The sequence below is a fragment of the Struthio camelus genome, chromosome Z (assembly GCF_040807025.1).
Source record: "Struthio camelus isolate bStrCam1 chromosome Z, bStrCam1.hap1, whole genome shotgun sequence".
NCBI lineage: Eukaryota > Metazoa > Chordata > Aves > Struthioniformes > Struthionidae > Struthio > Struthio camelus.
In genome coordinates, this window is record NC_090982.1 from 13,823,746 (window position 1) to 13,967,924 (window position 144,179).

General features: G+C 41.7%; 1 protein-coding gene across 6 annotated transcripts; it reads left to right on the forward strand.

Annotated features, from left to right (window-relative positions):
- Positions 1-30,453: 30,453 nt before the first annotated feature.
- On the forward strand, positions 30,454-121,525 carry ZNF462 (zinc finger protein 462). 6 transcript variants are annotated; one of them, XM_068927204.1, is made up of 13 exons: positions 30,454-31,068; positions 71,181-71,432; positions 71,993-77,475; positions 78,414-78,578; positions 80,178-80,452; positions 83,592-83,710; positions 87,809-88,000; positions 101,874-102,138; positions 104,337-104,473; positions 109,977-110,200; positions 112,639-112,771; positions 117,395-117,509; positions 118,843-121,525. In XM_068927204.1, exons 2-13 carry the CDS (start codon positions 71,213-71,215, stop codon positions 119,045-119,047), a joined length of 7,533 nt encoding a protein of 2,510 aa, XP_068783305.1. In that variant the 5' UTR covers positions 30,454-31,068; positions 71,181-71,212; the 3' UTR covers positions 119,048-121,525. The 6 variants fall into 6 exon arrangements, with proteins under 6 accessions (XP_068783305.1, XP_068783309.1, XP_068783310.1 ...); XM_068927208.1 differs by having other exon boundaries at positions 30,455-31,068; positions 80,349-80,452; XM_068927207.1 differs by lacking the exon at positions 30,454-31,068 and adding an exon at positions 31,328-31,372.
- Positions 121,526-144,179: the final 22,654 nt, after the last annotated feature.

Sequence of the window (144,179 nt, forward strand, 5' to 3'; positions counted from 1 at the left end):
GATGGATGTGACTTTTCAAAGCCCTCCTTTGCTGCAGCGGGAGGAAGAGTGTTTTCTTCAGGCCTGAGGACAAGAGGAGAGGAAGAGACAACACAGCCTGTGTGCTCAAGGAGAGATAGCTTAGGTAGCAGCTACCCTTTGCCAATACTTTATCCAGAGAGAGAAACATAAAGACGTGCATTTGATTTCTTGGATGATTAATCAAACCAGTACTTCAAGCCTTCAGCATCTTGCCACATTTCTCTCTCGAGGGCTCAGAGCATCCTGGAGGTGGAGGATAAGCAATTCTGGAGATGCTAAATGGCCATTTTAAACTCAACAACCAACCACATCCTCTGCTGCCGCAAGCTGGGTCACTCTTAATCCATTGTAGCCTTATAAAGATGATTTTGTTTCACAGGCCCACAATGACGGAAACATGATACTTGCACAGCACCACGTTATTTCAGCTAAGGCCAGGTATTGCCACTCAGCAGTCACCTTGACCCTCTGACATAACAAAATGACTGGACCATTATGGGAGCCAGTTTGGCATCTATTGTGAGAGAAGATGTGCAAAGCAGCCTAAGGGAAATTGGTGCCCCATTCCTATTGAATTACAATGGGATTTGGGCATTGAATTTCCTTAGTCAATCCTTTTAAATTTCCCCTTCTTTTTAATGCACTAAAGGTAGGGTTTTAATAAGGACTCTATATTGGCTTAACTTTGCTTCCTTTGAAGTGGCTGGATGTTTTACCACTGACTTCAATGAGAGCATCGTTTGGCCACTGCTCTGCAATTCTGAAGAACTCATGGTGGAGGTTTTAAATTATTTGCTCTAAAATTTATGACCTAAAAGTTTATCCAAAAGATTAATTTAGCAAAAAGAGGTGAAGGGAGGAACTGAGAGCATAGTGAATTGATGTGAACTTGATGAAATTTAATAAGCAAATTCCAAGGTGCTCTCCAAATGTAGCTTGGTTATCACAGTCTCAAATAGGCTTGAAAGCCCTAATATTTATTTAACTATGGAAGATATGACAGGGTTTCCAAGATGCTTTCCAGCCACAGTACACAAGTACACTAAAAAATTAGCTTTGAAGATAGTGACCAAATTAATTTTCTTCAAGAAGCTTTATCAGCTTTATTTAGGTATTTGTTAAAAACCTCTTGTTAACTACATATATAGATTATTAGCTATTAACTTAATTATGTGGCTTTTGGTCCATTCAGAAAACCTCCTCTGAAATCAGATGTGAACCAGAGTCTCCTGGCACAGCTACAGATTTGGAAATAGTATGAACTTACTAATTCTGCTCAGTATTGTAGAACTTTCTTTGGCAGATTGGAAACTCTATTTTGAAAGTAGGCATTTACCCTGGCCATGTTCTTACCACCATTTTGAACTGAAATTGCACAGGGGGTTGCATGCATGGTTAACAATGGGAGATCATTAACTTAAACATCTTCCATTTAAGTGAAAGCCTCTTAATGGTTGAGTCCATGCTGAAGGCAGGCTTCAGGCAGTGGAATTTTCCTGGAACTAGAACAAAGAAACCAGGTGTTGATGCAGTCCCTTAAAAAACATAAGCGATGAGAAGCTGGGGAAGCAGCTCAGAGATGAGCAGAGCAGGATGTACTCACTTGGCAGGTGTGTTTTATTTACTTGTGGGCTCAGCGAAGAGTGAAGGAAGCTGGCTGGGTTGCAGAGGAGTCACTGTTAAGAGGAGGACACATATGGAGGAAGGAACCTCATGAATTCCTTAATGGATGCCTAGGGTCAAAAAGCATCAAGAACGGTAAGGCAACTAGGCCCAACAATGTTCAATTTGGTCTAGAGCTGTGTTTTCCTTGTGCTAGCTAAAGTAAAGAGCTGGAACGGCGTCTCATCATTCTCACAAAGAAGGGTGTCTCTGCTCTCAGTTATTGATGCTTCTAAGTAGTGCAGCTTCGCGGGAAGTCACGATGGCCAGCGTTGTTCCCAGGCTCCAAGCCTTATGGATTGTACCATCCATTTCTACGGAGAAATAGCACATGGAGAGCTCTAACAGTGCGTCAGAGGGCTGGTAGTGGAGGGTTTTGAAGCTTAGACCACTGGAGGTTTATGAGAGCAAAAAACCAGCAATTCTGTGAGCCCCTGTCAAGGGACTTAACATAAGTCCCCAGAACAGAGAACTGAACTGTGTAGGCTCCTTTCCATTATCTTTAATGATCAATGAATAAACTTGATGCCTAATAGGTAAATCAACTCACCTCTGTTTACTCAATTAATTACCTTCTCTACATTTATTGTGATTAACGTCAAGATCAATCGGGGCTCACAAGGTATCTTCCATTCTGTGTTCCTTTGTTCAGATGTTGTATTCAAAGGCTACTGCAGTTAAGAGGCTTTCTCATTACATCAGTGGACTATGGCCCAAGCTCTACCAGCAGATTGGGCTTCTGATGCTACTAGTGTTTGGAAATAGGGCCAAAGGAGGTCTGCTTTCAGTGTATGCTGAAACTTCTCTTCTTTGCAATGTGCAGAAGCAAATGCAACCACAGGGAAATCTTGTGTCCACTCCAGCAGATATACATACTGTGTTACAGTCTTTCTAAGAAAACAAAATGTGGAGCAAGTATAAGTTGCAAAAAAATTCTCCAGAAACAGTTGAGCTGAAAAAAGAAACACGAGAGGAGAGACAGGAAAAACATTTGAGTGGGGATGAGGGAAGGTAGGAGAAAGAGCTCTAATTTTACACTTTCCTTTTGCTTAATTCCAAGAAGATGAGAAATATGATTACTAAAACTCTGTCTATATATTTTTTAACAATTTAGTCTCAGCACTTCTCTTCAAGGCAACCTTTCTTGGCATTTAATGCTGCAAAAAGATACGCATGTTAGGACACATCCAGAGGAAAAATAAATTCTTCTCACTTCCTGCCTGCCCTTCAGCTAGCAGGGTTTTGTTTGTTAGCCTCAGAAGCATATATTTTCATCTTCTGTTTGGAGTCAGCTCCAGAAAAGAATTTGCACATACAGACAAACTGCAATTCAAGTGGAGAACTATAATTTGGCGCTAATGAACTCAGGTCTCTCTGGAGCTAGTAGTGAGGCACGTATCTACTGAGCGTACAAAACTGACAGCAGCTGTCCTCCTGCATATTGCTGACAGAAGATGTTTCTACTGTTATTGCAAAGACTGCCAGATCCAAGGTCTGACATGGGCTCTCCCCTCCTTGTCTCAGTTCCAGGCATCCTCCTCCACCTTCCATGTAGGTTTAATTGTTTGATGTGTTTGATTGCTGACCTAGGTCGTTAATTCTCTTTGATTCTTCCTAATATGAGCTGAAACAACCCCAGTTGATGGTTTTAATAATTCTACTTACTCTGATAGTTTATCACACGACTCTTTGCTGTGGACATCCTTGTTTGAATAGGATGCTATCCAGATTCTTCTACAAAGTGCTCAGAGAGTGGAGAGTTGCCCAGAGATGTTTTAGTCACACTCAAGCCAAGATATATTAGCAACGTGTAATGCGAATAATACCATTTGCACATAGGTAGGAGGCCCATATCTCTGTCTGTGCAGGAGATCTCTATTCTTCCTTTGGATAGAGTTTTTTTATAGCTCTGGTGAGTTGATTCAGTATTTCAGGGGGAAAAAGAGAATAACTTGTGAGACCATCTGCCACCATGTTGCTTCTTTCAGTGAATTCACAATAGGTTAATGTGATCAGAACTTCACTGCCTTGTACTTTATTTCCTCTCCTATCTGCTTACTGTCTGTCCTTTGGTGCATTTGAGTGCAGACAGTTATTGTTCCTCCCAGTGCCCATCACATGTTCTCTGTTCATAACTGGGGCTTCTGGGCTCTTCTCCCAGGCAAATAATAATGAGTAGATGTCATATTAAGTCTCTTTTGCCCATGCTTTTCCTTCCAGAGCTCTTCTGTGAGTTACTTTGCTCAGCCTTACGTTTGTGCAGTCTTAAGAAGAGAGGATAGCTAAGGAGGGAACTTATCACTGTCTTCAGCTATTAAGCGGAGGGTAGAGAGAATATAAAGCCAGACTCTTCTTCGAGTTGCACAGCAATAGGGTGAGAGGCAACTGATGCAAACTGCAGCAAGGGAAATTCTGGTTACATAATAGGGAAAAAAATCCCAGTGAGAATAGTTAAACACTGGAAAAGGGGCCCAGATTTGTTATGGGACATCTATCCTTGATCTCAAAAACTCAATTGGACAAGACTTGGAGCAAACTGATCCGGTTGACTCTGCTCTGAGTAGGGTGTGGGACCGCCAGATGACCTACAGAGCTCCCTTCCAACCTAAATTAGTCTATCATTATAGTTATTATCTTACATATTTAGGCTATGGGGGTTTAACAGCATCTAATGATATTAGAAATCTGACAACAGACTGTGTGAATGAATAAATAAAGAGCCTTTTTTGCTATCTTGGCATTAATGAAATGTTCTCTAAGGCTGAGTAAGGCAACTTCCATTTCATAAAAAAACGCAGGCTAATAAGAGCGAGTATGGCTTTTTCACAAAAATATTTAAGAATGCTCTTCAGCAGTTTAATTTTTTCTAGTTAGAAATGCAGAGGGATTGGAGGGTTTTATCTTAATTGACATAAAGTTTCACAGTGGCACACACCAGTCCAACCACTGAAGTCAAATGGAACCTTTTTCTTGACACCTGTGGTTTGCAAATCAAATCTTGTCGGTTGTTGTTTCTCAATGGCTGTTGGGCATCTTTGGGGTTTTCTGTTTGACTTTTTAAAAATGCATATAGAGTGGAAATGGTCATAATAAATTAATGTTTTTACCATATTTTCCATTGTACCCTTCTGCCAGTGGGAAATGGTTGTGTAAATGAGAGACTGCCCTTGATAATGACGGGGAGCGGCAGGATTTTAAAGACACAAACCTGAGTTTCACATCTTAACTTCACCTTTGTGCCTTTGCAGATTTTGCCGTCTTTAATTAAATTTGGTATAACCTGTACTTCAAAGATATGGTCTATGCTAATTAATTAGTTTTTCCTTTACTTCTTGAAATAGAAACTGAGCTAGCATTGTCTTTGAAAATGGCTTTCCTTGTATTTACAGTGGCAAACCATTAACTAGATGCTTTGGGATTTTTATGGTGGAACTGAATTTTCACAAGATGACTTTGTCCGGTCAGCTTTTCAAAACTTTTTATAAATTGTGGCATAATCAACTCTTGACTTGAATACACTGAGGACTCTTTTCAGAGTAATAAATGATGATATTCATGTTGCTTTTCTTGTCTACCACTAGGAAGAATTAGGACACTATAGTTGTTGGAGGTCTTGATAAAACCTGTTGAAATAAAGAAAGAACACCCACTGACCTTGGGGCTTCATAAATAAGAACAACAGTCCTAATTTTGAATATCTTATTGTTCTGTTTGATTTACTTTTAATATAGATGTTCTTAAAAGCTAATATAAATTCAAACTATTCATATGAGCCTTCATTCTTAAAGCTTTAGTTTTACCCCTCTCTTAGAATAAAAGAACAGACACTCTATCTATCAACAAAATAAGATACATAATTTATGGCATTCCATCAGCTGAACCGAGAGGTTAACTCTCAAAAATTGCATGAAGCTGACCTTCTGGTTGTCCAAGATATCTCTTTTTCTTAATTTGACAGAGACTGTGCAAAATGAAACTAGATCCTCCAAACAATTCTGTGGGAACCTAGCACTCTAGCTGTAAAGAGTTCATACAAGAACAAGGAGCCTACAGTCCTAGTCAGACCAAACTGATAGACTAATCCCTAGAGAATTGCTTTTCCATTCAGGCAGGCTTGAGGAAGGGAATATTTATACACAAGCCAATTTACTTTGCCAGTAGCTGATTTGTTTATTAATACCACCGAAGACACAAGTGCTTCATTTCTCCCAGTCCAGGTTTCTTTTCAGCCTGACCTTCTGTCACATGACTTGAATAGTATAATATTGCGGTGTGTTACCATGGAAATGACAGTGATGATGGCATGTGTTCAGCATAGCCAAATTTGAACCTAATGAGAGCAGATGTGACTTTGAGCTTTCGTCTCTACAGAGCAGACCTAGTTGTATCCTAATGCCTTTCCTAGGAATCACAGAGAAAGCTCTTAACACAATTCTCTGCAATTGTATTAACTGTAAACACCAGTATGAATGTATGAAAATAATAATTTCTACTTGCTGTAAACATCTTATTATGAAGTCACACACACCCATATGAAGAAAGCTATGAAAGAGGACATGTCAAGAAGAAAACAAGAACTCCTAACCATCTGCAGTTCCCATTGCTGATGTGCATTATCTTCTCCACACACAGGCAGATTCCTGTTCGTCACTGTGGGCTATCAGTTTTGGTGTCTATTCTCTCCTAGGAAAATAACTACTTCCAGTTGCTGCAGACCCATATGACATGCTATGCAATGCTGCATAGCACCAGGAATAAATTATGGCTGTCACCAAGTTCACCATCTAAAAAAGACTGTTATAAAAATAAATTAGCACTGCCCTCGAGCACTGCTAAGAGTGAACATCTCACACAGGACTTTGCTGGCTAAAAGAATCAGACTTCCATTTCACCACAGTGAAGCCTACAAGCAACGCATTCTCCATCTGAGAGAACAGCCACTGTGCTAAATAATCACAGAAAGAGAAAAAAATCTTAATACAAGAAAGGAGCATTCAAGTCAAAAATTTTAGAGTCAGTTTCAGCCCCATTAACTTGGAGCAGCATCAAGCACTTGATCAGCTGGATCAAGATCAGCAGAGAAGTCTAAGCCCCATTGTAATTTCTCTAGAGAATGGCTTCTCTGTAGCCTGTTGGAGACAGACTGAACATCCATAAAACTCCCTACTATGCATTCTCAGATGGGGATGCTTGAAATTAAGTAGCTGTGAATCTTATCCATCACTACATGTGAATTCTCTTACGTTGCAAATATTGTGGCTTTATCTCCAGGTTTATAAAAACAAGACCAACTTTGGCTTTAATAACTGTACTTGAAAAAAAATGACTTACACTCAAACACTAGCATCTGCAGCTGCATACAGAGATGGAGTGAACCACCATATCTTTAGGTACGGAGTCCTCCTGTCTGCACCTCTATTTTTCTCTTTGCCCCTAGGTTTCCAAAAGTCCTGCTACTAAGCCACAAGTTCAGATGAAAATGTTAATTGCTGTTCCTGTGAGAACTTTATACTGAAATTCTCAAACAGACTTTCTAGCTGTGGAGAACCACCATCCAGAGACCATTTGAGAAGCCAATTTAACCTTTTTGGCTCACAACGCTGGGCCAAAACTAATTAGGGCAAACCTGGAACTTCCTCTTCAAAAAATAAGATGGAAACCCTCTGTCTGTGTTTATAACTAGGTGAAACAGATAAGTTAAAAGAGCAGAGGACATTGTCTACTCCTTTGAATCCCTATGTGCGTAAAGTCTCAGAAGATGTGCCTTTTAAAATGTTAGGGCTTACTTAAAAGGCAGCTGAAGCCCTGTTGTCCTTTCTAGCATCTGCTGCCACTTCTTCTATTCTCCCTGTAACTCCTTGCCCCTCTTCTCTTCTTAAGAAATTCGTGAGAACTGTAAACAAACTCCTATCCCAGACTCTAAATAGAATCACAGAATCACAGAATGGTTGAGGTTGGAAGGGACCTCTGGAGATCATCTAGTCCAACCTCCCTGCTCAAGCAGGGTCACCTAGAGCATATTTCCCAGGATCGCATCCAGATGGGTTTTAATAACTCCAGCGAAGGAGACTCCACCACCTCTCTGGGCAACCTGTGCCAGTGCTCCGTCACCCTCCCAGGAAAGAATTTTTTCCTCAGGTTCAGGTGGAACTGCCTGTGCTTCAGTTTCTGCCCGTTGCCTCTTGTCCTGTCGCTGGGCACCACGGAGAAGAGGCTGGCCTCATCCTCTTGACACTCCCCCTTCAGATATTTGTACACATTGATGAGATCGCCTCTCAGTCTTCTCTTCTCCAGGCTCAACAGGCCCAGCTCTCGCAGCCTTTCTTCAGAGGAGAGATGCTCCAGTCCCCTCATCCTCTCTGTAGCCCTCTGCTGCACTCTCTCCAGTAGCGCCACGTCTCTCTTGTACTGGGGAGCCCGGAACTGGACACAGGACTCCAGGTGAGGCCTCCCCAGGGCTGAGTGAGGCTTCAAAGCTTCTCAGAGAAGCAGGGAGGGAGGGTGGGTATGCAACACTTTCCCTTTGAAGCCTTGCCCCAGCCCCTTGTGCTCCACCTCCCTGTTCTTGCAGCTCTGCGTGTTCTGCTGGTATGACTTTAGGAGAGTAAACTTCACCCTGCCCATGCTCAACACCCTAAAGAAAAGAGCAGCACCTGCTCATCCGTCTAGTGCCGGTCTCTGCAGCATTCGCATACGCCCTGGAGCTTCTCACCATCCCCAAGCCAGATGGCATGACCTCATGGGGTGTCTAGACAGGAGAGCTGTCAGGAGGGCACCTTCAGGCAGCACGACTGGAACCAACGGGTCACCAAGGACTGAAAGCAGGACCTTTGGGAGAGTTTGTGTTTCAGTCTGCTGGGAAGCTAGACATCATCCTTCCTTAGAGGTGGCCTGAAGGCAGGGTTCTGAGACAAACACAAATACAGCTTCCCTGTGCATTTAACATGAAACCACTCCGGTGATTTACCCCATAAGGCTCAGCAGGACAGTGCCCTCAGCCTGGTTTTGAGGTCCTAGCACCATCATCAACACTAAAGTATAACGGATGATGACAGTAGTTAGCAGCCATAGGACTGCAGCAGGCCAAACATATCACCAGCTAGAGCTGAAATGTTAGCTGAAAGCTGGGTGAAAGGAATCTGTTTAACAGGTGTGCTAGGAATCTGGCACGGAGACTTGGGCCGGGGCCAGTACCACTGAATGTCTGCTGTGTTGATTCGCTGGCTGGCTAGAGTTACAGCAGGGTGGAGGGAATCAAACACAAATGCTTCCTCGTCTGCAGCAGCTTCTCCCTTGCTAGAAAATTCTCTCAGCGTTCCTGAGTAGTCTACTACCCAGGAGCTGCACCTCCTTTTTTCTGTTGTTTTCTGTTTCTCCAAGAACACGTAAAGGGGGCCTTTGCTAGGGCTCGTTCCTCTGCACTTGTAGCTTAAAGCCCAGAAACAGAGCAATAGTGAATGACAGTCCTTAATTTTGGCTGTCTCAGTACAGCCATCAGCATTTTTCAGAGATGACTATGACTAAGAACAGTGGGCAGATCAATGTCTATTTGTTGCTGAGATAACCTCAGAGTAGGGATTTATGCAGCGGTCTTGTCTCTGCCATGTAGCTACTCTCTGGAGTGCCAGAACTACTTTAATCCTAGGAAGGAAACTACTCCAATTTCTAGTCTGTCATTTCAAAGCTGCCAGGTCAACCTTCTCACCATGCTACTAAAAGATAACGATTGGAAGATATCTAAACACGTTAGGCTTGATAACTTGGGACAGTTTTAGATAGCAAGCTGAGTAAGAGCATTCTGAGCCAAAGACGTATCCCCTACGTCCTTGTGACTTCAGCCACATGTCAGCCAGCCCTCATGCGTGAATATGTTTGACCGTGAGCCCAAAGGCTTCCTGATGGCCCATGGACTGCGTTGGGAGTTCTGGGCACACGGGGCCAGGTGATAAAAGAACCGAGGAAGCTCGCTTTGGTCTGTTATTTTCAAATATGCCATTATCAATTATTAAATAAAAGCTTGACTTTGTACGGCTGAGATCAATGGGAGTTTTGCTTCTGATATCAATGGGCTTTTCTGGCATACCCTTTAATCATTCCTGTGCTGCAGCCCACAAATTACAACTACAGCAAAACCTTTTTACCAAATGTTAATGCTAGATAAGGCACAATAAAGACAGGACAGAGGAAAGCATGAGTTTGTTGTAAGAAAATGTCCAGTTGCCTCCAGAAAGAAGCTCTGAAATATGAAACAGTAAGAACCCTCTCCTGCACACATTTAGTTGAGTGGGACTGGTCACCGCATGGTATATTTAGTCCACTGTAAATCTTCACAGGACAAGAACCGTAATATGTTCAATGCTATGTGCTCTGACTCTCCTGAGTGCTACCTTACTCCTTGATTGATTTCCCTGGATGATTAAGGGTAGCAGAATCTGTCCAAGAATTGTTCAAATGAAAGAATTTTTCAGCATCTGAAAATGAGAATAAACAGAACTAGGAACATAGGTTATACAGGTAAATGGTCCTAAATGAGCTTCATTCCTTAATTCCTCAAAACAGCAAGCATGCAATCAGGTCAGGGAAAATTGCTAACCTGAAATAATAATTATGATTTGCCTTTTGTGATTTGGCAATTAATTAGCATCTGACTAGTGAACATTAGGCTTATACAAGATTGCAAATCTGTAGTCCCAACCTCAGCTGGAGGCTCTGTTAACCTACACGACTGACATAAGTCTTAATAAGTAGATCGGTAATCTCTGTTATGGGCTTCTTTCCTGTTCAGAGGGTAAGAAATATCCCATTCCTCTAGGTTTGAAGCAGGATTAATTGATTGGTCTCATATGAACCTGAAAGCCATTAAGAGCACGAAGGATGAAAAGCAATTCAAACTGCTTTATTACCATTTTCTAGTAAAGTACCAGTTTAGACTCCGGACCTACTGTGAAGCAGCAGGTTTCCAGATATTGACTGTGCTGGCATGTGCTCCTGGAAAAGAGGAAACGACTGATTCCTAAAAGCAGAAACATCTGCTCAAGTCATGAACAGGCTTTCTGACTGAGGCCAAACAGTGGGACTGCTGAAGAAGTCCATGTTTTCTGCCAGCCCATTGGCCAGTTACACTGCAAAATGGGAGGTGAATAGTGAACCACACTAACTCCTCCTTCACCCTCAACACGCTGTTAAAAAACAAATAGTCTTCTGGGGCTTGACGTACGCCTTCCTATTCCTGTTTTCACAAGTAAGGCAAGGAGGATCTTGTTTTTCCCCTGATATGCATGGAGGAACAGGGAGTAAAAGGAACAGAATAGTTTGTGCAGGAGGCTCACAAAGTCCATAACAGAGCGAAACACTGACCTCCTGACTGCCAGTATAGGCTCTGAACTAGAAGAGCCCTCATCTTTGCCAGCATTGGTCCTCCACGCAGCATTTTCATTTTCAGGGCTATTTGATCAAGTTGTTTTCCCATTCCAGCTGCTGTGAGTAAAACTCTCCTGAAAGGGAGAAGGGAATGGGGTCCATTGAATACAGTGCTAATGTTAAAATCCCATTAGAAAGCCTCCTTCCTCTGCCCGGTTAACTATGATTGACATAATGATGAAAATAAATAATGGGAAGTGAGCATTCCACTTCTGGAACATATCTTTGCTCAGAGCAACAGAGCTGCAAAGGTTCCGGGTATGAATACCAAGATATGCAGAATAGTTTATCACCATGGGCAAGCAAAGATGGCTGAGAAACCTGAATGCCTTTGGGATCTTAGTCTAAGGACCTTAACAGGAAAATTCTTCTCACCTTTTATTCTGAGCTAGGAGGGTGGGCTTTTTTACTGGCGTCAGGAGGAAAACTTTTCCCTAGAAGGGATACTCATTCCTAGAAGGATGACAGCAAAGTTTGAAGGACAGGAAGCAGATGGCAAAATTCAATCCTATACCAATGAGCAGTGTGTGTAGATTCCTGTTCTGCAAAGAAAGAGCAATAGCTGAATTTTTACCAGCCATTAGCTGTCCTGTTGAAGTGATCAGTGATTGACAGTAAGCATTTGCTGAAGTCGTTGCAGAATGAGGGCCACAGGATGGACCACAAACCACAAAGAGAAAGGGTGCATTGTCAGTTCACGTGGCATGCTTTGTGGTACTGTAGCATGCCTTACCTTACAAATTATTTACCCGGGTTCTCTGCTTCACAGTATTATAAGGACATTTTCCACTTTGGAACTGATTCTGCAGACTTTGATCCTGTAATGAGTCCTATACATGAGATCTACAGCAAGGGGTTCTTTCTTCTTCCTGCTTCCAGCGTTCAAGAAACCATTTCTCCATCTGCACTTCAGCAGAGCACTCGAGCACGTGCTTAACATTAAGGTCATGCAGGACTTATGTATGTGATTAAAATTAAGCATGCATTTAAATGCTGTGTGGAACAGGGACCTCAATGAGGATGGCTGTTGGATCAACCTGCTATGACCTCTGCTGAGCTGATTATAACTCAGCCTTTGTAGCATTCTATTTTTCCCAAAAGTCACAGTTTATTCACTACGTTTTGTAGTAGAAATTTAAATGGTCTTGCTTTTTTTATTCCATAACAATATGTAAATGAGTATTGATTTTTCTAGCCCCGTAAATATTCAAGATGATGGGAAAGATTTCCCACACTTCTTCCCCTGCTTCCCCCCGCCCCTGACAAATTCTGTAACGCCTTTTGTGCAATAAAGCATGTGAGCTATAAAAATACTTTGGGTGCTTTTAAAGTTCAAGCAAAAATACAATCAATTTCTGTAAAAATTTCACTTTTCTGCAAACCAAGTTTTAGAGGAAAAAGATTAAAGTTGGGCTCATGTCCGCAGCAGAACAAAGAAGAATGGTTAATCACCCACACCACAAGGATTCTTGCATTGTCCACTTTTTGGCCATTGAAAAATTCTGAGGCATAAATAATGAGACAGATTTCCTTTGCTTTCTCTTCTAAAGGAACATTCCTTTCTTGCTGAGAGCTCAGAGAGGACTCAGACTATGCTTGTAGGATTGAGAAGCAGAAGGAGATTTTTCATGTTTGTTCTGCAGATTCAGATCTATGGATTATGCCAGTCTGTTACTCTGACAAAAAAAAAAAAAAAAAAAAAAAAAAAAAGCGATCATCTGCATTGCTGCTGTAAACAGATTAGCTCCATGTCATGTGAAAACTCCTTATCACACAGCCAGGATTTAACATACAAGGACTCACCCTCTGCTGTGTGGCCTTGACTGTCCGTTCACACTGATGTTCCAACTGCAATATATTTTAATAATGCTTTTCCAATTTACCTATCACCCATATTATGAACAGAGACAGTTGATCTTCCCTCTGATTTTTAATCCTTTCCCCTTTCTGGCCAGAAGGACTGCTTAACCTAAAACCTTAATCCTTAAGCTTGGAAAGTCTGTAGTCACTTGCCTTCATAACCATGTTAGCTTTATCACTGCATCATTAGAAGTACTATTTTTTTTAACAGAAAAGTCGATGTGCTAAGCCTCTCCTCCAGCATTGCAGCCTTCTGATCTTCCACCCTGAGATACTGCTAGCCAGCCTCATAGCTGGGGCACTTTTTAATTTTAGATTATCTCAATTCATTCCCACACGGCTGGGAAATCTTGGTTAATCAAGAACCAAAAAGCTATTAAACATTTGGTATCTTATCCTTAAGGAAAGGACACAGAGCTGCTTACCTTAAACAGCCAATTAAAAAATGAGGTGAAAGCCTAGCATTACTGAAGTCTATGAAACCTTTGCTATGCACATCAACAGGTCATAATTTCACCTGGGATGTTTTATTTGGTTGCCAGGTGTTCTTGGCTTTGGCTCTACTCTGCTTCCGCAGGCTTTCCCATAGTTTCATCCCTTGTTTTCTAGAGAAAAGACATCCATATAATTGTGTGTGTGCATGATGTCTCTCTCTTCACTACCTCGGAGAGGCTAATAACCTCACCCTTTCTTAGAGATGGGAGAGGCTAATAACCTCACCCTTTCTTAGAGATGGGAAAATCCATACAGGAAAGAGATACTGAAAACCGAAATTCATTACTTCTGCCACTCACAGAGGGCTTTTTTCTTCATTAAGCCAAGTGTCTTGAGGCCACAAGAGAGTTTTAAAATCCTTTTACTTCAGTTCAGACTTCTGCTCTTATTTCCTTTTATAACGCCTTCTAACTATGTCTCCACTTACAGTACTCGTGAATCATTTTTTGTGTCTTTCCATTCTGCCTGCCACTAATCCACCTCTCTCCATGAAGGACTCCTTTAAAAATTAAGAGAACTTCTCTACAGTACATGAGATGCCTCTATTTATACGTAGTATACAAAATACATGCCTCATATTTTAACTGTCTGATATCAAACTAGGTAACAGAAGAAAATGGAGTGAGAAACACAGGAATAGTCCTACTTAGCTTTCTGTTATTCATGCTAATGAAAAGCTTAAAACTCTTTTTTTCTAAGTTTCTAAAACTTAAACATGTCTATAATATAGCTGTTCATAATTTTCTTTCTTTCACTCATGAAAAATGCAAGCACAGATAATATATTCTGCTTATTTTCATAAAAAACAGAAAGTCTGGAATTTAGCTTTCTAACAAAGACTGACAAGTTTAGATTTAACTGTTACTTCATGTGAATGATTTCACCTTGTAGAAATTCCAATTTTGTAATTAAAAAGTCATGAGGGAAAATTGCTCTGCTGGTCTAACAGTTAATACTTGACATAATAAACTTACTGAAAATTGAAGAAGGGCCTATGAAAAATGGAATTCGTCAGAGGACTTCTGTGAGTAAAGTAGGCAGACCTTCAGTCCTCCATGTCTAGATCTTCATGCCTAATCAATAGCAGAGGCACGCCAATACAGACTTTATTACATAGAATTTGCTGGAATTATGAATTATCATATATGCCGATATCACTCTCTACAAACGTCTAGATTCCTGTAGTGGAACAGGCACTCTGTTACTAAATGCAATTAACAATATTCCACTAAAGTCAATGGCACCACAGTGTTACAGATTGGCTGAGGATGTGGGAATGTAAATGCAAATTCATGCACCCTTATTCCTTACAGTATTGTAAGTGTGCCCACAACAAATATAGGTGGCTTCTGTTGCCATCACAAGAACGCTTCAAATTTCTCTTCTAAAAGGATGCTTTGTTTGTGACATGCCTGATAAAACAGAAACATGCTAACCCATATCATATCTTTACCTGGAGATAAAAAAGAATGTATTCTTCAAGTTAAAGAGCTTAAGAACTAGGAATTTCATCTGAAACACAACACAGCCCTAATTAAATAAATAATAAGGCGTCAGAAAGCCTATGTTACTTCTGTGGAGAAGCTGAGGCCTGTTTTGGCTTATCTTAATGTATAGGTCAGTTTTGTACATCAGTTGTATCCCTAATGCAGAAATTCCTACTGCACAGCTGTTGTAGTGGCAGGATTCTAGAAGCTGATCTATTCTCTCTTTTTTTTTTTTTTTTTTTTACTCATATTATTTATTTCAACAGCATCAGGCAATATCAAGGCTCCATTTTGTTTAACCATTAACATCTCAAGCCAAAAAAGAAAACATGAAGTTAGCCAAGTTATATAAGATTTGCCACATTAGGTCAGACTGATCCTGTCTCTGACAATGAGAGATTCTTGAGGAAGGTATATGAGGCCAGAACAGCTCTAGAGACATCTTTTTCTGTTACAGACTTCCAGATATGGAAGATAAGCCTATACAAACCTGAATATATTATTACATGCTGTGGGAATTAAGTTGCATAAATTCCTAAACACAGTAGTATGCATGATTGGCTAGAAGGGGCTTCCAGTCAATTTGTTCTAGCCTCTCCCTTTGAACAGCAGCTGGCTAACAGGACAGTAAACCAAGAAAAAATATCTGACCTGATGTTCCTCAGAACAGAGCTTTTGAAATGAAGTCTGTGAATATGGTATCAGAGAATAGCACGTTGTCAGGTCATTCTCCTTTCATTGAACATAGCTCAAATTTTCAGCTCTGCCCAGGCTGATTGTATTCATCCCAGGAAGCTTGAACCACACCCTTTAAAAAATGGACTTAACTGGGAATGAGATAAAACACACATCTAAGCAACAGAAGCAAAACCAACAGGGGATCAAACTACTCAGTGCACAGTGGAATATCTAAACACAGAGGAATCTAAGGGCCTCTGGGGGAGTTAACACTGTGAGGATGACAGTCACTCTTAAACCCAAGTGTTACTAATACTCAACCCTGTAAACTATTTGGCCAAAATAGAACAGGCAATCCCTTCATTTCTGTAGAACAATCCACACTATATTGAGCTTGGATTGAGAAGCCTGGAGCTTGCCAAAACTTTGACTTTATCAAGTGTTCTTTAGTAGCCCAGCCAAAATCAACTTATTATGACTGGCTGAAGAGCTTTCTGTTCTTTTCTACTTGGGGTTCATATAGCATGCTCATCACTAGGGTCTCTGAGCACTTCCACCAGCGCATTAAGCAAGTCAACTGAGGTGTGCTGTACACCGCTCTCTTATCCTCTTTCAACAGGTTATTTGGGATGGCAAGTATACTTTTATACAGTTGTATATATTTGCATGCATATAGCCTTCATATATTCATATGCTCGTGGCCATATATTTGCATAAGACAAAGCAATTTCAAAGAAATAGGCTTCCTTTTTTGAGGCATAGTTTGCAATTGTTCTTATGAGGCCGTTTTTTAGTGTTGACCCAAGCCCTGAGAAGGTGCTGTCTCTTGTTCAAATGTTCAGATGTTGCCTTTATGGTGTGAGGATCCACTCTGCTACTGGGATTAAGGACATTACTACCTTGGAAAAGAGAGGAAAAGCTGTCTGGAAACCTATCAGACATTATCCTCCAGATGAAACCTCCTCCTAAGCTGAAGAATTAAGGGGATTCTTTTAGGAAGAGCAAAGGGGAAGCGCTTCTAGAAGAACAGGCAGCTCTTTGTCAATTGGGTTTAGATGGGTAGCCTGGAGGTGCTAATCTTTTGGAAATAACCAGCTGAGAATGCAGATGAAACCTGAACAGGCAGCTCGTTAGCTCTGTCCGTCCTGCTGCCTTGTGTAGGGGGGAGTTTGATGGCCTTTCCTCATAGGTGAGACAGAAAGTGGGATCATGGATGAGGAGAGAGTGGAAGTATTCTGCCTCTGATTATGAAGTTAAGGCCAGAGTGGAAACCAATAAGGATGTTCTTCCTTTCCTGCTTCACCTCTGAAGCAAGTTGTGTTTCCAGCCTATGTGGCTGCAGAAAGAAGAGAAGAAAGCCAGTGGCTGTACTGAAGAAGAGGTGGCAGCGGCTGGAAATAAGGACAGTGTGACTACATCCAAAGTGAAGCACCATGTGGTGAAAGAAAGAGTAGATGCAAGAGGCCCTCAGGGTTTGAGTCAAACCCCATTGTGGTTGTTGGAAAACTTTCCATTCATTTCAATGGAATACATGAATGATTCATGACACATGTTGTTTAGATGATAGTGAGTAAGAAGTTCCCTATGACAGGAATGTATTACAAAGGTGCAGGCTCACAATGTGCATGAAGTCTTTTTTCAAATATAGATTACACTACAGGAAGGCTTCGGTCTTTGAGAAGAATCTTTACCCTCCCTTCACAACATCGAATATATGCACAACCCAGCCGACATGTCCCCTGCAAGACATAGTCTTACATTGGTTTCACTTGTGCAGCCCTAATGTGAGTGACGAAATGACAGGGCTGAAAATATCGTGTGGAGAACAAGACCACAGGTTAGGACACTTGTTTTCTTTACGAAGCATTGCTCTCCTGGTTTCCTGATTGATCAGACCGGATAAGACAGATTCAGTTTCCCACAGAAGTGCCTCTTACATAGAGTTCCAGCAAGCTTCCCATTCCCCATCCAGTAAAGCCCTAAGGATAGGACTTGTGGGTACTGTAAGCACAGGATTCACAACCACTCACATGCCAGAGGTAGTAATAGGCATTGGCGCTTTGCAGGCTTGTACCAGAAAACAATTTACATTATCAGCCTGCAGATCAGAGCTGATTTGTGCTACCTTTTGCTACAGGTAGTAAAAGTAAAGCGCTTACAGCTGCCAGAGGTATAATAATTAGTGATTAGTCTTTCTGTATTCACTTACTCAGCCAAATCTACCTATGCCTTAAATTGCCTCTTTTCCTGCTAACTGCATGTTTCCTCAGGCAACACTGGTATTGAAAGGTTCACTTTAGCTTTTGTGTTGTTTCACCCTTGTTATAACTCCACTTAACTGTGGTCATTGAAACTGGGTTTGTTCACCTTCCTGTTCTTACTGTTTTTCCCTCTTTATTTTGAATATACTGGTAAGCAACCTAGTTTTTTGATAATGCTTCCTTGGGAAACTTCTGTGCAGTGAGTTTTGTCTTGAGTATCTGCTGCACCTATCCACTATTTTAAGATGCCTAGTTCAATTTTATGCTGAAGTATGTTATAGTTATCTATAATACGAATACTTGCATCAAATTTACCATCATCAAATTCCACCTAATAATTAGGTATATCTCAATTACTATGGCTACAGTTCTGAAATTCATACACTAGTGGATGAATCTGTTTAATAAACTGTGATGTTAAAAACTTCTACAGGGTGGTGAACAAAGTGGTGTGAAAATATTCAATCTATATTTAAAAACTCTTCAAATTGCCATCTTTGTATTCGTAGAATTTTATAAAAATGAAGATATTCCAGTCAAACTATTCTTCTATTCTAAAGCATTGTTGAAGACAGCCAATTTCTTTTAAAACCTATATGGTTACCAGCAAGCTATCAGGATTCCATTTATACATTGCTAATGAATTATTATTAAAATTAGCTCATCAGTAATCAGTTTATGGCTTACTGCTAGACACATACACAGATGCATATAGGTAGAATTATTTGAATGACTTTTGAGTTAGCAGTTTTCATTGGAAGATGCAGTTTTACCAAAATGCCATATTAAATTATGACTGTTATGACTTCAGTATTTTTAATCGGAAAATGAATCATTGAAATGAAATGTGTTGAAATATTAATAAGAATTTTTGACTTCCCATACTGAATCAAAGCAAAAACTAATTTCAAAATATCAAAACTCTCATGAAATCAAAATTGCATTTTCCTGCCAACTGTATTTCACATTTATTAAACATAATATACCCATTTATGAAAGGAATCCTAAAATAAGGAGTGCTAAAATTCACCAGTGGCTTTTCATGATGTATTTTTTAACCTTTAAAATAGGCTCAGTTGGGTTTCATCGCATGGCTAAAGTCACCCAATATACCCATTGTTCTCAAGAAGATCAGCTGCAAACCATTGCCTCTTTTTTCTCATATTTCTGAGGAAGGGAGAGACTAGAGAATAACTTATGTTTCCAAGACCACAGAGAAGGGAGTCACTCTACCAACGCAGGGAATGGGATTAGCTGGACTTCTGCCCCGACCTGCAAGAACATTTCTTAGTAAACCAAAAAAAGTAACCAACAGTCTTCAAGTTTAAAAGCTTTCTCTACCTGTCATATACTCCTTCTGAGACAGAAGAAGATCAGATTGAAATCCAGGCATACATTTCCTCACCTTTATAGCGTTTGGTTTCAACACTTTGTTCTAGGTCAGTTCTGCAGTTTTCAAGGCCCTTCCTAGCCCTGACTCTCAACCTCAAGTATTCATTGGAGAAAAATGAGCTACCAAAGAACAGTTAGTAGAGCAGAATGAAAGATGTGGTCAGAAGTAGGGAAACATCCTTTTGTTGACTTCAAATGGAGGGTAAGTGGGTGACTTTTAGGCCTTGGGACTAACCAGCCCTATTTGAAATCAGGTCCTAATAAAGGACAGGTGAGACCAGTTTGTGTGGTCCCCACAGCCTAAGTGCAAATGAGAGAGGAAAGACATAACTGGCAGGCTGAGCCTGGTGACAGTCTGCAGGACAGCAATGGAGGTTTAGAAGACCTGGAGGATTCAGTGGAAGGCCCAAACAATACTGCAGCTTTAAGTTTTGTGGTAGAAATATAGTTGAAGTTGTGAGGAAAAGGGCCTTAACTGTGATCTTGGGTATTATGTTGTGGTGACTATTTTCTTGGCTAAAGGAACAAGTCAGCAGGCTTCACGAGTCACTACACACACTACCTGAGAGAGTTTTAACAGTGGTTTTCCTTCCTAGTGGTGAAATTTACACAGCAAGAAGAGTTACAGTTATACAGTAGAACTTGTGTGTCTATTCTTTCTGTAATGCACGTCCACAATGCTAAAATCTCCATTAAGCTCACTGTTGCTGTTATGGCTTGGAGTCTTTTATAAAAAAAATTGGGGGGATACTGTGTGAGGCTAATTAATACTGAATTACACTAAGCCAATAAAAAAATCCACCTTGTGATGTGTTCTTGCATTTAGGTGTCTACATAAAACACATCTGTCTATATCACTGCAAATCTGTTAGGTATTTTGGTGCTTTCGTCACATAATTTAATAATGTCGTGTGTAAAATAACCTAAAGTGAAAATAGAGAGAGGTAGAAAACCATGAAATAAAGAGTCCAGAAGGAAGAATGTCATCTTTGCCTGCTGTTTTCACAGAGGTGAGTTGATGAAATCACTGTCTGGGGCTTAAACAATGAAAAGAACTGAAGAGGCATGATGGAATTTCTTGATTTCATCAGGTAATATTAGAGATAGTGGAATGTAACTGTTCCTTTATAACACACAGGAGTGAGGACCTCTACATCCATCTATGTGAAAGTTAGCAATGAGGAATAGGAATAAACCTGTTCATCCTCAGATGCGCATTCTGGCTTCATGCTGTCCATTGCTCTGTTTGTTCAAGTTTAAACAAGGTTAGATAACCATGGAGAGAAGAACAGAAAAGGATTTTGAGCTTGGCAAAAATAGAAGCATCCTGGTGGCTGGATGTATGTGGCTTGGCTGAAGAGTCTTGGCTGATTGGCAAAAAATCTGGAAATCAGGTGGGGTCCAGGGCTGAAATGGCAGGAAGCCTTGAACAAAATGAAAAGACTTGGCATGCTTTGCAACCTACGAGTGGAATAAGACTCATACACGTGTTCCAAGGTGTCTGCAACTGGGGCCATGGGTCAGACGAGAAGATTAGTCTAAGGACGCGTCTACACAGGAAATAGACTGACTATGTTGAAATAATGATACTGCTACGGCTTGGCCGGTCAGTTTCCCAGCGTAAACAAGTCTTTAGCAAGGCAAAGAAATCTTTATGGGAGAGGAAAGAAGTCAGGTTGGCTGGACTTTTCAATCAGATTAGACTCTGGTGACCCTGCAGCTGATTGGTCCAAGGATGGCTTTCTGTCCTGCTTGTTGGGGAAGACCGAGGAAAATAACTGCTGACAGGTGGACATGTTAGCTAGGAAATACGAGTTCTTCTGGCCTGAGAACACTGAAACAGAGCTGCACATTTCACAGAAACCACAGTGGCTGTCTCCTATGACTCATCTTTCTACTAGCATTCTTAAGTTCTCAGACCCAGCAGATGAAGAACAATTTTTCAATTTAAGGGAAGAGGAGAATGTTTGAATAAACTTACAGACCACTAAAATACTGTGAATTGACATTTGATCAGTGCAATTATGTAGTCTGTGAAAGAACAAAACTGATTAACACCAGCCCTCTGACCTCTGGAGTGCAAGATCAAGTGTGAGAAAGTTCAGAGGTCCATGCCTCCTCACCAGCACAGCAGACCTGAGCTGATCTGCCAAAGGATTCATGCTAGCATGAAATTACCTGGCAGCTTGAATTTTTGATTGAAGATATTGATGCCTGCGATTAACTAACTATGAAGGCAAATAATCATTTGGCCCAGTAATTCGTGAGACAATTAAGTAGGTAGGCAAATCAATTCATATACTGTAGCCCTGTTTTTTTTTTTCAGTATGCCATGTGTTTTTGCACCGGCAGTTCCTACCTGTAGCTTAAAAGTTGTCAGGAGGGAAAGTAGATATCATTGTAGCTCTGGACTTTCTCACCTGGAAGGCACAGGAAACACTTTGAAATTAGGGAATAAAAAACTTCAGAGTATTTCTGCTGAAATGATCAAAAGAGAAATAGTTAAAAATATGGAGCCATCTCTAAAGCTAATGATTAAGTTAGAAGCTGAAGAATGACAATTTAGGAGCTTATTGAGATGAACAGGAAGGTTCAAATCTCTTGGAGCTATTGCTCCAGACTCAGCAGACTCAAACTTCATCAGCTGATGTTTGAGTTACATTCATCAGAACGTCCTCTGCAGTCATGAAAGCTAGAAACACATTAGCCAACATGCTCACTTGGATGCTGGAGCATAACTGAGCATCTAGGAGAAGCTTGCATACGCAACAGCATCTGCAGGAAAAATTACCACCTGAGAACTGCTCAGGCAAGCAGAAACAGCAATGATATGCCGGTCTAGTGCCAAGGAGCAATTTTTAATGCCATTGCCACTGAATGGGATCTAGCTGTCTCCAGCACAGACCTGATTATGACCCCTCCATAGCTAATCCATCCACTCTTCTTTCTGAAGAGCCGCAACCTTGCCGTTGACCTCAATTTTTTTCTCCCTTATATTTATCCAAAGTATGAATCTTGACCGTTTTCCCTGAAGCTGTGCCTGTTCTGTAAACCTTGGGCTTGATTACTTTTGTTAGAATCACTGTTCTGCAGGACTTCCTGATACCTGCTATGTCCCCTTCAATCTGTCCCAAATACTACTGCCAAATATAATCTGCCATTCCAGCTACATCTCAGCACCCTCCTAAATCCCTTTCTCTGGTTTCTGCTTACATTCCTATAAAATCTGAAGCTTGCTTTCTTTTCTTTCTTTCTTAGTCCTGTCAAGAGCACTTGGCTTTTCTTTGGCACTTGAATGCTTCCTGCCTTCTTTGTCCCCCCTCTCCCTGCCCATCGGCTATTTTTAAGGACCAGATAGGGCTGAACTCCTAATTCCTTGCAGTATGTCACTAGAAGGACCAGATTAAGTGGAACTGGACCCTGTTGAACGAGGCACTGTACACATGTCAAAACGACATCTTCCATTTGGCTATTTAAAATCAGAGCATTTTCCCTTCACTGGCCATATTTCTTTTCTTTTCTCTTCCAAACCGTTCCTTAAGGTACACTTTCCCCAAGAAATTGTATCTCTCGTTAAAGGTGTGTATGCAATAAGATTTAAAGATTCTTAGCAAAAACGTCATGGAACTAACATATCTGCTAAATTTCTGTTCAATCCTATTACTTCTTATTACCTTCCGTGTCAAGTTTTGATGCTTGGCATGCTTTACTATCAGAATAGTAAGTACCAGCTTGATTGCAGCAGTATTTTTTGTAAGACTACACAGAAAAGAGTACCACCCACTTGCAGTTGTCAGATTTTCAGATAAATTAGTTCATTACTGAGGAAATGATGTTTTTTCTGCCATCTTCTTTTGAAATTAATTCAAATATTAATATATTGAATGGACAGGTGGCATTTACATAGAGACTGATATGTATAAATAATTGTTATCTTTCTCAAGGCAGAATGGGTTGCTGAAATGTTTTTGTAATTATAGGTGAGGATTTTTTCCAAGTGTACTGGTACTATTTATGGACTTCCTTTTGTGTTCTTCTTTGCTTCTTTCTTTTGTCCTTCCTTCCCCCTATTAACAAGATCCACCCAGTCACTTTGAAACCTGAGATGTAGACTGGGTTGCAGGAGCCTGAAAATTCTGATACTGAAATGTGCTGCCAAAAAGGAAGCAAACCACATCACATCATTTGCACACTTTTAATGTTTAAATTTCACTATGGGCAGTCTCAATCCACAGGTTAGAATGCCACAGGTTATGAAATATATTTTGAAATCTACACTATAGCGCCTGTCTTCTTTTACATATGCAATTATGTTTTGTGGGTATGTAACTGCTCACCTCTTGCCTTGACCAATATTTCATGGGGCAAGAGTATAAATATGAATCTTACATTACAAATGGTGTCTCTTTAGTTCACTTCTAGAGAAAACAACAGCTAGTTAAAGATGAAAACAGGAAACTTACTGCCTGTTTCATAAGTGGCACAGTACTAGTCTAGATGGAATATTATAGGAGAAAGGCACCTTTGAAATTTAGCAGATGGAAATAAAATAACGCAGAGAGAAACTCAGTCTAGTACGACAGTCTAAAAGGCAGTAAGACAAGGCAGGCATTAGGAAACTCGGTAAGTCCGAAAAGAGCAGAGAAGGTAGAAGAAAAGAAACTTAAATTTTAAAAATAGACTATAGAAAACGTCAATAGCGAATGACACGTAATTTCAATATATAAGCACCCACAAGTAGAAGGATAAAAATCTAAACCACTGAAAGTAATTGGGAAAGATTATTAACCCACTTAGATGCAAGAATGAGCCAGTCAGATGGTTTAAATTAGCGGTATATCCATTGGAGTCAATGAAGCCAGCCAAATTACATCAGTTGAGGATTCGGCTGATCATGTGGAGATGTGGAATGGAAAAAAAAATGTGCCATAAATACATGGGAGTAGAACAAGTTCAATCTTTAATAGAGATAAATGGACAGCAGATGGATGAGGAAGACCTTTATTTTGCGTTGGTCACAAGCATACGATCGTGAGAGAGGACTGTCTTCCACTGTATTTATAGTAACGTTTCCAGATTGACAGTAACAGCAACAAGCTCTCAGACAGGAAAGGCGTGCCCCCAGTAAACGAAATTATTAGAAAAATAAGGTAGAGCTTTGGGGTGCACTTTGGGAGTGTGCAACTTTCTGAAGTGTGCATCCCTATGCTCACAGAGAAAATGAACTGGAGTTGACCCATATGTACAACTGTGGACTACAGCAAAAGCTGAGGAAGAAACAATTTCATTAGGAAATAAACTGTAAGCTGAAGTAGTTCAAAAGTAGGAGATAAAATGCATTGTTTCTTTTTTATGCCTTCAAAGACATGCAGGATGGGAAATCAACTATGCCTGAAATGCTTCCACGGGAAATGAAAATATCTACTGGAGTTGCTTCAAAAAATGAAACTTGGGCTAAATTTGAAATGTATCAATAAAAATGTCATAAAACTGCATATACCAGACAGATTATTCAGCAGTACCAGGCACTTCTCTACAAAGCCAGAGATGTCCTTGTTCAATTTTATGGCAGGTCTAGAAAAATTAGGTATCAGAAATACTGACTAGGAAGTGGAACTCAAACCTATCAGAGGCTGTATATTATACAAGTAGAACAGGACATATGGAATAAAAATTATTTGACTGGCATTTGAGAGCTTACGTTTAAAAAATACTGGAATGCTGGGGAGAAAGAGTGAGATGCAGGTGTAGCATCCAGATCTTTTAAAAAAAAAAAAAAGGAAAAAATTCTAATTTTCAAGGGTATACAAGTAAGAATAGCATTGTATTGAATTGTATACACTTAGTAAAGTATATAGGGTGGGAGGGATTGAGAAATGTCTAGTAAATATAGCCAGAGACCATTTACATCTACAAATTCAAAATCATTCCATAAAGCATTTCATAGCACTCAGTGTCTATTTCCTCTAAAGAAAAACTGTTTCTTTCTTGAAGTCTTTGTACGAGCAACTACAATATAATGTTGGGACATAATGTTGCTACACTAATCAGCAAGCAGTTGTCATCATCCAGAAGGTCAGATGTAAAGTGATCATAGTTTCAGTCTCATTGACTCCATCCAAAACCATACAGAAGTTAAACGAAATCTAGCTGTGTGTTGGGAAGGACTGAATTTCATAAAACTTAATTTGCACTTAGAGCAAAGAATATTCTGCATCTAAAGATCTCGAAAGTGCAAACTGAGTTTAATTAAGCTTCATGGTCACTGTTTTTTAAATAGTAAGAAGTGAAGTCAAAGTGTGCCTTTTGTTGCTTAGCAAACCTTTGTCACGGTAATTATGGATTTCCCCCAAATCAGCTTGTTGCCTGTCTTCTGATGACGACTAAAACACCCTTTCAACTGATTTCATTTTATTTCTTTATTAAATCGAGCTAATCATTTAAAAGAGGATACAGTCCTCTTGACGAATTACTTACTAAGGATCTGGGGCCATTTATATTTATGTTTCAGTTACTAGGGATGTGCTCTGCCTGGTTCCAACCCAGCTAATTTTAACACTGAAGGAATTTCTTCATTAACTCTACTGGAAGTTTGACTGGACTCTAAATGCAAGGTTTCTGCAGCCTAGACTTTCAGACATGTTCTGAGGTTGGAGAAGTGATGACTTGTGGTACTCATCAAATCCACTTAAAGTTTACTGTATCTATTACTCCTGACTCGTATCTAAATTTAAAGGCTTTGAAGCAGGACTATTCTCTTCATAAAGTGGCTTCTTGGCTGCCAATCAGTCATGGTGTAGAGTTTCTGAGGAAGCTTGGAGGTAGACCTGAAAAATAGTCATGAGTTTTTCCAAACATCTGACACCTGAAGATTCAGTTTTCTCAAAGGAGCAAAAACTTTGTTTCTAACAGGTGTGGCCTACAAATTTGTCAGGCAATAATGTGACTTCACATATGCAATGGCTCCTAGTCAGTATACTTCTCTTAACCACTCCCAACAACCTAAAACCTTACCTATCTATGGGTCTACAACATGTATACCGTATTCTGGGGAGCCCTTGAAGATAATAAAATGATTTTACATTTGAAAAGCTTGCTTTCAGAGATTTCAGTCTGAGCTCTGCCAGAAACAAGAGGTTTTAAACTTTATTAGCCGTTGGAAAGTTTTAAGTTTTAGTGGAAGGATCTTCCAAGAGGTTCTTAAGAGCTGGCCTTTGGATTATGTACATGTATACCTTCTTGAATGCACAGTCCTCTAAAAGATGGTACGCTACAAGAAAATTTGCTGAGTAGATGTCCCTTGTCTTTCACAGATCTGAGTAGGATTTCTCTGCTTCCAGCTGACCAGTTTCTCCTCAGTCCTTCACACTAAGGAAACTCTTGGAGGTTAAAGAAATAAGTGAGTTGCCAGGCTAACGGTCAGAACAGCACATTTCTAATCTTTTTAGATAGGAGAGTGAAATTCTCTCAATAGCTGCAGAACATAATATTCTAGTGAGATAGTGATGTTCAGGTCTCCAGTGAGCTGATACACTGCTTGTCTCTTGCATAAACATGGATGAGAAGCCTCGATCTGGTAGGATAAAATATCCATGAAGAAGTGGAGAACAGGAAGTTCACTGAAGCTTATTGCAGGAAAAGGAAGAAACTCTTCCATATCTGAGGAGAAAAAAAGCCACTTTCAGTTCTGTGAGGGCACATTAACAACAGTGTTTCACTGTTGATTATGTACAAAGGAGTGTATTTTCATCATGTTATTTCCCATATTGCTTTCCTAATGTCTCCTGCTCACTAAGGCTGTGTTCACTGCCCAGGCTAAATGTACCTGACTTTCCCATCCTGAGGAGCTAATTAGAGCCTATAGGGAAATGAGGTTGGCTGAGAAAAATGGAAAGGCAGAATAGCACCATCTTGAGCTTCCCGTTGTCTGCTCATCCCTCTCTCTGCTCTTGGCCTTCCCTGCCATGGGGCTTGCCGCAGCTCCGGAGGTTGCCAAGGGCTCCAGGAGCAGGACTGGGGTACCAGGCAGGGCAATGCCCACCTAGATTACTGTACGCCAGCCAAGATCTGGCCTGGGAATGAAGCACCTGAGCCCGTGGAGATTTCCCTCCCAGGCTGGTCACATTTCCTGGGTCAGGGCAGAGGTGTCCTGTCTCAGGGTCTGCAGCCTGTTTCCTCCCCAACCCCAACCCTTCCCGTCTTCCCTTCATGGTGGGACATCATATCTCTGCTCCAGGCTGGAGCGGGGCTGGGGGGCGGCAGAGAGCTTTTTTTTTTTTTTTTTTTTTTTATGTTTTCACCTAAAACACCCCTTCCCGTGGCCTCAGCTAACCCTGTGGTGAGGCACCGTCCCTGCGGGGGAAACGGACAGGGCCTGAACCCCCCCGCCCCCGCGGGCCCAGGTGTGACACGACCAAGCGGCGAGGAGAAGCAGGGCAGTCGTGCCCTGCCACCACGGGCACCGTCCGGGCTCTCCCCCGACCCTGGCGGGGCCGAGGAGGCAGCAGCGCCTTTGTGCGCACCCCGATGTCCCAGATGTCAGCACCGGGAGAGGTGCAAACTGTCCTCATTCCCCGTAATGGACTGTTAACTCGCGAGGCTAATGAGGCCCGGGTGGGGGGGGAAAGAGTGGGGGGGGGGGGGCCGGCGCGGTTAACCTCTCTCCCACGGGGCACGGCGGGGCCGCCGCCGCGCAGCGCCGCGCAGCGCCGCGGGGACCGGCCGGTGCCTGCGGGTTCCCCCCCGCTCCCGCCCCCGGGCAGCTGGCCCGCGCACGGAGCCACAGAGGGATGGAAGAAACTCTCCACAAGGAAGTTACGGATTAACCTGCCCCGGGGGGAGAAACCTCCCTGCCGGCACTAAACGTCCCCGCCGGCACTGCCGTCCAGCGGCGGGGCTGCCGTCCGCGGGCGCTGCGCGCTGCGCGCCGCGGCTGCGCTGGTGGGCAGCGCCCCTGCGGCCCCCTCCGCTCCGCTCCGCCCCGCCGGTCCCACGGCCGGGGGTGCCCGGCAGGCGGGGGTCCCGCTCGGGGCGGGCAGCAGCAGGGACCCCCCTCCCCTCCCGAGCAGGGGGAGAGGGCGGGGAAAACACCACCACGAAGATATATGCACACACACATATGTACATATGTATGTACATACGCGCGCGCGCACACACACACACACACACACACACACACACACACACACACACACACACACAAATATAGTCTCCAGGCTTGATGCCCAGTTCTCCCAAGAACCTTCATTTTGAAATGGGATTGTTGTTTCCCTGAAGGGTGGCTTGTTAGAAGACAGGTGTTTTGGGGGGGTTTATGGTTGTGAGGTTGTTCTATTTTCTTTCTCCCTCTCCCCCCCATTTTTTTTTTTTTAATTTAAAATGTAATTTCTGAGAGACAAAGAGGTAAATTATCTGCCTCGGCGTTGATGGTACGTCAAAGATTGCAAAGCCCAGGCGCTCTCTTCCTGCGAAGAGGATGATTTATAGAAAATTGCAGGCAGAACACATGCACATTCTGGCAGCCGTAAAGACAGTCCCTCCCTTTTCCTTAATGTTCTTTTATCAGCTTCTTAGGAGGTGTCCGCTTCATTTGTCTGCATGAAACCAGTAGTCTTAGTAGGAATCCCCGGTTCTGATGTTTTTTCCCCTTTTCCTTAAGAAGGATTCTGTAAATCCAACAGTGCTCCTTCTGCCCAGAAATTATTCTTTCTCCTATTTCTCACAGCACTTGTTTGGGGGGGGGGGGGGGGCAGAAAGAGGAGAGAGGAGGAGGGAGATCTTTCTCCTGTTTAGTGATTAACTTGCACGGCTCAAAGAAAGAGAAGATTTAATGGGAGAGATCCTGCCTGTGTGCTTTGTACTCACAGCAGTCTTGGGGATGGGAAGATCGGAGAGTACATGGGTTTAATATTTGACTAGTACCTGGGCGACTGATTTTTGTTATTTTATTTTATTGCTATAGTTGGCATTTCTGCATTTGGTCTTCAGCTGAGCTGGGAGAGTTCAGACAATGAAGTTCTAACATTCCTGACCTCTCCCACAGCCAGTAAAATCTGGACTCCTTTAAGAAGATCATCTCAGCTTCACCACTCAGATAAAAATTCCTCAGAGCAGGGGTGGGATCTTCCCCTTCACCCAGACCAGAGCTTTGTGGTTCTAGTCTCTCTTCCACCCATGCAAACTGCAGTGCTTGAGGGCTCGAGAAATCCCAGTGATGTTCCAATACCAGTCATGCCCTTGTGCTCAAATTGATTTAGCCTCACTCCGGTGCATTGATTTTCTAAGCCTGCATATAACCCCTAATCTCCCCCCCCGCCCCACACACGCACCCCCACAACTCTCCAATATTAGACATAAACCTAGAAAGTGTCTGACTTGGTATTTTTGGAAGACTTGGAAGGCTGGGGGGTGAGGGGGGGGGGAGAGAGGTAGTTTAGCACAATGATTAATAGAAATAAGACTAAATAAAAATGCAGGCTACAGCAGCTTTGTCTTTGCTTTCTTGCCTTCATCACCACGACACCTTTCTTTGTGAGCCTTGATCGTTTCTCTCCACGGTTTTAAATAATCAGCCACAAAAGAGCAGACAACTTAGGGTTGGAAGGCATAAAGTTATTTTAAGTAGGATTGTTTATTTTATTTTGCAACCAAAAAACGTTTCACCAAGCTAGGAAGCAATTTTGGTGCTCGGTAGTACAAGCTCTCTTCTCTCCTAAATGCTTGTGAGAAATAAAAAACCTGGAGATGACACTGTCTTTATTTCCGGGAGAAGACTTCAAAATACGTGCCAGAAATGGACAATTCGAGTCTCCTTTCTCCACATCAAATGCAAGCTGGAAGGGGGATTAAAAACCAACCACGTGGTAGATCTGGTTTTATACTTTGCAACGTCCAGCTCCATTTATGTTCTTTACTCTGCTCAGGCAAGATTAGCCTCTAGATGGATGTGTCTGAGGGATCACCTCAGGGGCAGATCTGCATGCAGAAACCGGTTTTTGCCATGGCTGGAAGAGAGCTATGACCCAGCAGACAGCTCCATCCGAGCGGCTCCCCCAGCATCGCAGGAGCTGGTGAGCGCTCCTGTGCAGGAAGCTTTGTGAAGGCAACAGCTTGGAAGGGGAAGCTCTTCAGATCTTTTCCCCCTCCTTCTCCTCCTCCCTGGCCTGTGAGTGATTCAGTGTCCCAAACCTTAACTTTTTGTTACCACCTTCCTCCTCTTAATCTCCTTCATCTTCAACACCTCCTCCTCTATCACTACCATCTTCTCCTCCATCTGTCTGCCTCCTGGATCTCTCTCTTGTTTGCTTGCTTTCCCCCCTCCTCTTCCACCTCCCTCCCTCTCTTTCTTCTTGCCTTTTCCTCCTCTCTTTTCTTCTCTTTTCTTTCTCTTTTTCCTCCTCTTCCCCTACACGTTGTTGTTGTTGTTAGAAAGGATTCTTGCACCCCCTGGTGCTCTTGCGTTTTGTGTGGTAGGAGAGGAGATTGTCTTCTTTCTCTCTCTCCCTCTGGTTGCTCATTATTCAGAGAGAGACACAGAGGGTGAGTGAGAGAGAGAGAGAGAGACGGATATCTCAGGTCATCTGCAGCTGCAGCAAACCAGTGAAGGAGAGAGAGAGAGGGAGAGAGAGAGGGGGGGAAAAGCAGGGAAAGATGGCGATCCTCCATTGCTGAGACCTGGCAAGGAGCACATGAGACTCACAAAACAACTTCCACAACAATAACAAGAAGAAGAGCTAGGCAGAGAGGAAGAGGAGAGGAGGCAGCAGCCAGAGCAGCAGTGCCGGGACGTTCCTGTAAGTTCTTGCAATTAAAAGCCATCTCCGGTTTGGCATTGGAGAGATCATCTCTCATGTGTATATATACATACATACATACATATATATATATATATAAATAAAATATATATATATATATATTTGGTCTTTTCTGTCTTTCTTTCTTTCCACCACCTTCCTCTGAAATCCATTCATTCGGCCAAGGGAGGAAGGAGGAAGAAAGAAAGGAAGAAAAAAAAAAAGAGAGAGAAGAGAGGGAGCGAGAGCGGGGTGTTTTGTTTGAGAGAGAAGTCTCTTGCATGGAGGAGGAGAAGAGGAGGAGGTGCTGGTGGTGGTGGTGGTGGTGGTGGGAGGAGGAGGAAGGCGGTTAATTAATTTTTTGTTGTTGCATTAAAGGGGGGGGATATGGGGAGATAAGTGAGATATCAGCCGAGCTTTCGGGGTGGGGGGTGCCCGTGTGGATGTGTGTGTGTGCGAAGTCTGGATGGTGCTGTGCGTGTGGACTTGGATCAGAGACGGGAGAGACACGGAGGAGAGAAAAGCTCCGTGCTGGCACGACCCAGGCAATCGGGTGACCTCTTTCTTCCTTCCTTTCCTTCTTTCTTTTCTTTCTTTCCCTCTCGCTCTTGCTCTGCTCCTCTGTCCCCTCTGGCTGCCGTGCTCCTCGCCACTGGCGAGGCTGGTCCCTCAAGCCGGCGGTGGTGCCCCCTCCGCGGCTCTCCTGGAGTTGGGATGCGGGGGTCCCCGGCGGCGTCGGGGCTGGGGGGCTGGTGGTGCCCGCAGGAGGTTGCTTGGAGGAGGACAGCGTTCAGCTGGAGAGCAGGAGCCATTACACACGCTTCTGCTCTCCTCTGAGAGAAAGAGAGCGAGGAGGAAAGAAAGGAAGGGGAAGGAGCCCACTTCTTCTTGCTCAGTTCCCCGATGTCCCTACCTTTAAACCAGGCAAGGAAGAAGGAGCTTCCTCCCCTGCCCCTTTCTCCACCACCCGGAGCAGCTTTCTCCCTATCTCTCCCCCTCTTTCCCTTTCTTTATCTCCCTGTCCTCCATTTGCAAGCTGTCTGCTTTGGTTCCAGTCCAGGCTCCACAACACAAAGCTTCTCCTCGCTCTCACACACATGCACACACACAGTCCACAAGCTCTTTATGTCTTCTGGAGTAACCTTCTCCTTCCCCCCCCCTCCGCCGCCTCCGCTCCTCTTAGCATTGTAGTTTCTATCTTCTACACAGAGAGATCCTCCTGGAGCTTCATGTAGTTGTGATCTGATAGGATTTCTCCCCCCTCATCTCTCTCCTTTGAGGAGAAAAAGGAAAAGTTTCATTCGTTTTTCTGGTGTTTGGAAGGAGAAAGACCTTCAAGTTTGAGTGCTTTCTGCTGCTGCTTTTGTGTATGTGTCTGTGGGGGTCTGTTTGTCTCATGAAGCTGCTTGCATGTCTAAGAGGAAGTGACTAGTTTGGCAGAGAGCTGTGATCTGAGTCAGGTAAGCCATGTCATGTTCTCTAGCTCCACCAGAAAATGGAGGAGAGAGAGAGTAGACAAAGCTGAGATGGGAAGTGCTCCTAACATCGTGGATGTCTCTCCATGTTTTGAAGCTTTGCTGGCAGTAGCTGGCTTAATCATGATTTTTTCCCCTAGGGTTTCTTCAGTTTTTTCAATGTACAACATTGTGATGGGTCTTCTGTCTGACTTCATGCTATCAGGAAATGAGGATTGGAGGAAATTGCTCAGATTCTCCTTCACACAGAGAAACACATCCTCAGGCTTTTTTGCTCTTATGCTTTCATGTGGAGGTCACCTTTCGAGATATTTTTCTTTGGTTAAAGACCACAGAATTTAGGAAGGTGATCAGTTGGCCAAAGAAATAGTGTATATATGTATATATTTATAGGTTTTTGAAAACGTTTGGAGGTAAGTGCCCACAGTTTGGGGCTGCTCAGGTTCTTCCAGAGAAAGTCATGAAATGTTATTTTTCCTAAATGATGATGGTGATACCTGATTTTTGGGATTTTTAACTTCTGATTTTCAAGAGCATTCCTTCTTTTAGAAGTATTTTAAATTAAGATGAAATATTTTTCCTCACTCACTAGGTTGCATGAAAATGATACTGTGAAGCTTTTAGCAGGTTCCTCAGAGCACCATAAAATACATAATTTCTCCTGGAAAAAGCTAAGCAATTTTCACAGTTATCTTTTTTGGTGTCCTAAAATATTTTTTTTCTAAAAACTTCTGACAACATTCTTGTCAGGATTTTAATGTCATTATGGAAACCTAAGATCTTTAAAGTAAGATAGAAGTTGAAAAGGAGTTTGTCTTTTTTTTTTTAAATCCACTTTTTCATCTGTAATCATTTTGAGTAGTCTCAAACGAGTCCTCACTCTTTTTTCACCCACCTCAATTTGCACATCAGTGGTATAGTAGATGCAGTTCCTCAAAAAATTCAAACTACATGCTGAAATGCATGAAGAGGGTACAGAGCGCAGTGCTACTGAGTTTGAAGGCACAGCTCCATAGGAAGGTATCAGTAATTTTCATACATAGACCACTCTGAGGATCTAAAGAAGGAATGCTTTACATATGGGAGGTGTAAGTGGTAGAACGGGAGACCGGTGAATTGATACGCACTCCCACATGTGTACTATGAGTGGAAGGACTGGAAGATTGTAGTGACTGGTGATGAACTTTGGATCCAGATGCTGCAAGGCTAAAATCAATGTCTTTCTTTTATATTTTGCTGGAAAGAAATTGTTTTATATATGATGTAGCATACTTGGAAAGTATATTGCATTACCAGTTGTGCATTTCTTAAGTTCTGGCTGCTGCTATGTCACCCAGATTACTGAGATACTGTGGTTGCCGTCTGTCTTTCTGAAATGACACGCTTTCTGAGGTGGGCCATGGAAGATGCTATTTCAGATATGTTTAATGGTACATTTGGATGAACTAAAGAGGAAATTTAACTTTTTTTTCCCCCCGAGGTGGTATTCATTGGTGCAGTTTGCAACCTCAATACACGTCTCAATCGGAACCCACAAAAGAAAATGAAAAACTCCCTAGTGAACTTTGCTGATTTGGGTCAGATCCTAAGTGTCCGTCCCCTCCATCATGAATATATCCTTATTAGGTATCTGCCAGTATTTCAAATTGTGAATGAGACGTCAGCTCATGTGTGCTTGCATTATAATGTGGCCTGCAGATACGTTGCTCTTGAACATGGAATGAGCAATTCAAGAAAGGGTTTGAGATTTAAGCTGAGGGGGCCAGGAACACCTTCCCTGTGGTGATAGACACCTTAGAAAACCAAACGTTGTTGGAAGAGTATGAGCTGGAAGTGAGAGCGGGGTTACGTCTGTGGGGGTATTCTTTACTGTGAGACTGAAATCTCTTTAGAGCGCAGTATACTTGTTAATGCTGTTAGTTGCTGTAGTTCTATCCAGACAGACTGAAATTGAAGTTCACTTCACTATTAAAAGATTAGCTAGAGGACTTTTTTGATCTTAAAAACAGAACAAAAAAACCCAAAGCAGGTCTAAAGGAACTCTAGAAAAATTATCTTAATTCATGAGATAGTGATGACTAGCATGTTTCTGGTAATCAGTCACTAATTTCTGTGTTTGGATAGTGGATTCCAATTACTTTTGATTTGTGAGCACCCAGAAGTTTTTCATGGTGCAAGCTCTTTCAAAAGTTGCATATTCATAGCTTATTCTTCAGCGTATAAACTTATTTTTCTTAATCACTCTCCTCAAGAAAAAAAATATTAGAAATAGTCTGTGGACCACTGCCTAAACCACTAGATTAAACAATGAATTGATTTCCTAATACATTTTTGTTAGATTCATAATGCATTGCCTCGTGGAGAAATACAGCATTTAAAAGGTCACATTTAGAATTTCTTTCCATCAATTCTAAACATTATTTTGTTATGTGAGGAAAACTAAAAAATATGTTGTGTACACTCAGACTGTGAAAAATATGAGTACATAATTGGATGCTGGATATGGAAAGTCGAGAAACTGCAAGTAGAAGTGGAAAAAAAGATGATCATTTTAATTCAGTAAAGTTAAAACCAAATTTCATAGTCTTGTGGATTTTGACTTAAAGGAGGATTGATGTTTTTTGGAGACATGAGTGATTAAAAAGAGAGTTGGTAAGTGTTGGAGGAGAAATGTGTTCTACGTAGATGTTTGGACATCTGGCAGATGTTACTCTGGGCCCTAAGGAATGGACAAGGTTAATTTTAGCCGTAGAAAGGAAATGGGAAGAACTAGCATCTTATAATAATACAAGTTACAGTTTGAGGAAGGTTACTCCACAGAAGCCTAAAGATGCCTCTTGAAATTTGGAACTCACAGAAGCAGGTGTAAATGAGTTTTCCTATGGTGATTTTTGAATTATTTACAAACAACATGTGTAGATTTACGACACAAATTGAGATTGCTCTGGTTTGCTCTAACACTTTCTCTGCATGTTGTTGCAGATAAGTTCTGAAATTGAGCAGAAGAACACTGCTTTGTAGTATGAAACTGTGGAAAAAGGACTTGAAATTGTTGAATAGTTATGTAGTATTCATTAACTAACTTGCCCGATTATGAAGCTATTACTAACCAAACCTAGGGACGAAAAGTATAGCTGTGCAGTTATCCAAAAAACCCCCACTGAATTCCTCAAAAGAGTGACTTGGAAAAGGACACTGGTAGAGGAAGGCGATCTTTTGACAGATCAGGAAAGGTCTATGGAGACTAGTATGTCTTTGTGTCTTTTTGCTTATTTTGTTCCTTTTAACTTTCTATTTTACTTAACAGTAGATTGTAGTAGGAAGTGTGTGTGTGTGTGTGTATGTATATATATATATATGTATATATGCTATTTTCATAGAGATTTCTCTATTTTGAACTGAAATAATGTATTTTGTTAACTTGTTCTAGATGAAAACTCTCTCTGCTAGTGGCAGAATTGTATCGTTTGCTCAACACTTAAAGGATATGATCAAGTATGAACTTATAATTAATGACTTCAATAAGAATGTTTAACTTCATCAATCTAAATACTTGCTGTCTTTTCAAACAGTTCTTGCCTTCTAGAGTACTAAATAATCAAGCAGCCTCTCTGTGAATTTTTTTTTTTTAATGGAAACCTTTCAGGTGCTTAGGAGAATATCATATGGGCCCATAGGACTTGGACAGGAGTCTACAAAGTGTTAATTGAGGAGGGAATGAGGAGAACTCCCACCTTACTCTTCAGTGAGTGAGAATAATTTTGAAGGAGTGTGATAAGAATGAAGGCTGTTCAAATATCCTCTAACCTCTTGGAGAGAGGAACTCACATTCTTTAATCAAAGAGGTGCTGGAGAAGGTGGTGTGATGCAAGTCTTCAGCTGCTGGCAGAGACACAGTTAACATTGTAAACGGTTGAACTTCAGCATGGCACTTCTCCAAATGAGTTGACTGTTGAAAATAAAATGTTCCAGAAGAACTGGGAGAACAGGAAAGAAGTTAAAATAGCATGGTTTGTATGCCAGTGCTGAAAGAAGAAAAGGGGGGAGGAAGGGAGATAGCTCAACTTATGATAATTATCTTGTTGGTTGTAGTGAAAAGGCTTTAATAGAAGTTTCCAAATGAGGGGACTAGATTTAATAGAATTCAGTCTTCATTTATGTCCTGAGTTTTGGAAGTATTCTTCTGCTTTCTGCTTGTGTTTAGGAAGTTGAACACATGGGTAAATAAAAAATCACATGAGATTATTTTGGATTTTGTTCCATTTTGTCCTTTTAACTTTGGAAACAATACCAAAGATCTAAAGTCTGCCACTCATCTCTTGAGTTTTGTGAAGCTGTGCCACATGTTGCGGTATGAACACAGCTCTGAAGGGGTTTGAAAGATGGCTTAAGAGGTGGGAAAAGGGGAATCTTTACTGCTAGTATATTACATTTGAAACAACCAGGCTTGTGTAACGCTTGCTTAATCACTGTTTGAAGAATCTTTTCTTTGAGCAGTGTTTGGAGAAGAACCTTCCCTCCACCATTGGTGCTTGTAACCACTTTGTAGTCATTTTTGAAACCCTGCTTAGCAGAGCATCCGTCTCAGATATAGCAAGAATGCCATGCCTCTTATTTCCCATTGATCGAAAAACCTCTTTGTTTTTGGGTAGACTCTTGAGATGTATGGTAGGTTTTTGTCTGGGGCTAAAAGCAGTTTTTTGAGCAGGGTATGTCAAGGTTCCTCAAGGAAAACAGTCAGTATAAGTTTATTTGATACTTTAAATTTAAAGATGGAAATGAGACATTTCAGGATGTGCAATCATCATTCTAGAGCGAAGAGTCAAATACAGTCTTTTTAAGAATACATATTTAATAACGTCAGCATAAAGAGCTGTAGGCACAGCATCAATGTCATGAGTGATTAGGGAGGACTTACTGAGAGCTTATCAAGGTAGCAATCATTGCAAGGCCAGAGTGGTGAGGACAAATAATTCAAAGAAAACCCTTGATTCGCTGGGCTACTCTTATTATTAATAAGTTTTAAACCAGTTAAATCAAGAATCCAGTCGTTAAAGCATGCTGCTTGTGTTTTCATGGTGGAAGATAAAACAGTCTACAGGACTGTGCAGAAAAGGGGAGAGTTATTTCCTGCATTTGTGAGAGGAGAAGCTAGATGCTTGCATTGTGTGCCTGTATTTTTCCTTCTTCTGTCAATGCCAGGAATATGCAATTAATAACTTGATAGTCTTTTAGGTAATGGGTGATCAGCAGCACTGGACAGTATATCTGCAGCACTTGTTACAGGTACAGCCTCTCTGCTGACCTGAAGATTAAGAAGTAGGATGTTGAGTGATGGTATTACTGCTGCTAATAAAAAGCTCTGGAAAGGGGCCTGAGAACCCCAGCTGCTGCCGTGGTAGAGGAAGTCAGGCCTTCAAAGGATACAAGGATTAGAGTGTTAGGAAAAGTAAATGGTAGCATCAGCACAAGTAGAAAATAGGCAGAGCTATTCAGCAAACAGAAAAGTAGGCTAAGGCATGCCATAATTATGTGTAGTGGAAACTTGCTGCTAATACAGTGATTGCGTGGGGTAGAGAGGCAGGAGAATGATTTTTCAAGACAAAACAAAGCAGACATTGCAGAGAATGATATGGGAAGACTGAGAATTCAGTGTGCTCGTGATAATGTGAAAGAGAAGACTTTGTTTTGAAAGACGCTAAAAATGGAATCTTCTGATGTACGTGTGGTCACTGTTTCCATGGCCTTGTGGGACAATAGGGTCTTCTTTGCACTGCCCGAATGAGCAAACTCTTCCTTCCTGCTGGTAGTTGCTAAGGTTCAGATAGTGCTGCTTCTGGGTGGTAACAGTGATTGTGGGAAGAAGGCATCATAAGATACTCTTTCTGGGAAGAAGATGGGTCATACTGCTGATACACAGCAATCTGGCCTGGTCAGTTGTCATGCAGATGAATTCAAAATATGGCAGCTATTTATCACAGGAGTCACAAGAGCACTTCCTTCCCACAAATTGTCCCCAGATCTTTGATTGCTGGCGAAGAAAAAATGGGAATAGGGGAAGGTGACACCTAAAACCTGTGCTCCGGCAGCCCGTTTTGTCACTTTTCCCCTTGTTTATCAAATAAACAGGGTGGATAAGCGAAGACTATGTGCTGGAAGATTTGGGTCAAGAATGAGTTTGAAATGCAGCGTAGTGTATATACCTTCTAATGACTTGAAAGTTGGTTGACTAGTTGAAGACTTTAATGTCTAGCTGAGAAGGGGGTCATTAATAAAGGGCAGGCTGCAGTCTGAAAGTCAGAGTTCAGCTGCCTGATGATAATGATGCTCAAAAAACATTATTTTTTCCTCTCTACTTTCCTCTTCTTCTTAATTTTAAATCAGCAGCTCGAGCAGTTCCATATTTCCTATGTCAGGTTAGGCAGAAGTTCTAGAGTGATTGGTGAAGTTGGTTAATGTAGGAGTTGGTTGGTTGAAAACTTCTTCCTCCTTTCCCTTTATTTATTTTCTTTTTTTTTTTTTTTTTTCTTTTTTAACCAAGTGGACACTCCAGTGCAGGCTAAGCTTATGAAACTGCTTGGAGGAGTGCTGGTCTTGTGGTGTGTGCTGTGAATCAGGCTTGGGTGTTTGTCTCTTGTTTTTCCAGAGACAACTTGTGCTATTTCAGCTACATTGCTTCTGGTCAGAACTTTGAGAAGCCCTTGAATACTTGTTTATCTTAACTTAGACTTGGATTCTTCAGGTTCTGTCAAACTCCGCTGGATTTGTGGGCATGTGGCTCTTCATAACTGGGTTTTAGGGGGCTCTGACCAACCACTAAAGAGACCAAAGAATTAGTGGTCAGCTCTGGAAATCTTACTCTTAATTTTTTGAATTCCTTCAGTCACCCGTCCCTCTACCCAGTAAAATAGACATAAATAGGATTTAAGAGGGATACTAGGACTTAAGACCTTGGTACTGCCTTCTGTGGCTGTGTATGTTGAAACAAAAGAATATATAGAGAAGAAAAAAACAGAAGCTCCTTCTCTGTGAAGTGGTTCTGGTCAGTGAGAGTAGGGCAGATCTCATCTACTGTTTGCAAATACTTGGAGATCTAGGACTAGTGATACCTGGTTTCTATGTCACTTTGGTCATTCCGACTGATCATTTGTTCTCAGATATGCTGTTGACTGTGGTGAGTATGGAAAAGATACGAAGTATCTGTATAGTTTATTTGGTAATGCAGTAAAATCTGGGAAGGAAATGGCCTTAAGGAGTCCATCTTCCATCTTCTTCTGTGTTGTATGACAAGTGGTACTGCCAGAAAAATAAATAAATGATAACACATACGGATTAGGAAATAATTTCTCTCCTTACTTGATTGGTCTCCTCTCTTGCATTTCAGTTTTTTCCTTCCTTGTCTACAGTCTGGGTGGCTTTGCCTACAGGATATTGAACCTCCTGCGCTGGTGGGCTCTGAAACCATGCCTCTATTATGCCCAGCTAAATAACTTGACAAGTGTAAAAATGTTAACAAATGGCTGATGGAAAATTGAGAGCAGCCAGACAGCTCTCAGTTAATTAGCTCCTGACTGCTGGATTGTTACTGCCCTCTCAAATAGCTGTAGCTTGCAGCCCTGCAAGAAAGGGTTTGGGTTCCTGGCCAGGAGTGTATCCCCAAAGTTGCTTCTTGTAACCTGAAGTCCGTGTGGACCGGTTCCTTTTGGTTTAACTGACCTTTTATCTTTGGTGGGGGAGGGCAGTGGGAAGAAAGCGTATCGGCTTTCAGCTATGTCAGGTCATATGGAGGTCAAGTTCTCTTGTCTGCGATCGAGCATATGGTGTAAAACAGCACTGCGTGTGATAGCACCAGGACCGAGGGAGAGGAGGACCTTATCAGGCCTTCAGGAGGTAAATATGACCGAAGGCCATCGTGTGAATCAGCATATATGATGCCTCTTGGCTCAGGGATTGCAGGATTCATGTATTTAACCCTTCGGGGGTGCTGGCTCCTGGGGTGTTTCCAGGGCCCTGGTCTGGCTAGGTTGAGAAGGAGCTGCTGTTTCTCAAGAGCTTGCAGGTTTCTCCTGCCAGGTTATCTGGGCACATGTGAGACCTTCTGAAATTCCTGGCTCCAAGGGCATATTACTCACTGGAGCTGCTGAAAGAGTGAGTCAATATATTTGGGTCTACCAGCCACATGAATAAATGAGTAAACCTGAATTATTTTTAAATGATCTGATTACAGAGGTGATAATGTACTACAATGAATTTTCCATTCCACGCCCTCTCCATAAATGTTCTGCTCTATTTCCACCTTGGGGATATGGGGGGGGGGGGGGGGGAGGAATAAAAAATTTTCAGTGTGCTGAGCTCCCAAGGAACCACATTAAAACTGCTGAGGTCACACTCAGAAAATGTCTTTCAGACCAAAAGCCTTGAGTCAGAAGTTGCTTGGCAGGATGACAGGCAGGTTGACCAAAGGTTGCGTGTGGTGTTCTCTTGCAAAACAACACAAAATGGTCGTTGCCCTCCATGGTTCTTCAGTGCTTCCAGAGGTTCATCCATGTTACATCAGTCGTGTACAGGAATATAATTTGCTTACTGGTGTTCTGGTCTTATCTCTGAAGATACTTATTTTAAGAATTCATGTCTACATAGGTTTGCTAATACTGTACTGTAATATCAGATGGGCTGCTGAGACCTCAAGGGGGTGAGCAATCTATTTTTAGTGTGTTTGAAGGGTAGATGATGTTTCAAATTGTGGAATGACTTTCTGGGGGGCCTGTTACCATATACTGAAGTTTTGTATGTCATGGCAGTGGAGGCCAGTCATATGATGATGAGGTAGTAACTTAAATGGGACATAAAAAAAAATCCTACTCTTTGGGGAAATTTTAAAGATAGATGGAGCTAAAATGCCACATGGTCTATTCTTATACTTGTTTCCTTGATATGCTGGAGACATCTAATCCTCTTTACAGGTGAAATAAGCAGCCTGCTTATGGGCTGAAGGCAGTGCCTGCTGATCTGTTGACATCCAGATTGGAGGGTTATTCGTGTCTGAGTAAGAATTTTAATAATGGATGACCAAAAAATATCTTTTTTTTTAAAATTCCTAAGTGATGTGAAGAAGATGGTTTGTGATCTCCTACACCAGAACTTAGTCACGGGGGAAAATGGGATAATAGCAGCGCTGTCCTATTTGAACACAACTGATACCCCAAACCTGCAGAGACTGAGAGCTTTAGTTTGAGAAGATTGCATCTGACAATGCGTGCTTGCAGGAATCTGAACAGTGAATCCAGCCTTGCTTTGGAGGCACTGCACTGTAGTGGTAGCCATGAAGAACAGATTTTAATGATTTATTATGGTTAGATTTTATATGGTTTGGCTTCCTATTTTCTTTGGAAGGCAGTAAAGCTGCAACTTTTACAGGATTCTTCTTACATTCCTGGGATTTTGTTTTGTGTGCAGGCATGTATGCTTTATTTATTTATTTAATAAATCCTCACTGGCACTGTTAGAACATTAACAAAGGCTTTTTAATAGGTCAGACCTCAGCTACCATTGCATTCTCTTGTTACTGTAGCACATTTGGCAGATGATAGAAGATGGGGGCTAAAGGCCTTTACCCTGCAAAAGCTTATTCATGTGAGTAGTCCCTATGATCTGATTTTCAGTTTCACTGCAGCTACTCCTGCGAGTAACATTTGAAGATCAAATCCTTAGCTGCATGGACTGATTCTTTTGGAGTTTTCAGGGAGGCGTTTGGAAATGGCGTCTTAAATAGAAGATGTCCTCAGCTTTCAACACCTACCACCTACATACGTGAGATGTTCATTTGTGGTTGCATGCGAGGGCATGCATGTGAGTTCATTTGCAAGAGCCAACGAGTGCTAATGCACTAGATAATTCTTTCACCTCCATTCATGTGCTCCTTTTTCTTTTCATTCTCACTCTTTGCATTTTGAGGGAGGGGAGTGCGCATGTGATAAATACTTAGGCTAGACTTCGGTTATTGCTGGCATGTCCCTCAAGTATGATTTCATGCGAGTTTGGGAGTGTTCTGGTGAGAACATTCATGTTGCTGGGCTGTCTGCAGATGATGTTCATGCCTTTTGGAGCCCATTGCTAACTGTGGTGTTTTTGGAAGCCACAGCTTTTGATATGTTTTTTTTCCATGAAGGCATTGGTTTGAGTGGTAATAGATACTGATGTGGTAATTACCATTTCAAGACAAAGCTGCTTTAGATCAGGGAGCATGCAACCTAGGCCCTTTTACAATGAGACGAGTGTATACATGTGTGTACATAATGCAAGTTGCTATCCATGTGGTTCATACTGCTATGGAACTTCATCTGGCAGATCATTTAAATATTTACTCCAAAAGATCTTGTTCTCTGTTGGTGTGAAGCAGCATTTCCAGTTATTTTTAGGTCATTTTCATCTTAGCAAGCCTGCTGGAGATAAACCAGACACAAGTGCTGTAAACTGTCCCTGCGTTTTGATAGAATTAAATAAAATAAAGTTTGATGGTGTGGTCCCAAGGGGAGAACGGATCATCTGGTTAACAGAAGGTTAGGCCGAGTAATACAGTGCTGAGAGTGCCACAAAGCAACCCAAAATATCTGGTAATGTGTCCAGTTGCTGTATGTATTAAGCTTTGAAATGGTGCTTTCAGATCTGCAGAGCCAGCAGTTCTGTTACCACTGCTGTGACGCAGGAGATAATTCTGTTGGGCAAGCATCAGCATGGGGGTGGATCTACAGTACAGGATGTGTAATGTCAACATGAAGCATGGGAGCTGGCAGTAAGAAGGAAAGCAGCCATTTCATGCCAGTGCAGGAAGCCTAAATAGATTTTTCCCCTCTGCATCTTGTCCTTTTATGTTGCTTTCATACTTGATATTAAATGATTACCTTCTGCTTTGTCATCTGAAAACTTCAGCCCAGCAGGGTTTCATTTCTTTCTCTTTTTGAACCTGTTTGTTTTTTTAAACAAGTGAAGTGCACTCCAAAAGCATGTCTGATGGATTATGAAAGGATCTGGGGGGAGGCTGAAGGGCTAAGCAGAGCGGGAGAAAGAGGAGTTCAGTCATGTGAAAGTCCTGAGCTTCAGATGAAGTTTCATTGTAGATCCTTTTGGCTGTAGTGCAGAGACAGTTTGTTCAAAAGCTGTAACCATTTGAGAACATTGTACTGCAGCTGCAAAATGAAGAAAGATACGAAGTACTGCAAGTGATATCTCACAGACTTTGCAATTCTTTAATTACTAAGAAGCTATAAAAAATATTACAATTGTTTCTGCTTTCTTCTTAGCAGGAATGCCCTATTGCCTATAATTTCTTTTTCCTGTATGGTTAAAGCTAGTAACAAACTACCAAGGCACCATTATTTTAAGAGCCAAATATTGTTACGTAAATGTCTAAATCTGCAGAAGAAGAATTCCTAAGTAATCTTTCTAGGTATTCTGTGGATTCTTGAGCCTTAAAAATCCAGTGATTTGACTACTCTCAGTCCAGTCATAGACAGGTCTTTTTCTGTATTGCTTTTTTTTTTTTTTTTTTTTTGGTAAACTTTTGGAGACATCTTCCTGTAGCTGCAGTCAGGGAAGCTCCAGAATACTAGAGCATACTCAGTGAGGGCCATGGCAGAGCTGTGCTTCATAATCAGAGCTCTCTCAATTTCTGTTGCCTGTTCAGCAGGATTTTCAAAGAATAATATTACAGCTGCCCTTGAATGAATCCTTGTCTTAGATGCTGTTCTGTGGTAGCCCTGCAAAGGTATGATTTTCTTCAGATGTTCCTCAGAGCTGGAGTGGGAGTGTGGGAGTAGTCAACCCACAGGTATGTTTTCCCAGTTGCAGTTTGGTGATGGGAGGAGGGGATGCATATGAAACATAGCTTGTCTGTGAAGACTGTTTGATTTCTTCTGCAGTAACTTCATCCCTACAAAGTTCTGCTTGCTCCATTGGCCCCATTCAAGAAATTTTTTTGGTTGAAGCTATAGAAGTCTAGCACTTCTGCATAGGGTACTTGCAAATAAATGGCACTGAAGAATTAAATGAAACTTGAACACAATCTCCCAGGGCCGAACTTTTTCTTAGTTATGTAGATAACTCCATGTTGTGGTAGCTGTTTGAGGATCAGAAGTATCATGGGTGCAGTCAAATGAAGAGACTTTTTTAATAAGGTATGGTTGTTCTATTGTATTTGCCCATATAAGTTCCCTTGCAGGTTTTATTTTCCAGCAGCTGGTAACCTTGTGGTGTTTCTAGTGGTGTTGGACAGTTTCTAGAGCACATTGGAGAACTTTCATCCGAAATGTTTCTTCATATGTAAACGATTAATGCTTCTAGATTTTATCTACACCTTTTCTCATTCATCTCTACGTTACAAAGAAAATACATTGTCCTTGACTTTTTCATACCGAAAAAGGTGCTACTTGCTGAAGATAGTTTATTATAAATAACTACTAAGATGATAATCTCACCACAGCAGGCTTGGCAGCCTTCCACTGAGTTAGCCTGTTTCAGCAAGGAGCTGTCGCTTGAGATACAAAGCAATCTGCAGGGACATATGATCACACACACACAGAGTTTTTCTCTGTCATCATGGATGCCTCATCATTTCCTGTGTCTGATAATTAGAAATTGGAATTATTATCTAGGAGACCAACAGGATCTAGACCAGAAGGAAGGACATGAGCTCCCAACTCTTAAGTATCAGGTGATAGGGAAGTTCTTGATTTTGGAGATCTTGGTAGGAGAACGTCTGTTGGACATGGGTTCTCTGTTTTGTTTTCTTTTGTTTTGTTTTTGCCCCAGTAATATTTGGCAATGGATATCTTCCTGAGCGGTAGCTACTCTTAGGGAAACTCTTGATTTATGTATGGTCACAGCACACTTTCCTATAAGAAATGGTGGAGATAAATAGACCGACTACTGACAATGAAAATGGTGATGTAGAGAGAATTTTTATTTTTTTAGCTTTGTTTGGATAAATAAAACAATGACTTCAAAATCTCTGAATGCTTGGTTTTTACAGAAATATTACCCAAAGAAAGACTATGACTCAAAGAGATAAGAGTCTGTATCTGTTTTTCTGAGAGCATCAGAAGACTGGTGTTAGTATCTTTATATGTTCAACTTCAAGATTTGGTTGTAGTCACATAGCTTGATGGTGACTTACTTTGAGTCTGAGAAGGTGATGCTTCTTTCTGGTACATGGCTCTTGAATTATCTTATTACTGCAGCAGTTGTGACGGATATCAGTGACTGCTGTGTGCAGAATTCCAGAAGAGTGTTGGCAAGTTCTGTGTTATTTATTTATTTAGAAACAATTTGATTAGGCCATCTCTACTGCTTTTGGAGTAGGCCATCTCTACTGCTTTTTAAAAGTATAATGAAAGAATTGGAACTTTGTCTAACCTTGGTTAGGATGTTGTTCCTTGACATCTGATGCTTTTCAGAAGCCCAACAAATTACCTTTCAAACCTGGGCTCCTATGGTTCTTTAAAGATGTGGAATGTAGTATTTAATGAAAGTAACCGATAAGGCTGAGATGGAACAAATGAAGGTACCAACAATGGTGTTGATTTTTTTCTCTCTAATTTGACAGATCATGCTAAATCCTGCATGTATCTCAAAAAGATCAAGGGAAAAAAACAGAATGTGAAGAATTTCATCAGATACTGACTTACAAGCCTTAATAATAATCCTTTTTTGCAAACATGACAAGTGTTTGGAGTTGACTTTCATCTGGGAAATAATTTGCCCTTCTCTGAAAGGGCAAATTGGAAAGAGGCAGACAGATGGTAACACTCTTTGTCCAGTGATGGTATCCCACCCCACCAACTCTACAAAGGCAGATTCCTGTGTTCTCTGCTGAAATGGTGGGATGAGTTGTTTTCTCTGATAAGGTGAAGGTTTTACTGGAACTGGTTCCTGATGTTCACTGACCCACGCATGTTTGTGGAGTGTTCTTCATCTCTTAGCATCTGACCTAGCTGCTTTAGGGATGAGGTTGGCTGTTCTCAATCTGTTGTTTCCAGAAGCCGTCTAACTCCAGTGACCTTGTGGCTTTAAAGAAAATCCCATGGAACAGTTAGTTTCAACCTTAGTGAAGGACACATTCTGAAGAGCTAGCTCATTAAGCTAGCTTTGAAGGGTGTGCTCTGCAGAGCAGCTTCCTGTTATTTGGTTAATGGTTGACCTAGTTCTATTGCCATATGCTTCCTGGAACTCATTCTAATATAAAATATGTGCTAAAGCAAGACTGGGATAATAGCAGGAAAGTCAAAGCCTTTATGAAACAGAAATCATATAATGCTGTTGCATTTTGGAGGGTATTGTAGTTTCAAAAAATGGCAATATCTTCATGGAACTGTATTGATTCTGATTGCAAACTCAGGAGCATTAATCAGATCCATTTATGTATTTTTTTCAGCCTGGCCTTGTACAAAAGGTTTGTATCAGTAATTCTTTGTGCAATGTGTGTGAAGCTAATGTTAGAGAGTGCGGTACTCGGAGTCATACTATAGCTGTGAGGAAAGATTAGATTAGATTTGGTTAAAGGCAGGACAATTTTTTCCCCCTGTGGTAGGGTTTTTCCATTGCAAACCATGGATTAGCAAATCTTTTTCTGTTTAAAGCCTGGCTAGAAGCCAGAATAGAGGATTCAATCTTTTACCTGGTATCACACACAATACAGGATGCATACATACACTTAGGCAAAAATACAAGAAATTTGGAGGTAGTAAATCAATTTCAACCTCCAACGTGAGTGAGTACTTTGTGACAGACTGAAGTTCTGGAGAACCTATAGGCTGTGTTTTCTCATTAATATGATTTTCTGTCCTAGGAAAAAGGAGGGTATGTGATAACAATTGTTTCATAAGTAGTGTGCATTATGGTAAGAGAGGAGAAGGGAAAATTAAAGCCATCCTTGGTAATCTTTTGACAGCTCATGACCATATCATTTATTATTCTGTTGTCAGTGTGGGAAACTGAACTGCTTACCAGACTTACTGCTCTGAGTATTTATATAACCTGGCAGTGGCTAACCTGTGTCTCTTCGGTTGCAGATGGCTTGCGGGCAATCCAGGTGTGAGTTCTGGGCGAAGGTATGTCATGACAGCATTGAGGGCTGCTGGGCCAGCCAAATTTGTAGCTGTGAGAAGAAGTGAGCTGTCGGGGTCTGTAAGGGCAGCTTTTGCTGATCACTACTGAGGGGTGCATATCCTGCAGAGAAGTGGTGGGATGTCTTGGGAGCCATAATCATCTTGCACCTAGCAGTCCTTTGACTCGAGGTCCTTTGAGTGCCTCTCACAACTCTGGGCCAAATGAAAATTTTATCATCTGATCTGTTTAGGATACAAGTCATCACCGAGTTTTATACAGTTTCACCCTCTGGCTTCCTCAGTGCCTAACACTGAGTTGTACATTTGTAGAACTCCTGAATTGGGGAAGGAGGGGAAAGAACCAAAACATTTTCAGTAGGACACAATGTGTTGTGTGAGCTGTAATCATATTGGTCATGAAAAAAATCTCTGCTCTGGGGACTGACACAAGCACATCTATTTGTGCAACCTGATCAAAACAAAGGATAATGCTACTGCTGCAAGATCAGACAGATCTGACGCTTCAGCAGGCTGAGCAAATGAATGGAGGAAGTGGTCCGCCTCCTCTTATCCATTGTCTCAAAGATGCAGACTCATAGACAAGAAAGGGCGGTTGAATAGTGCTTCTGAGGGAATATGCTGCTTTGTGTTCTGTGGGAAGACAGCAAGCAGGAGTTCTGGAAGTTCTCTGTGTTGGCATGCTGACAAGCTTGTAATAGGAAAGTGTGGCAATGGACTACTGGTACTGAACAAGTACTTTCTCTTCCGTGGTTTGCCTAGAAGATCTTAACTGTTACTAGGAGGCTGATGAAATGTTCCAGGCTACATTATGGGACAAAGCCTGTGTTGAGGGAAGCTCAGTGGGTGTAGAAATCCAGTTAATTCTGACCTGCTAGTAAAGAGTGATTTAAGACTTTTTCTGTACCTGAGGAAATTCAGAGATCTTCTTCTTCTTCTTCTTCTTCTTCTTCTTCTTCTTCTTCTTCTCTGTCCTTCTCTCCCCTGAATAACTCATCTTTATATTCTGAGATACCTCTAAGTTGTGTTTGTGATGGCATTTTAACAGATGGAGAGCTGAGTTGATCAAATTCCAGAGATAGTCAGAATCTTCTTCTCCTTAGGAGTATCTTTCTGGTTTTCTTGCTCCTGTTGTCCTAGCCAAATTAGCCCGAGTGGGATTTCAGCAGTAAACTCCTATTTTAAAGGAACAATGAGGCTGAGGAAGCGTGGGAAGTGAGGGAGCAGGAGAAGGATTTTTGATAAGTTTAGTAGAATTAAGGGTTGCCTCATGTTACAGAGCTGAAATATTTGACTTTCAGCCTCGAGGGGAATTTCAGCTGGGAAATGAATCCATTAAAGGGAGAAGCGTAGAAGTCATGGCAGTATGATAGCTGGGTAGATCTCTGTATGTTACCTTTTTGCATGGTCATTGGGACTGGAAACTGTTAAGAGTTAGGTTTCTTATGGTCAGGAGGTATTCATACATAACCAGTTTCCTTTTAAATGAGAAATGCAAGTGACCCTTGTAGCAGGACAGAGAATCAGATCTGTTGGTTGCATATTGGGACCAAGATTGGTCTCTTTTGGAGAGCTTGACTACTTCATAGAAAACAGACAGGTGTACTTGGGCAGTATACTTCAAAGGTATCAGGAACACACTGCTTAAATGCCTGTATGCTTCTTTAAAACCAAGCTTTTCTTGGCTCAGGGACCATAGCTGTCATTTCTATAGAGAATGTACATTTTTTCCCTTTTTCAAGTTGATAGTGATAAGATTGGTGTCTGTGATAGCAGAGAACCATCTTGGTGATTGATGCAAACCCTTCCATCCTTTGTTCCCCAGCATACTGCCTGGAAGGTTATGTCGATTCTACCAAGAAGTAATTAGTTCCAGAAGATCCTGACACAGTCCATCACTGCTGTGTAGTGGGGATGAAGATGTTGCCTTGGGAGCCCTCTTATGAGAACACATCAGAAGGTCACCAGATTCCTCTAAGTGGAAGCCTGTGTTGAAACTTCTAAATATGCGATTACTGAGCTGTCATGACTGGCCTCTTTTATATCCAAAAGCAATTGTGAAAATTCCCTGTTTGCTCTTAGGAGGGGGTTAAAACTAGTCCCAGAGGGTGTGCCATGCTAGATTTGACGGACAGATACTTCAGTATGAGTTTCCAGTTGCTCTGAACTGGAGAAAACGCTGCCAGAGAGAGGAAATGATGACATTAGTTGCTCAGCAGCTGAACTCTCATGGCTGCTTTTCCACCTTTATACAACCTTGGTAACACCCTGTCTAAACTAAATCAGGGTTATTTAGTCTGGGTGATCAAAACTGTATATAGTCTTGTAGAAAAAAGTTGAACGAGCTTTTAGATGATGTCTGGGTGTTAGGACAAGAGGAAAAATCTCTTGGATGGACATAGATCTAACAAATTGAGGAAAAATCTCCCAAATGATAAAGATTTGGGCCTGAAAACAAGCACTTTCTTAGAAAACAGTATCAGTCTTGTGCTAAACAAAGCCAAAAAGTCAATTGTTTATTGACAGAGACTTCAAAAGAACTTATTATCTTCTGTTTACTCTCCATTTCAGGAAGTAGGAGGTACATCAGAGGATCTTGGCTAGTTTTGGAGATCATCAGAACAGCATCCTTGGAAGCTATTATATTTTCTAACTATATAGTACACAGTGGTTTTGAGGGTTTTTTTTTGTTTTTTTTTTGTTTTTTTGTTTGTTTGTTTTTAATAACAGAACTCTTTACAATACAGTTGGTATGTCGCTTTTTCCTAGGAAATCAGAACACTCTAACAATCATAATTATCATGATGCTTTTATGAAAAAGAGAGACTACATCATGACCTAGATAACTGAGGAACCGTGAAGTGTTTGTCCTGTATGAAACTTTGATCGAGGGCAGTGTGATTGATCTCTCAGTCATCTGTCAGGTGAAGGACGGCCCTCTGAAGTTCCCGTGGCCAAATGATGTATTTTGGCATTCATCCTGTATCCTTAAAGACCACATCAAATTTTTGGGCAGTCGTCAAATGTTCACAAAGGAGTCAAGCTGAAGAAGGGAAATCATCAAAACACATATTTGCACCATCTTTAAATGATAGTCTAACATCTTTCATGCTTTTTTTCCCCAAGTAAAAGGGATTGAGAATTGGGTCAGTTCCTTGGGGATCATCCAGACAGAGGCATCTGCTTTTGCAGCTCCTGAAGAAGGAGATTTTGGGTACAGAAAACCTCATACAGAGTTCACAGAGGAATCCTAGGTCTCATTGGCCATTTGCTTTTCTGGTGTATCAGAAAAAAAACTTTTTTGGGCTCTGCATGAGCAAAGTAAACGCTTACCTTCTTTTAACAGATCAAACAGATAACACCAGTGTTGTGCCTTTGAGAGCCTTTTAATCTCAGAGAGAAAAGCAAGGATCTTCCTTTTTCTTTTGGACCCATTCCACTGCAAACAAAAACATTCTGCAGGTCAGATAGAAGTGTATCTGACAGGATTTAAAAAAATCTTTTCCTTTTTCCTTCTGTTCTCTACACCAGCAATTTATATTTGAAAATAAAACAGACTTAAAAGCTCCTCATTCAGCTTATTATCTGTAATGGATAGAAAATGAGGAAACAGAAAATTCTGTGGCTCACTCAAGAGATGTCTTTGCTTCGTAGCCTACACGGACTTAGAGAGTCCTGTGTCTCTTAAATCAGAAAACAGTGTTTCTGCAAAATAGTAGATAACATCAAAATGGTTAGAATAGCTTAGTGGACCAACATAACGTAAGATATAGAAACAGAGGAGGTACTGCTCCAATACTGCTCAAGAGATACTGCAGAGGAGGTACTCTACCTGTCTGTTCAAGTACTGCTCTTGGAATACTAAATCCTATTCCTGAATTTGGCATTTCTTTTAAAAAAAGAGAGTGTAAATGCTGGGGATAGCAATGATTTGAAATCTGGTAAATTTGGCTTTACGGTAAGAGCTTTCAGAGGTTTTCAGAAGTGACATTTAGAGTTAAAAGTAGTTAATTTGCCAGGCTATGCCTGATATTATAGGAATCTGAAATCTGTACCAAGCTGTAACAAGATGCAGTGGCTGGAATCTAAGACTAGAAAATGTTTGCTATATAAATAGTTCTTTATTTCTAATTTAATAATGGAAAAAGATTATGAAGCATTAGAATAATTAATGGACTCAGTAGAAAGCACTAAGGTATCAAGCCTAAGTGTAGTCTTTCTCTAGACACAGTGCTGGGAGACAGTCACTTCTGGAAGGTGACTCATCCCACTGTGCTCTAGATGCCTAATGCTTTTGACTGTAGTTACCTTTGGGTCAGATGTGGACAGCTGCCTAGCTGTAGAAGGTGAACTTTGAGCAAGATGACTCTCACCCCCTTATCTCATGTTAGGTCAGGGATACATTATCTTAAAGAATAGCTGGTGGAAATGCTGTAACTTTGAGACATAGGAAGTCTTAAGAAGGTTATTAAAGTTTTGCCAAGAAACACCAGACAGAATCTTTTTCCCCTGGTATAGCAAAGGGAAGCAAGTGTCCAAGTCAAGTGAAACGATAAGGCTAAGTGCAGGTTTGTGGCATCTACTTACGCTTGATTATCTCTCTGCCAAGTTTTCCCCCATTCTCCTGTCTTTTACAGAGTTAAAACTATGGAAGAGTGATGTGCATTTTCTTCTCAACGTGGAATAGGTGCACGAGTCTGGTGGGAGCAGCCTTTCTCTTGTGAATTAGATATGCTTTTCTGTTTTCTTATTTCCATAGAGGAAAATAAGAGACAGAACAGGGTCTTTGCAGTCCTGAGAGAGCCCTTGTGCATTGTGGTTTCTAAAAGGACAGTAAATCCCCCGAACAGAAGACCTCCGGTTTCCTTTGGATGCTACAACTCAGTACTTTAGTCACCCAGAACTTCAGTCCTGATTTTACAGACTGGAACTAGAGATCTTGGTCCAGCAGTTACCACAGAGGTGGTTGTGGCGTTAAAAACCAATGAAAATTTAACAACAGATCAGTTTCCTAGAGCACTTAACTTTCTGTTGAAACTGTCTCACCAATTATATTCTGAAAGCATTTTTGTAGATTCAAGGGAGTTGATCCTTTCAGTAGTAATCTGTTTCAGTTTTCTGTCAGACAGCTCTTTGGTCTGTTAAGGACGATATATCTAAGAAACTTAAGAGATTAAATCTTTCTGTCTGCCATGCTAATCAAAGACTTTGACAATGAGCTCTGTCTTCAGATCCTCTGGGTTTTTGATAACTGATGCACAAACAAGTCAGTTTCTGGGAAAAACGATGCATTAGCTTGGTTCTGAAGGTCATGCTTTAGTAAAGGCCTCACTGCAAATGCTTTTCTTTTCAACTTTTGTAAACCAATTACTTCAACAGGATGAAGAGGAGTTTTGATTCCCTAATTGACAAAATATTTTCAGTTCTTAATTTGTAGTTTCAGTTTTGGAAGACTGCTTTCAAGAATCAGAATGCTGTATTGCAGCATTGGAGGAGTTAGAAGACAATGGGAGAACAAAGGAGTTCAGGAATGAAGAAGGGGGAAGAGGTCTGAGCTGCTTCCTCTGTGTTTCTTGGTTTTAGAATGAGTGATTATTTTAACCTGTGAGTAATGCTGAGATTAGTGGCTGTCTTCCATCATGAAATGTGGGTAAAGTTAAGATAAGAAGGTAACTTCCTCTCTTCAAACTGCTCCTCTCCATTTCTCTCCCATATTCGGTGTAAAATCTTTTCTTTCAGCTATGGTTGCAAAGGAGCCATCTTGTCTTTAACTTGAACATTTCCTTTCTTCTAATAATCAAGTCTACAGATATAGCCCCTGTGTGCTCAGCTGAAAAGGAAACCACTTTTTTTTTTTTTTGGACAGTGAAGCCTCACTGCCAAAATGATCTTGTACTGCAGGTGGCTAGAGGTATATGATACAAGTTAAGTTTGTCAGCTCTGGGACACATTTGAAGGGCAGGCTTTTCAGGAAGGGTGAACGGTAACACCAGTCCTATGATTAGCAAGTCTGGTTCTGCGTCCTTCAGCTTCTGAGACCTTGAAGATCCATTGCAAGTTCTGCTTTCAGGTAAGGAGTGACTATTTCCTAATTTGACCTTCCACTTTATAAGAAATGATTCTAGTAAGTACTGATCCACGTAAAGGTCTGGTCCTCAGCTGGGGAAAACTGGCAGGACTGCATCAAATTTCTAGAAATAAAAACTAGAGAACTCTCTAAAAGCACAGCAGGTACTGGGACTTGCACAAAATTCTGCAGCTAGTAGGAACACGGGGCAGGAAGTTGGAATGACATTGATGGCTTAATCTTTCTGTGATCTCTTGTTTTATGAGGGAAAGAAAATCTTTCAGAGAGAACTTTGCTCCTGTTCTGCTTGGTGGTGTTGGCTTGCATGGCTTTGTTTTCCTTTGAAAACTGATAGCAGAAGAGTATCCAGCCTTCATGAGTGGAGCCATTATATGTGGGGCTGTGCGACAGGAGCCAAAGTTTAAAAATAAAATACCAGGCTGCCTTCCTGAGGATCCAGACATAGTGTGCACACACGCACATACGCAATATCTTGACTGACCACAGTTGTATCAGTTACTGAGTTCAGAGCAACGGACAATAAGAACCAGAAAGGGAGTCTTGTTCCTCAAAAAGAAAGAGGAAGAAAAGTTATACTTCTGCAGCCTCAGATACCAGTTTGTGGAGTGCATGGGAGGCCCCTCATCAGCAAATAAGGCTGCGAGACAGTCAAGCCAGCTGAGTGTCAGTCATTCTTGGTCTTGACTGCAGTAGCCCCTTCCCAGCCCTCCTTTTTCTTTCACTCCTTTTCTCTGCCTTACTGTGTGTAAGGCTCTAGGCACAGTGGTCTCTTTTGAAAATATGCTCCTTTCTTGCTCAGGAGAGAGAGGCAGTAGTGAGGTCTGGCTGTGGCTTTTAGTTCATCCTGAGTCCTAAGGGACCAGCACACTAAACATACTCAGAAGAACTCAAAGACCAATTTCTTTGACTTCAGAGGTACCTTAAGGATATCCGGTACCAGCACCATTCTCCACTAGGCTATGGAAATATCAGATGAGCAGTCTGAATCTTCCCAGAAGCCCTGGAGGAGGAGGGGCCTACAGAGGAGACAGCAGACCTACCAGAGCAGAAAAGCAGAAATTTAAGGTTCAGTGCAGGAATTCCAGCTGGAAAGTGAGATAAGTTATTATGAGAAAGGAGTAATCCTTTGCAAGGAAAGGCTATGTTACTCAGACTAACAGAGTAAGAAATTTCCATGATGTAATTCTTGATCACTTGTGAAGGTAGACAGGGAAGAAAAGGATGGAAGATTTAACCTCAATTTTGTGATCATGCAAAGCTGCGAATTTAATGCTGGTATCATCCCTTTTTTGCCTGCTTCCCCAAAAAGCTGAGGTCATATCTACTTCCAGGCTTTGCTTGGTAATTGGCACTGTGCCCATAAGGGATGGAGATGCAGGGGTTCTCCAGTGAACTTCCCTTGCTAATCTGAGTGAGCCAACTCAGCTGCCTCAGCGTGGGGCACCAGGTGGGCCTGTTTCTCCCAGGTGACAGGACAGAAACTGTGCACAGGTGTCACCTGTGCGCAGTCCGTGTGCTTGTATGCTGCCTCAAGCTAGAGAACTAAGAAAGTGGAGTCTACTCTTTCCACTGTGTGGAGTGGGCAGAGACTTTCCAGAAAACTTTCTGATCCCCAAGTGCATCTTGTAGTAAGCACCAACTGGATCTTTAGCTCCTTCCAACTGTGGTGAGCGTGTTTATGTACCTCTGTTGACATGTACAGAGAGGGAGAGAGGTGTTACCACTTTGTTTCTTTATCCCGGCAAAATAACAGTCACAGCTGTCCATGACACACATCACTTTTGGCAGAAGCTCAGGCTGGTTTTGCTCTGCAGACTTAGGATCAAGCATGCTCAGTATGCTTCCTTCAACAGGAATGCCAGCAGTATCTTAGACTGCTGCAGAGACTGCTCTGTGGCTGTGAGCCTCTCTTGCAAAGCTTGGATTCATATTAAACAGGATCAGGAGTCCTTTGTATCTTGCATATGTGACATCCAAACTCTTAAAAATGGAATCACAGAATCACAGAAGGAAGACTTATTTTACTGAAGTGTTTCAGAAACAACTTAGTCGTGGTGAAGGTGATGTTTAGCCTGAAACTTTGAAGGGCTTGATTCTCTTATAACTTGAACTTTTTTTTTTTTTTTTTTTAATCCGTAAAATATGTGGGTCTAGTTTGTGGTAATGCCTAACAATGAAGGGCAGATGCAACTGTCAGCATGTGAAAACTAATTGCCTGGTTTGTTCTCATAAATTCTGTTAGCCGGGGTGGAGTGGAAGTGTGCATAAGCTTTGTGGCTCCAGCTAGCATGTGTGAAAGAAAGGTCTGATTAAATCAAGCTTCCTCTTCTTTGGTCATGAGTATCTCCTGCTTACAGAAGACATTGAGGAAGATCTAGGTGGTTCCTCTAAGGGATATTTTGCAGAGATGATGAAGAAGATTTCCTTTGATGACTTCTAGTAAATTTTGATGTTTTTTCTGGACATTTGCTGGAGCAGCAGAGTGATAAGTACATGGCCTAATTTTTAGAAGAGCTGAGAAAAAGTAGAAGGATTGATCAGTTTGGGTGGGGTGGTCTTAAGTGAATAGCCTCTCAGAGCCTACACCAATATGGCTTTTTCTACTTTTTGCTCCTTGGAAGCAAATCTTCTTCCCCACCCTCATATAAAGCTCTCTTTTTGAATTTTTGTCTTTTTTCTGTCTACCTCCTCCCTCCTGAACTCCTGTGATCTCATCTAATATGAGGGGTTAGCTAATATTCACCAGCCTTAACCTCTCTCTCTGGTGTTCTCGACTCTGCAGATATTTTGCTGAGTTGACCTAAATTCTTCTGCGAAAAGCCTGGATTCTGTGCAGCAAGCTGGAAACGGCAACTCCAATTAAAAAATAATAATAATAATAAAAAGATTAATAAAGAACATTAGTTATTTCCTTGTGTGTGGTGTATGATTTACCCCTGCTGCCAAACTTTCAATTTCAGCTATGCTGGAGAAACTTGCGTTTGTAGCTGTTGTGGTAAGTTAGTACGGGGATCTCAGAGATGCTGGCACAGAAGGGTAGTGTGATGTAACAGGAAAGGTCTGGAATATGGAAACCTACCCTCTGCTGCTGACTGTGCCACCGACCAGCTCTGCGACCTGGACCCAGGCCTCTTCATCTCCTTGTGCTTCTCCCTTGCAAGTTAAAGGAGGAATGCTCTTCATGGTGAGACTTGCTCAGCTTGCTTTTCACACAGACAGGGCCTACCACAGTGTGGGCTCAGATTGTGTGATCCACGTAAGTAGGTAGCAACTGCAAGGAACAGAGTATCAGGTATTGCTACATGATATATTTATTTGTGCCTTTTTGTTCCTGACATATTACAATCAGATTGTGAATCTTCAGTTTATGTTCAATAATTTGAAGCTCTTTGAAAACTAGGGAAATATTTCAAGTCTTTTTTTTCTGTCTGTGTGCAAGACACTTAGGCTGTCTTAAACGACCTTTTTGAGGTAGTTGAATGGAAACCTGAGCTGTATGATACTGTATTGTCTCCCTTCGGTGTTTCATAAACAGGAGGGAAAATGAGATTTCTGCAGGACTGATAGCATACTTTTGGCACAGACTCTTCTGTCAATGAAGTCCTAAATGAATGTGAAGCTTTTTGCATACATTCTTGCAAACAAGAACCCACGCTTGAACGAATGCTTGTTGCAAGAAACAAATGAAAGAGTATAAATGCCTTTATTCAAATGAATTTTAAAGAAAACACGTCCAGAATGGACTGCAAATCACATTACATTTTTGCTCTTCTGCTCTTCCGTAGTGTTAGTAGGTGTTAGCTCACATAAAGGAAGTGCCTCAAAATATTAACTGTATTTTGGTGTCATACAGTTTGTGTATGCATCTTCTGAGTGAAAAAACAGGAGATCCAACTGACACGCAAGCAACGTTGCTGAATATTGTGTCTGAAGGACTGTTCGCTTAGCTGGACTCCTACTGGAAAGAGACATCTGTTGTTTCTCTCTGTAGATCATCCATGTCTCCTTTCCATGTGTAGTTGAAAAGATGCATCCATCCCCTTTAACCAGTGTAAACCCGAGTGCGTTCAATCGACAACAGTTGAAGCGATACTGTTGGCGGCTTAGGGTTTTCCTGCTCGCTTATTGGTTTCCATCTTTGTTCCTTTACTGAGAAGGAAAAAAATATATATATATATTTTGTATCCGATTCTGCTTCAGAGTAATCCTACTTCATTTTAAAACCTACTGAGGTGGAGGATTCTTATGACACTTGAGCTACCTAAATTATTCATGTGTACTTCGCTAAAGAGCAAGAAGTTGGGAAATTTGTGAGGTTTTTCCCCTTAAGTCAAATATTTTGTTTTTTTTCAAGTGGTTGTATAATAATCAATAAGACCAATTTCAATTACACACCTTTGCTTTTGAACTTTAGCACATTGCAGCACATCTTTTGTCACTGCCATAGGTGAATATTCCTTCTCTTTATGTAAAACGTTGTGAGCCAGATAACACTTGTTTTTGCTTTCAGAACGTTGCTACTGAAGGTTTCAGATTAATTAAAGGGATTGTATAATTTTGTTCATTTATCATTAGGATGAAAGTTCTCTTGAGTGTTTTGAACGATCATAAGGCTTGAGTCTCTTTTCTTTTTTTTTTAGGTGTTTCTTTTTAATGTATTTTTGTTAGCTTAAAATATGTTTTTGATTACCACCTTGTCCACTTACACCTATTTTGTATGCAGAGGAAATGTCAGGGTTTGTCTGCCCTTGCAGTTACTTAGGCAGAGCTGCTGCAGTTTTGAATAATAGCCTCGTTCAGTCCAAAAGTATGCTGAAGTGTAGATACAGTCTTCCTACTGGTTCTGCTCACATGCATGGTTAGCGTGACCTGCCGGATGACCTGGAGGCAGGATGTTTTGCTGGAAGACCTGCTGAGGTCAGTTGCAGAAGCCAGTGACAAGTAGGAAGGCAGAGAGGATGAGGGGACTGCTAGTAAGAACAGCAATACTAAATTGGTCTTTCAGAATGAAAAGGGTCTGCTCCATATGTAGGTACCCAGAGACCTCATGGTATTTTTGTGTTTTGGTGATGGAGCTGTTGGCGGCCAAGATGTTTTGTCCCACCATTTCACAGAGGGTATATCTCTGGAGCAGTTGTTGTCTCTGCAGGTAAAACAATGGCTAGTATACCAGTGGAGGTGGAGGAGAATTGCTGCCTAGTCTCCTTTCCAAGAGCCAAATATCAGTAGGCCAGAAGAAGGGTACCTGTCCCAAAGAGCTTCTGTCCCATGCATTTTCAACTGCATGCCTGGATTTGCAATGAAACGAGAGAGACTTCTCAGGACAGAGCTTATAAGAAGGCCTTTCCTTGGCATTTCATGTAGTGCTTATCCTCAGGCTTCTCTTTGTTACTTCTTAATATTTGCATGCCAAACCAAAATCCTGATGAAGTCTAAGGCTCTTCTGCATTGGGTAATCTGCCTTTTCTTGAATTTCTCTAAGTATCTTACAGGCCTTTTTCTGGACTTCTTTTTTTTTTTTTTTTTTTTACTGCTTTGGAGAAGGTCCTGTTGTTGACTAAGCACATGCATGCGAGCTTTCTAGAAAGTCCTTCCTCCTTGAACTTGCCCATGCATTTCTTATGTCAGAAAACTGAAAATCTCTTCCAGTATTCACCTTGCTTGGACTAAGTGCTTTCTAGGGACCTATGTTGAGTTTTCTACTTCTTGCCTCTTACAAAAATAGTAATTTGAGAATTTGGGTTCATTTTCCAGGTTACACAGACTTCCAAATGTTAAAGAAACTAATTTAACCGACACCTTTCTCTGAAGAAGCCTGTCCTGTGGTTCTCTTTTTCTGTAACGAAGATATGCCTCTTCAGAATGTTTGAATAAAACGTGAGGGCCACGTTTCAAATTGGTGATGGCCTGAGGTAGCTAAAATCATTAATGATCCATTTGTAAATTATAAGAAGCTGTTCCTACGTTAAGTAGAAAGAATGGGTAGGTGGAAAATATAAGAACAAGGTATTCAAGGTTTCCTTTTTTTTTTTCCAAAGAGAAACTTTCCTTTGATAGATTAGTCTTGAACTGAACACTCTTTATGACGAGAAAGATCATTTTATTTATATGTAGTTTGGCATTTGTGTGCGTATTACCAGGGATAAAGTTCTGGAAAGTAGGTTCCCTTTTATCATCCATGTCTTCAGGGTAAAGCCAGAACAGTCTTTTTTTTTTTTTTTTTCAGATTGAAGATAATCTTGAGGCAATAAGAACTGATTTCTTATTCTAAAACTGAATATTGTTTCCTCACTGCTTGTTTAAAATGCTTCAAATTTGCCATTTTAAATGATTAAAGCATTTACAACAGTAGGAAGAACCAGGAAATGTTGTGTAATGGACTTGTAGAAGAGAGAAAAGGCACAGTAGTTCTGAAATGTCTCTATACTTGAAAGCATTGTAGCTTTTGAAGGATACAATTGGTTGTGATCTTTGCCCACCTTAGCTATGGGCCTCATTATAAAAAAAAAAGTCTTAGTTATTTTTTCTTCTTTATGGTCCGTTTCCTGTTTGGGTATTTCTTCGGAGGAAGAAGAATCTTCTGGATCTCTGTGGCTGACCCTCAAAGGGCTTATTTAAAGCAAGAAGGAATAAACTAGGACAGAAGAACTAATTTGGAGCTTCAAGAGCTGACCACTTCTGATACAACTCAGCTTTAATAATAGTTCTCTGCTTAATTCCTTAATTTTAATATGTCCAGAGTATTTGGGGGAAAGGACTGCTTATTATTGGAAAGATGAGAAGTAAGGTTAACTAGAGAGGTGTTTTGTTTTTTTTTTTTTCCCTTCACTTTTTTGAGAGAGGTTGTTCTTAATTATTACCTGCATAACAATGTATATACATTTCTTCAAGTGACAGGGCATAGCAGCTTTTTCCTCTTTTTAATGTAATAGTTTCTAATGCCTCTTTGATCCAAACACTTTCTGACTGGAGAGCTTCCATTAACCTCGGTCAATTCATAAATACTGTGAACTGTAATACTGGGTTGCTCTAAATTCTTTTTTTTCCCTTCCCCTTGAACTGTATTGTAGACATTCCACTTAATTCCTTCTAGACACTGTTGATATCTGCATTTTACAGAAAGGATGACTGAGCCAGCATGTTTGCCTTATTTTAAATATTTTATACTTGGGCTGGATATAGTATATAGAGTGCAGAAAATACTGTTTCCTGGAAAGACCAAGTGGGTGGAAATGGAGGTTGAAGGGGGACTAAAAGAAACAAGGTTCTCATTTTGGGCTAATATATTGCATTCCAATGTATATTCCCATGGGATATATTTAAAATTATAATTTGGGACAAGATAAAATATTTAGACAGCGTGTAAATGTGTGCTGCAGCTCGTTCCACCTTTTCAGGGGTGGCACTCTTCAGCAAAGTCAGTGATAGGATCAGCAACTTGCTGCTGCTATCCCAAAGAGACAGAGGACTTTCCTTTGCACAGGTGGAGAAGATCGCTTGGGAGTGGTGAATGGGGAGCAGAGGAGGTTGTAGTCTAGTGGTAATCCTTGGTCTGAGGTAACTGCTAACAACATTTTGTCAAATGTTGCATAAGTATATATTGTCCTACCTAGGGCAAGGATGTTGTCTGACACACTGCAAGTGAGTCAGTGGGCAAATAATACTATGTATTCTGTCTGGCAGTAAAAATGGGTCAGTGATGTATTTATATTACCTGAGGAGAACTAGCTAACAGAGAAGCTTCTGCTTGCTGCCCAACAAATGTCAAATATAGCAGGAAGCTTGGGGGAAGCGGGAGGACAGGAAGAGACAAAGGCAGTGTAGTAGCTAGGAAATCAGTGGAGCTCCCCAAACAAAAGAGTGCTTTGGAAGAATATAGTGAGAGAGCAGAACAAGCCGTAGGCTTCTCTAATTAGTGTTTACTTGTCCACCAGTGGAATTCCAGCCACTGCTCCTGTAGAGTGGTGCTTGAGGTGGTTTTGGGGCTACATGAGATGATATGCTGTTCTTCTCGGCTTTATTCTCCTGTATCTCCGACCATGACTCTTGGTCCCTTGGTTTTTTTTAGGGTTAAAACCATTCCTCTGATTGCCCTTTTTCATTCTCCCCACATGATCTCTGCAGAGCGTTTGAAGGTAAGATACAGTACGTTTGCAGCATGTGAGGTCTCAGGATGGACTGAGGGAGTGCGCTGCATCATCCACAGAGTCCTCGCTTAGCTGAGCTGGTGTCATTGAAGAAAGCGAGCAGTAGCCTTTGGCTGACTTGGATCTGATCTTTGCAGCATTTCCTTGGTTCCCAACGATTTGTGAATGTCACTAACTTTGGGAGTGTATTTCCACCAAACTATAGTGGGCACTCCTATATCTTAGGATTGATTTCCGGCGCTCTGGTTGAAAGGTTACTCTTCTTACCAGCCCAGGTCAGTCTTTGTCACTGCTGCCACGATGTAGGACCAGACTCAATGCTTTCAGGGGAAGCTTGTCTCCACAAAACAGCTTTTCACATCTGTCTTCCAATGTCTGTTCATTTTGCCTTCTTGAAGACTTTGTTCAGTAGCACTCCAAAGCTGAGCTTTCTCCTGGGGGTTGTTGTTGGTTTCTTAGTGCTAGTGACTTGATGTCCACCTCTGTGACTTCATGGACAGTGCTTGTCTGAGTCTTAGGCCAACCGCAGTCTAGTCTAATCTCAGATCACAAAGATTAAAATTCTATGGCCTCTAAAATAATCCAGCGTTTCATGTATTCCCAGAGTTTAGCTCTATCATTAGTTGATGTGCTGTATTTAGGCTTTGTAAAAATGTGATGCTTCTTGCAGCCCACCAACCACAGCATTTTAAGTGGTCAGACCATGCAGTGGAGCGCATGCTTTGGTGCAAATGGCCAGATTGCTTTTAAAGGCACTGCTGGCTGCTTAGTGTGTTTTTGGGTTCGTTTAGGGTCCTGATAATCATCAGGAGATAACCTCTTCTTCAGTCACAGTTTTCTTTCCCACTTCAGTTTATGGTGTAGCAGGGTGTGCAGCTGAGTGTGTCATATCTGATTTGCTACTGGTTGGACCCCTTTATAATGGCTCTGACTTTTCTGGGCAAAAAAAGAGATCTTTACTTGGCTAATGCCAGGCTGAGGGGTCTGCTCTTCTCCCTGCTCCTTCTGGGGTGAGGCTAGTAATGCATCCTTTCTGTAAAGAGCTGCTAGAAGACATCATTTGCAGTGTAGGGGAAGGAACTGGGTTGTTTCTCGAGTACCCAGGAAGAGTGCTGCTCTGTTCTTCAGTACCACCTACTGACGCTTTCCTCTGCGAGTCCATGTACATGGGAGTACACTTTTCTTAAGTCCTCAATCCAGGAACTGGACTTCTAAAATAATTAACTGTGAACTCCTGGCTGAAAATTGGAAACGCCAGGTCCGCTGCTTTCGTTGAGGAGATAGGTACAAAAGCCAAGCTGCCTGACTCTGGTATCTTGGTTTTCCTAAATAAGGTGGCCCACTTATCTTTTGAACACGGTTGTCTGTGCAGAGATGTTTGAGAAGTTGCGTTGTGTCACTGAGGTGGTTGATTTTACTTGTTTCCCGTGATCATTTAGTATGGGAGCCAAGTGGCAGACCTCATTTCCACTGTAGAGTTTTGCCTCTGTGCTGATCCTTCTTTTTTTTTTTTTCTTTTTTTTTTTTTTTTAAATTAGGTTAATGTCTGCATGGAAGGTGGAAGGTCTAACAGAGGTTTTTCTCTGAAGTCACTTAGTAGACTAACTTCAGGATTTAAACACTCATTTCCATTGAGGGTTTTGACTCTGAAAAGGCTTTAGTGCTTTTTGTGTATGTGTTTTGTTTTGTTTTGTTCTTCCTCTTCTTTCCTCCACCTCCTGGTAAGAAAAGAAGGAAAGTTTATACTGTAGAAAAGAAGGAGCCTATCTGATCAAATTTCCTTCTGCCCTAATAAAGTGGTTGCTACATCTTCTTGTAACATGAGGCCAAAGCATATTCTGTATATTGAGTCTTGTGGACCACAGGTAAACTTCCAAAAAAGTGTCTCTGTGTCTCCATGTATTTGCACCTCCACAACTTATTTTGTGCAATACATGAAGTAACTGACATAATAAGGAAAAAGTCCTACTCTGGGCATTTAGCTGGTTGGTTTCTCAGGTACATATAGAACCTTTTTGATTTCTGTGGGTATTGCCATGAAGGTAATTCAGGGCATAAGAAAAGCCCATCCTGATCTTGCTTGGCACAAAAGTGTTTAATTTTTGAGGGCCTTCTCATAGGCCTGAGATTCTTTGTCCTGAGATCTAGTTGCCCATGCTCTACACCTTGTAATGCCTGATGCCTAACCGTTAGGAAGGGAAAACGACAACAGTTTGACACTCATATTTTAGTGTGATACGGTTTTAATTTGTCTTTTAATTAAGTAGCAATTTGCTTTTATTTTAAGTTTGAAAAGTTTGAAGTTTGAAAGTATCCTTGAGGAATTCAGATGGTCTTTTCAGTTGGATCCCAAAAAAAGAACATGGAAAGATTATTTGTGAAAACTGGAAAAGGAATGGTCTGCATTCCAGAGCTTGAAATGATAAAGTCCCAACCTGATGCTGTTTATGATCAGGTTAATTATATCTAAATCATCTTCCTTGATCTGATCTGCTTGCAAGTAACACTTAGGTTTAAGTTCAAGTGTTCTGTGTTGGACTTTTGTCTTCCTTCCTGGAGAAGCTGGATTGTTTTGCAGTGAGATAATTACCTTTTTGCATGTCTCTGCTTGAGGCTGGGCACTGCAGTCTGTTCCACGAAATATGTAGGTGAAGCTGACATTGTGCCCCTGTCTGTGATTGTTCTTTCTTTCATACCTCCTTGTAAAATCTATGGTTTGCTTTTATTCCATTAGGTTCTTACAGTGACATTGGTAATATGCATTACTGTTCAGTAATAAAGCAGTGTTTTGTTTGTTTGTTTTTCTTTTTTACACTTTTCAGAAAGAATCATAGTCTTGGAGAACTGGTTGAGCTGATAGCAATTCATCCATCATTTGGGCCTGTTTTGGCTCATTTATGTGTTTATATATGAAGGTCCCAAGAAGAAAAATAAGCAGAGATTCTGTGCATCCTTGTTCTCTTCTTGAACTGAAAAACCCATCTATGCTTCTGGGTACATCTCAACACTGTATAGCCTCTCTTCCACAAGCTTTAGGAGCTTACTGTAATTTTTGTTTCCTTTAAAGCGTAGAAGTTTTTTAGTTATGCAGTGGCTTTACAGTGAACTATAGTGCTTTTTAAATGGTATCAGATACCTCAAATGAATGACTGTATTCAGATACTGAAAAGCAATATAAGTAAATGGCAATCGTACCGATGTTAACAAATTTGGTTGTGCTGCTTTTTGTGAGAGGAAGATTTCTGAAAAGTTTGCCATAGGAAGTACTAAGAACATGTAGTAGGAAGATTTTCTCCTGTGGAATTTGACCTGGAGCTTGCTTCAGATTCAGTCTTCCGGGTGGCTGGATAAAAACATTTTAAGAAAAGTTTGGGGGTCTGTCCCTCCTCTACTTAGACTTTTGGGGTTTTTTGTTGAGTTGTAATGGATCTCTAATTGAAGTTTCTTTCCTGAAAACTTTGACAACGTTTTACATTGTCATATGCTATGCATTTCCATGTAGATCAACAGAAATGAGAACAAATTGGATGAAGTATTTACTGGAAGAAATGGCCGACGGGAGTAAGAATCATACCTATACCAGCTACTGTATTTGTCTTATTGCTATAACTGTTGAGTTTCAAAAAGTAATACAGAAAACCCCAAACTGGACTTCAATATGGAGATTTTTATAGTAAAGCCTGTAACAGGTGATAAAGTTTTTCTTCAGGCGCTTTGTATGCAAACAGGAACCACCAAATAACCGTATGGGAGTGAATAGTTGCAAACCAACCCATGGAGTTCTATCAAAACCCAGCTTAAAAAAAAGAGGAGGAAAATGGTATTTCACTGCAGTTTATTTTTGTTATCAGCTTGGAGGAATAATTCCAAAATTAACCCTCAGAGGACCGAAAATCCTAGTAGTTTGACTGGAAACTGATCATTTAAAAAGACCCTCAAGTTGAGTAAGCCTGTCAGACTTTAACCGAGGGTTGAATTTGTTCTTGGGATTCCTCATTAATTATGTTCACTCATAAATGAAAGACCGCCTTTTTCCAACGAGAATAGCCTTCAGGTTTCCAGTTTCTCAAATGTAAAAAAGAATCCATGATTTTGTTTATAGTCTGTGTTTTCCCCGTTGCTTTCTTGTGTGACAAAAAGAATTAAAAACAACAACAACAACAACAAAAAGTGGCCCCAGACCTAAGCAAAGATCGGATCAGAAGCCACAGCGTGCGTTAGCTAAACAAAGCATGTGACCAGCACTCCAGCCCTGGGTGCTGGAAGGTTCCCAGCTGCACCTGCTTGCTGCTTCCTAAAATCGAGATTTCTGTGGCGGGGAAAAACACCTGCCCTACAGCGTTACCTGTGGGATTTCAAGTTCTATTTTCTTGGGGGAGAAAAAAAAAATTATAATAGCTATAATTAGTGGCTTGTGAATCACGTTGTCTGGGGTCCGTTGCAGTTTATTTCTGCTAGGTTCATCTCCGGCAGCCAGAAAAAAAAAGGGGGGGGGGGTGTAAATAAATTGGACTGAAGCTTCCCACTTTCACACTTTTTTTGGGGGGGGGGGAGGGAGGGGGGGAGGTGGTAACTCAGGTGAGGGAGTCGGGCCTCTGCTGGCCGGTGTTGCGAGCGGCGCGCCGTGAGGGCGGCGCGCCGTGTCACGCCATCCCGGGGCCAGCGGCTGCAGCCTGGGGAGCCGCCGCCGTCGTCGAGCAGCTCCGCGGGGACGGCGGCGGGCCGAGGTGGGGCGGCGGGGCTGGAGCCTGGCACTGTGGCAGGGTGCCCAAAATGGGGAGGATCCGAGGGTGGGGGAGCCCCGGGGAGGCCATTAAGGCCTGTGGCGGCGGCGGCCTCTGAGTGGGGCGCGGGTGTCTCCAGAGGAGCGCGGTCAAATGGCGACGCGCTTGGCCGTCCTCCTGCCTCCGCAGCCGTCGGCGTCACGGTAGGGCGTCTCCGTTGGCATTGGGGTGTGTGGTCCGCCTGACCTTTCCAGCTGCGGTTGTGCACGTGCGCGCTCTTGACTTGGAGGAGGCACTGCTGACTCCCGTCTCGAAATACAACGGATGGGTAGTCAACCACAGGAGCTCAATTTTGAGGTCAGTGCCTTGGGCTTCACAATTAATTTTGTATTTTGAAGCAGTCAGACCAAACTTAACCATAACGATTTGTACTACTTTTGGCTGCTGCCAAATGCTGTAATGACTGTTGTTCAACAAGCACAATTATCTTTTGTTTTGGGTTCTTAAAAACCTAGAAATCTAACACTACTGTGTCTCTGATGTTCTCCTTATGCACTCATGAGTGTAGAAAAAGAAGTCGATTTGAGGCTCCACCGTAGGTCTTTAAAACTACGTAGCTCTGAGAATCTCTTTCGCTCAGTGTTTTTGAAGTTTTCTCCTCATGAAGGAAGTGAGAATACCTCCTTTCCGTATTAAACATTACAGCCGTCTACTTTAAGAGAAGATTGCAATCGCAAAGTCGTTGGACAATGGTATTTTATCATGTTTGGTGAGGCTAGCCTCACATTAGTAGGGGTATTTTGTAAGTCGCATTATGTGTGGGCAATGTGGTCTCAAGAGGTTGGCTGTGAATATTTTAGAGGACTTGTGGGATTTATGGATTCATTTCATGGTGGCTGTGTTTTGTTTTGTTTTTTCCCCCCAGACTTCCTGTTCTGCTTTTGATTTAGCAGATTTGGTAACCCACCCCCCACTCTCACCACACACTCCACCTCCATTCCCCCCTAAGTCTTGCTGTTGTGCTGTTTGAAGAATACAGGTAATTATGGAATGCAGGTTTTATTAAGCAAACGAAATGTAGAGGGTGTTGTCATTTGCACCTATGGAAGGTATTGCCGTAGCTGGTCACAGTGGATGCATGTGCAAATCCTGTTCTTTGTCTCCTTTGCTTGGGGTGTGTGTCTTGACACAGTATTAATTAACATCTGCACTGAAAATGCTCTTTGCTGTTGGGTAGGTGGGTCTCTCCGAGTTCCATAGCCCATGCCGACCAAAAAAAAAAAGAGAGAGAGAGAGAGAGAAAGACATGCATTGTATTTCATTTTCTTTTGATATATGAGCTCAAACTAGCAGTTTCTGTGTTTTCTCCCCCTTTGTGCAATGCCTGAATTTTAAATAAAAATGTGCAAATAGTAGAGCAGAATTCCCTACAAAACACTTCATCCTGCTTTCAGTGTGATGCTTGGTGAAAGCATCAAATTGAAGGCCATTCAGCTGTACCTGATGTTTGCTCTTCTCAGCTGCTGTAAGATTAACCTCTTCCATGACTTGGTGCTGCCTCCGTGACAGAGACCATACTTACATTAAAGCTAGAACCTGTTAGAAAGGCTTCTTCAGCATTTTTTTAGTCAGAGCCTCTTACTGATCTCTCAACTCTCTCAACGTTTTGCTTTGTACCAGAAGAAGGGTACTGTTGGTTTGAGATTGTCTAGACAACAAGCAGCATCCTTGAGGATACCTTCTGAAAGCATCACCATTTTAAAGAATTGCAAGTGCCGGGGATGGGGATGGTGGTGTTTTTACTTCTTGAAGCAGTCAGGCTTATCCTTTTCAGAACTTCAGGTTTGCCCTCCCTTCTGGTTTTCTATTTTGTAAAGCTAGCCTGAAGTTTCCAAAAGGGACACAGAGCAGAAAGCTTTTTTTGTGGTGGTGTTTCTAAAGGGGCTGAAGTTTTCAGGGGGGAGAGAGAGAGAGAGGGAGATTTGTGTGTGTGTGTCTGTGTGTGTTGTTTTTCCTCTCTTCTACACAATGGAGCTTTCAGAGAACCTCTCTTAAAAGGCATAGCTACAGCCTTTGTGTTGAAGGGTGTGTCTGCTGGCAGGGCTTGCTGATGCAGACAGGCTGGCTGGTGATTAACAAAGGTCATTAGACTTTGGAATCTGGCAGGGGAATGGGGTGGTGTGTCTTCTGCGTGGAGCAGGAGGGCTCCCCAGGGACAGGGCAGGCTGGAGGCCCCCCGCCTGCCTCCCCCGCTGCCGCCGCCTCCTCCTCCTCCTCCTCTTCCTCCTCCTCCTCCTGGGAGGCTTGGCTGTGTATTGCCTCTGCCTGTAGGACAGCTTGGACCAGAGTCTTGATGCTGTAATGCTGGCATGAAGCGTGGCATGTGTAATCCATGGGACAAGGGAACCAACCCTGGGAGATGCTTGCGGGCGACCTGCTAAAGGGGAGGGAAGGCGCTGCCTGGGACAGAAGCTACGTCGTTTTGGGGGCAAGCCACACAGGAGAAGGGAAGCTGTGCTCTGGGAAGGCTGATTTTTCAAGCATCACCCAAGGAGGAGGAGAAGGAGGAGGGAAAAAGGGGGGAGGAAAAAGGAAAACCTTGGTGTGCTTGAGATGAAGCTGAGATAAGTGAGGCCATGTTGTGCACAGGCGAGAAGCTATGAGCCTCTGAGTGCAGGAGTTGTCTGAGCTAAAATGGCTGCTCCCAAAGCTCAGAGGACTAGGGCAGCTTAGTGAGTCTTAAAGCTTCAGTGACGCAGGGGCTCATATCTCTTGAAAGTGTGATAAACACATTCAGCAGAGCTGTGGCTTGTTTGGCTGAGATGAAAGGACTAAGCTTGGGGGATGGGTAGTGAAAACTGGATGATCTGCTTTTCTGTGAAGTGCTCTAAATGCAGGAGTCGTCTGCTCCATGGAAAAATTTGTTTTCAGGTCTAATGGACTGTGCTAAAGGAGACGTGGGGTGGGGCTTCACTCACTGCTGTAATTTGATCCAGAGCAGATAGCAACCTCTTCCACACAATTTGGTCTGGTGCTTGCACATAAAAGCTTGAGTATCTCGATTATTGTAACTTTGTTAGCTGAAAAGAAGCTGGTGCAGCGTTCATTTTCTTTATTGGTAGTGGGAGGGAGGGGGAGAGAGAAAGGACACATTGCAGCCTGCAAAGTAATGTAGGTAAATAACTGGAGTGCCTGTGTGCTTAGACTGTCCATAATTTGACTTGCTAGAAGTTTGTTTTAGCAGGCTATCAGAAGCATTTTTCTCATATAAAATCCTGATGCAGTGTCCTCTTTTGCTTCTGTGACCTAATGTTTTGGTGTTTTGTCCTTGCTGGTGAGGTAGCTCCACGCTCTACAATAAATTCATGGGATTTTTCAACGTTTTGGGCTGCCCTTGCATCTTGGACCTCCGGAATGGCCCAGTGCAGCATGTGGAAACCTAAATAAATAATTCATTTATTAATATAGGAAGTTGCTCTTGTGCCCAAGTACGGTTCAAGGTAGGAGGATCTCAACCTTTTGTCTTGTTACTGTTTTGTGTGTACTGTCCTTCATGGCAGAAGAAAAACCTTTGAGTCCTCTGACAAATACCCTCACAACCCTGTGATGCATGATTCTTTGGTCACATACTGAACCACCATACTTGATATTACCAAACCTTATTTGACTTGATACTTCAAAGTAAGCAGGACTTTCAGATGATCCAGGGAAGTCATGATGTTTTTGAGGGAAGTCTTTGTCATTCATGTTTCCATTGTACTTATGCAATATTCCTATTCCCATTGCTGTCCGTCTCTTCCTGCAGACATCCCGTTTCCCCAGACTCCTAACCTGCCAAGGATATATCCCCCAAAAGAGACTAAAAGGAAGCTCCATAAGAATTTCAGTGAAGAACAGAGATGCTCTCACACAATTTTGAGCAAGTAGGGCAGGGTGAACCATTCTACCTTGGATAGTTTGGATACATGTAGCTAGATCTCATCTTGCAGTAATGTCTAGGTTTTCCACTAAAGTCAGTAATGATAAGGTGTTGAGAAGAAATGCAACTGTTTCTCTATGAAGGTTTTTAACCTCTGGTAGTGAAAGAGGCAGGACTTTGCAACTTCTAGGAAGGTTAGAATGGGCCTACAGAGGCAGAAGCCGCTGTTCTCTGTAGATTTCAGTGCACGACTGTTTGGAAGTAATGTCCTATTTCTCTAGCATACCCTTTCTGGTCTTGGAACGAGACAGACTTCTGAACAACAGCCCTGTCCTGTGTAAAGGAAAAGCCAAAAGGACAAAGTCCATTGAATCAGTAGTCATTTATCAGAAGACTGAGTGTTTGTAGTATTGAGTCAGCAACTTGTGAGCTACCTAGATAGGACTTTTGGTGAATCTGAATTGATGCCTCTTAAGATACGTAGCAAAGATTGGGTTTTAGGCTGGGGTAGTTACGGAATTTCTGGAAATGACTTGAGTCATCATAAGCTTGGTATGATGCTTGGTTTTCAAAATTAGAATGGCGTTGCTGTAAAACCCATCTCTTTATTTCTTCTCTGCTTCCCCTCTTTTTCTTGCAGAATTTTCTAATGTAAAAGGTCATCCCTGAACCATGGAGGTGCTGCAGTGTGATGGCTGCGATTTTCGAGCTCCATCCTATGAAGACCTAAAAGCTCACATTCAGGATGTTCACACTGCTTTTCTGCAGCCAACGGATGTCTCTGAAGAAAGCCCTAGTCAGCCAAGGTCTGGCTCCATGAATGCTAGCAACCAGACCGAGGTTGAATTTTCCTCTGTAAAGGATGAATTTACAATTGCAGATGAAATAGCAGGTAAATCTCAGCTCTAACCTCCTATTTCACATGTGGTTTATTTCAGTACGTTTTAGCCTGTACTTTTAATGGGATTTTAAAAACTCGGTCATCTTTATTGCTATGGCAGCAAAGCATATGTTGTCTAGTTTCAGCCATATTGGTTCTGATCATATGTTTTCTGTAAATGCAAACATGGAGGGTGGATTTGTTTCCCAACTGCTTTTGATGTGTTTTTTTCATACTACTTTTTGGTTTTCAGATCTTCATGGTTGTTCTTCATCACCATGAACGACTCCAAAATTTTGGACTTTATTAGTGTACTAGCTTCCCCCCCACCCGAGAAGATTATTTTGGAAGTGATCCATCCTAGGTTTTATCCCCTAGTCAAGTATATATGCATATAATGCATAAGGGTCAGTTTTCTGGCTATTATTGTATGATAGGTCTCATAAAAAAGTAAGGGAATCCTGGTGTGATTATTATCCATTCAGGATGTGGTGGTATTCTTATGCATACGGGGTGGGTGGGGAAAAAAATGAATTTGTTTATTTACATATTCACTTTAACTCTTATTTTAGGGCAAAATGCAGCAACTCAGATGGGGACTGGAAGTTACTATAGCCAGAGCCAGAGTTTCTATGGTCAGCATATGGCTCCAAATCCTAAACCAACCAACAAGTTTTTCCAGTGCAAGTTCTGTGTGCGTTACTTCCGTTCCAAAAACCTCCTCATAGAGCACACACGCAAAGTTCACGGATCACAGGCTGGGGGGAGCTCAGTGGGGCCACCAGCCGCTGGTTCCCTAAATTACAACATCATGATGCATGAGGGGTTTGGCAAAGTTTTCTCTTGCCAGTTCTGCACCTACAAATCACCCAGGCGTGCAAGGATTATTAAGCACCAGAAAATGTATCACAAGAACAACCTGAAAGAGAGTTCAACTCCCCCTGCTGCTGCTGCTGCTGCTATATCTGAATCGACGTCTGCCTCTGTACCTGTGCAAGAGCCCTGCAAGGAACTGCCTGCGGAGGTGGTTGAGAGGAGCATTTTGGAATCGATGGTCAAGCCCCTGACAAAGTCCAGGGGCAACTTTTGCTGTGAATGGTGCAGCTACCAGACGCCTCGGAGGGAGCGCTGGTGTGACCACATGATGAAGAAGCACCGCAGCATGGTAAAAATACTTTCAAGCCTGAGGCAGCAACAAGAAGGAACTAGTGCACCTGATGTGCAGAGTAAGAGCGCCCAGAATGCCTCCCCAAACTCTAATTATATCTCCATGAATACGACAGGACGTGAGATGCCGAACGCTAATGTCTCAAACTTCAGAAGCTCTGTGGGCAATTCCCTTATGAGGCCAAACTCCTCTACATCCTCCAAGTTTTCTTCTGTGTCTTATCCTCAAATGAAGCCTAAGTCACCTCACAACTCGGGCATGGTTAATTTGTCCGACAGATCCCGCTATGGGATTGCTGATATGACGAATTCTTCTGCTGACTTGGAAACAAACAGTATGCTAAATGACTCCAGCTCAGATGAAGAGCTAAATGAAATGGACAGTGAGAATGGCTTGAACTCCATGGATCACCAGACCTCAGGAATGTCTGCAGAGCAGCTGATGGGTTCTGATGGCAACAAACTTTTGGAGACAAAGGGGATTCCCTTTAGAAGGTATATGAACAGATTCCAGTGTCCTTTTTGCCCTTTCCTGACAATGCATCGCCGAAGCATCTCCCGTCACATTGAGAACATCCACCTCTCTGGGAAGACAGCTGTATACAAGTGTGATGAATGCCCTTTCACCTGCAAGAGTTCATTAAAGCTTGGAGCCCATAAGCAGTGTCATACAGGTGCAACACCAGACTGGGACACCGTGAACTCTCAAAGCGAAAGCATTGCCGCCTCTTTGAATGAGAGCACAATTTCTTATGAGACTGGAAATATAAATGGCAGGAAGTCAGCTGGGATGATGGAACCGATGCCGCCGCAGCAGCAGCAGCAGCAGCAGTCACCCCAACCCCATTCACAGCATCCCTACAAGTGCACAATGTGCAACTATTCTACCACGACTCTGAAAGGCCTCAGAGTTCATCAGCAGCACAAGCACTCGTTCTGTGACAACTTGCCAAAGTATGATGGACCGCCATCCAACACACCACAAGAAAGTGAGGCAGATGTGCACACCTCTGCCAGCACAGTGAAGAAAAGCCAGACCTCAATTCTTGGTCTCTCATCTAAAAATAACTTTGTTGCAAAGGCCCCCCGCAAGGTGTCAAATGACTTTCCTTTGGATCTCTCACCTGTGAAAAAGAGAACGAGAATTGATGAAATAGCAAGCAATCTGCAGAGCAAAATCAGCCAAAACAAACAGCAAGAAGATGCTGTGATTAATGTAGAGGATGATGAGGAAGAGGAGGAAGACAACGAGGTGGAGATAGAAGTGGAGCTGGACAGAGAAGAAGAGCAAACAGAACCAATGATAGAGGTTTCGAGTTCTTACGCACCCCAGCAAATGTGGGGGAGAGAGGCTAATGATTCCCAGAAGGAGACAAACTTCAGAAGCATGCAGCATGATTATAATTCCACCAATGGAGCAGAAATTGAGCTCACTTTATCTGAAGATGAGGAAGATTATTATTCTTCTGTCAGCATGAAAGACCATCAGAGTCCTAACGCCTCTGTTCTGGGGAGCCAGTCAAACATGTATGGTGCCGATCAGAACAATGAGAATGCAGAGTTTAATGACTCTGGCAGGCTTTATTATTGTAAACACTGTGATTTCAGCAACAAATCTGCCCGGAGTGTTAGCACTCACTACCAGCGGATGCACCCCTATATTAAATTCAGCTTTAGATATATCTTGGATCCCAATGATCACAGTGCGGTATACCGATGTCTTGAGTGCTATATTGACTACACAAACTTTGAAGACCTGCAGCAGCATTATGGAGAGCATCACCCTGAAGCTATGAATGTACTGAACTTTGATCACTCTGATCTGATCTACCGCTGTCGCTTCTGCTCTTATACAAGCCCGAATGTTAGAAGCCTGATGCCACATTACCAAAGAATGCATCCTACAGTGAAAATTAACAATGCAATGATATTTTCAAGCTATGTTGTTGAGCAGCAAGAAGGGCTGACCACAGAGTCTCAGACACTGAGAGAGATCTTGAATTCTGCACCAAAAACTATGGCAACCTCCACCCCCGTGGCTCGTGGGGCTGGTATGCCAGCTGGTTTTACCAAAAGTGCCGCCAAGAGTTTTAGTCCTGAATGTGAAAATCAGAAGGAGCCTTCAGTCAATACTGTGGTTGTTTATGACTGTGATGTGTGTTCATTTGCAAGCCCCAACATGCATTCAGTTCTAGTGCATTACCAGAAAAAGCACCCTGAAGAAAAGGCATCTTATTTCAGAATTCAGAAGACCATGCGTGTAGTTTCTGTTGACAGGGGCTCTGCCCTGGCTCAGATGTCTTTTGAGATGGGGACGCCTGTCTCCCCAAAACTGTCTAACTTGGCTTCTCAACCTCCACCTCCACCTCCCCCAGAGCTTGCTACTGAACTCTACTATTGCAAACACTGTTCGTACAGCAACCGCTCAGTTGTGGGAGTGCTTGTCCACTACCAGAAAAGACATCCAGAAATAAAGGTCACTGCCAAATACATTAGGCAGGCACCCCCCACAGCAGCAATGATGAGGGCTGGTGAGTTGCCACCTGGTATTCAAAGGCCACCAGTGTCAATGCAGTTGAGCCGGGGCAGTTCCGAGAGCTCCGCGAATCCTCCAGAGAATGAAATGTTCTTCTGCCAACACTGTGATTATGGAAACCGAACCGTGAAAGGTGTGCTCATTCATTACCAAAAGAAGCATCGTGACTTCAAAGCTAATGCAGATGTGATTAGGCAGCATACAGCTACCATTAGAAGCCTTTGCGATCGCAGCCAGAAGAAATCATCTGGCAGCATGCCGGCTCACACCTCCAGCACCGAGCGGGACAAGTCAAAGCTGAGAGCCCTCAAATGCAGGCAGTGTAGCTACACCTCACCTTACTTCTATGCATTGAGGAAGCATATCAAGAAAGACCACCCGACTCTAAAGGCCACAGTAACATCCATTCTGAGATGGGCATTTTTGGATGGCTTGATAGAAGCTGGTTATCACTGTGAGTGGTGCATTTATTCACACATGGAGCCAAGCGGTTTGCTTGTGCATTACCAAAGGAGACATCCTGAGCATTATGTTGACTATACATACATGGCCACTAAACTCTGGGCAGGTCCTGATCCTTCCCCTCCTGCTCTAGTGATGCCAACAGAGACAAAGACCTATAAATGCAGAGATTGCATTTTTGAAGCATCTTCCATTTGGGATATTACTAATCACTACCAAGCTTTTCACCCTTGGGCCATGAATGGGGATGAATCTGTGTTGTTAGATATCATTAAGGAGAAAGATGCTGCTGAGAAGTCTGGCACGCAGCCCGATGAAGCTGGGGCCAGGATCAGTTCTGAAGACCAGATTACAACGTCACAGATGGATCAGGATGCAGAGTGTGCAGAGGACCCCAGTCTTTCCCAGGAAAAAACTGTCCAGCTGGCATCTGCAAACCCTGCCATTTCCTCCACTCCATATCAGTGTACGGTTTGTCAATCTGAGTACAACAATTTGCATGGTCTCCTGACACACTATGGGAAAAAACATCCTGGCATGAAAGTAAAAGCTGCAGACTTTGCTCAGGATATAGACATTAACCCAGGAGCTGTATATAAGTGCAGACATTGCCCATACATTAATACACGCATTCACGGTGTCCTCACACACTACCAGAAGCGGCACCCATCAATAAAGGTCACTGCTGAAGACTTCGTGCATGACGTGGAACAGTCAAATGACATCACTCAGAACGATGTGGAAGAGACGAGCAGGATTTTCAAGCAAGGCTATGGTGCTTATCGGTGCAAACTGTGCCCTTATACCCATGGTACGCTGGAGAAGCTCAAAATTCACTATGAGAAATACCACAATCAGCCTGAATTTGATGTTTTTGCGCAGTCACCACCAAAGGTGTCTGCCTCAGTGGAGCCAGACATAGTGACTGAAATCAAGGCCTCCCCAGAAATTGCTGCTGAGGATATCGGAGAAATCTCTGTCGCAGCACCTCATTTCTCCAGTTCTCATTTAGTGTCTCACACAGTTTTCCGATGTCAGCTCTGCAAATACTTCTGTTCCACCCGGAAGGGGATAGCCAGGCACTACCGCATCAAACATAACAATGTCCGAGCACAGCCGGAAGGCAAGAACAACCTCTTCAAGTGTGCTCTGTGTTCCTACACCAACCCTATCCGCAAGGGGCTTGCGGCACACTACCAGAAAAGACATGACATTGATGCTTACTACACTCACTGCTTAGCAGCCTCCAGGACGGTAAGCGACAAACCCAATAAAGTGATCATTCCATCTCCTCCCAAAGATGACACTCCTCAGTTAAGCGAGGAGCTGAGGAGAGCTGTGGAGAAGAAGAAATGCTCACTTTGTTCCTTCCAGTCCTTCAGCAAAAAGGGTATTGTGTCCCACTACATGAAGCGTCACCCCGGTGTTTTCCCTAAGAAGCAGCACGCGAGCAAGCTAGGGGGTTACTTCACTGCTGTATATGCTGATGAACATGAAAAGCCAACTCCAACTGAGGAGAGGAATGACTTTGAAAAGCCTGAGGTGGAGAGCGAAGCTCAGGAAATTGAGTGGCTTCCTTTCAGGTGCATAAAATGTTTCAAGCTCTCATTCAGCACAGCAGAGCTGCTGTGCATGCATTACACTGACCACCACAGCAAGGATTTGAAGAGAGACTTTACCATACTGGGAAGTGGCACCCGCTCGCAGAACGCTGTCTACCAGTGCAAGCACTGTGATACTAAATTGCATAGCACGGCAGAGCTGACCTCACACTTGAATAGTCACAATGAGGAATTCCAGAAGCGTGCCAAACGTCAGGAGAGGAGGAAACAGCTTCTGAGCAAGCAGAAATACGCGGATGGTGCTTTTGCAGATTTCAAACAAGAGAGGGTAAGGTTCTGTATGTCGGGTCTCCTTCCCTGCTCTGTCCTCCCTGCAAGGGGAAAGAAAGAAGTAAAAAACGACCCTTCTGCACCCCGAGAGGCTCCTTAGTACTAATGTTCACTTGCATGTTCTCTCTGACAGCCAAATGACCACAGGCTAATGAATGACTCAGCGTGCCAGTGAGCTGCAAACACATTCTGCTTTAATTTCCTCATCTTTTCCTTCATTCTCCACTCTTTCCTAGGTTCTATAGGAAGCCCTACTCCTTCCTGCTGCTTCCTTTAGTGGTTTCTTTATCTTCTTTCCTTCCTCCCACCCTTCTGGAAGGCCATCTGTATCTGGCAGTTACTAGTTCTTTTGTTTCAAGGCTGCCATGTACTTTGTTATAGATTCTTTACAAAAAGTCCTGTCCCTGTCTGCAGTATACCACAAAATAACACACCGGTTTCCTACTCAAGCTTGTCTCTTTCCGTGCTTTCTCTGATTAAAAAGCTCGATGTTAATATGAATCTATCTGATGACTGAAGCGTTGGACAAGTGCCCTGTGAGCAGAAGACCAAATTTTGCCTGTTTCCTGCCCACTCCCCACCTATTTCTCCCCCAGTCTGGAATAATTGTACTTACTGTGGAAAGCTCCTCACAGCTCTTGGAAGTAGTGATTTGCCTTTGCAGTTGCAACCTGAACTATCTTCTAGAGGATCCCTGTTATGGAGAAACTATTGTTATTGTTTCTCCCTATTATTGTTCCTCCTGTGCAGACATCTTGTCTGCTTATTCTGGAGCCTTTAGTAAGTGTCAATAGAAATTGTGGTTCTGTGAAACAGGACATCTGTATGTTAAATGTGATTTCTCTTCATGTGCGCAATCTGGTGTGTGCTCTTAAAAATAAGAGATCAATATGTACTTCAATGTGTAAATTGTTTTGTGCTTGTGTATTCCAATAGGCTTTTGGACACTTGGAAGATGTTTCAAAACTTAAGGAGAGGAAAGTGGTTGGCTACAAATGTAAATTTTGTGTGGAAGTCCATCCAACACTTCGCGCTATCTGTAATCACCTCCGCAAGCATGTCCAATATGGGAATGTCTCTTCTGTGTCAGCTACAGTAAAGGTGAGAATTTAAAAAAGGTAAATAAAGGTGACCTGTAATTTTTTGTTTTGTTGTGTTTGAGATTAAGGCCTTACTGAAAGGCCATGGAGGACTCTCGTGGAGTTGAATGTGTTTTGGACTGGGTTCTCTTTTCAGTTCAGCATGACGTTCTAATCTAACATTTCAGTTTTCTGCAGTGCGTTTGTTTGTTTTGAGATGTTTTAACTTTCTTCCGCTCTTAATCTAGGGACATGAAGACTATCTAATTCCCATTTCTTCTCTGCCACAAAGGAGTTGGTGCCGCTGATGACCGAGAGGCTTGGTTTATGAGCAGGAAACTTTCAGCTATTGTAGGCTACTTTTTTCTTTAGTTAAACTCTCATTTTTAAGCAGAGGAAGTGTGCTCCTGCAAACGTGTGAAGTTGCTTGTGGTATGCCTTTGCAGATGCAATTGCCATGCTGGCTCCAAACGAAATATTCAAACTGGCCAGCTGAGCTTTGGTTCTATTCAGGTGGTTAGTTGTAAACAAGTTGTTGCTTTCTCCCTGTGTAAGGGAACATCTTCTAGGACATCTCCAAGGACAGGCTGTGCTTTGCAGCCCAGTTGTTTCCAGGATATTGGCAGGGGGAGTTGCAGGTGCAGTAAGCTTGCAGAAACTGGCTGTGCATTCCTTCTCCTCGTGCTGTAGTGAGCACTCGCTACAGATTCCCACTGCAGCTCTCAGAGCGTAATTTAGAGTGCCTCTTTTGTGCCATCAGCTGTGTGCTTTAAGGAAGCTGAGTCCTTCAGAGTCAAACCCATGCTACTTGAGAGAGCTTTCGTTGTCCTACCGCTGACTTTCTTCTAGCTTACCTGATACTATCAACAGATTGTGGTACTTTCCTCCTATCAAACCATTTCCTCTCCTCCCTGCTTCTCAAGTGAAGTTTATGTGGGGTCAGTGGTATCTTTTGAACAAATAGATATTAAACAGCAAGGAACAAAAACTGAAATCCAAGAGCAGAAGAACGTGATGTAAATATTCTTAGGAGTTTTAAAGTTACTGCAAAATGCGTTATCTGATAATTAAGTTAGGAAAGGGAACAAGAGAAAAATCTTTGTTTTTCTTTTTTATGAGGGTTCTAGGGTCTTGCAATACCAGCTTCTTTCTTGTGAATTTGACACTAATAGACAAAGTCTACATGGTAAAATACACTGCTGTGACAGTCTGTAGAGGAGCTGCTCTGTGAACTAGAGAAAGTGAAGAAAAATGAACTTGCTCCGTACCTTGCTAACATTTGTCAGATCAATTCTGGAGGATTCATGCCAAGACTCTTGAAAGACAGATGATTCGTTTTCTAGTCTTTTTGTCTCGTCTAACACAGATCTGTTCAAACTGTGAGATTTGTTTTCCGCTTGTGTGTTTGTATATGATGTGTGTTTGTATATAATTACTTTTTTTTCCTCCCTTAAAAATAGGGTCTCTTTTTTCAGAAAGCCATTGGTATGGAGTGTGCTTAGGGATATATTTAGAAAAATGAGACAGTGGGAAACCTAGACACTGAAATGAACACATGGGAAAGATTAAGGGGCAGAAGGGAGAGAGAATTGATGGCTTTGGGGGGGTATGTGTTTTTTAGCAGGAAGTTGAAGATTCTTCAAACACAACTTTGATGGAGGGTTGTGAGGGAGCCAAAGACCCTGGCATTGTGGAATTTACAGAAGCTGAATCTGGAACATCCTTGGAAGATGAAACCAGGCCTGGGGGCTACCACTGCAGCCAGTGTGACCGGGTTTTGATGTCTATGCAGGGTCTACGATCTCACGAGAGGAGTCACTTGGCTCTCGCCATGTTTACCCGGGAAGACAAGTACAGCTGCCAGTATTGCTCCTTTGTCTCAGCTTTCAGGCACAAGTAAGTTATGGTTTTTTTTTTTATTTTCAAAAGAAGAACAGAGTAGCACTACTGTTCGTAGGTTGATGTTGAAAGAAAGCGCATGCAACTTGACTTTGAGCAACATTTTCCTCGATGTTTAGATATTTGCTATGCGCCAAAACCTTTAGCCATTGTATGTGGCTGTTTAGAAAAGGTCACATCTTTGTATCTTCTTGAATTTAGAGTCCTTTTTTTTGTTGCGTGTAGGGAAAATGCACGCAAACAAAAGAAGACGACTTTTTTCAGTCGGCAAACAGTGAAGCCCAGCACTTTCTGTAGCATTGTCAAAAGCATGAAATTTCAACAAGTGAAGAAGAGGAGAGAATTTTTTTTTTTTTTTGGTTACTTTCATGTATAATAAACTGCTGCTGCACATAACTGCCTTGTTTCTAATTACTGCAACTCTTTGACTGAGTTTTCTAATGTTAAACAGCTATGGTAAAGTTATCTTAAAATTACATTTTTTTTTTTCCTTCTTAATTATGGTGTGCAATTTCAGTCTACAAACACAGTTTTCACACCAGCATGGTATACTGGCAGGTTCCTCAGCCCACTTCCTTGTCTGAGGCAGCACATGGAAAAACACATAGTTGGGGATCATAGTCATGTTCCTTATGATTTCCCTAAGGTTGACTTTGTCTTTATCTGGATAGTTTTTAAGATTCTTTTAATCGTAACTACGTATATGGTTTACCGCAAAGAAATGAGGTTTGTGGGATATTTTTCACTAGCATCTCAGACTGATACGCGTGTATTGATTTCTCTCGTTGCTGGGGAGAGAGGTGCTTGCTTACTCTTGCAACAGCAGGAGAGAGATCCAGGTGCTCCTTTGGTGTAGGCATTCATAGCACTGTCAGGAGCACTGTTAAATTCTGGACAGTGACACAGGAAGGTGTCACGGTTTTGAAATCAAATGCACGTGGGAGAGAAAGCATGATAAAAAGCATTTTTAAATCCCTTGGATTGAAAAGCAGATTTAAAAAAAAAAAACAAAACTGTCACAGCATGTCAAATCAATGGCACAGTTTGGTCTGCCAGGTGGAAAAGGCCTGTGGATTGAAAAGGCCAACAATGAGGAAGGGCATGGGGGAAAGGATAGGTACCTCTGGGCATATCACAACCTTCTCTGGCAAGACTGTCACTGGGGGTGCCCTACCTCAGGTGGCTTACGAGACCTGCTGCTTGCCGAAATAAATTGGTTTGTTTCCAAAATTAGACTGGTGCTGAATTTGGTCTCTAGTCATTCCATTTCCTAGGAAGCATATAGCGTAGTATCCGATGAGTGGAAGGATTGGCGAGTCAGAGGGTGATGGATGGCAGGGAGGAACTGTACGGGTATCGCCTAACTTGATAATAGGTGGTGTCAATGTTGGGATGGTATTCAGCTTCATCTGGTATTTTTGATCCTGATGTAATCAGCCTCTTGCTAGATAGAGTATGTGAGAGAGGCCAAGCCAATGTTTAAACGGCCTACTATTCCTGCAAACCTGACCAAAACCTAAAAACCTGCCTTCAGAAAAATCTTACTTGGCAAAGTATTTGATTGTGAATATACTTACAAGTGTGACTGTGTAGAATAGCTTAAGGCGTATATCATATACATGTTTGGCAACATGGTTAAATTGTTGAGTAAGCTCACCCCTACCAGCTATTTAAAACATGCTATTTTTTAGGAAGTACTGACTATATAAGTGTTCAAAGTCAACTTACAATTTTTTAATAACTGTATTTATATTAAATTTCATTTCTGTGAAGTGGCCCTGAGATGAGACATAAGGTCATTTTTTGGTTTTTGCTGTCATCAGATGTTTGAATACACAGAGTTCAGTGTTAGCACTGGTAAACAGGGATTTCCTGGCTCAAGCTCTTTCAGTGTGGGACTAAAGATCCTGTGATGATCTGTACAGTGTGAGAGGGCTGGAACAGACTGCTCTTGATCTAGATGTTGATATTCAGTTAAAAAGAACAGGACAATTTTAGGTGAAGTAAAAGGAAACAAGACTGAAGTATGTCTAGAGTTACTAAGTTCTGATAAACTACCCCTCCTCCAAACTGTTGTATTTACCCTTGCTGTTGTTCTGTCATCATGGATAAGGAGGCTGAGGCTAAGACTAGATTGATCACAGAGCATTAATGTTTCCAAAGAAGAGTCTGTACTGGAGTTCTGTGCAGCCCAAGCTGATGCTAGCTGCCTGCCTCCTGGAGACTGTGAACTCACGATTGTCAGCCACAGCATAGGAACTGCAGAGCTCTGCAGGGCTTGCTCAGATGGAGTCTATCTGACATTGTCTTACAAACTGTGGAAAACACCCTTTCTTCCCTTCCAAATTTCACTGAGCTGTTAGGAGAAGCTGTGCAGATAGCAGATTCTGAGCACCCCCAGAATCGAGGTAGCTTTCAGTTCCCCTGTAGAAAGTAGAAGCTGGTCTGTGCCACTCCTTCTTCTCTTGCTGAGCTTCGTGCAGGATCTCCCACTCTGTTATGTCTGAAACTGCTGCCTTTTAATCCTGGAACTCATCAACTGCAGCCTGCTGGCACCCTCCCCAGAGCAGGATCTCTAATCTGCTTTTGCTTCTGTAACCAAAAGAAGGCTTCCTCAGTAAAGCTGGTCAAAAATATCTCTCTCTCTCTCTCTCTCTCTCTCTCTCTCTCTCAGTCTCTCTCTGTCTCTCTCTCTCTCTCTCTCTCTCTTTTTTTTTCCCCCCCTATCAAGAGGACAAAAGGGGGCATATTTTCATGAAAACATTTGCCAGGAAAAGAAATCTATGATGATAATTTTACTGTACTTGTCTGTTTCATGTTTCTTTCAACTAGTCTTTTAAGTCTGAATCAGGTGTAATTTAATTTACAGTATTTTTTCCCTGTGAGTTTATTTAAGTGGCTTGCTTTCTGCATAACAAAATTCGTGTCAGTTCTGTTCATTTTCCTTAGATTAGATTCTGCTTTGTTCTGTAAGTAGACCTATTGAATTTTAAGAGATAGTATGAGAAAGGATATATGAGCCTGATCTACCTCTTACTTAATTTATTATTGCTGCAAGTATTTTGGTCTGCATTTGAAGGAATAGTTGAAATAATTTCCTATTTTGTGTCTCCTTTTTCTGCCTTTCCTTTTGCAGTCTGGATCGTCATATGCAGACCCATCATGGACACCATAAGCCGTTCCGTTGCAAACTCTGCCCGTTCAAGTCCTCTTATAACAGCCGCCTGAAAACCCATATACTCAAAGCTCATGCTGGTAAGTTTCTCTCTCTCAATTTTGCAGTCTGCCAGCTGAAATAGCCCATGTATTCTTGTTGCTGATCAGAGATGCTGATTTCGGTCACGCATTATCTCACCAAATTTAGGTAAGATTTTCAAAGACGAGTCATGATTGGCCAGCCTCTGCACCTCTTGGAATCAGTGGGTATTTGGATAATGTTTTTACAAGGACAAGAATTTAAATAAATGTTGGGTACTTCGAGATCATCTTTCTCTTATTTCCTTTTATTTAAATGCATTTTTGTTGTTATTTTTGCTTGTTTCTAAGAATGTTCAATCAATCCACTTATACCATTGGTGTCTCAACTGTTTGGTACTAGCTTTATTCCACTATATATTGATTTATGTTTGTGCTTTAGGTGATTCTGGGGAAAGGACCGAGGATTGCATCTTGGTTTCATAGAATCTTATGGTGGCTTTCATGTTAAAACAAGCACTGCAGACTTTGGCAGTCAGATCTGTGTGCAGCAGAGTGAGAATGATACAGTTCCATTATTATACGTGGACATCTATCTTGCAGACCTCTATCTTGCAGTACAGAATAAATACAAGCAAGCAAACATGCTTCTGATGAAGCAGAATTGGGAAGGTGATGCATCATACAGGATAGGTCACCTCAAAGTGTTGCACCTTTGACTATTCAAAGATGTGAGATACAAATGTCCTGGTAGGTGACTGATCTTTATTCCTTGGCCCTAGACTCTTGGCACCGTCGTGCATTGAAAAGTTACGCGAAGACGAGTCAAGAACCAATGGCTCCATTGGCTTGTGTTGCGTCTTTCCAGTTAAAAAAAAAAAAAAAAACAAAAAAAAAACAACCACCCCCGACCTCAGTCCATACACGCGTTCTCATGCAAATAGCAGAATATGGAGCAATCTAGAAAAAGTGCAAACTAGTCCAATTACTGCAACGTGCAAATAAAAACTGGAACAGATGACAAGGTGCTAGAAATACATTCCTTTCCTTACTTTTTGTTTCTACCACATTGTGTGCTCAAGTTGGAGGGGAGGAGGAAGACAGGGAAAATGGGGAGGAGGGACAGGAGGAATTTGTAGCTGTTGGCTGATAAGGTAATTGTGGCCCTTGATCCAAATGCACTTCTCATCTGTAAAACTTCAGGAGGGATTGGTAGTCTATGCTGTACTGCATTTCCTATGTTAATTTCAAGTTTCACACTTGCATGCTTTATCTTTTGATGATAGAGCTTTTATTTCAGGACCCTTTTCTGTACTTGGATGAGTATTGTGGATTAACTTAATTTTTTGTAGCCCCCTTCTGTATGGGAGTATGGCGTTCTTTCTCTTCTAGGAAATCTATCTGTATGCAACAGTTTCAGTTTATGAAGTTCCAGATGCTGTATGGAGGTGCCAATGTTCTGTCTTGGCCAAACGTATATATATATTTTTTCTCTTATGTCGTTGTACAGTTGGGCTCCTCTGTGTTACCTTTTTTGAATCTTTCAGATTTTAGTGGCATAACTAGCACGCAGCTAATATTTACTGTACAATCCTTTTCATGCAGGTCATTGATTTATATATCACAAATTCATGCCCTTGAACTCGATTAGTGGACCTGTGTTTTGCATCATACAAGAACACAATTTCATAGCTGCTTTCTGAAGCCCGTGGAGTGCTTCGCACAATGACTTGTGTAGTAGGGTTTCCAAAAGGTTTTATGGTCTGTTTCTGCCTCGGTCCATTTCTACCAAACAAATATTCATATCACATGAAAATTGCTGGCATACTTTTCTGTAGGAGTTTTGCTCTGTTATGTTTTCAGTCAGTCCTTCAGAAATACATCCTACTGAATAATCACATTATGGGTACTTTTACTCAGACTCCCCAGTCTTTTAGTAACATGGCGTTTCTCTGAATCTTTCTTTTGTTACCACTTTTTTTTTTTCTCTCATCAATCATCTCATTATCAGGTTTTTTTAGAAGTGGAAACCTGCAGCATACCCTTGAGTTTTTGTAAAGTCTCCTGGGGGTCTTTAAAGTTCAGCTAAATCCTGGAGTCTTTCACTCAGTCTGCCTGTCTCCATCATCTTTTGAGGACTGGTCAAATTTCATTCACTATGAAATGTGTTCTTTCCTAACAGCTAGTACCGGTCACTGTTTCTGGCATTTGTTCTCATCCGGTATATGCCATCTCCTGTGGCATGGAGCAGAATAGTTCACAGTATCTCTAAATGTGCTGTCAATTATTTTCACCTCAAATTAGATAGTAAGCCAGAGTGTTTGCCCTACTGAGGTTCTACATAATCTGGAACGTAATGCTCTGGGGAGATCTCAGGTTTTGAGACAGTCCCACATGGAAATTGTTGCGATATATTGATTCATATATTAATGTCATTATTTTATGAAATGCAAAACTAGCAACTGAAAATGTGAAAAACCCTTCTGTTGAGTAAAACCGTAGCCTTGACTCTGAAATCAAACACATTCTCTCATACTGATGTCCACGTGAACTGTTACTGCTGAATAGTGGGTATGTTTACTAATTCTATCCAAACTTCTTAATTTGTGATCCTCTATTTGCTTAATTTCTTATTATAATTTTAAGCTAATAGTTGGTGCCTACCCTCATCCCAGAATCTTTTAAACAAATTGTGAAGGTTTATATCTATTACACCTTGGAGTTTCTTTTTGACAGAATCACAGAATAGTTGGGGTTGGAAGTGACCTCTGGAGATCGTCTGGTCCAACCCCCTGCTCCAGAAGGATTGGTTAGAGCAGGTTGCCCGAAACCATGTCCACTTGGGTTCTGAATATCTCCGAGGTTGGAGACCTTTTGTCCTTGCATTATCCTGTTCCATTAAGCAGCCTGTCATGTGCACTGTTGTCTTTCAGATGACCCAAAGAGGCTTCTAGGGGTGCATATTTTCTCCCCATGATTAGCACAGTTTTTCTGGAAGAGAGGGATGGGAATTATTTTAATATAGGGTTGTCGCTAATCTTTTCACGTGTGCTTACTTTGACTTGCTGCAGTACCTGTATTTTCACATTCTCTTTTGATTTGCTTATTGCTGGTGTTGGAAACAAATCTGTTTTGAGAGCCTTGATTGCTAAATTTGTTGAGAAATGGAAGACGTTTTCTGCTTGTTCATTACACAGAGCTCTTGGTCTGCCATTGCTGTTCATGAATATTTCACTCCCGTATTAGTTTTGGCACTTTATGTACAACTCATGTGTGGCCAGTGTTATCCTTACACATGGAAGTTGCACTTCCAAAACAATGACTTGTTATTTGTATATCACACTGTTTATGTTGGACCGTTTCACTTTGTATTCCAGTCGCATCTATGAGGCTTAATGCGAACAAATCTTGTCTCAGGGTTTTGTTTCTCCCTTGTATTCTGTCTTTATGGCTTGGAATGTATTTGGAATTAAATTCACTACTGTTCATTACTTCTGTTCTTTCACTTCTTTCAAGACTCCTCCATAACATGCTGTCACATAGCCCTGCAAATATGCAGTGTCCTTGATATTGTCGTGTCCAGTTCTTGTAGTAAACCAACCTTGAGTTGGTTACCAGTTCTATGGAGATTATTCCTGCCTGATGGCAGGTTTCACATCAGGAAAACATGACCTTTTCCTCAAATAATTTTTTTTTTTTTTTGAGGAACCTTTTGCAGCATTGTGCAGTCTCCTTCTTGCTTCGTTAGTGACGATGTTGGATGTGCTGCATGCAAAAATGGATGACTTCACCCTCTTTAGCTGCTGTGCTCCCAAAGAAGTTTGGAAGTGCTATAGTCGAAGGCTCCATTTTCATCCCAGAATCTGTTTTCTTCCCATACCATGCAACACAGGCATGCTAAGAGTCTGATCTATGTTTTTGACATCGGTCACTTGACAAGGATCTGCAGTTGTCAGAAAGTGATAGTTTGGTTCAAAGCAGGTGTTTTTACCCGCAGACTGCTGCAGCAGAGACACCCATACAGGTTATTCTCTTTGGGATCAGTCTCACGCTGAAGGAATCCATGGGAATTTACTGCCAAGTTCAGTAGGAGGAGTATGGGGGCCCCATTCTGTTTCTTTTGTGAGCTGATGACTTGCCTGTATTTCGCTCACCCAGGTGAACATGCCTACAAATGTTCCTCCTGCTCATTTTCCACCATGACAATCAGCCAGCTGAAAGAGCACTCCTTGAAAGTGCATGGGAAAGCACTGACACTACCAAGACCCCGCATTGTCAACCTTGCAGCCTCACACGCCCACCACACCTCCAAGAACCACACTCCTGCTGAAGAAGTGGAGGACTCTAATGGTAAGAGGTGCCTCAGAGCAAGAGTTTAATTTTCTAAGGTGCCACTTAATATTTTTATTTAAAAAAGAAAAAAACTACAGCAGGCAGCTTGCCCAAGCAGCAGCTTCCTTTGGTCATTAAGAGGACTCAGAAGTTGCAACAAAACAAGAGTAAATATGGTGTTTTAGGACAAGACCTGCTTTAGATCCTCACCAATTCATGCTTCACTAACTTATCCTGTCAGCACCTGACTTTGGAATGTCATGGTGGCTTTACTTTTTAGCAGAGATGTAAATTGTACAAAATTTTCAGAGGCAGAGCTTCTACTGAAAGCAAATGGGAACGGGAGCATCTAATTCCATTTGTGCTCCTGAAAAACGTCCCTTTACCTTGTTAAGAGAGCACTTTAGTGAAAGCATATGATTAAGCTTAAAATGTGTACCTGTAATGGTAGTACCAGTGATTATTCTCTTGTTCTTGCTACGGAGTGCATAAAAAGTGCCTCCAGATATTAAGCTGCTTCTGCTGGAGAGAGACTCTGAGAACTGTTCTATTTTCCCTGCTTTCCTTGAAAGCTTTTAATGCCCTTGTGCAAGAGAAGGATCCAGGAGATATCTAGGAAGCAGCAGAGGAAGGGATGCAGTTAACTGAGAAAATGTAGGCTTGTAGGAGAGATGTAGTGCGGCATTATAGCAAGCTTTAAAACATTTGCAGTGGTTGCTTGTGAGACTTGTAGTGAGACTAGGTTGCTTCCTGCCGATTAAGAAAAGAATTGGCCTTTCAGGAAATAAGTCTTGATTTTTGGATGAGTTGCATTGACAGGGGAGGAGAACGTAGCTGAAGGTAAATAAAAGATTCAGGATTGCAGAAATTCCAAGGAATTAGGGTGTGGGGGTGTTAGGAGAAGAAAAAAATGTTCAAATCTTTCCAGAGTGTGTGTAGGTTTTTTTTTTTTTTAAATAAAAAAGAATTTTCTTTTCGCTAGTGAAATGAAGGAGGAGATAAGTGTCATGACTAATTGCTTTATAGCTTTTTTGGTCTCCCGTCTCCCCTTCTTTTCTTTCGCATTGGAAAAAAAGTGTGAAATAAGAAAGAATGAAAGACAAGAAATAAGTCCAGAAAATAGCAGATGATAATTTAAAGAAAGAAAAGATTAGGATAGAAATAATTTTTTGAAGAAAAGAAAGTGAATAGTATTTTTGTGGTTCAGCAAGTCACTTCTGGGATCAGAATCTTTTCAGCTGCTCTCAGATTGCCTTTTGTCAAAGGGCATCTGGACAGTGCCGTGGAGACTTACTAACTGAGCGTTCATTTTTGCTAATGCTAGCTTAAACTAATCCAACAAACAGAGTGCATCTTGTGCAGTATCTATTACTTTTCTATTACTTTCTAAAAAGACTGTTCAATGACTGACTGTTAAGAGGTAGAAATTAATTTTCAGTGGCTGTCTTGGTCTTTCCAATTTGTTAACCAAGTTTTGCTAGTCAGGATGGTGTTGAGAGATGCAGAAGGACAGTTTTGATGAATTTACTTTCCTTTTTTTTTTTTTTTCTTTTTTTCCTGATCCTAGGAGCGCAAAGTCATAGTATGAGAGTTACAAATTGAATGCAGATCTCTGTAGAAGATAATTTTATAGCCTTTAATGTGAACTCTTCCTAAAACAAATAAAGTAATGCATCTTAACAGAAACACTTTATAAGGATGACTCTTACCTAGATTTGTATTGCAGCCTGAGACCAACACAGAATTTGTCCCAATTAGCTTGATCATCTTTAAACAGGGTTAATGGTTAAGTCACTTTGACAATAATAGAAGCCACCCACTGGGGAGCTAGTCAGACAAGTACGGGTGTAATAATAATCCTGTTAACATTTTCAGCATTGCTTGAGGAAGGAATAACCTGTGTTAAGCAATTTTTTGACGTTATGAAGTTTGCTGCAGATCACTGCTCTTATGACATCATTTATTTTTGGTTTTTAGAAGGGAATGAATCAATCTGTGTGTTGCATAGGCCTGCAAGTTGCAGGTGGTACATAGAACTAGATAAAAGACCGGTCCCAGTAATAGGAAGTATTGGTATGTGTGAGAGGCACTATTATGTCCAGCTGGAGGCAATATTAAGTGAGGCTCACACAGCGTACTGTAGTTGGATTTCACCTGTGTTAGCCTGTATAAATAACCTTCGCTTGGGCTGTGATCAAGTTAATGGGGATATAAAATTGAGTCCGGGCTGGGGTGAAAGGCAGACAAGAAGGTTGCCTCACATTGTTAGGGACTCGTTTATATAGGTTGGTATGCAGCAGGCCAGTATGACTGAAATGGCTGCAGAAAAGGTCTGTTCTTGTCTGTGGATGAATATTGTAGTTGAAAGAGGAAACAGAGCAGGATGGCTTGGGGAGATTTGAGAAGCTAGCAGAACTCATCTTGCCAGTTGTTGAGCTCTGTAAAGATGGAGGAAAGGGAAAAGGGTACTGAATTGTAATAGCAGAGCTCCTGTTTGAATAGAGCTGTTCTGGGACAAGAGCCCAGTGGAACTTCTGCTGCTGCTTTTTTTTTTTTTTTTTTTTTTTTTTCCTGCAGAAATTGTTCCCTGAGGGACCTTCCTTAGAACGTTTCTTTTGTTCTTTTAGGTTGATCCTTTCATTAACAGACGAGAATATATTTAAATTTGTGTGACTCATCTCTTTCAGTTCAGTGTGGTTAGCAGCCAGCATATCTGAAATGTTCAACTGTGTGTCCTGGAGATATTTTGAGGCTTGATGCACTTTGCATTGAGGCAAAGTTGAAGCAGTTTAGTGGTTTAAGTAGGCCCATCCCTGGCAACTAGGTTGTCATTAAAAAGCGTGATAACCACTTTAACGCTCATATACCTCTCTCAGAGTAGTTGCATAACAGGGTGTTTGTGGCAATTTCTGAAGTGAGTCAGCGGAGAAGGCTTTGTTAGCGAAACATCACTGGAAGATGCTGCTTTTTGTATCCTACCTGGTTTTCTATGTGTTGTGTGATATCTTGATGCAGAAGGAACCTGCTCACATTGTACCATAACCTCTCTAGAGGTAAATCACTGTTCTTTTTACAAATAGCCACAAAAGACCAGCAAATGGTGATCACCAGGGTGACTTTTCTGTTTTGCATAGCATAGGAGCGCTGAAAGTTTGGCGGTGTTTAGCTCCTATTGAAACAATGAGGTGGCCGTTCTGGTAAAATGTCTTTTGCTGTCCCAATAGTTTACAGGTATTTCTCCTTTTGGAAAACAGAGATGGTGGTGTTCTATGTATTTTCAGTTGTATGGTTAGAATTTTGGTTTGTTTGGATTTACTTACTTGCTTACACTTTACAACAAAAGGTGGCTTAAGAATTTTGAGGTCTTAGACAGTGAAAGTTCAGAAAAAAAATGAAATTGTTCACACTATTCAATCTTTGAGGAGGATTGGGTGAAACCCTTGAAAAGGTATTTTTTGTTATGTGTTCTTTAACAGTCTTCTTGAGAACCAGAACTTGTATTTCTGTTAATCTCCGCCCAGAAGGGTTATATGGATTTACTGGTAATATTGTCATCCTGTGGGGCAATCAATATGTGTCACAGATAAGGGTCTACAGTCTTGCACTGTATGGAGTCAGCTCTGTTCCTGTTGGCTTGAGTGCAAGGCAGTGAAATCCCGCAGTCTGCGTTGTCAAGTCATTACAATATTAAAAGAGCGTCATCATCCCTGTCGGTGAGGAAGACTTGAAAGCCAGGCAGAGACACAAAAACTGTGTGACTAAACACTGGAAAACAGTGGATCAGGTATTATCTGTAAAGTGAATACTAGGTAAGGAGAGTGCACATAGGAGCCGACGCTTGCTTGTGTAAGGCCTGGTTAGGTATGTTTGCTCGTATTCAAGGGCTGTGGAGGTGGAGGACTGCCTTTCTCCTGTAAACCGGAGAAATCTGTGAGTGGAACCTATTGTCATAAAGACCATAAAACAAAATGGCTCCATAGATTGATCATTGGTGTAGTGTTATTACTTCACCCTCAGCGAAAGTTTCTTGGGAGTATGTAAAATGTTGGTCATAATTCGCCCTGGCTAGAACTATTGCTTCTTTTGAGTAGTGCTTTATTTTATGAATAACCCCTTTTGGTTTAACTGCTTTGTAGAGTGAAGTGCTGCTCTGTATTGATATGGCTGGCAGATTTGAAGCCTCATAAATTTATTTGTGTCATGACTGTGTGAAGTAATTAAAAATATTTTTTTTATTTTTAATAGTTAAGAATATATACTTGCTGTAGGGACACAGTGAAGTGCAAGTGATAAACAAGATCCAAATCTTATGGATGTGGCTTCTAATATCTTCTCATTCATGTTGCCATTGCACAAGATCTTTTTTCCTTTTAACGGTAGCCAGCTCTTGAAATGTAGAAAGCAGCACACTTTGTGCATGCCCTTGGAGCCCAATAATCATGGTTTTCACTGTTAGGCAAACCAAACAGTATGCGTCATTATTACCAGCACACATCACAAAACACATGCAGAGTCAGAAGTAGAAGATTTTTTGACTTTCCCAGGGCATGGCACATGAACATCTTCATTACATTTAATTACTTGCAGGAGCAAATGTATTGAAAGCTACTAACTGAAACACCCAATGCCCTATTCCAGCTTTTTCTGAACTTTAGCCTTTACGAGTGGAAAAGAACTTTGTCTCATCTGGAGACTGGAATATAAATACATCTGTCTTGGTTTGCTAGAGCCTGGCTGGTACAAAACTGCTTGACTAAGTCCTGTCTCTAGGATTGTTGTTTAAGAACTGTAAATCCCTTCCCATGCTTGAACACTTTCTTTGCAAAACGGATAATGCATAATCAGGATGTGTCTCTTCTGTACTGCTTGACAGTTGCAATCCTGAGGGGCACAGAGGGCCTTTAGCAGGTTTGCTGGAACAATTTCATACACTAGCGGAACCAGAGGAGAGCTGTGAGGAAGAGGGGAGGGTTTTTAACAAATGTCTCTAGCTAGTGCCAGTGAGACAAGACTTTTGTTGTAGTCCACTCAGCCCTAGAGCCACTCAACTCCCTCTTCCTTCCACCTTCCAGAAGAGAGGCAAGCTTCCTATATGCTCAGACATGCTACTCCTGATTTTATTTATTTATATTTTTAATGCTTAACTTATTTTGTAGCTGACATATTTATTTCTATCCATGGGCAGTGTTGCTCTTGGTGAGAAGTATTTCTGTAACCTTCCAAGCAGGGTAGAAAGTCTCTAAGCCTGTCGCTTGTGAGGCTCTTCCTTGAAATTTCACCTTTGTTGTTGTTTCTTTCTCATTATCACTATTGTGTCGTAGTGTTTTATGGCCACCACTGTTAGGGTGAGACCACAGTAGGTTGGAATCCTCACAGCCCGGAAGCCAGATTTGGAGTAGAATTGCCTTTTCTTTGTATTTAGGACTCCTAGTTTGTTTTTTTTTTTTTTTGTTATTCTTGTTGGGGTTTTTTTTTTCCTTTTTTTCCTGTTTGGACACCACTCTTTTGAAGTCTTTCTACTTGTCTGTTGTTTGATCAGGGAGGCAGAGAGCCAGTAATGACTACAGGGCAAATTCAGGCAAAGCTTTAATGCCTAATTGCTTTAATTGCAAGGTGAATTGGTAGGATAGCTTCCATATTAATGATGCAAGATGGTGATCAGCACTCTGCTGATCAGAAGATGCCTTTCCTTTTGTAGCCATAGTCAGGGTTCAGAAAGGTATCTCCTTTTCTGCCTGTTTCCTTGCTTTTGTGCCCTGTAGGAATGATACTGCATGCCTGTCTTCTCCCTCTCAAATTTCAGATGAACTCTTCTTCCTTTCAGTCTGGTCCTTTTCCTCGCCTCGTTCCTTCTTTCTCTAACCCAGGGCAAGTTTCTACTCTCCTCTCAGAATTTCCCTCTATTTCCTTCCCAGAGGTGCTGCCAGTGGCCGAGCTACTTACCAATGCTTATTAAGACTCTCGGGTACTTGTTGGTATGTCTTACTTCTTGTGGTCAGAATTACACTAATTATCAGATGTGGGATCAGTTGGGAACTCTTTTCCTGAGTCAGATTGGCAGGCGCTGGCGGAAAAAGTGCAGGGCTTGTTTCTCTCCTTACAAGTCTACTGAGCAAACTCCTCGCTGTTTCAAGGACCTGGGGCACTGGGGATGCCCTGGTTCCCTGAAGCTCCTTCCAGTGGTGAATAACTGTTTGACTTTTGGCCTTTTCCTGTGGCATGCTGAGAACAGTTTGGTGGCCAGGGGAACAGCAGGAGATGTTTATTTTGTTGTTGGCTGTGCTTTTGGAGATGTCAACGTGCCATCTATTGTGCTCCTTTCTGGTCCTGAGCTGAATGGGCAAAGACAAAATTGGGATTCAACAGGATGGAGACAGGAACTCAGGCAGCCAGGAGAAAGAATTTGCTGCCAGTGTTTGTACAGATTTGAGTAACGTGCTGTGATAGGATTGACGTGATACTGAAAGACTTTCCTTGGGTAGAGAGAAGATGGAGTAAGTTTTTTGGGCAGATCAAACAACAAATGAAGGAAGAAACATCTCTTGGATTCCTGCTCATTAGCTAGAAATGGACTTGATTGCATCCACAGAGAGAAGAAGCATATCTAGACCCCTATGTGGTGGTGGTGTTTTGTTTTGAGTTTTGTTTTGTTTTGTTCCCCCCTGAGGTTTTTCTTTCTGTCTGCTGTAATTTTTACTTTATGCTAAGGACAGGAGGAGAAAGCGGCAGGTGATGATCTGTCAGCTCTAACATAACTGCCACTCTCCCTTTAATACGTGATAACTCTATACAGAGGAAAAAGGGTGCCGTTGCTGTGAAAGGAGTATGTGGTATGACTTGACCAACGCTGCTGAAGACAGTGTTTCTGCAGGCTATCATTTCCACATGTTGGTAGCCTTCATGTGTATGCTAAGTGATGTCACTTTCTGTCCCCTAAGACTGGAGTGATTTTGTATTGATCTAAAACCTGTTAGAGAGATTTGGATCTTGATGGAGAGGTAAAACACCTCAAAGAGCTCATTTTAGCTGTAGATCTTACTGCTCATTTTAGCTCTGTGTCTTAGTATCAACACAGTTGACAGCTCGGAGTTTGGCACTGAGGTAGACAGTTTTATTTCTTTCTTAAGGGAGGGTGTCACTCCACTTTGGTATTGTCTGAAGTGATCTGAGGTCACCCAGAGCTGGAGATAGATATGAGTGTCTCTGTTTGTCGGTGATAATAATAGTAATGTCAAGGTATACGCTATCCCTCTTGGAGGTGTCCAGAAGAAATTAGACAAATTGTTAAGCTGTATCATTAGAGTGAATCAGATACTTGGCACCCATATATTGTCCCAATAATAGTAGGGCCAGTTTTAAAGCAGAATGCAAAAAATGTAGCACTTAATAGAGCTGGATTTCTTTTCCCTCTTCCTTTCGAGCTTAGAAGCAAGTGGAGCATGTTGATGGCAGCAACGTGCATGTGTGTATTTGTATTTATGCGAACACTTAAAGAGCCAGAGCAATAGAGAAGGAAATGTGGAATGGTCCTGAGAAATATCTGATGAATTGCCCTTAAAAATGAGAAGGAAATCACAGAGCACAGAGTATGTGGCTGAGTTCACTTACCAATGCAAAAAAATAATTGCTCAATAAATTATTACCTGAGTGAAGAGTCACTAGAAATGGAAAATTTTTGTAAACTCAAAAAGGAACCTGTTACCAATGAGTCCTGTTGGCAGATTGGTTTAATCAGCATCTTGCCATAGCTGTTTCTGGATCTATTTGTCCGCATTCATCTCTTTTGTAAGCGCACTTCCCTCTATGAAATTAAATTTGGCTCAATAGATAAGGAATAGCTAGGACACTTTTTATTTTAGGCATTTTATGGAAATAGCTAAGCATATAGGGATAATGTTGGAAAAGCAAACAGAAGGCTTGTATTTAAGTGCTTCCTACTACTTAGACTGTGGGATTTTACTTCTTCAGTAACGAGTGATGAATGAGATGGCGGGTTGAAACACAACCAGTAGGTTGAACCGTTTACCCAGTATAAACCGATGGCAGCAGACTGTCAACCTGCAGTGTTCTTACTTTAAGTAGAAGGTAGTGGATAAACAGAGATGGCAGAAACACCAGCCGAAGGGAAACATGATGCACTCCACATGGAACATCTCTGTATTTTAAGGAAAAAGTGCAATGGACAAAGCAATGCGTAGGTTATGATGCTGTGCTGGCTTGTTGCTGATGTTATGAAGGATGCAAGTGGCAGAAAAACTGCTCAAACAGCCCTGGTTTGAAAAAGAGGATTGTATGCAGTGTAAGAGTGACTGTACGTGGCCAAATCACTCAGAGTACCGCCGGAAAGTCAAAACTGCATTGAAGCCAAGAAAATAATGTTGTTGTGGGGAGAACAGATGTAAAGAGGAGATAACTGGAAATGAAATGGCGTTTCTCCACCGCTAAAATTGATCCTTCCAACTCACAGCATAATAAAACAGGGTAAGGGTTCAAGCAGTGTTCTTGGTCCTAGTATACTTGTTCTGTAGATGACTGTAGGTCTTGAAAGCTAATTTTAATAGGAATTTCTAGCAGTGCTGGAAACTCAAAAACAGGAGGGCATGGGAAGCCCTTGGACTGGTCCCTCGCATCAAATAGAATAATATGGCATAACTTCTTTCACCAGTAACTTTTCCTCCTTCCTAAGACTTACACACATCTCACTGCTTTTCTTTGCATCTTATTATATGGAGTAGTATAACTACTTTCTCCTCTATCTCGACTGTGAAACTCCACTGTATTTCAGTAGGCAGCGGTATGAATCTCTGTGTAAAGGAATTCAGAAGATAAAGTTCTTTATTTTCTTCTTCCTAAATTAAGTTCATGTCACTTCTAAGTGATTCTACCATTAGTACAAGAAGCTGCATAGTATTTATCTCATTCGATTTAGAAATATGTGTGCATATAACTCGAAAGGAAATTCAAAGTGTTAAAGAAGCATAGATGCAGTTTCACAGCTCCTTTGAATGACCAAGATCCCATAGTCCATGTATCTTTCTGCTTGCCTTCTGCTGTTACAGCTTTTTATAGATGCAAAAACTGGTCCAAAATGATCCAGAAGTGACCTTGCTATTGTTGAAGGAAATTGCTCCAACAAAGCCATTTTGTTTTGATTCAGTTTTTTAGTCCTTTAAATGGCAGTCATATTGAAGGGGTTTATTTTCTTTCCACTCTCTTCCTGCATATTTTAGAATTTAAGAAGGAGGACACAAAGCTTGTTTCCATTACAGCTCCTCCACAACGTGCTAACAATGTAAACCTTCTCTAGTAGAAATCATAAGAGCAGATTCACATTTTGTTTTTAAACATGTGCTGAATAGAACATCTTTATGCAGTATGGTTCCCTAAGCTTGTTCATCAATATTATGTTGCATCCCTCTGAATCTTGTTCTATTCTCTATCCTCCCCTCCCCTCAGTTTAATTTATTGCCAGAACATTTCACCCTCCCACATATTCTTCCTTCCAGGTCAGTGATGCATGGCATAAAGTGAACAAATGTGTATAGTCTTAGCACTCTTTGTATGACACCCTGCTTTGCCACCTTCCCACTTTTCAAGCTGTCGCTACTCATGACTATATCCTTTCCCACCACTCTGTGAGCTGGTAATTTTGAGTCCCATTGAATTTCAGATGGGATTATGTTCCTAAATCTCATAAGCTCCACTTCTAACATTATCTTGCTCCTTTTTAAATAATTATTTTTGGTAGTTCAGTCGTCCTTGCTTTTGGCCATATATTTTGGTTTTTGGTATAGTATTGCATCTTGATTTGGTTTCACAAGCATGTTTTTATCTAGAGGAAACCATTCACCTACTGCTTTTCTTAATTCCTTGGAATTTCTCTGACATTCTTCTTACAAATCTTCTCTTTGTGTGAACGTGTTCACACTAAATTAAAAAGCATTCCAGATATTTTCCTTTTGGTCTCTTTAGGACTCTCTCTCTCTCACAGATCTATAATGTCTGAGGCCCGTACTTGTTATTACATGCCTTTCCCCCCCCCCCCCCAAAAGAGCTTTCAAGAGCTATTTGTGATTTGTGCGTTCTCTCTGTGTTTGCTCTAAACTCAGGTGCCAAATACCCCCCCTTTCCTAGTTTACATTGTCATGCAGATGCTGAACTCTCTGACTCTGTGGCTGATGTTCCAGCATGGATTTACTAGGAAAGTGTGATGCCTTCAGATTTATGTTTCTCCCTTCTTCTGGTCATTGAGCTACTCATTCATTACTACTTTGCAGATAAAATAAACTTTGCAGACTCACTTTACAGTATCCTGAACTATGGCTTCTCTTGAACAATATTTCTTCCTGAATCCCTAGCCCTGATTGTGCAGGTGTGTAAGTGCTTGTATTAGACGCATGTGAACAGTAATTTCTACTGCTTGCCATTCAAATAGTCATTTCCCTTTTGGGTAAGAGAACTCTTTGGGAAGATTTGCAGCATCCCTGTTGTTCTTCCATATTTGGTTGTGTCAGTAACTGCAAATTTTTGCCTCTTGGCATGACTGCAGGTGCCTTTCCCCCTCCCTTTTTTTTTTTTTTTCTTTAAAAGCCACTGAGGCTAAATGTTCAGTTTGCTCCTCCTTATATTGAATACATGAACGCCCCTTATTTTCTTTGCCTTCAAGCTGTTTCAACAAAAAGAATGTAACTTTTTATCATGTACTCAGCCCTTTGTAGTGTTTCATTTTTCTTCATTTTCTTCTCTTGCATGTTTTCTCTTTGACTTCATGTTTTACATTATTTAACATAATTTTTCTAAGTCTTCTCTTTGCTTATTTTAATGTCTTTCTTCTGCTTTCTGACTTTGATGTAGACTTCTAAGACCATTTTACTTTTTTCAGACATGGGTGGCTGGACTGTCTTCCTGCTCTGGGCCAAGATTGTTAATGCTTTCCTGGAGCACTCCCAACCTTTTATGTTTGGGGTGCAGGAAAAAGACTGAGGTGGAACTTGCATTGGGTGCAGCCATGACTCAGTTGTTAGGCACTTCTGAGGGAAAAGCTCTATTCTCTTGCTCCTTCCTTCTCCACTCTTGCGTCCAGGCACCCTGTTTTTGCAGTAGCACCATCAAAAGGTCTCCAGCAGTTTGAGGCACCCTTGCTCAAGGCCTACATAAATTCTACGACTTTGTAACACTTGGTTCACATCTCCAGTCAGCCCAGTGCCAAGGGATGTGCTGAGCTGCTTGGGACATCAGTCTGCTCTTTCAGCAGGAGTAGTGGAGGTACCTCTGTAGAAGTGCTCTGTCAACTTAAGGTAATAGTGTTCCTTACAAATCACCATTATGTTGCTCCTTGGCCATGGTTTTCTGCTGTGCCTCCCTTTAATTAAAAAAAAAAAAAAAAACAACAACAAAAAAAAAAACAATCCAAGCTCCATGATCCATTTCTTGTTTGCTCACCATCCTTTTTGTGCTGTGTGCTAAAAGTCGTGATCAGAAGCAAAGGAAAGTCAGTTGGTATCTTTCTGCTGCCTCCACTGGTTTGGGAGTGGGCACGAAAAAGTGTGGTTCAGTGCTCATTGAGGTCAGTGGAAAACCTCCCATGCCTTCAGTCAGCTTTGGACTCTGTCCGAAGTGTTTATGGTGGGCATGGGTTGCACCTGTGTGCTAGGATAGCTGTCTGGCAAGCTCATTCTCAGAAACCAACAGAAGCCCTATACACATGTTAATCCTGGATGTTTTTCTTCAGGAAGTGCTAAATCTTGCACTCCAGAAAGACTGCAAAATAATGAAAGCCTTGGGCAAGGCAAGGGAGGAAGAAAGAATACATAGGCAGAGCTAGGGACATGTATGCTACCATTGTATTAGTGCGAGACTCTCCACATAAGCTCTTTGGATGGTATCTTTTCTGTAAGTATCAAAACTATCTTAATTGTAAAAGAGCAACATACTAAAAATTGTAAGGTGGCCAGCACAAAAGGACGGGTTGGAAGAAAGTAAGAATTCAAACATTAAAGGTAAAATCTGATTTTGGCTGTTCCTGATGACAAGGAAAACTTCCTCGTGCGTGTTTTTTTTTTTTTTTTCCCTGTGGGAAGAGGCTATCTAGTTCTGCAGTTTTTAAATACCAGATTCCACAGAAGTATGTAAATACGCAATTCAGAGTTTGAAAGCTGGAATAATAGACACCAGATGATAGGGAAAATAAAAACATGTGAAACATAATGGGCCTTCCAAGCAACAACAAAACCTCTTCATTCTGAAAATAATCCTTTTTAACCCTGTAACATTCTTAGCAATGGACATCCGTGAGGTTTTGGCTGAGAATCTTGATGTGAAGGAAATTTTTGATCCTTTCTTTCTGAAGAGGGATCACAACCTCTGAAGAGGTTACAAAGTAGGGTGTAATCTGTGCCTTACAAATAATTTGACTGGAGCTTATGGAGGAAGAACTGTCTCCAGTGCTGTCAGCTTCTTTAGGATGTCACATCCTGGTTGGGAAATATGTGCCAGACTATGCTGGGCTTTTAGAAGCACTGCGCCAGGTAGCCCAGACACTGGGCTGCAGGTTTGCAAGTGAGCAGATCTCCTCTGAATCATGCATCATTTTGGGCCTCGAGGTCCTGATCTGAAAGCAGGAAGAGTGTATGGGCGCTGCCCTTGAGGGAGAGCAGACATGTGCTGAGTTCTGCTGGTCCTCAGGCTTACCCTGTGCCTTTGCGGAGGGTGTGGGAGCTTGTTATAGGGAGAAAGCAAGCCTTGAGAAATGCATGGGTGGGACTCACTGTGAGTCCACTCTTCTCCGCTCTTCTCCCTCTGCCTTATCTGAAAAGAAGACAAAACGCTCTTTTCTTAAGTTGTACTGAAATTCATCTGTGCTTTATTCATCTGCTTTCATTTGTGCCATTCATGGGCAGCTGTGTGTTATATAGGACAAAGCAGATGAATTCCTAATCTCCATATTCAAAACCATGCAATGGAAAGGGTTCAAGGCCCCTTCCCCTCCCTTGTTTTTCAGTCCAATTGAAGTACTCTAGTTTTCACTTTCAGTGCTGAGGCATCATCTCTAGACTGTGTTTCTCCACATGCTAGTAAAATGGTGTGGCAGACTTTTACTGGGTTGTGTAAGGAAAGATTATATATAGATAGATGTATTTATAAGAAGAGGTCTTTTTTTTAGTGTAGCAAAACTTAATACTTCTAAGGAGATGTGGCTTAGAAATTTGCTTTACGGGAATTTATAAGTATCTTTTTTAATGACTTGATTTTAAAAGTCATCCACTAGAAGAACTTGAATTCACCTTTTGTGAAAACTCCTTCAAATATGACAAAAAAAAAATTGCATCGTTTTCTTAGACTTGACTTTTGTTGAACGCTTCTTGAATAACTTCATGAATTTCTGAGCAGGGTAGTATATTCATTCCTTTTTTCTTGCTTTTTTGTTCTCTTTTAAATAGGCTGCTCAGAGGTATCCTTTGCCATATCTTTATCTGGTGTAAATTGGCGTAAGACATTTGAAGGAATCTGATTTGATTTATGTGCCCAGTGTTGTTCAGGAGCACTTATCAGTATGATTAGTACACTTTACCCACACAAATTGAAAGTACCTTGAAACCAGACTTCTTTTTAGACAACTTTTGACTTAAATCTGTCACTACTTCTTCTGACTCCAAATCAGATCTAAAAAGCATAATTTCAGCTGATCAGCTTTTAAATTGTAGAATGCACATTAGATTAGATAAAGAAATGCTACACTTCTTTTTCTTTATGCCTTCAGAAAGTTGTCTATGGACTTTTTTTAACTGAACATCAAACCTGTGTAAACATTGATAGGTGCTGGAGCAGGCCTTGAACCTTTTTAGATTTGTAGATCTACCTGAAATAACAACCTCTTTCTGTTTCTCTACAGACTCTTCATACTCAGAGCCTCCTGATGTTCAGCAGCAGTTGAACCACTACCAGTCTGCAGCTTTGGCCAGGAACAACAATAATATCAGCCCAGTCCCACTTTCTGGGAGTGCTGCAGGAGTGGAAAAAACAGAAGCCATCCTTAACTGTGAATTTTGTGAATTCTCCTCGGGTTACATACAGAGCATTCGGCGTCATTACCGTGACAAGCATGGAGGGAAGAAGCTCTTCAAGTGCAAAGATTGTTCCTTTTATACAGGCTTTAAGTAAGTACTGTGCAAAACAGATAAACTGAACTCATAAGTTTTTTTTTTTTTTTTTTAGCACTTGAAAAGACTTCTGAGATCTTTGAAAGCTGGCTGTAGCTAAGAGAAACATGGCCACTGCTGACCAGAGAGAGAAACATAGGAAATGCCATCCCAGATCACAGCAGCATCCATGTAATCCATTTTCCTCTCTCCTACAACAGCCGGTACCATCTGCTGCAGACAAAAGCACAAGAAACCCTTGCAGTAGGTTGTACTTTTTGAAGGAGAGGGTACAGGTAGTGCTCTGTTCCTCAGTATAAGTAATTAGAGGATCATCCTTATCCTCAAATGTCAGAAATTTTCTCTCCAAAAGCAAGGTTATTTCTTGGTACAGCCAGCATGAAGCATAGGGCAATCAAATGTTAGGGAGACAGGAGAGTTTATATTCCCTCTCTGAAGAAACCTCTCATATAATTGTATTTACCCCACTGCTTATCTAGCTGAAATGCAAAGCATTCTCCAAAGTATCTGATAGCATATAGAAACATTTCAGCAAATCCAATTAGATGTTGCAGAATTTAAAATCTCAGCTCGGTAATGAGTGTGTCTCTGTGTGTGTGTGCACATTTTTAGCTGCTCTTCCATAAGGAAAAAATGCTCATGCGCATGCATTATTGTTCATTTCCTTCTGATATGCTGGACCCTAGCTAACTTTTGAGGTCTCAAAGTTGTTGAAGTCTTAAGATATTTGTGAAAATAAGCAGTATAGTTGGATGAAAAAGAGATGCTCTGCTGAAGAAAATGTTGCACACAAACCTGTTACACATGAGAGAATCCACACAGGCTGTAACCTCCAGTTACAGATCTGTAGACTTTTTCGCCTCAGTTGTTTATTGGCTTTGTGGTGTAATTTGCTGCCTATGCCTTACATCCTAATTACTGTCTGTCTTAAAAGATTACCAACCATAGCCAGGCCCATTGAATCTTTTCCACATCATGGTAGTGCCCCTTTTCCTGCTAGGATAAAGTGAAATCATCTTAAATCAAACTGTAATTAAATATGTTCACGGTTATATAAAGGCGTTATGTTCTTTAATGTGGTGTCTCAAACACTTGGGGATTAAGTCTTTCCTCTTTAGAAGAACAATGTGTTCTCTCTTTTGGAGAAAAAAAAAAAAAGGCAAAAACCATACAAATTTCCTCTTCCACTCATCATAGAACATTAAATGCGTGAAAGCATTCACTGAGTTGATAAAAATACACCTGTAGACTTTAGTGGTCACTGGATCAGGCCCAAAGCCAGTTGTGTTAGTAAGTTGCTTTGTATTCAAGCTAACAGACTTGAAGAACTTCAAAGGGACTTTGAACTCTTTAATTCAGTACAGCAAGCTGCTTAGCTTTTGCAAGTTTTACCACTACTTGAGGAAAAAATGACCAAGTCCTCCAAGTTTACAGCACCTCTCATTTCAGTAGTTGAGCTTGTGGTTAGACAGATGTATGGTTTATTTCCTCTGTACGCATGTCTCTTGCACCTTACAAAAGGTATGCAGCTAATGTAATGCCACCGTGATAGTTGTTGTGCAAAAGTGCCATGGACTATTCATTTTTTCCTCTACATTAATACGTGGAGTATTTAGAGTCCTGTGTTTTTTCAGATCCTCCTAACTGATGTTTTAAAACTTTGATGCTCGGTGCCAAACTCACTGCAAACACAAGTCCTGTTTCATATCCTGAATCTGAGCAGCTGAACTGCAAAGACAGAGGTGGTTGAGGATGGTTTTTACACGCAGAAATAAGTCTGTCCTCCCCTTTGCATGTCTATAAGAGTTGATAGGATTTTACTCAACTTGATAAAAATTAAATCTTTGTCAGATAGCAAGTACACAGAATATTTCAGCCTGAAGACAGTTAATGAGCATGAAAGATGGGAATTCTTTTGCTATCTTAAGTGTAGCAATGTGACTATACAGCAACCCCTGCAAAAGAGTATCTTGTCGCAATGTGTGTCAGTTACTTGAGGATACAAGCCTGCAAATACCTCTGCCCATGTGTTACTCATGTGAGTAGTTCTGCTGAAATGCCATGTGGTGCTGTGGAGACAAGGCTGAGTGGTATCTGTATGATTTTACATGACACTTCCCTTATAGAGCTGTGACACTTCAGCGTTCCCTGCGCACCTCTTCTCACCACTGCCATATCTCCCTCCCGTTTCACAGATCTGCTTTTACTATGCACGTGGAAGCTGGGCATTCAGCAGTTCCTGAGGAAGGACCCAAAGACCTTCGCTGTCCTCTTTGCCTATATCACACCAAATACAAACGCAACATGATTGACCACATAGTTCTGCACAGAGGTAACGATATCACTGTATTTTTCTGTATCTGATGCAAGGAAAGCTGAACACCACCATCTTTTTTTCAGAGTGGTTCCAATAAGTTTTCTGTTCCCTCTTTGTAAGCACAGGTATGTTGAATAGGTCACCAGCGCTTGAATATCCTTTATTTTGTTTCTAAATGATGCATCTAACTTCTTTACTATAAAATACAAAATCAACCAGTGATGAAACAAGGCAGATATAAAATTGTTTTTAAGCTTTTCCTCTAAAGAGGTTAACAGTCATTGAGCACCTGTTTAGCAAGAGTTACACTAATTTACAACAGTGACCTAGACCAGGGCTGTTTCCTGCATATTTCTTTGCTGTGATAAAGTCCTTGCTATTGTAAACACTGTGGCAGGGTGTATCAGCTAATCTTAGAAGCTCCAAAATAGCCCTTGATAACTTGCTTGAAATTTTTTCTTCATAATCTGTCTTACTGTTCTTAAAATCAAAATGAGAATTATCGTGTTTTTGTTTTTCTTTAAGACTCCTTTTCTATCTCCGTTTCTCCCTTCTTTTTTTAACCTAGCTAAGAGTGAGACTAGGGATTTTTATATTCTATTAGCTGCAGGCTTGCAAGCACGGAAGAGACAGCTGTTTGGGCTCACTGGGCTGGGATTCCTGCCCATAGCTATCACGCTCGATGCTTGTAGATGGTCTGTTGACTGCTGAAATCCAAACCCATGTGTTGGGATGGCACTTTGCCTGCTTGCAGGTTGGGCAGAGTTTCGCAGCAGGGTATTGATGGTGAGCAAACACAAGTTTTGCATGCCATCTTTTTCCTGGAGGAGCTCCTGGTGTGACAAGCGTTATCATAATTTCTTATAACGTACCACTTTTCAGTGTTGGTCGCTTAAAGTCCTTCTTGTACCAAAGCAGTGAGGTAGGCAGAGTTCATACAAGTTTCTGTCTGCTGGAAGAACTGTTCTGAAGAAACATCTGGGGGAGAAAATGACCTGTCAGTGATTCAGAAAGCACATAGCAAAGCTGCCTTATTTGGTTGTAGGTGTCTGTCAGATGCTTTTACTTTGGTGAGGGCTTGTCTTTGAAGGTGTCACAGTGTTGAGTTTTACCCAGCTTCAGTGCGTGCTCCAGAATTAACTCACTTGGGAAGACAGAAGGGTTTGGTTAGCTCTTGTTCAGGGGACCCTGTGGTTTCAGTTGCTGATGGGGTGTGCTCTGGTTTGTGGCTATGCCTGAGTTCCAGTGGAGACAGCCAGATGTGTAAAATGTAGTTAGACAGACCAAGGCAGGCAGAACTTGCTGGGTTTAGTTGGGAAAATTCCCAGCCAAGGTTGACTTTTACTGGGAAAGTCCAGTTACCGTAGTGGCAGAGCACTTTGTGAGCTCAAGCAGCTGTGCTGGCTTTACAAAGCTGTTTCTAACCAATTGCAAGGAGGTAGTTACCTCTTGGGTAGTGGCACTGTGGATCTGTTCTTCTCTATAGCTGTTGCTTCAGTTGCACAAAGCAACTTAAGCCCTTGTGCTGTTTAAAAAAAAAAAAAAAAAAAAAAAACACCTGATAACAAGGGATGTGATTACTAGAGTGCTGGGGGAAGTAAAACAGAGTAAAGAAAGTTTAATTGTGTAGCAGCTAAGGAGACAATTTTGGCACAGTCTAATGTGTGCTGAAAGAAAGACTGAAGGATGCTGAGCATAGTCTGAGGTAGCCTTCCTTGTTTATAGTCATTGCATTGATAAAACAAGGACATAGTCCCAAGCTGTGGTCCAAGAATGTCCATTTTACAGGTAGATGAAGTGGTGCAGTGTGTAAAATCAAGAGTGAAGAATTTGACCCATTTTTTGGCTAACTTTCCTTTTGTGCAAAAAAACAGTTATAGATGCGAAACAGTAGCATCTTGAGTCCTTGATTAGGCAGCCTGTGGTTGGAATGAAGAGTGTATTTGCCAGTTAGTAGCTGCAGAAGTTGACTCTTAACTGGGCTAAAGCATTATAGGCTAAAAGGCTGAATGGCTTATGAGGAAAAAAATTAGGCAAGGAATATGCTTCCCAGTAAGGGTGAAGGGCAGCAGGATGCCTCCAAGAGCTTTCTAGCATGTTTCACCTATTCTACTCAATCAGTTCCTCATCAGTGTAAGAGCTGCTCCTTCTAGGCACACGGAGGGAGCACAGACTCGCTGCCTTCTGGTAGGCTAGAGCACGGGTTTGATGCATTCACAGAGGTTGCTGTGCAGGCAGGTGAGGAGAGGAGGTTTGGCTTTCAGGTTCCTCCTGGCCTTCAGAGCAGGCATGCCTGAGTTGCTCTTGGACCATCCACAAAGGACACAATAAACGCCTGCTCCTTGCCCAGTAGAGATCATGGCCTTTCATTTAGTCTGGAAAACACAATTAGGTTTTATTATCCATTCCAGTAGCTTTTCCCATCCCACGTTTTGAAGTTGATATTTTTCTAGTGCTGAATGCAACTTGCTAACATCAATATTTGGTCTGCTTCTTTAAAATCCTTGGGATGGGTTTGTTTTGTTTTTGTTTTGTTTTTTCTTTTAACTCTTTACTCTTCTGTTATCTTATTGGTGCAAATAACAATTCTGTTCTTCCATTTAATAGAAGTAGCATCCATTTCTCTGGACTAGTATATTTCATGTAGAAGGGTCAAGTTTTCTCCTTAATCTGCCTCCTGAAAGGTTTCATTGTCACATATCCTGATTCCTTGCATGCAGATGTTTCTGGCATTATCCCTTGCACACACAGCTTGATTTGATACATGGGGAACCACTATGCTCTGCTTGCTTGTGGCTACAGGAACACAAACACTCCAGTTCTATGACTGTAGCTTGGATGTACATTAATTACAGGCAAGAATGCATATGTACAAACAACCCACGTAACTGAATAATTGATCTGTGCCTAGATAAGCAGGATTATTTTGTTTGTTCTTGGTTTGCACTTAAAGGAAGGAAATTACTTGTGTATGCTATGGTGTGTTGCTGAGTAAAGATTTTTCCTTATAATTAAAGATTGATAGAGTCAGGGGCTTTTGTGTGCCTCAAGCTAAATATATGTGTCTGCTTTGAGTTACTGTACTGCAAATATCTAGTGTATTAGTAGCCTTTCCATTTAATCTATGATCTTTATTAGAAATAGCCTGAATATTTCAGTCTAAACTAAGGACTGGATTTCTTGAACAGAGAGATGATACTTTTTAGATGGGCTTTGTTTGTTTGCTTGTTTTGTCTTACACCTCTTGTTACACTGATCCACAGTAAAAGACATCCTTTATGAGGCACATACAGTAGTCTTTTGTTTAGACAGTGCAGAACTTTGAAGTCTGCACATGGGGAAGGAAGCTAAAGCTTCCAGTTTGCACAGAGGACTTAGAGTTTACTGAAATTTTGTCAGTTGCCCGGATATGGTAAGTGTGTTCTAAATGAGTAGCTAAATATAGAGAGCTCTGTCAGTGCGGGTGGTGACTGCTAGAATGGCCAGAGATTAGAGCATCACCTTACAAAATGCGAGGTTCTGGATCCAAATCACCCTGCAAGTTCCAAAATTCGTTGCTTGAAGGAAGCTCGTGGAGATCAATACATGCATGTGAAGGCTTTAAATCATTATCTCATGAAAGTGAAATCCTTCAGGGTACAATTCCTGTTTATGTTTATCTTGCTTTTTTCATGTTATTGTGCTGCCTTTGATTTGGGGGGTGTGTGTGTGATTGTCTGTGAGATAATAGGTTTTGCTGACGTGAATTAGGAAATGCTGCTTTATTCCAGAGTGGCAGATGAAACCTTTTATACTGTCCCGTGTTTTTTGTTTTTTTTCCCCTCAAATCTGTGCCATGTGCTAGAGAAAAAAAAGAGTTTTTAAGTGTTTTAATTAGTCAGCGCTTCTCTTTTTGAAAACTTCACTTAGCTTTTTTCACATTTTAAAAAGAAGTTGCCTTACTTTGGTGATTCCACAGGCACACAGTTGTAAAAAGCTTATAAAAAAAGTCATCTGCTGACCCTAGAATCGCAGCTTTAAATTCTGTTATCTCTTAGACCCTATTTCTCCACTTACCCACCCCCCCGCCCCAAACAGCCACGATTTAGCATTTTTATAGCTGGAGAAGCTGTTGCTGGTGTAGAAAAGAATCTCAAATTCTCAAGAGTTTTTGTCAGGCATAGCTTTGGGGAAAATTTCCACTTTTGAAGCAGCCAAAGAAGTTGTTATGTGATAGGATAACTTATGTTCATGGAGAAGCTGAAGAGGATGGAATATTTAGATGAGCTGTGGAAAAATCTCCTGAGCAGTGGCAGGGCATGGATTGGTCAAAGGTGAAAGAACAGTTACAGCTTTCGCCACCTTACAGAAGCCATAAGGGAGTTTGAATTTCTATAACTGTCTTTCGCTGTGATGTTACTCTCTTCATCGAAGAAGGGGACACACTGGCTCAGATCCATACCTTGCGTGGACTGCCGTATCTCAGAGTCCCTTACCTTTCATGTCTGCAATCTGACATTCAGGCCTGCTTTTTTGTTCATTTGTTTTAATATGTCGTTAGTGATGACCTGCATGAGGAAGATCAAACTCCTCCTTTAATCTAGGGTCCATAGGGAGAATGGCACTAAATTTCAATGTTCCAGTTCAAAAGACCAGTTGAGTGGCAAAAGCCCATAATGAGGGCCTTCTGGTGACCCTTGGCTGAAAGGTCAAATTTGGGATTTCCCTTATGCGCGCAGCTTGGAGAACCACAGTGGACGAGTGTTAAACACATCGGGATTCTGGTTCTGTTGGAAGACCGAAATTAATTGCCATTCTGTTAAATGTCTTTGTTCTCCACAAGAAGTGGAGAGCTTAAACTCAGGGAATATTTTGGTACATGGCCGTAGCCATAATCTGAACTGCAGGAAGCGTGGCATGACATGTATGTAGATTTTGAGCTGGAGCTGTTCAAATAGAGGGTGGGTTGGGAGTATCTGTCCCTGGCTGAACTGCACAACCACTTCCAAGAGAAGGTGCTGCCCCACACACCCTCTCTGTGCCCAGCAAGTAGCTTCTAATGCAGTGGTGAGGATACCAGCCATGATTTTTAGAAAGCTGGGAGAGTGATGCCTTGGAAATCACCTTACAGGTTCCCAGTTTATTAGATTTCTAGCAGCCGGTACTGGTTGCTGTCAGGTATTGAACCAGAATGGACTGCTGAGCTGGTCAATTTAGGGCTGTTTTTGTGCTCATAGTCTCTGCTACTCTGACTCACAGATGGAGTCTCATTTGCCCCAGAACCTCCATTCTGGTCCTCTTCATCCAGCGAGCGGTTGCATTTGTGAGGACACCCGCACTGGTAGCGGTGGAGGATTAACCCTGTCTTTGCAGGAAGAGTAGTTGTTTGTTGTTTCGGTCCAGTTTAGCTCCTCAATACAAGGATTGCGTAATCATGCTGCAGATCTTGTTCCTTGTGTGGGTGCTAGTTTCCAAGCTGTTGACACGTTACCTGATATTTTGTGAAATGTGTTAAACAAATGTTGTCCTCTCCCCACAGAAGAGCGGGTCGTTCCCATTGAAGTCTGTCGTTCCAAACTGTCCAAGTACTTGCAGGGAGTTGTTTTCCGCTGTGATAAGTGTACCTTTACCTGCTCCAGTGATGAGAGCCTGCAGCAGCACATAGAGAAGCACAATGAACTGAAACCTTACAAATGCCAACTCTGCTACTATGAGACCAAACACACAGAGGAGCTGGATGCTCACCTTCGAGATGAGCACAAGGTAACATCCTAACAGGTTTAATTTGTAACAATTTATTCCTTGCAAATGCCATATTTGGTTTATGTGCCTGCCGATTCTGATTAGCCAACCTGCCTTTTTTTTTTTTTTTCCCTCCCACAAAACTTGGAAACTGCTCACTCCCATGCTGGACTTCACTTTCTGTAAAGCATGTATTCTTTTTTTAAAAAAAAAAAAAAAAATCAAGATTGAGGGCTTCTAAAGCTCTTCAGATTGACCAGAATTGGCTGATTGTTGAGTGATGCAGAATATGATTATCTGGAAAAGGCACTTATGTGTGCTAAGTTTATTTAAAGAAAAGCGGGGAAAAAAAAAAAAAAGGAGTTGTGAAACAATATTAAGGCTGTGTGATTCAGCCTCTCTAAAAGCCAGGAGATTCCAAACTTAAGATTGCTCTGGCAACTTCAGCAACGTGACATGCCATGCATATTTTAATAACAAAGAGGGCAATACATCCCTGTTTACATTTAACGAGGGAAAGATAAACAGCAAGTATAACCAGGTCCTAAGTTAAGGCTGCTTTGGTGTTTGCCTGGAGTCCATGAGTACAAACCTGATCCAGTCTTGGAGAAGTCATTAAGAAGGCTTTCCGCAGACTTCTGTTAACTCTGAATTTTTGTAGTTGTGCTGCTGTGAGAGAAACTTAAGTTCTGGACGGAAATATGTTTTTGGAGTATTTATCAGAATACTTTCTTGTTGCAGTTCCTGGAGAGGCAGCTTATTTGACTTCACATATCGGAGCTGAGCTGCCCCAGTCCTCACTAAAATCTCACTCACGCTTTGACTGAGTGACAATTTTCCTACAGCCAAATGCATATTGACAAAATTAGCATCAAAAGTCCCAGCAAAACTTTTCACACTTAAAAAATATTTGACTATCTGTAAAAACAAGCTTACACTGGCCTCTTAGCTTATCTGCCCTCTTTATTACTCCTTGAGAGTCTTTCTACACTTCACATAGTACTTGAGATGTTCCACATCTTCCAGTCACCACAGCAAGGGCCCTGGGGTATCAAAGATGCCCTGTTTCTCATTCTTTTGACTTAGTGCATAAGGCTGGGAAGATTTTTTTTCCTTACCTGCCTCTCCCTTCCAGTTCTGACCTGCAGTGATGATGCCAATAGTTGAAGGTATCTGTTCCTCATCTCTCTTTAGTAATTTTTAAATGATATCGCTCTAATTTTTGGCCAGGCCCTTGTCTTAGGCACACAATTGATATACGGCGCCCTAGTGAGCTCCTGTGCATGAGCTGAGTTGCATTAAATGCCTTGCGCATGGTCATATTTGCTTAAATCCCAATAGGTAACTTTTTATGTCGGAGAACCTCATCACAGCTGTCTGTACAGAGTAGTTCAAGGAACTGGATACCTGCACATCGTTGCATTTAGGGTAGTACACAGTATGGAGGTGTACTACTGTCTAAATCACACTTTCCTTAGCTTTGTTTCACATTCCCTTTCCTGCAGAGGGATAAAACATAATCGGTGGGGCTGGTGTGTCATTCAGTATCTTGCAAGAGTTGTTGTACCGCACTCATTCCTTCCTTTCCATCCTCTGTCTCTGTGGCTCAGTGTCTGTGCTGCTGGAGGGCTGACTTTTTTGCATGATGAAAAATAAATCCAAAATCCTGCCCAGCAGTGATTAATGAGCTTAGAGGGTGCTTGTCATCCAGCAAGTATTAGCCTTAGTGTCCTGGTCGTGCTCCACACTCTCCACCTCTACTGTAAATCTAGGCTGCTCCTCTACTGTTTCTGCTGCATATAGTGGTGTTCCTGACTTACCCATCGTAAGCTGCTGTTTTCATACTGTTGCTGTGAGCTATTAAGAAGCTGGTGCATTTCACCCAAGGGTTAGCTGAATTTGACTGCTGGGTGAAGCGTTCCCATTGCAGTCTGTATATCAGTTTGCAAAGCACTTTGCAGCCCTTCATAATGAAAATTAATCTGTTATTAATGAGTGAAAGTTTGTGGCACACAGCAGCCATGTGCTTAATAAAGGACCTATCCTTTCATGTATGAAGCTGAGTTGAACCAGGCACAAAGGATTTTCCTTAAGTGGTGGTGTGCAATAGCAATGTTTAATCACAGTGGTTCAACACTCCCATGAGGGAAGGGTACAATGTAAGGTGTGTAATGTTTCTTGGTTTTCTTAGTTTTAATACCTCAAAAAGGAGAAGAAATCAGGGGGATTTTTCGAATGGCATTCAGTTTTGAAAACCAAATTGATAAATTCAGTATAAAAAGAGAAAGAAGAATCATTGTCATTGAAGAGAAATAAGTATTAATTTGACTGGGTGCCTACATGTCACCTGTAGCTATAGAAGGAGGTTTGGGGGCATATTGAATTTCATTTTGCATACGAGCTAGTTTTTGAGTAGTTGATCATGGTGCTAATTGCTGACAAAAGTGTTCCTTTCGAAGGTGAGTCGTAATTTTGAGCTGGTTGGACGGGTTAACTTGGATCAGTTGGAACAAATGAAGGGGAAAACAGAAAGCTCCAGCAGTGATGAGGAAGAAAAAGAAGAAGAGTTAATCCCCAAGACTGAAGAGAGAGGTTAGTCCTTTTTTTTTTTAAATGGACTGCAACATACCCTACCAGTCCCACCAAGCAAGGTCAGCTGTTGACTCTGCAGCACATTCCTATAGAGTCATGCAGCATGCCAGCAAGAGCAGAATGAGGCTTTTGTCAAGACACTGTTCCTGGGGGAATCTCGTGTTTCTAATCCTTACTACAAGTTTTCTGTCTGTTAAGAAAATACATACTATGAGAAAATGCAGATAGCATCTGTGACTTATGTGTCGATGCTGATAACATCTATCAGGGCTTGGAAAACTACGTAAGTAGAGTATTTCAGTGGTCTATATTGGTAACCCATTTTCAGCTTCTTACTTGGCATTATTCAAGCAAGGATGAAGGGTCGTGGCCAAACTTATTTTTGGACTGTTACTGTTAACTATATGCTCAGCATTCCTTCCTTCTCAGTGAGAGTCAGTCCTGTTGCAGTGCCTATAACTGGCAGCTTTGGAACCAGGGTAGGTCCTTGCCCCACCTTTAGATCACTGCTCAGTTGTGTACTTAAGTACGTTCATAAGTTTATGTGTATGACTAATACCCCTGACTTCAGCAAGGCTTGAAGGCCACAAGCTTGCTTAATGCTTATGGTTCAGTCAAAGTTAGCTGAGAAGGGGGAAAAAAATCCTCTAAATCAGACCAAGGGTTTGCCCTGTGCCTCCTACCCCTCTCAAGCCCCCGTCTCAGTATTAAAAACAATCTATTGCAAGCATCTGGTCTCAATTGTGTATTGTTACAGTCTACTCTGGTGCATCAGTCCGGTGCAGTATGTTCACAACTCTTGAGCCTTGTGATGCCAGATTGTCAGATTGGAGGGGTCATCCACCCTCCTGGTGCTGACAGCTGCAGTTCGCTAAGTTTCTATGTATTTAACCAAAGGCATGCCGTCATGTTTACCTTTTTCCTCCTGAAGTTTCAATGAGTCTTCAATGGAAGACTCATTTCAAACTCGCTCAAGAATTGTTCACAAAACAAAATGAGTCTCCCTCAAGCGTTTCAGACTGGAAAATTTAGATCTCTAGATTCAGAGGTAGCTTGCAGAACAGAAGGGGCTTAGATGATGCCTCTTTCCTTCTTACTAGCAGAACCCAGTATCTTGGCTTTTGTTTAGTGTCCCCATAGCATAAATTCTGCCTATGCTTGTCACTATCACTTCACTTCAAGTGCAATTGGTGACAGCTTTTGAGAAATAAAATAATGAGAAATAAAGTGAGCTGGATGAGAAGCCGTTTCTGTTTTAATGAAAAATATCCTTCATGAGATCTTAGTTAGTAGCATTGCAAAAATCGGAGAAGGCGCTAAAGGGAAATTGGTTTCATACGCATTTCAAAGCTTAGTGTTATTACCTCCCCACTCTGTTGCACAACCTCTCACTCAGGTCTGTTCAGGAAGAGATTTGTCCCTCAGGGCTTCAGGGCTGGAAGAATGACTCTGTAATGCCTTCACTGAAGGACCAGCTCCCCTTAGTTGCAGCTGTAGCAGGCTGATTAATATTTGTGTAGACTCACAGCTTGCAAGGGGTGAAGAGTTGTCCTGTCCTTGTGAGGATTACCTTAGTGGTAGATGCAAGCGCAGGTGCTGAAATTGCTCTGGAAAATGTGGCATCCAGAAGAAGAGGAAGAAGGTGCTGTCAGCCGAGCTTTTCAGATCCCTATAAATGTGCTGTGGGGACAGGAGGGAACCTAAGGTGAAGTTTGACATTTAAGTTGGGTTTAAGATGCTTAGTTTCTTGACCTTAAGTGTGAAAATGTAAAAATATCTCTTCAAATTTAAATCTTCAACCTAGAAGGTGATAACAGATAGAAGAGATGGTGTTTTAGCAATTTTGTTTCTACTGAGTGTTCTTTTAACTTGTATTTGTGTTTTTCTTACTTGTGACTAGTTAAAAAGTGATCTGTGTTTGATTTGTTCAAATGATTCACGTAAAAAATAATGCATATTTCCCTGCTTGTTTTGCAGTTGTTTTCCTGGCTGCCCCTTGTGGGTGACTTTGTCTGACCGTTATTAGTTTTTCTCTTTTTAACCTAAAAATCAGTTGTAAAATTTTATACTAGAATAGGTAGAAAATACAGAAAGTATTTATGCCTTCTACGAAAGAGTATGTTTAGAAAAAAATTCAAGTTGTATTGACTTAATTTTTCTTGCCAAGTTGTGGATTACCATGTGAGGTGCAAGATGCAAAGTAAATTTTCGGAAAAATGTCCCAGTGAGGCAGGAGCTGAATGCATGGCTGGATGCAAAGTAATGTACTGACATCATCTTCCCCCAGTGGATGTTCAAAAGCCACTTCTAATGCAGAAACAGTTCACCCTGTTAGTAGAGGACCACACCCATGCTGTTAAATATGGCCGGTCACAGTGGCTAATGCTGTCACAGCTTTCAAACCTCATTAAACTATATATAATCTCTGATACCACTTGGGTGCTTTTGACAAATTTAGCCTTTGTAGTGTTAGCAGGAAGTAGGATTTGCTGAGAGTGCCTCTGTGCGCTCTGCGTATCTGGAAGCAAACACTGGCTGAGCCCTCTGAAGTCTGTGACTTTGGCAGAGCCAGGTTTTCTTCCCATGAGTCTAACTGCTAGATTCACCACTTTGACTTCAGGATGGTGTTCACAGTCCTGAAGGCCCAAAGAAAGAGTGTGTTGCTTCTCCCAAGGGGCTGTCGGGGCACTGTACCAAAGGCGGGTTATTCGTCATCTGGGCAGGCAGAGCTGAGCATGTCCTCTCAGCATAGCTGAGCTGATGTGTTGGGTGGGAAGGCAGAGAAGTCGTCAGATGGCAGAAGTCTGGCATGCTCCATGAAAAGAGCAGCTGCTCTTGCTAAGGAATGCATCCCAGAGAGGCTGTGTGTGCTGACCTTTATCTTGTTCTTAGCAGAAACCTGAATTGAGAGGTATTTTTCCACAGTAGACAAAAATAAGTGATTGTGTGTGAGATGCAGAAAAGCCAAAGAGAGATCGGGTGCCTCTGCAGACCACAGAGAAGAGCAGGTCCTGATAGACTCTTCCAGGGGAGCAGTCCAAATTCATGCACCTAGAAATAAAACTAGTCAGGAAGTAGGATGAAGAATATAGTGGATTCTGAAGCGCTAATGGATTTACTAGGGTAGCACGTGTTAATGGGGATTGCAATTATAAAGCCACCCTATTCATCTGAGCAAAGCAGCCTATTGTGCACATCTCTTCTCTGCAGAGGCCCAGAATAAATTTCCTATTGTGTAGTATATGGTAGGTATGTTCCTACACAGAAGAGCAACTGTTGTCTCCAGAACTTTTACCCTCTGTAGGTGTTTGTCCCTGAACCATGACTAGACTAAGTATTGCAATGGTATTTTTGAATTTGTACTATGCATATGGTGTTAAAATCCGGATGTAAACTGAAGTAGGGGCATTGGCTTACTTTCTGCTGTTCCTATTGGCACAGCACCTTGCTTTATGATGTTGAACTGCATAATAAATCACTGACACTAAGAAATAAGAAGTGAGATATTTTTCTTCCAGAGGAAAGAGATAAAAAATGGTATAAAGCATCCTGAACTTTATTAAAGGCTAACCAGTGACAAATGTGTTGCAAAAATACCTTTATAAAACTTACATAGGGATAATAGCAAGTGTGTGGGCAGTTTTAAGGTCATAGGCTGATCATGAACAGAGTAAATTTGAGAGTGAAGAAACCAAGTGAGCAGAGATCAGAACTGAAATGAAGCAAAATCCCTTTTCTTTTATTATGTAGTTTGGGAGGAGCTGGAAAGACATTCTGTTGATTTCTTGCTTAAGATAATCCCTGCTAAGGAATTAATGCTCTGAGCAGATGGTGCTGTCTCATTTCCAGCAAAAAGAATCAAGTGAGATAGTCCATGCAATTATTTTTAATGGCTTGTGTGGTGATCTTCTTAATTTGTGAGAAAATGTTTCATCTTTTGTTAAAGCTGGCTCTGTTCACATGGGGCTTAGCTTTCAGAAATACTGCTCCCTCAGCTGCCAGCGACTTCACTTGTATTGCTAGGTGCTTGACACTTCTGCAAATGAGGCCCCAAGCATTTTGTATAAAAGATTAGGATGGGTTGAAACACCTATACAGTTAAGATACAGGACTTTTAGAGATATTCTCCGGTTCCTGAGAATTCATGATGAAGGGATGTCTTATTTCTTATGAGGATCAGATGTCCAATATACTAAGTCTCTGCTTCCTAAAATTTGTACTACAAATTCAAAAATTATGCACAGGCTCAAGTGGGATTTTGGGGTTTGCTTTGAAGCTGTTTTGACACTAAACTTCCCTCAGTGTTGGTTTTGAATTAAAACTCCCTACTCTCTTCATTTGTTCAAGTACAAGGACAGGGAGCAGTAACTCTGTTAATGCTTTTTTTTGTAGAAATATTTTAAGAGTTAGGATGGGACTTCTGACCTGCAGTATCACTGGGCTTTGTGGAGAGGGGTGTGCCTTTTCACTAATGCCTACAGTATTTGGTGAAGGTCTCCTTTTGTTTCTTAGGTTTTTTGGTTTTTTTCCTCTTTGGGGGGCAGAAGAGGGGATCGGAGTAGGATCACAGTGCTCCCTTTCTGCCCTGGCACTTGTGCACTTACATGCTGTGTCCTTTCGCAGATCCCATGATGTTTCCTGACAGCGGTGCCCTGGAGAAGCGCTTCCCGTGCGAGTTCTGCGGCCGGTCGTTCACAGAGGGCTCTGAGTGGGAGCGACACGTGCTGAGACATGGCATGTAAGTTGGTTTAGACTCTTGCTGAACGGTGAAAAGAAACAGTTAATCTTTATGCATTCCCTCACCTGTTCCTCTCCTCCCAAAGAAAGCCCTGTGATGAAAGCAAACGCAGGTACACAACAGATGTTCCTGTAACGAGGGAAGAATTCTGCCTATCACAAGCAGGGATACAACTACCAGATGTCTTTGCGCAAAGAGAGGTTCTTGTCTGTTCCGTTTAACCCAGCAGCCCAGGGTGACTATAGAGTTCAGACTTGCAGGTGATTCTCTCCGTATGTCCACGTACCTTTCCAGTTTCAGTTCAGAATCAGATCTCAAATGGAAAAAAACTTTTTTTCAATGGACAGACAAGGCTTAACTATGATCCTAAAACTCAAGCGTTGTCTCAAGATGAATTCTACTTTAGCCCGCAGTTAACTTTACTTGAGTCTACTGTTGATTCTGCTTGCTAGTGGAGCAGCATGAAAAATGACAGAAAACTATAAGGAACAGTCCAAGAAGGAGTTATGTTTTTTTTTTTTCCTTTATTGTTATGACTTCTTAGCATGCTTGCAGCTAAATTTGCGGAACAGTGTAAAGAATTATGTGTAGAGAAATGTTAAGACCTGCAAGGGAAGTAAAATCGATCAGAATGATCTCTCCCTGAAATGTTCACAGTGAAGTTAATAGCAAAGATCTTTGCCTTTCTTGCACATAAATAACAGTCAGCCCACAGTGGGATGACACAGATAGGCATCTCTGGAACATTCATTTTCTTTCTCTTGATGAAGATCTGGTCAGTAGCAGAGATGTCTTTGCTGACCATAATTTCTTCAAAGAGTAGATCTCATTCAAGATTACTGACATGTGGAAGACATTTGAATACAATATTGCAACTTGACTGTGGAAGGGTGAGAAATACTGCTTCTCTTACTCTTTATCTTGTCCCTGCTTAAATAAGAGTACTTGAAAAGTTGCATGCTGTAAAAAGCTTTATTGGATCATTAAGTCTTTTGGGGAAAAGTACTCTCTTTTCCTGTGCTTTTATTTGTTACCTAATGAATTTTGTTCCCAAAGGAATGGGGAAAAGGGGATTGGGGTTCTTCTCTCTCTCCCCTTACTGCCCCAGCATAGAGTGAATAAAGATTTGGTTTCAAAGCTAGAATGTAACAGGTCCCACTAGCAGCTTCATTCCACTGCCTGTCCTCTTGAGCGTGAGGTGGCAGCAATGTGGCTGTTTGCTTTTTCAGGAAGTGAGCTGTTTCCCCCTGCCCCATGTAACACATATGGATTGGCTTTATTGTTCTCTCTATGGACTATAATGATTTCTTTTTTCTGCTGCTTTTCTTCCCAGGGCGCTGAACGAATGCAAGCGCAGGAGCAGCGAGGACAGCCAGCTGAAGGAGGACGCGGAGGAGACTGTTAGCACACTGCCAGTGGAAGAAAAGGAAGGCATTGAGAAAATGCTAGTGGATTTTTCCCACAACAGCGAAACAGCAGTCAGTGTGGTAGCTGCTGACAAACCTCTCCAAGAGAACTCAGAGGCCAAAAACGAATAAGCATTTGGTGTGATTTTAATCAACTTACTTGAACAGTGATGAACGGGGTGGGGTGGGTGGGTGGGATGGGCAGAAGGAAGAAACAAAGCTGCTTTTAGGACTGAATGATCTATTTTCAAAGCACTGGTACCTGTGTGAGTGTGTGTATATTAAAGTTATTTAAATGATGGAATAAGTGGCTCCATTACATCACTGCATCTTTTCTTCTGGATCTTGACAATGGGAAGTTACGTTCGTCTTGGACTAATGAAGCAACTCCCCATGTTCCTACATTACACAACGTGCTTTGCAGTGGAGACTTGGATTGTTTGTGAATGGAAGCGTCGTGAGCATGGAAGAAGGGGTGGGGGGGGGACAACTTTTCAACGCACAAATTTGGGTGCGTTTTTCTAGTTTTAATACATAACGCTTTTCCAGACTGAATGCAACTGCTTTAGAAAAGAAAAGAAAAAAACAAAAACAAAACAGAAACTGCTTTGCTTAAAACAGTCACCTGTTTCCTAGTACCTCAGAATTAACCAAGGGAGATCTCTGCATTTGTCAGTACTACCTGTTGTCATTGTGGTTAAATGTAGAGAGACTGCTGGGCAAGGTGGTGAAAGGAGGAAGAAAAAAAGTTTTAAAGGAAAACAAATTGTGCTTAAAATCCCAGTGTGGGTTTTATTTCTTAAAATACTGTGATTTTTTTAATTATTTTAGTAAAAAAAAAACAAAAAAAAAAGAGAGAGACTTTAATTCCTAGATAACTGTTTGTGAATTGTCATCCTTTATTCCAGGTAAGCTGTTTGTTAGTGTTCAGCTATAATTTTAGGATTTGATAGATTTCATGTGACTGATTGTGCAGTTTTGTTTGCCACATGTTTATTTTCTATCAACCTGAGGTGTTACAAATACAGCACAATTAAGTTTCTCATGTAAAACGAATCTTTCTTTTCGGGGGGGGGACAGGGAAAGGAGACTAGATCTTGTGAATAGATTATTTTGTTGTTGTTGTTAATTTTAAACATACGGAAATAACAAAGAAGTTTTAACTTTTTTTTTTTTTTTTTAACTAAAGAACCAAACTTACAGCACAGCTATGCAGCTTGCGGGCCAAACATGTAGGTCCTCATAACCATTCTGTTGCTTGTCATATTAACATCTCTCAGTCTCACACTAGAAATTTTTCTGTTAAGATTGGCTGCCTTTTTTTTTCTTCCGTCTGTGGTGTGCGTGTTTTCTTTTTGTTTTGGTATGGTGGGAGGGAGGGGCGTCTGTTAACACATCTTTTTGCAAGCGGAGGTGAAATAGTTACATATGACATTGAGCCTGGAGAACTACTCTTACTCGATTAAAGACGGGAGTTGCTAATTTTTTTCCCCTCCTCCTTAGCTTTTAGCATGAGGGGAGCAGCGTAGAGTGAATAGGAACCTATGTACCTAGTGGCTGATCCTGCACTTTTTCTTGGGTGGAAAGCCTACCAAACTCAACAGGACTTTTGCCTGAGCAAGGAATACAGGATCTAGTGCCCACGGTTATGTTCTGATTGCGAACAAAAAAAGTTTCTTTCCAAAAAGTAGAAAGTACTTGACTGAAACCTAGTTTTAGAAATGCATGTGTCTTTGTTTTTTTTGTTTTCGGGGGTATCTAAGGGGGGAGGGGGGAAAACAAGAAGCTGCTGAGGAAGTAGTGTCCCAGAGAGCTTCATATAAAATTGATGGCAAAAATGTTGCATTTGTGGAATAAGTGCTACTTGAGAAGCATGGTGTTTTGCTTTTAAGGATTCATCAGTTGTGGGTTTGGGGGATTCTTTTGTTTTTTGGTTTTTTGGTTTTTGGTTTTTTTTGAAGTAGGGAGGGAGTGTCATGTGAAAAACACATTGGAGGGACAAATATAAATACACATTTTGTGTCTGTATTTGTTTTTTAATTGGCCTCATTTCAAATGTATTTAAACAGTTCCATACCTGGATTGGGTGTTTGTAATGGTTACCAAAAACGAAAAAGGAAAAAAAAAAAAAGAAATGATTGTGACATGCTTTTATCACTACTTTATTTTTCAAATAACATGTAAATATTGTAATCCATTGGATTTTGTTTTGCTAACCTGTTAATAAAAATATGGGACCATTATCCTTTTAACAAGCCTAGAATGTCATATTTTTTTTTCCTTTTTTTTCTTTTCCCAAAAATGTATACCTGATATATTGTGGACACACATTTTAGATGCATTATTATGATTCTGTTGACTGTAATGACATAGAATTGAAAATAACATTTTTTTCATTGTTTAATTTATACAGAGGACTTTTTCAGAGTTTGACAGAAGGAAATAAATAGCAAAATGCTAACCCATTGGCTTCAGCACTCGGTATTTCCTGATTTTTAAATTACTGCTTACTGATTGGGGATAGGAAGGGGATGCTGAACTGTTGCACTGACGGGTTTGTTTTTTTTTAAAAAAAAAACAATGAAAATTAATAAAAACTTTTTAAGAGAGTGTGTGTGTGTATAGAGTTCTCTGTTGGCCCTTCTGTGAAAGAGCAATACACCTTTTCCTGCCACTTCTCTCTTTCCTCCCCAGTTTCAGATAGGGAGTTTTGGACATAACAGCTTGGGTGGAGTGACTCTCCCTAGTGCATACTGGTCTAGGGTCTGCCACATCCTTGAAGAATACCTTGAACATCAATCAGCCCAACATCCATGAGTGGCTGAGGGCACACTGCCAGGGTCTACTGACTTTTCCTGAACCCAAACACAGAAATGAAGAAATTTTGCAGGCTGTCCTGAAAGATGAAAATAAATGGAGACATGCTGGTGTTTGGATTGTCAACTCAATCTCTGCACGGGTTGGGATACTGTATGCTTCAGTATCTGATGACCTATTAGATCCTGTGCTGAGGCTGTGCTTAATCACAGTCAAATATAAGTCCAGTAAACCGGAGCAGGCGATGCTATTTTTTTCCCTCTTTCTCCATTGAAAATTTTGGATGATGCTTTTAGTGCTATCCTGGATCTTAATATGCTGAATACAACTATTTAAAAGCACGTTGTAAAGATGTCCTAGGTTTGTTTCTGGGTATATTTTAATCGGATCGTTTCCAGTTTAAGTGGATTTTTTGGATTTTTTTTTTTCTTTTTTAAATCTCTCTTCCCAAGAGTAAAATATTTCTCACCAGGATACTTATTCCCTATGTAGAAAATCAAATTTATGTATTTTGGCTTCCTAGATACTGCTTTTTTCCAGTGGTCTCTGGAAATACTAATTTATTAGGGAGATCTACAAATAATTTCTACATTGTATATTCCACCCCAGAGCTAGCCTGCATTTCCACCAATTTAAAAAAGAGAAAGGGTTGTTCAGTGATACGTCACTAACAAGAATTACATGACTAACTTTAGAATTCAGCCACAGTCTTTTATCGAGTTTTACAATTGTGTTATTCACCTCAGTGGCAGGATTGTGTTTGTGAAATCAAAATAAAGCTCCTGACCTACCGAGATGCACGTTTCTGGCTGAATGTGGCTGGTTCACCTGTCCTAAGAGTCCTGTGTTGAACTAAAACGCAGCTTAAGGGGAAAGGGGGAGGAAGAACCAAAGGAAAAAGTCACAAAACTGAGCCTTTACTTACATGATTTATCTGCCTTGCTGGTCAATTCCCCTTCTGGTAACTGGGAGCCCTCCGACTGTACAGGGAGCAGTCGTGCCAGGGTACATGTGCTGTTCTGCGCACACTGTGTTCCTAGGCTCATTGTCCTTCCTTTTCTTAAGAAGTCTGGGTAAACGTTTGCTACCTTATTGCTAGTTGACTGCTGAGATTTTCCTTTGGTTTTGCTGCTCAGTGTCTTAATTCCCTCCATGCAGTGACCTTGCCTTCGCATGCATCTTGGTGCAATGGCTTTGCTGGAGTTGCTATGGGAAGGGAGACCACAATCTCCTTTGCCTCCACGCAGGCACCTTCCCTCTCCATGGAGAAGGGCTAAGGCAGTCCATGGAGAAGGGCTAAGGCAGCCTAGGCTGCAGGCTGCCCGGGGGCTCATAGGCCAAAACTCGAGTGAGGACCAGCAAGGTCACGGCGAGTAAGGACTGCAGAATCACAGAGCTGTAGGGTTTCCCATTGAACATCTGTTGTTTACAAAGTGAGAGGTTCTGTGTGAAACTTGTTTGTGGTCCAGACATTGTGGAGGCTGGGGTCTTATAGCAGACTTCTTTGTGACCTTAAACAGCAGTTTTGTCTCCTGGCTTCAAGAAAGCACCTAGACACAACTAGTGTGTGTTCAGTACGGTTTCATTAGAAGTGCCCCAAGTTTCTCCCTGCCTCCCCATCCTGAAGTGTTTTTTATTTAATACTTCTCTGACAACACAGGGCTTTTTCACCATGAGAGCCAGACGTCTGGCTCCAAAGTAGCAGTAATCTTGACTAGGAAAGGGCTTGGGAAAGGACGGTTTTGAGGTGAAGTTTTAGTCCCAGATCAGTTTACAATGTTGCAGAAACCTCTCTTCCCGCCAACTGCCACCAGCAACAGGGTGCTCAGTTTGAGCAGTTTGGAGTACAAACTTCTACCTTGAAGGCTACAATCCTTCTAGGATGCATCTTGTCAACCTTTTGATGTCTTCTCATCTCTCACTTACAAAATTGTCCCCAGATAAAACAGATGGGTGCAAACACCCTGTAAACTGAAGGTGGGGCTGGTGGCATAAGCAAAATAGAGAAAGTCCTGGCCAAAGTCTTGGTGAGTAAGGCTGTCTATTTGAATCGCCTGGTGTTTGAGGAGCTTAACTGAAGGCATTGTAACTCCTGCTGTGTTTGCAGATACTTAACTCATCTGTGAAAATATGGTGCATATTTTGCAAGGGTAGGGGGGAGAGAAGGAAGCCTGATTCATCAGACGTACCAGGTATATGTGTGCATGAGTATAAAGGAAGGAAAAAAAGTCAGATAGGACAATAGAAAAGCTTTTCTATTGGGGAAGCAGTGAAGCGCTGGAGCAGGTCACGTGGGGAGCTGATGGTATCTTCGTCCTTGACTGTTTTGCAGATTCATCCGAAGCCATGACTGACCTCATCTACTGCTGGCAATAATCCTGCTTTTGGCAAGAGGCTGGACTAGACCTCCAGGAGTATCTTCCAGCCACATTTCCTATTGCAAGATAAACTTCCTCAGTATTCTCTTAACCTTCAATTTTTCTACCTTGTTACTGACTTTTCGCAAATCCCTTGGTTTTGTAGGGGTAAACTCTTCTAAGGATATGCTGGTTTATTCACAGACTCTTCTCAGACAGCAGTATTTCTCTCTGTCCTATGTTCAGTCATTTTTGACTGGACGGTAGAATCAAAACAATTTTTTAAATAGAAATTCTCTACAGGTTTCTACACCTCATTAATAGGGGGTAGCAATGAACAGCTCTTAGCTCTAGAAAATGACTGTCATGTAGGAGAAGGTGTCTATCTGCATTGCTAGGTTTCATTTTGGCCAAAACTATTTTATTAGTTCTGATCTGAATTCTACAATTTCCATTCTCCAGCACTCCCGCAGTACGCTACAAATCAAGTGAAATTTCCAACAAAATAGTGCCAGTGTTACGGGGTTTTGTTTTTACTTTGCTTTCCTGACCGAGCCAGTATTCTCACTTGTCACAACTGGAGAAATCGAATCCAAACTTCTGCCAACTTGGAAAAAATGAGGAGAAGAAGAAGAAAAAGAATATATCCTTATGCAATATACTCCTTAGGGTAGCGACAGATGGAGTATGCAGCTAAGTATCAGGTAGCACTATTGTCTTTTTTTACTGCATTTGAGGTGCATTTTGTTGTAGCTGAATGTGGAAGTAGATATGGTCAGATCTGTTCTTTTTCTAGTTTAGTGTCTTGACTCCTAAAGGAAGAATCAAAACATCCCATGACAAGCAGGAAGGGAATAATCTGTCCCTTTCAAAAGTCTCATCTTAATCTGTTTTGAAGATTGGCTTAAACTCAGAAGCCTAAGAAGTCCTATCTCTTTCATGCTCATTTAGTGACTATACCAATGTAACTCTTCTGTTACAGTGTTGTTACTGCCAATCCTATCTTAAAAGTTACTAAACTCTTGGTTTCTGTCATGAGAAATGACAGGTAAAATATTTTTTATGTTAAAAATGGCCTTGCTATTTTATTATCCTAAAAAGAAATGCTTCCCAAAAGTTGATTATGTGGTCTCTGTTATTTTTATGTTGTTCATAAAATAAGTTTTATATGTATATAAAATAATCTGTCAAGAACTCCAATTGATTCATTTCAGCTAGGATGCTTCGGGAAAAATAAGTCAGCTGTTGGAATGAGAAAAGACATCCTTCTCCTCTACTTCGCAAATAATTTGCTTCTTTGAATAGTTGGTGTAAAAGTAAATATGCCTCAGCTTGATTCATGAATTTGCTATTGAGTTTACACTTCTATTAATGAAGAGCTTAGCTTAGTCTAGCCAACTGCACATGCATGACTTCCAAATCTAAGTGAAAAGTGTCTCTCTGCAGCTGTTCTGTTATGCTCTCACCAGTGTTTAAAGAGAGAAATGTATTTACCAGCTATGTCTCAAATTAATTTAGCTTGTGTTGAAAATGTTGGACTGAAATTTTAACATTTCTTTGCAACTAAAGGAAATCCTGTCAAGCTGCTGGGCCAAATGATGCTTCGAGTCTTTGTGGAGTCATTTAGACTGAAGTCATTGAAGATTTCTGCCAGACGTGTGGGAGTAAGAAAGGTGGTAGTTTTGGTCTATATGAACCAGAAAATTATTAGAAGAGAGAAGGTCTATGAAGCAATAAGTACATTAAATGTTATCATCTCCAGATAACGTGTTATTCTACTTAGACCTTCAGGATTTCAGCTATTTGTCAGCTCAGTGATTGTTGTAACCACACGATTAAAGAAATAGCAATAATGCAAAGCTGGAGAGGATTTGGCTTCCCACAGGTAAATAAATATACAGCATGAAAAGGCCTTTGACTGCACGAAGAAGTAAGGCCTTTGAGCTATTTGCTACAGCTGCAAGGTATGTCTTGCTATTGCTATAGGCATCCCTTTCTGGAGCACAGACAGGGAAGGAGGTTCGCTCCCCACATGCCCCAGGTGCTCTTGCAAGCACCTTTTCCACCTCTCTTTGAGGGACTGCTCCAATAACCAGAGAACAAGCTCTGGCCACGGTCAAGCTGATAGGAGCTGTGGTGTTGTCCTGAGGAGAGTGAGAAGTCTCTTCAGTCGCAGGTGCTACAGGCACCAGGGTGACATATCTGCAAGACATATAGCCACCATCCCTGCCTGGAAGGGAGGGCATATAGCAAGGCAAACAAATAGCACTGTCTACTAGGCTTTGCTTGGGACCAGACATAATCCATCCCGTGGTCAAAAGAGTATCTTTGTATTTGCCCTCATCAGCCCTTACGGTCTGTTCTGAAGTGAAACACAATGTGTGCTGTTTTGGATCTGCTACAGAAAATAGCTTTAGAGGGTGAATGAATTTAAACATGCCTGATCCTGCTCTGAGAAACTGGCGCATCTTCTGTCCTCTCCACCAAAAGCATGAGGGGACAGGCGATCTGATGTAGATATCACATCCTATGTAATTAACTCAACTGACAGCAGCAACAGAAGAATAATTATATTCTTACCAACGGATTAAATGTACATTGTTATTTAATCCATTTAACATACGTGTTTAGCAATTAGGACCTCATTCTGCAGGGATTCATGCTGTAACTTAGATTTCTTTCCATGTAATTTAATTGGAAAGCTGACAAGGAAATGCTGTTTTCCCATCAGTTTATATCAAATGGGTGCTGTCTCTGAGTGAGTGGGCTTTGTGCAGGGACACTGTGCAGTCCGAGACAGCCTTAGAGCAAGATGAAAAGGAGGAATAAGAGATAAAGCTCTCCAAACCAATATGCTGGCTATGCATGTGGTGGTAAAAGGAAGCAAATGTATTACTTCCTTGGCAGCCTCCTTGCCTTTAAACAGCTGAAATGGCAGGGTGGGATTTTTAGAAGTTTTAGAGGGCCTGTTGACCATCCGTTGACCCCTAAACACTCTTGAACATACCTGAAAATCACCTTTTCCTTTGCAGAAGTGAGTTCATGGATGCATTCGAGAGTTCATATTGTGGGTGTGCTGGTGGCCTCGGGATCTCCTGGCACTTCTTGCTGATTTCAGGCAGAGAAGAGAGTGCTTTCTACCTGGGGTCTCTATTCATCTGGAGCAGGGGACTCTAGCCACTTGCTACAGATCTGTTCATCTTTGCCTGGGAAAAGAAAGAAACTCAGTCCTGAGCGTCACTCTTGAGCACAAACAGCAGATTGCACGCTCTGCACTCAGGCGGAAGCATAATTAGACGCAGCCGTCAGTCAGCGACGGAAAATGCTTTGCTTACAAGTGGTTAATTTTTTCAGGGAAAAGGTGATCACTTTGATTTTGATACAAAAGGGGAATCTTGAATAAAATAAGCCACAAAGATTTCTGAATTAAAATAATCAGGCTGAATTTCGGAGCGCTCCATCCTGATATGAACCCTAGCAAAGATTGCAAGTGAAATAGCAAAAGTGTAATATAGACGAGCTGTTCTCTGGCACCCAGGTGAGTTTCTACCTGATGAGGGTTTACTGACTGATTCTGTGTTTTAGTTATACTTTCTGCAAATAACAAGACCTTTGTATATAAGTTGATGGCCTTTTTAGCATGATAACTTAAGTATCTGGGACCTGGCCATGATGTTTACATTTTCCAGATGTCTGAGGTCATCGCTAGTGAACGTACATTTGGCTACTTCTGAAAGCTAATGATGGAAGAGAAAAAAACACAAACCCAGAGAGTCATGGTGCAAGCTTATTTCTTTATTTCTGTGTATGCGGTTACCTGCAACTACCAGCCATGCTTGGTTGCAGTGCTTTTCCTTACAGACCTCAAAGCAGCGGATGAAGTAAGTTAAGGTGCAAATACTTGTTTTCAGCACTGAAGTGTAATAAATCCATTTCTCATTTCCCCCATCTGCTCCTGCCCATAAGGTTACAGCGCTTTTCCAAGGGCTACTTGGAGAATCGGCAGTAAATAAGCTACTTATGCTGCGCCTTCCAGGAGAGGAAACGCCTGCAATCACTGAAGGATCCCTTGGGCTCCATCCCTGCATGACCAGCAGCACGGGTCTCCTCCCCAGTTTCTGTGGGCAGCCTGATCTCTCTGAGCTGGAGCTAGGCCTGAGCTCTCCTCTCTCATCCAAACTCTCCATAAGCTTTGGAGAAGTCAGGAGCTGAACACTGCCCAGCCCCTGTGGCTGGTCAAACTGAAAGCTTACTTAGAGCATGTCTGAATCTTGATCAAAACTCCATGGCCTGAATCCACCTCTAATCTGAACATCTAAGCTGATGGTTCCTAAATAACCTCTCTGTGCAGCTGTTCTGTTGTTGAACTGCTTTGTTCTCCACAAAGTTTTCCAGACGCCTTTAGCTGTCTGTGAACAGTGAGGAATCTTGTTTGCTTCTTCAACAGCAGGTTTCCAGCACAGCTTTAGTTAGTCCAGATTGTGTCCAATTTCAGGCTGAAATTTCATTTTATTTTATTTTTTTAAGGTAGCGATATTGCTGTCGTGACTACAGTCCCTGTGCCTTGAACAACGTTCATTAAACATATAATATTTAAACTCTGAGTCCTCTCAAAAAACTTGAGCAGGAAGAGTTGTACAAACTTACCTTCAGAATTCCTGAACTTGAATTCCTGTTTATACTCTAGTGACAGACAAGAGCTTACAACTATTTATAAATGTCTCCAGTCACCATTTCGAGGTCCCTTTTATGGAGGAACCATAGCACTGGAAAGGCTTCTATTGTTAATGAAGTATTTAAATTATTTTAATTCTCACTTTTCTTTTCACCAGTGGCAGCCATAATTTCAGCAAATCCATTAAAAATCCAGTAAAAATCCATGCTAGTACCCTTTGTCAGTAGTGCTCATTCAAAGAAAATAATTCGCAGTTAGAGGAAGAAGACAGTAATCTTTTTCTGCATAACAACAGCATAAAGAAACCATGCCACAGAAGTGTTTTTATTGTGCTTGATAGAGTATGAACGCTGCAAAAAACCTCCACCAAAAAGTCTTACAATCTAAGCGACAAACAAGTCATGACTTATTGCTGGGGAAGAGAGAAGTTTCACTATTTCCATTTATGATGAAATGATGTTGTCTTAGGGAAGTCTATTATATCGCAGAAATATATTCTGATAAGTTGGGTTCTTCTGCAAGATCTTAGCCTGAAGTCCTTCCTCTTTTGCCAGAATAAGAAAATAAGATCAGAAGGCACTGCCTAGGTCACAGATCTGGATCCTGCACAACTAAGCTAACCATGAAAGAGGTGTTCAGTCCTGAAAAATGCTCCGAGCATCTGCTCCCATGCATGGAAATACACTAAACTCATTACAGAACCTGGCAAAAATGTCAAACCAAGAACAAAATCCCCAAAGCCTTGAATGTGCTATAGTTTAAAGAGATCCTTTTTTTTTCTGAAGACTTGCAAAACCTGTTCAGATACAAGGGAGAGGAGAAATATATTTCTTCTGCAAGCTGATTTTTTTTTCTTTGAATAGTGTCTTACTGTCCAAACTTTTGCTAAGGACACAACATGGTTATATTATAGATGAGATGATGCCAGGAGTCTTGCTACTTTTGCTGATGGTTATTGAAGATATGAGTCAGTTTGCCAGGAAGTATGGGCTATTCATCTCTCGGTCCCACAGCTGCCTGCATTTAAATCTGTCATCTTGGAAAGTATACAGATATAGTTATATCAAGAGGAGAAATGCTTTAAGTTAAACCTTTGTGCAAGAAAGGCAGACAATCTTTTGTATAATATATCTTAAAAATTGGTGGGGTGCCATGAATTCAGTTTCTCTACTCAGATGAGTAAAAATGCTCCCTAACATAGTCAGCGAATTTAGATGAAGTTAGTGGGTGCAGACTTTTTTTGGAGGGCAGACAGATCTGTTCACCTGCTTGGGGTCTTTTAAATGACACTTCTGGGGAAAGAGAGGCCTTCCTGTCCCACTCTGGGAGGAAGCAACCACGCATTTGTGTTTCTGGAGCCAAGAGAAGGCCCCCTTCTGTCGGACCTTCGTGTTAACCAGATGCCCTCAGATGTCTGTGGGCTGGTTGGATGTTCCTCCCCTACCATTTTCTTCTACCAGAGGAGAAGCACAATAGCAGAGATCTCTCCTCCTGCAGTAACCTGCCCAGCTTGCTGCTGTCTCTGCTTTCCTCTTTGCTGGCTGTCAGCAATCTCTGCACAAGAAGCTCTGACACCAGAATATCCGCAGCCGTCTCAGACCCGTAAGGAAAGCGAGCCAGGCTGGCTGGGCACAGAACCCTTCCACGCCTTTGCCTTTCCTGAAACTCGACATGAAATAGCTGAGAACTTCTGTGAAGAAACCCGTCTCCTGACTGTGCTTGGCAGCCGGAGGCTGTGCTGCTGAGGTGAGTATGTTATCTTGCCTGGAAAATGGAATTTATCCTTTCATAACTCATTGTGATGGGGAGGATGGTAACATTAGCTCTGGCAGCAGATGGCTTTTTCAGGAAGACATTCTGGGAATGTGTTCAGGTTTCGCCTTTCATGTAGTGTATGTGCATACTGGCAGCTGATTTAGACTAAACAAAGAGTAATTCTACATTGTGGTTTCCTTCTGTCATCAGGCTGCGTGATTGGTTAAAAGTTCCCAACAGCACGTATCAGCTATTATTTTCCTATTATTTTCTGGGGTCCCTAGTAAGTAACCAACCTGACTCCAAGTCAAGTCTAAGTCCTCACCTTATCCTACCTTTTCAGACGCCTGTTGTGATATCTAGTCGCCCACTCTACTTCTCCTGACGATGCTGGAGGCCTCCAGCTCTCTAGTTTCAGCTCCCCTCTTCCCTGGCCTCCGCCTCAAGCCTATCTCCTGATTCCACTGGAAATGGTATTTACCACCAACTGTCTCATCTTCTGCTGATTTTCACCACGGATTTATTCTGCTCTCTCTTCTAAGGCGCTCACAGCTATTGATGAAGTTCTCTGAATTGGGATTTGCCATTACCACATATTTTACTGGACAGATTTTTTTGAGTAACATGAACTTCATAGAGATAAGAGCTGAAGGCCTTGCTCAGAGGCATCTCTTTGTGCTGTCCCTTCTCTGTCTCCTGGCTCTCCTGGGAACTTCCAGCATCCCTGTGATTTTAGAGTTAGTCAAGCTGGACAATACATCATCGTCCCTGACAAAGCATGGGACAAGGCTCACATAAAACCACTGAAAGGTAGCTGAAAGCTCCTACTTGCTAGAATATCTTGAACGCTGCATGTTGAGGGGTTGGTTCACATGGTTAATGAAGAGCTCAACAGTATTTTAGTGATAATTTGATACGTAACTTTTAGCCTGTTATGTAAGTGCTAATTAAATGTTTTAACATGCTGTACATGTTTTATGTATTAATAAGCAATAAGTGTACAAGTTACACTTTTTATGTGATTTAGAATTAATTGCAGGGTGGTGAGATTTCCTCCTTTATATACCTATTAAACCCACATAACTGCTGTTTTTACAGTTGATTGGTGTTCAGTTAACGTACAGTAATTGCTCTTTAAAGGCTGTAGTAAGTGCATATGTGAGACAATTTACAGTGTTAGCAATTTCCTGGTAGTATTCCTCAGAGGTATAGGAAAGCTAATCATGTTCAACACTGGAGTTCTCCTGGAGTCTGCTGTGCGTTTCCCACCACGGACTGTGTGCAAGGAACATGTGGCCATTAGGGACTCCACATTCAAAGATGATAAACACACAAGAAGATACGCTTTATTGGCTATGAAAAGATGCTGCTATGTAACTTGCTGTTGCAAGGCAAGCCACTGGGAGGTAGGGACACATTGTTAGAAAACAAATCAGGAGGGGCATAATACTGTGTTTTCTGTTTTATTCTGCGAAGCCATGGAGAAAAGCAGCCGGCTGTCCTCTTTCCTCTTGGTGGATCACACAATCCCTCTGTGTTTGTCTCTTGTTTGAGACGTGGGAGCTGTAAGTTTGAGTCCCTGCCTCTCTGCACAAACTCGGCGTGACCTCAGGCAAATCACTTAGTGCCTCTGTGCCTTACTTCCCCATCTGTGGATAAAACACTCTGCCTGCCTTTACTCCTAGGGAATATTGCTCATTCCAGTCTACAGACTCGTCCAGTACTGAAGGGATCAAATGCATACTTAAGATAGACAGATTTAAAAACAGACAAGGAGCACCACTCCTCCGTCCACTTAATCTGGAAGTTTTGAGGGCAAGAGAAAACTGATTGCTGCTTCCTAAATGCCTGGAGCAGCAAGGTGCACAATGTGTCTTGCCATTTAACGGACACGGCTATCTGAAATCCAACCTGCCAGGCAAAGTGAAGGAAGAATATGGTTTGAAACACGTATGCCAGTGAGAGAAAGTGCATTGAAAAGAAAGCAATTTTTGTTTCACATCATTCCTTTTACGTAATGTTGTATCCTTTTGACAAGGCAGCATAATAAAGCTTCACTCCCTCTCTGCTCCCCACCCTCCAATTACTGACTTAAAAGAAAACAGCAAACCCCTATCTTTAGCTTCAAATGAACAGTGGGCACTATCCCAGCAAGAAGAAATGAGCTGCTTTTGAAAGAGTTGTGGAGAAAAGTGCAAAATGTTCTGAAACTTCACATGAAATGAATATTTGAATGATAGTCACTTGGCACGTCCTCTAAGATGTCAGTGTAGGATTTGCACTCCAGGTTTACATAAAATATTGGCCAGAGTAGTTGGGGTGGCTAGAAATCTCTTACTGCCGATAAGAAAAGACGTGGATATAGCAACATGAAGGATTTTCATGTTTAAGACACTTCAGAAACAGTGACTAATTAATATTCCCACTGCAAGATGGTATATTTCATCCTAAAAAACTGACGAACCAGTTTTGGCAGAATGGCCAAAACTTTCCGGGCAACCTAGCGGATATCGAGACATTGATTTTAACAAGACTTGGGAATCTCAGTCCCTTAGGCAGCACTGCATATTTCAGTGGAAGCTTGGGGCTATGCTAGTCCAGCTTGCATGCAATCAAAGTAGCAGGGAAAGTGTTTTCTCCTTACAGGACACTGAAGAATTAATGTAGCGGCAGTGGTTGACACCAGCTAAGAATCTGTTCCACCAAGTTCAGGCTTGATCTGATGTTTTCCTGGAGCCACGAGGCGTTCAGACCCGGTGTAAAGAGCTTCCCTGGCAGAAATCAGGAGCCCCTGCTTTCCCCATTCTCTCTCTTTCTTTTTTTCTTTTTCTTCCTTTCTTTCTTTCTCTCTTTTTCTTTCCTTCTTTCCTTCCTTCCTTCCTTCCCTCCTTCCTTCCTTCTTGCTTACATTGTTTAGTTTCCTGTTGCTGTTGCTTTTGAAAGCTAACAGAAACTTTTCTAAAGATAATGATTAAGAAGTTAGGGCAGGTTAAAGGATTGTGTTATTCCCTCTATTACCATCATAGATTTATTATTTTTGAAAGAGTGTGTTCATGTAACCCACTTCAGAGGGTCTGAAAGGGACTCCACAGCTTTTCTTCCCCTTCTAGAAAAAGTCGCTGGTGATGACAGACCAGGTGATATGCCACTTTTAACGCAATCACCACAAAACGGTAATAAAAATAAAAAAAATCCTCATAAACCCGTGTTAGGGGGTTTATGTGCCCACAAGAATATGCCCATAAAAATGATAACTTAAATGGATGTGCACAACATCGAACTGCTCAGTCCCCCTCAGCAGCTGCCATGGCTCTGGCAGATGTGCATTGTATCGGTTACTTGCATGTCTCCCAGATACGTTCCTCCTTTAGTGCTGCCACATATTTCTCATTGATGGTGATAGGTCAGGACTTGCAGCACACATCTGGAGGAGGGAAAATAGACTTAAAGGTCAGGCTGGGGGGTAACGTTCAGATGAACTGTGTTGTCTTCTACACCACTTGACAATTCTGGTTCAACTCCATGGGAATGGTGCAATGCTGTACAACAGGAACACAGTAAAAGCAAATTCCTTAACCAGCTCAAGGCAGGCAAGGAGGTGAATATCAAAGGACCTGTGTGCACCTGGTCCATAATGTGGGCTGCTATTTTAGGTAGTGCCTTGCCTGCATCTCATTATCTGATGCACTTTCTGATACAGCAGCTACAGTGAGATGATATCTAAAAGAGCCATCCAAAGGACGACAAAATATGTACTCAGAACGAGTTATTTCTACAAAAATTAGACGTATTTGAAATTCTGGTGTCTTAGTGAAGCTTACAACCTGAGATCATTTGTAGAGGAAGGAGGAGGTTTTCACTGGAGTTATTCCTCTAGTTAAACGTAATAATTTATCCTGGTTGCTGTTAGTGTTTCTAAAATTGCTTCTTGCAAGGAATTCACATTAGCCAGAAGTCCCTATGGTAGTGAGAGTGAAGAACATACTCATGCTAATTTAGCAGAAGGCAACAATGTCAACATTCGTAACAATGCTCATTGCCCTTCTCAAGAACTGGAAGCGGAAAAAAAGATTTTGCATTAAGGGTGCGGCAAGACAATTTGCTCTGGAAATCATCTGGGTTTCCATCTCCACCTGAACTATGACTCAGTGTTGATCTGGCAGTGTGATTTGCCCTAAGCACTGTCTCCAAAGTAGAGATGGTTGGAAACTTGCCAAAGGCAAGATTTGCTATCGGGGAGGTGCTGATTCAACAAATGCGAAACCTGCCATGCAAGTGCATTGCTCTGGCTGGAATCTCCTTGCGAATCAAAACAATTGGTTCCAACTGTTTGAAGTCCTGAAAGGGATGGGCTTTTATTGCTGCTTAGAGATAATGTGCTGCTAAAAGTTCAATTTGAAAGGGAAGATTTTAATTTTGATTGAAACACAGTGTTTCCTCTCTCCTGTTTGGGAGTGACGTGGTTCACTTTTTTGCACATTTTTATGGGCTCAGCTTTCCTGACCTGTATATCGGGGTGAATCAGGGGCCAAAGCTCCATCTCGAGGCAGAGGGGAATGAGTCCTCCTGATCAATGTCACACTCTGGCTGCAAATCAGCAGCATGGGCCTACACTGCTCCTGGCAGTCGGGTCTGGCTCAGGAGCACGGGCTGTTCAGACCTGCTGCCAAGCTGGTGCTGCTCTTTTTCCCAGGGATTTTGCCACCCGTACTCGGCTTGGCTGGAGGTTCCAGTTTCTCCTTCCCAAGGCCCATCCTGGGCCCAGCCCTGGAGGCCTCAATTCCCCTCCATGAAGTCTGGTCTCAACTAGACTCTTGTGGAAAGCATGGCCAGAAACCGTTTGCAGCCCAAAGTCTACCCGCCTGAGCAACCAGGAGCACGCGCAGCTCCTCTCCCAATCTGTGTGGTGAGGATGATATTCTCTCCTGTCCCAGACCAAGCCACCCTTCTTGTTTTTGCACGTTCCTCTTTTGCTGAATCCCACAAATCTGCTTGTCTCTTTGCAGGGGACACCTGACACCCTTTCAGAGCTGGAGGCTTAATTAAAGCGAAATGGATACGGTGTGGTAGGAACCCATGTTCTCCGACTTCTGTTAAAGCTGATGCAGGGGACGGGGGTGATTAGTGGAAGCAGAGAGAACAGGACGGTTTATAACTATATGCTCTCACTTCCGTGGAAATGGAGTGGAGGGGCAGGGAGAATGAGACTTTAAAGGTAGATACATCTCCGTTACAATGGCAGAGGAGGCTGAGAGTAATTGCCTTCATGCTGACAACTTCTCTGAGGCTTGGTAAAGTGGCAGGTGACTGAGCTTGTTACCACCTCTGGATCTAGGTTGGACACCAGAGAAAAAGATGAGGTCAGGATTACAGAAACAGCACAGACTTAGGAAAGGTAGAGCATGTCGGGCAATGTTTCCCTGGTATTTTTCCATGACCTCACTAGACTCGCTTTCTGAAGCCCGGGAGGGATGTAAGGAAGTCACATGAACAGTGGATCTTGAAGAAGTGCATGCACTTCACACTATCCTGCTGAAAATGCCAACATATCAGAGCATATCTTAAGATATGTAGACACACCCCCATAGTTGTCTCCTTTTCCCATGTCTCCTACTACTAGCTCTTGCTAGACGACTTGAGACTTTTCTTCTCTCTGTGCTAATACCTGCGCAGCTCCAGCAAACTTGGTGCAGCAATGCAGATACAAGCAAGGACAATAAACAGAGTATTCAGCTCTCAGTGGACCTGTTTTTCCAAATGGTGTATGTTTTTTTTCTCATTACACATGGATTTCCTTAGTTCAGGAAAAGCTGAGACTCACACAGTGCTCAGAACTGTAATGCTCCCTGACAACACCACCTGTCTTGCTGAATTTCATTTCTGTGGCCTGTTCCTTTTAATAAAGCAGGCTTCAAAAAAACACTCAAAACTTGCCTTAGAATCTCCTTCCTCACTTACCCTGGTCAGCTCTTACCTCCTGTAGCCGCTCGGACTGGTGCAGACAGAGAAGACAGCAAGTTCTGTCAAATTGCCTCCAAGAAGATACAATAAATACAATAAGCCACTGAATATTGTTAAAAGGATATTTCAACAAGTGAAAAAAATGCAATGGCTTGAAAATTTGAGGCAATAGAATGATTGATGATTTTTCCCAACCAAGGGCAGTAACTGTGGAGCCACTGACTTCTGCCAGCTTCCTGTGGGCAGCTGTGGCAGAAAGTTTTTGTGGCCATTCATGCTCTGCAGTGCCCCTGAGGCACTGTCGGGACTAGTGCTGTCTCACAGGGATGGAGAATGGGCCAGGCAGGTGGTGTAGGACACAGAACTAGGAAGGTGCATTGTGCAGGAGAAAATGGAGGACATGTGGAGAGAGAGGATGCTGAAAGGGCTGGTTTAGCAGAGGACATGAACGCAGAAAGATGGGGACGTTAGAGTGTGGAACTAGAGGGGTGGAGGAAGATTTAATGTTTGAACACCTGTGAGACAGCCCTATTTAAGGCCCTAAGCAGCCTGGAAGAAGTTATTGATTTTCATCCAGTGGCAGAAAAAAAAAAAAAAAAGACTTTGCTATAAAGCACTGACAAGAGTTTCACATAAGCACACGCACACATTTTGCAGTGTCTCTGTAAAAGAAATTTCCTGAGGAACTGGAATGTGTGACTAAAGCTTTTGTGAAGTTCCCCCAAGAGATCAGCTCATCCATTGGCATAAATCAGCATATCTCTATTGACGCTGATGGATTTACTTCCCTTTGTGCCCCCCAAGATTCAGGCCAAACGCACAAGCTCCCCTTTGTTGCTCTGCAGAGTATGCAGCGGTGCAGATTTGCACGGTCAGGTGCTTTGAAATTCTGTCCTTTGGTTCCAGTGACAAAATGAGTCATCTCTGAGCTTTTCCAGTGACTTGGAAGGTGCTCAGATGTCATTCTATAAATAGTTAGCTAGATCTAGCTCTTTAATGTTTCTAACGGTGATTGCAGTGAAGCGAATTGTGGCTCATAAGTCGGTGGTGTTCTATGAATTGTTGCTTCTGATGTTTGGAATGCAAAAAATTGAGACTGTTTTAGGACCCCACTGCATACATCATCTCATAAGCATAAAATACCACTGAAGATGTGCTGAGCTAAGGGGTCTCCTGTAACAGAGCTGAACGTTTGTATGTGAAGTGGGATGTAGTAGCGCCGTCTCAACCGTGTCTGAGTGTTGCCTTCTGAGGTTGAGTGTTACTTGACACAGCGTTCAAAGCATGGTGGGGCAAAGGTAGCACTCGCATTGTGTTCTGGCTTGTAGCTCACATGGAAACAAGAAACATGCCCTTTTTGACAGAGAGATGTGCCTGACAGAGGCTCAGCCTTGCCCTTGTGAAGAACAGCTCTGTGCTGAGAAGTGCCTGGAGAAGTGCGCTCTGGAGCTGCATGCTCAGTTTGCGGGTGAACCTTCCCATCCTCTGTGCCTGAACATGTGACAAAATGCCCTGCCAGGCTTGCGTGCTCTACCTCAAGTGCGGAGACCATGTGGGACGTGTTCATCCTCCTCTGTAAGCAACAGAAGCGACAGCTTTACCGGGTGGTGATGGGAGCTCAGGAAATAATTTGGTGACTATCCACAGCTACAGACTAAACCCAGTCTCAGAGATGCCACTTCTGTGGTGCCTGTAGGGGAGGAAAAAAGCAGTGAAATACTTTTGTAACTCCTTGGGTCACTAAAGTAGCTGGACAAACATGGAGGATCCCTGCTCTGCTGCAGCTTCCTGACAGGCGGAGAGAATAAATGTAACCATAAGAACAGGTGAAGTTAAAAAAAAAAAAAAAAAAAAAAAAGGTCGGGGAAGGAATTATTCATAAGTGTTTTTGATCTGGGATACTCATCAGACATGCATTCAGGCCGACCAACAGCGGTTGGGTTTTTGGTATGCTGAGATCACTGGTTGTTGTGATGACCAATGATTTGTCATTTCTATTCTCTGCCCCATCTATCTGTGTCTTTCTCTTCTTAAACACCTGCGTTGTAACTGATGCTTTCTGCAGCTGGGGCTGTCTTCAGGCTTAGCACAGCATCTAGGGCGATGGGGTCCAAGCCCTTGGACCAGGCTGCCAGATACTCCAGGTACCAATTACAACACTGCACAATTTCTGGAGATCGAGGGTTTTACCAAAAATGTCAGGATCCCTGTCTCCGTTTTCTAGAAGGGGAAGCTATGTTATGGAGATGGGGTCCAAGAGATGGTCCAAGGCCATTTGCTGCCCCCAGAGGAACTGAGGATTTTGATTTCCAGAGTCCCAAGTCTATGATGCTGTGCTCCCCCACCACTCAAAATCTCTGCAGGATTGGATTGGAAAGATATTCCCAAAAATATCTTCAATATCTTTGCCTGTTTCTTTCAATTTAAATTTTCTAATAATCAATCTCTGTTTTAATGCAGGTTTGATAAGCCCCTATGGCGATTTCTCTGAGTGACTCACCTGGGGGAAGAGCAGCATGAACGATACAGCTAAGCTCATGTTGTGTATGTATCAAAACAAGGTACAACCTGACCTTCTACCTCCCAGAACACCAAACCTGAAATCATTGTTTTCCCTATTGTTTGGTTTTTAACCTGATGCTATTTGACCCCATCAGCATTGTGTTAGAACATATGGGATGACTCTCAGAAGATTACTAGGCAAGCTGGGAGGGGATCTTCTGGTTTGCATTTGTGGTGTTACATTACACTCAGAAATAAAAAAATCTCAAGATTTGTCCTGATTTTCAGAGGTGCCGAATGATTGCAGGTGTCTTTGCTTTTGAGGAGCTGGATGCTTTCAAAAAAAATCAGGCCAGGCTGGGGTTTCTGGGAAGGAGACTCTTTTTTTTTTTTTGGATTGAAAGGGGAAAAAATTCCTTTTAATCACAATTAATCTGTGTCCCAGGCTTGAGATCTTTAGCACGTAGACACCTTGTTAACAGGCTGGGTGCAGAACTATTGGCTGTATGCTTTTAGCTGATAAGCACACAAGAGCTGTTCCCTCACTGAAAGTTTTGCAGAGTTTCTGGCTGGTTTTCTGACTCTGAAACACGGTGAGGGAGCAAAAACCAAGTTCTGCTCTTGGGAATGGTCTGGTATGGTGTTACGTGGCTCCGAAGTAATTTCTCTGGAATTAGAAGAGATTTTATCTGCATCACTGAGTAAGCACGGTGAGAGTTTGGCTGCACGATTTACAATATCTGATGGCAATTGAATACGGTGGCAGAGATTCCTGAGCAAATGCCTTTCAGCTGTTCTGTTTACCATATTTTTTTCAGTTCCCCTAATGGTGTTAGTTTGAGTATGACACTGAGGTGTTTTTTCTGAAGCCAGACCAAGGTTGCTGTTTACAAAAGGTTGGGGTTTACTCAAAATCTGTTAGCAAACAGTTATGAGACCTATCTACCTTTGTGCTTCATTAACAGCTAGGCAGTGCAAGGACTTTTAATTTTTTGGTCTTAATCATAAATCTTTTCCACTTCCTTCACAACTGAGAGTGGTTTATGCTAAGGGCAGAAAACTGATCTAAAAACTTAGGTTGCCACTGTGCATAGCCCACCAGGCCTTGTGTTGCTTCCTGTGGAGAGCGGAGGTGGAACGGTGGCTGTTCTTTGAGGATTAAATCATTTCTTTGCCTTCATGTTTGCGGATATTGATGGTAGCATTCTAGAGAATAAGTTGTCTTTTTTGGGTGTCTCAATCTGAGATTGAGACAGGATTCAGTTTTAAGTCTGAGCAGACAAAGCAGCATCAACATTAAGGACAATGAGGAAAGCGCTAGGCTTGGAAAAATGATATCTCAGAATTTAGAAGGAAGTAGTAAGATACATAAAAGTTTCCTTTCTTCACGGAGTTGCCTGATAATGGAGACAGGAACAGGATTGGAAGAGAGAGAATTATAAAGGGGATATATTTATAGGGAATAGTTCCTTGTAATACAGGAGAGAAACTAAGAAGGAGGGAAATGAAGGGTGTATGTTTTTTAAGGATCTTATAGATAAGGAACATGCCAGAGAAAAGTATCCACTTGTCTGAATTTAAAATTCAAAGATTTTGTTCGTCTGTGTTTAGGCCCTCTGCATGCAGAGCAATGTCAGCTGAATGTTTGCACTTGGACGTTTGTATTTTGCCTCCCACTGGCATGGCTGGGGACCATTTGCATGCATGTGCAGGTGAGAATTGGATCTCCTAGTCCTGTTAGGAAACACAGCGCCAGGTGATAACTGCAGGGTGCTGGCAAGATGCTCCGTCTCCAAAGGTGCAGTCAGTGCTGCTACACACCCTAAGGCAGTCTCATGTGTTTGTGGAGTAACTGCAGTTGCTGTTAAGAGTCTAAACCCTTGGTGAGCCACTTTGGGGTGGTGCAAAAGGTGTCATCTGAAGATGAATGCTCCTCTCCTCCTTTCATTTCACAAGGATTTAGGTAATAGATGAGGTTTCCTGGACAGCTGAGTGTGACACACGCAGCTTGATGTATGGAAGGGAGAGGAAATGAAGTAAGGGGCCAGAAATAATCCTAGAGACATTAGCTTAGAAGGAAGGACAAAACAGAGCACAGACTAGAAAAGCAAAGACCTACAGTGATATGACATTAAGACCATCTGGACAACGTTTGGCAGCAGGGGAAAAGCAAACAAAGCCCTGAGAAGGCTTTCTAAAAGTGAGGAGAACATAAATGACATACTGCCTAGCAAGCATTTAGAAAGTGTTGGGATCTTCTGAGCAGAACTGCTGTTTCCGATTTTGAAAAAGGGGCTTCCCAAAGGCAAGCAAAAACTGCCTTGGGGTGTTTTGGTAGTCAGACAGTTTGAAGATGGATTTAACCCAGTCTTGGCTTGTGTATGCTTCAGCAGGCTTGCTGAAAGATCCGGCTGAGACAGAGGTGTCTGAAAGGCAGGTAACATAGTAAAAATAGCCAGCTATGCAAATAAGTCCCAGCAGTTAAAGAAGAGCTCATTGGTTGAACCTGTAGAAAAGTTTAAATGAACCTATATGTTTGTACAACATCTGCCACAATGATTGAGGCTGCTAGGTGCTATTGCCAAAGAAACAGAGAACTAGTGATAATATTTTATGCTGCGTAGGAAGAACTTCAAAGCGTTGAAATTCATAATAAGAAATATGAATTTGGGGGGAGTTCTTGCTAATTTCAATATCGATCAGGATGGCAGAAATGTGACAATTATTTGCTACGAGAAATAGTGTACTTTGGGGTAAAAGAGGGGGTTATTGCCTATAGTGAAAAACGTGTTTTCCTACAAGTATTGGTTTTGAAGAAAAGCTATTTGATTCCTCCTCCCCTTCCCTGATAACACTCATTTTGAACCAACTGCCACAGCAACATCTTTGGGAATGTTTCTCCTATCTCTAGGCCAAGATTAGAGTGAGGGAACTTTGCTGGCAGGCAGCTAAGCTTTGTGTTGGGGAAAACATATCTGCACAGACGATCATGAGCTGCGCTGCTTTTGGACAGCAGCGAAGGATGTGGGCCATTATCCACCCAGACTGATGGATGGAACAGAAGTTTTCCTACCATACAATTGACACAGATCAGATCAAGCCCTTAAAAACACTAAGACTACTGATGTTGATAGGTGTCCTTCCATTAACAGCAATGGCTTTGGGCTGGCTGATGGTCTGATGGTTTTGTATTCTTCCACACAATGTATTCATCCCTCTCTCCTATCCTTTAAGAAATTATAAAAGTGAGTATCAATTTGGGGGGGGGGGGGGGGGGACTATACTTTTTGTGCACTTCTGGCTGCTATTTTGATTTTTTTTCGCCATGGCAAACAAGGGTCCCGATTCAAGCTAACTTAAATTCCTCCTACCCCTTCCTTTTTCTGACTCAGTTCGCTTCCTCTCAGCGCGGGTTTCTGGATCCTCTTATCACACTGCCCAGCTGTAAAGTTCCTTCTTATCTAAATTAGCTCATGTGATCATATGTCTGAATTCCAAGCACAGAGGAAATGATCCATTGCAGAAATACAATCTACTGGGCTTCAAACTGCTGATTTCACACTGATTTCTCCAGAGTTGGCAGACAAGCGCACACTTTATGGGTTGGGCACTCCTAATTAATGAATGCACAAAAACGGGGAATAGGAGTTGAAGTATTGGAGGATATTTAGGAAGGAGAATAAAGGTCCATCAATTAGAACCTCAGCACTACTAAAAATAAGTGAAATTTTGAACTCTGCCTCCCCATGGACCTCCAGCAGAGAAAGGTAGAGAGAGATGTGATTTTAGTAAAGCCAGCTGGCCCAGGCTTTTCATGCTGTTTATGAGTAAACACAGTTGGGGAGGTAACATCAGGATGTACAGGGTTCAGGCACATGATCCACCACAGCTTAAGGAGGTACCTCCTATCAGCTGAGCTGCGGTGACTTACGGCTGAGCGTTCTCAGCTTGTGTTCACGTAGAGGGGTGGTAGATCAGCTCAGACTCCTCAGCACGGACCTTTTCCCTCACAGCTTTTACCTTCAGTTTTGCTACGGGTTAAGAGGCTCCCGAGCAATTCATTAAGCAGAAACAGTATCACTGAGGGACCGACCTTAGAGATGACAGGGTAATTCCACCTTATGGACTGTGAACATTTCCTCTTTTGTGGGGCCAGCCATCTCCAGCTGTCTCAAAACAGCAGAATATATTTGCAGTGATTAGACTGCTACAAAACTTCACTCGCAGGTTGTCTGCAATGTGAAATCCACAAATGAAACTGAGAAAAATGGAGGAAGTGTGTATGAAAATTGATGGCCCGTTCCTACAGGGAAGACTAAAATTATCCTCCAAGGTAGGTGATTTGTTTAAAAAGTTGATTTGTAAATACGAAACCACAGAATATAGGTCTGGAAGAGGTAGCTGCTCCATTGCTATGCCTCAAGGCTGATTCAGCATTACCCACATTATCCAAGATGGATGTTTGTCTAACGTCTTCTCAGACCTCTCCAGAGATGGAGGTGCTCTTCTCTCTCTGGTAACTAAGCCTCTAGGGTTTAGTTATTCCTGTTGGTTGAAGGTTTGTTTCCTGATGTCTGATCTATAGACACTTTCCTTCAATTTGCAGCAGGATTTTGTATCCCATCCAAAATGGAAACGGGAAGTAAATTATTCCATTTCTCCTGACAGCAGCCTTGGACCTAGCCAAAGACCTCTAATATTTTCAGTCTTCCTTTGTAGTTTATGATTTATAGCCTCCCAATCATGCTGCTGCTCTCCTCTGCACTTTTTATTGAAATTAGGTGCCTCAAAATTTCTCAGAGTAAATCTAAATAAAGCCCTTCCAGCGTGAAGAAGCGGAAGGATGACTTTAGATGTCTTAAACATAACAGTTGTATTCCTGCACCACAGCATATATTGCCCTCTTGTTAAGGTACGTTGTTTCTGCATTGCATTTAGTTTGTGACCAGCTGTAATCCCCAGAGATTTTTGTCCTGTATTTGTACTGTTGATTATTCCTGCCTGATTTTCCTCATTAACTTTTTAAGACAATTAAGTTACTTTTTGTTGTTCTTCTTCCAAATTATTTCTCCATTTTGTTGAGATCCATTATCATCTACAAATAGATCTACTTTCTAGTCCTTCTTCTGAGCTGCTAATAAAAAAAAGTAAAATATTGAACACAATCCTTATCTGAATATTGTTGCAAACAGATGTT

Coding starts and splice junctions, on each gene's coding strand:
- ZNF462 (XM_068927204.1), top strand. CDS start 71,213: ATGGAGGTGCTGCAGTGTGATGGCTGCGATTTTCGAGCTCCATCCTAT. Junction 77,476..78,413: donor CAGATTTCAAACAAGAGAGG/GTAAGGTTCTGT, acceptor GTATTCCAATAG/GCTTTTGGACACTTGGAAGA. Junction 102,139..104,336: donor TCCTTTTATACAGGCTTTAA/GTAAGTACTGTG, acceptor CCCGTTTCACAG/ATCTGCTTTTACTATGCACG.